Source organism: Hippoglossus stenolepis, chromosome 8 (genome assembly GCF_022539355.2).
Source record: "Hippoglossus stenolepis isolate QCI-W04-F060 chromosome 8, HSTE1.2, whole genome shotgun sequence".
NCBI classification, from domain to species: domain Eukaryota; kingdom Metazoa; phylum Chordata; class Actinopteri; order Pleuronectiformes; family Pleuronectidae; genus Hippoglossus; species Hippoglossus stenolepis.
Genome location: NC_061490.1, coordinates 25,156,807 through 25,299,073, shown reverse-complemented (window position 1 = coordinate 25,299,073; position 142,267 = coordinate 25,156,807). Strand labels below are relative to the sequence as shown.

At 43.9% G+C, this 142,267-nt stretch overlaps 8 protein-coding genes across 17 annotated transcripts; 4 read left to right on the top strand and 4 right to left on the bottom strand.

Annotated features, from left to right (window-relative positions):
• Positions 1–18,249: 18,249 nt before the first annotated feature.
• hormad1 (HORMA domain containing 1) lies at positions 18,250–38,454 on the bottom strand. Of its 10 annotated transcripts, XM_047340960.1 has the most exons (17): positions 38,318–38,454; positions 31,224–31,274; positions 25,934–25,995; positions 24,858–25,002; positions 24,693–24,756; positions 24,268–24,304; positions 24,114–24,134; positions 23,862–23,888; positions 23,706–23,773; positions 22,993–23,171; positions 22,351–22,508; positions 22,089–22,157; positions 20,991–21,051; positions 20,465–20,517; positions 19,727–19,810; positions 19,133–19,183; positions 18,250–18,660 (listed from the first exon to the last, which is right to left on the bottom strand). In XM_047340960.1, exons 3-17 carry the CDS (start codon positions 25,964–25,966, stop codon positions 18,565–18,567), a joined length of 1,146 nt encoding a protein of 381 aa, XP_047196916.1. In that variant the 5' UTR covers positions 25,967–25,995; positions 31,224–31,274; positions 38,318–38,454; the 3' UTR covers positions 18,250–18,564. The 10 variants fall into 10 exon arrangements, with proteins under 10 accessions (XP_047196916.1, XP_047196914.1, XP_047196915.1 ...); XM_047340958.1 differs by lacking the exon at positions 38,318–38,454 and having other exon boundaries at positions 31,224–32,533; XM_047340959.1 differs by lacking the exons at positions 31,224–31,274; positions 38,318–38,454 and adding an exon at positions 26,807–26,934.
• ensab (endosulfine alpha b) lies at positions 26,895–35,911 on the top strand. Its single transcript, XM_035164160.2, has 3 exons — positions 26,895–27,034; positions 30,863–30,985; positions 32,366–35,911. Exons 1-3 carry the CDS (start codon positions 26,978–26,980, stop codon positions 32,534–32,536), a joined length of 351 nt encoding a protein of 116 aa, XP_035020051.1. The 5' UTR covers positions 26,895–26,977; the 3' UTR covers positions 32,537–35,911.
• mcl1b (MCL1 apoptosis regulator, BCL2 family member b) lies at positions 37,133–39,306 on the top strand. The gene is made up of 3 exons (XM_035164159.2): positions 37,133–37,760; positions 37,940–38,193; positions 38,341–39,306. The coding sequence occupies exons 1-3, from the start codon at positions 37,304–37,306 to the stop codon at positions 38,452–38,454; spliced, it is 825 nt and encodes a 274-aa protein (XP_035020050.2). The 5' UTR covers positions 37,133–37,303; the 3' UTR covers positions 38,455–39,306.
• A 39,127-nt stretch (positions 39,307–78,433) lies between these two features.
• On the top strand, positions 78,434–92,302 carry tmod4 (tropomodulin 4 (muscle)). Its single transcript, XM_035163590.2, has 10 exons — positions 78,434–78,534; positions 84,667–84,828; positions 85,114–85,270; positions 86,618–86,737; positions 90,188–90,280; positions 90,550–90,680; positions 90,788–90,895; positions 91,163–91,306; positions 91,424–91,568; positions 92,034–92,302. Exons 2-10 carry the CDS (start codon positions 84,727–84,729, stop codon positions 92,054–92,056), a joined length of 1,023 nt encoding a protein of 340 aa, XP_035019481.1. The 5' UTR covers positions 78,434–78,534; positions 84,667–84,726; the 3' UTR covers positions 92,057–92,302.
• Positions 92,303–95,129: 2,827 nt separating this feature from the next.
• Positions 95,130–98,728, bottom strand: scnm1 (sodium channel modifier 1). Its single transcript, XM_035163591.2, has 8 exons — positions 98,550–98,728; positions 98,322–98,392; positions 98,086–98,174; positions 96,970–97,064; positions 96,368–96,468; positions 96,134–96,273; positions 95,756–95,852; positions 95,130–95,651 (listed from the first exon to the last, which is right to left on the bottom strand). Exons 1-8 carry the CDS (start codon positions 98,598–98,600, stop codon positions 95,546–95,548), a joined length of 750 nt encoding a protein of 249 aa, XP_035019482.2. The 5' UTR covers positions 98,601–98,728; the 3' UTR covers positions 95,130–95,545.
• Positions 98,729–99,080: 352 nt separating this feature from the next.
• Positions 99,081–102,440, top strand: lysmd1 (LysM, putative peptidoglycan-binding, domain containing 1). The gene is made up of 3 exons (XM_035163592.2): positions 99,081–99,639; positions 100,521–100,822; positions 101,669–102,440. Exons 1-3 carry the CDS (start codon positions 99,460–99,462, stop codon positions 101,853–101,855), a joined length of 669 nt encoding a protein of 222 aa, XP_035019483.1. The 5' UTR covers positions 99,081–99,459; the 3' UTR covers positions 101,856–102,440.
• Positions 102,356–109,167, bottom strand: tnfaip8l2b (tumor necrosis factor, alpha-induced protein 8-like 2b). The gene is made up of 3 exons (XM_035163593.2): positions 108,745–109,167; positions 104,288–104,611; positions 102,356–103,492 (listed from the first exon to the last, which is right to left on the bottom strand). Exons 2-3 carry the CDS (start codon positions 104,603–104,605, stop codon positions 103,250–103,252), a joined length of 561 nt encoding a protein of 186 aa, XP_035019484.1. The 5' UTR covers positions 104,606–104,611; positions 108,745–109,167; the 3' UTR covers positions 102,356–103,249.
• A 3,698-nt stretch (positions 109,168–112,865) lies between these two features.
• On the bottom strand, positions 112,866–124,481 carry LOC118113666 (soluble guanylate cyclase 88E). Its single transcript, XM_035163594.2, has 18 exons — positions 123,944–124,481; positions 123,661–123,695; positions 123,333–123,574; positions 122,330–122,462; positions 121,769–121,943; positions 120,976–121,067; positions 119,979–120,236; positions 119,726–119,870; positions 119,088–119,213; positions 118,394–118,514; positions 117,558–117,687; positions 117,088–117,234; positions 116,151–116,297; positions 115,835–115,991; positions 115,550–115,659; positions 115,128–115,217; positions 114,666–114,784; positions 112,866–113,860 (listed from the first exon to the last, which is right to left on the bottom strand). Exons 3-18 carry the CDS (start codon positions 123,458–123,460, stop codon positions 113,491–113,493), a joined length of 2,448 nt encoding a protein of 815 aa, XP_035019485.1. The 5' UTR covers positions 123,461–123,574; positions 123,661–123,695; positions 123,944–124,481; the 3' UTR covers positions 112,866–113,490.
• Between the last annotated feature and the right edge of the window lie 17,786 nt (positions 124,482–142,267).

Genomic DNA, 142,267 nt, shown 5'->3' with positions numbered 1-142,267 from the left:
ACCTTCTCCCTTTAACATCTGCAGGTCTGCAGCCTGTTGAACCTGCAGCAGGTTTAGGTTTGGTTTAGTTTTAGTTTGTTTTGAACACAAGATTTTAACAGAAACTCAAGTGACTGAAATTCAAATGATTTATTATAATTAATCTATTTATTTTTCTAGGAGTGTAAGATGAAAACCTATAAAGCTGCGACACTAGGACCATAAATAAAAACGTTAGATCATTGTTGTACAGATTGTTAAACCCTGTGGGGGGAAATTGTGATTTGTGAATATGAGCCAACAAATAGAATTTGATTTGATCCTTTAGAGTTTCTCTGATTCTGCTTATTAGAGACCTTCGGTTTGGAAATTCTCTTTTCGTGCTAATTTTGTTTTTAAAGATGACTCATTTTAAATAAAGATATAAGTACATACACAAGCAGGCAAATAGAAAATATAAAAAAACAGCCTCTGTTTATACAAATCAAACACTTGGGCCTATATTCAAATTTAGGTAAAGTGTTTCCTCTTGTTTTCTAATTTAATAATGTAAAATATGAGCAGCAGAGACATCTGTCAGCTTTAGAGAAAGAGAAAAACATATGAAACACACATATCACACACAATAAATAAATATAACAGCATGTAAATAGCACAACACACACACACACACACACACACACACACACACACACACACCAGGGCCTAGTTGTATCACAGGCAGCTACACACTCCCCTCTAACACAACTGTGACCAAATTACACAACAAACTGTACAATCTGCCTGCACCATCATGTTTGTCTCCAATCAGAAACCATGCATATGTTGTTAAAGTCTGTCCTGATGCTGCCTGATGCCCCCTCCATGCAAACACCCTGAAAAACACGCAGACACACCCACTCAAACGCTCCGACAGCAAACCAAACCATACAAATAAACAAGTCTGCGTCTTCCTGCAACCTCTGCCTTCCCTTCCCCTCCCTCCATCTTGCCCTCCACACCTTCCGGTCCCTCACGGAATTAGAAAAAAAAAAGAGAAAGAGGCTTTCTCGGAAAACGTTGGCGTGCATCTTAAGAAATCCCTCACCGCCAGCAGCTGCTTAACACGGCCACTCACTGGTAAAAATACCTTTTAAAAAAAAAACATCTACATATTGATCACACAAACACACCGGGCTATTTTCTGCTTCAGTAATGCATGCGTTAGCCTTGGCCCCTGCCAGCGTTAAGTGTGGGTGCAGGTGTGTGTGTGTGTGTTTGTGTGTGTGTTGTGTTTTTTTTGTGTGTGTGTGTGTGTGTGGGTGTAAATGTGTGTGTCTCACAGCCCCAAAGTGTGTGTCAGCTTCTCCAGCCCATGTAACTCGGTGGGGGATCAAACGCAGCAGGGTTTTCTCTCTTTTTCCTTCCTTGGTTTTCCAGTCAGGTGGCCCCCCCCACCCATCCACCTCCTCACTCTGCATCCATCACCCCCCTCGACTCCCCCCCTCCTCATCCTCCTCATCCTCCTCATCCTCTTCCTCCTCCTCCTCTTCTCTTGCATCCGCTCATCGCCTTCCTCTCTCCTCCTCTTCCCAATTATTCCCTGATTTTCCTTCCCCACTCGGCTGTTAAATCCACTCTGCATCCTTTTCTCTCTCTGGGCCGCGGCTGCTGCCGTTTCCTCTCCGCTCGTCCGAGGCAAAGCGAGGAGCGTGTGTGCAGCCTCTGTTTCCTTCCCTCTCCCTCCTCTCTCTCTCTCTCTCTCCCTCTCTCTCTCTCCCTTCTCTCTTTAATCAGCATGTTAATAAGAAAGGTAACTAATCAATACATTCAATGGCCTGGCTTGGCGATTGATACCATCTCCATCCACCTCCCCCTCGCTCTCCACTGCTAAACACACACACACACACACAAATACACAGCTGGAGGACTGTCTCGGGTGCAGGGCCCTTCGCTCGGATTTAGTCAAGTCACTTTATGTAGAAAGCTCATTTGCAAAACAACAACAAAACAGTGAGTTCACAACAGTGCTGTGCTATTTTTTAGGGGAGGATACGAATCTGCCACAAACTAGACGGGATACATGAAGGACGCACGGAAGCAGATTGTGATGCAGGTCCAAATTTAAAGTCTCAACTGTGTGCAGGCTCATGACCTCCGGATGGAGGCCTCTCCTCCGTCAGGCGGACAGCAAAGGCTTTCTCCCCTTTCTGTCCACAATGGAGAAAAATATGGTCGTTCAAAAGACGACACAGATCTAGTTTACCAAACAGGTTCCTCTTGTGGTTAATGCTATTTATAGCTGTTGTCTCCCAGAAAGTAGCTGTCACAAACATCTGATAAGGAAGAATTCTGGGGAGATACATGCACTCCTGATATACTCCTGATCATTTTCGGGGGATCTGTATTAATAAATATTTCAAGGAGGTGCCACAAACGTAGAAGATGCCAAGAAAGACACAAACCTGGAAAGACAACAAGATTTACGAGCTTAGTCACAAGAGCCAACGCTGGTGTTAACAAAGCTGTGCTCCCTGCAGAGGAATTCAAACGTCACCTCCTCCTGCTCTTTGCCCAGATTCTAAATATTCCAGGATTTATTTTGTTGTTGTTAATATATCTGACCCACATAAAAAGGTCAATTCCAGAAAATGTCCAGACCCAATTTTTCCAGAGTTCATGTCTGAAAACAGCTTCAGTCCCGTGTCCACATTCTATTTACTACCAACAGTCAGAGCAGGTTCTTTAAAAACCATGACCCCCGTCTGACAATGACAGATAATTTAGTGTTGTGTGATTTTGTTGTTGCTTTGGAGAACTTGATGGTGTCAGCCTATCGACGGCTGTAGGTCAACGCAGACTTCAGAGGAGATTTGAAGATTTGAAAAGGTCAGAGCTGTAAGAAGAGGACTTAAAAACACAGAGTGAGACAGTTCTGTACTTTACTGGATGTGAAGAACAGGTTGAATGACGACTGACGGATCTTTAAGGACATTTGAGGACATGGATAACTTTCTCCAGATCACGGGGCGAGTGGGGGTGTAAAGACTTGATTTTGGAAACAGAAGGAAACTGGATCGAACTGTCAAAATGATTTCCTTCTCAGAGCTGACATCAGAATCTAAAACGATGCCAAGATTTCCGGGCTAAAGATTTCAACGCACTTAGGGTTTTTTTTTTTAGTCCTGAGTGTCAAAGATGACAATCTCTGGTAATAAACAACCTTTTCCCCCGAATGTCTGGGACACGACTGGGTTTATACCTTTGATCGTTTCCCTTCTTCCTCCTCGTTCCGTTGCTGTTAAAGGTATCGGGATGTTTGGCCAGGGAGGTCCATGCAGCCCTTCAGGGCAAAAGATAGTTTGCAGTCACAGGGGAAGAGAATATTTAAGAGCTGAATACTCGCACAGCTCAGGGCTGCAAACAGAGAAACATCTTGCTTTTTACCAAAGCAAACATCAACTTCTATCCCAACCTCTCTCTCTCTCTCTCTCTCTCCCCAATATTATTAATAGATAGGAGGGAGGAAAATACACCAGCGCACACAGAGACACATAAGTCCTCCCTCCTCGGGATATGGAACTCCAACAGACATGAAAACGCTCAGTCTCCTCGTGAGGAGGACATGAGAGGCATGGCACGGGATGAAGGGAAATCCTTCATACAGGAAGAACACAAGCAACAGCCAGAAAGCAAGGTGGCCTTTCAGGGCTGAGTGGATGGGTTTCTCCCCATGACCCTCAACCTGAAACACACACTCACACTCACACACACACACACACACACACACTCACACACACTCACACACTCTCACACTCTCACACACACACACACACACACACTCTCTCTTCTTTGCTGCTTTTGCCTTCTGGTAACTTCTCTCTCTCCGTGCAGAGCTTACAGTGTGATGTAGATCCTTTTACATTTGTCTCCCAGTTTATATCCCTCCCCCCCCCACACACACACACACACACTTCTTCTTTTCCTCCTCCTCCTCCTCCTCCTGCTGCTTTTTCTCTCTTGCCCTCCGTATCATTTTTCACTTGCACAGTGGAACAATCGATATGTAGAAAAGCGCCAAGGTATCATGTATCTTTGTGGAATATGTGATATAGATTAAGGCCAGTTCATGTTTACAGTATTTTTCTTTTGTACCTATCAGATCATGGAAGGGTTTATTTTTTTATTTTGGAGAAGCCGACATTTACTGAGCATTTATTCTGCTTTTAGATTGAAGGGCTAAACAAACTGATCCTTTAAAACTGAACACTGTACAAGAAAAATATTATTTTTTATGAGGAGTCATACTTGAATAAAATGCTGTAAAAATGTGATTCTTTCATTTATATAAATGTGTAGAAACCTCATTAATAGGAATAAAACTCTATTTCATACACTACATTTAATTTTACAGTGGAGATTTAAAGAACAACAATCTCACTCCCTGCTAAAGACCTAAAAACACTAAAAACTCAGGGCTGCATATTTATTTTTGACAGAACTATGACCATAAATTTCACGACCCTTTTCTACAATGTAGTTCAGCAGATTGCTTTGGTTGTGTAATGAGAACAGCGCTGTGGTTTATATTGGGATTGTGAAAAGACAATATCCCTCATCTTCACATTTAGGCAATATGTTTTGGACAATGACTATTTGAATAGCCCTTTGTTTGTCAAATCAATATCTTCATATCAAAGCTCCTTTTAAATCACTCGGATGTCGTGAATGTTTTGCAGGGAATCTGTTCTCCAACCTGAAACCCGAACCCTCGCACGATCTCCATAAAACTGATCCAACAGCTGGTTTCCAGTTTTATTCATCTATAATGTATGCCATAAACGTACATGCAGCTCCGGCGTGACTTGCAGTCTCCCCGGCCACAGCCGAGACGAACAAAGATGGTGGACAACGCTCTCCGATATTGCTTTTTCCATATTCCTGCTTCGCCCGTTTTCCCCCCTGCAAGCTGAGGTCCAGTTTCATTGCATTATCTGCATGTCCGGAGCGTCCCAGAGGGCTGCAGAATGACCACTGGCCCCGCTGACCCTCAGAGCTGCTGTCACCCTTCATCACCCTGCTCTCCATCTTGGATGGTGTGGTCACCTAGCAACCAGGGCCAGGGTTCGCCGCTCATGGACCAGAGGCTATTGGGAAATCAATCGATACGCCTCGGCCCAACCTAGTGAGCTGCCTGCCTGGCTGGCTGGCTGACTCCCCTCCTCCCCATCCCTCCCTCCTTACACTCCTCCTCCCCCTCTCCCTTGTTATGGCCAAATGAAGACGATGCAGTTCTCACTTTTCCACACCTCGCTGTATGTGGATATCCTGTTACAGGATAAGAAATGCCTCTGCTTGCCAGGGGCTTGCGGCTCTCGAGGCTGATGTATCTGTCCTGTCAACCGGCCTCCATTTCCACCAATGTTTGGATTGAGAGGCGGAGAGACAGCAATTAATCAAATTTCAGATGAGGATTTCTTTCCTATCACGGTATCGGCCATGAAGAAGTGCTGACCAAAGATTACACTGGTGCACAATCGCAGCCCACCCCACCCTTCCACCACGTTTATGAATTTCTTTCAGCACATTGGAGCACTCAGTGTTTTGTGAGCAATAACTCCACCAATCCATTCCTCCCTTGGCTCATCCTTTGGATAATTTCCACATGGGTCTATGTGAATCTAATTAGAAACCTATCAGACATGAACACAAAGATCACTTTCATTAGCAGAACAATGATAAATGTTAAGGAGATTACAGGATCCCCAAAAATGAGCAGAGACTTTTTAAGCTCATAGCAACATCTAGAAGGTCAGATCAGTTTAGCAGGACCTCTATTTATTATGGAGGTTCTCCTCCGAAACCTTTACAATCAGGCTGGGGTCAGCCACCTTTGATCCCCTTCCACCACGTTGGGAGGGGCACAATTCGATCACCTTAAACAGTTTAAGATAGAAGGCTCGGGGAGAAGGAGAGGATGATGAAAGGATGGGGGAGGACACTGGGTGCAGGAGGAAGAAAGAAGGGGAGGAGGAAGAAGAGGAGGAGGGGTGACGTTAGCACTGACAACAAACCAGCGCTAATCTGTTCTCCGATCAGAGCCGTCAAACTGAACGGCTCAGCCAAAGGAGAATCTGGTGGTCCATCTGGGCCGCTGAGGGAGCCCCCCCCCCGAGGAGGAATTCTATCTATAATCACCTTTAACCTTTCAGGGAGAGCACTTACAGTCCAGCAGACATTTCAACTATAGTCATCGTATTTACTTATCTTCTGCATGTAGAGCGATGGAATGCACCATCAGATGTGCTGCTGCGACGAAACAATCAAAGTTTCTGCGAGATGGAGAATAAAACAAAACATTTTTCAATCATTTAATCATTTAAGTCATTTATCAATAAAAACATTCCCTGCTTGTAGAGTCGCAACAGTTTTACTGCCTTTATATGTTTTAAATCTTTGTACAACTAATATATTTGGAGGATGGAATCTGGATAAGACGAATTCCAGCCATCGCCTGGGCTCTGGGAAATTGTGCAGAGATTTTGTCTTTATTTTCTGACATTTCACTACATTCATTGATAAAAATATGTTAAATTATCAGCAACAGGCAATTAATATATACAGTCAGGGAGACATTTCGTGTTCCGGAAATAAATCAAAAAGATCAGAGCGCTTCTAAAGTGCAAACATTGCACCGCATTGCATTAAACAGCAGATGCGCACCACACTTGATGCCAAACAACAGACAGCTGCAGTGCCCCCTCCCACCTCTCTCCAGATTAGGCTGACAGATTTCTTGACTTTTGTTGTTGTTCATGCCTGCAACTAAGACGATGATGCTCTTGTGGGGTTTGCCAGATCCCCAGATGGTCATCCAGCACGTGGCTGGAGGTGGGCCGTGAAATGACGCCCCAGCTGGACACTGCGGCCAGGTCACTGATCTCTGAGCCTCCGATGACCCCCCTCCTTCTTCTCCTTTTTTGAGGGCCAGCTGCCATCGCAGCAGTCCTATCCTAATGGTGTTGAATCCCCCCCCCCTCTACGACGCTCAGGCCATGGGGAGTGTCCAGCTGCCCTCTTCCCCTCCCTCTCTGAATCCACTGGCCTTTCACTGGACACAGGAGAGCCCGAGGGGGTGGATGCCCCCCCCCACACACACCCCAGTAAAAGAGAGGAAGAGGGGCAGATGAGAGCAATAGCCACGAGGATGAGCCATGGCCATAGAGGCATGACATTGACACAGACGAAAGAAAAGAACCTTTTAACCATAAAAGTGGAATAGTCGCCTCTGGAAATCGGAGGCGACAGTAAATGTGTTTGTGAGTGCCAGGGTGTCTCACCCATTGTCCCCAGTACATGTCCCATGGAGGGTAGGAGAGAAGAGGGGAGACAGGTTGAAAGTAGAGGGGTGGGGTGGGGGGTGTTTAAAAGCACTCACAGTGACATACGCAGACACGCATCCACACAAACCGACTGTTCGGTTGTGTGCAGCTAATGCGCTGCAGTTTCCGGAGAGCAAAGTACAGTTGGATGACTTGGCATGGGCCCACCCAGCGCAGGGGGAGATAAACCTCTGCTGGGCTGGAGCCTGGCTGCCTACTGAGAGAGGGGGATTCTGGGTTCGCTTGCCTGGAGTAATGTCGATAAATCAATAGGACACACGTCACTGCAGGCCCAGAGAAGCCACATGAAACTGTCATTGATCGGCATAAGGTGGAGTGTGTGTGGAGGTGGAGGGGGTAAGAGAAGGGGGAGAGGGATGGATGGAGGTGTTGGGCTGGGAGGGTGAGGCTATGGGGGAGGGAGGATCCTAACACATGGAGCTCAAGGGTCATCTATCCCCCCCCCCCTCTTCCTCCTGCTCCTCTTTCTTCTTCCTCTTCCCCTAACAATGAAGCAGGCGCATGGATGAGATGTCAAAGGTCAGCGCACTGGCCAGTGGCCCCCGAACAGCACTGCAGTGCCACGTGCCCGTCAATAGCTCGCTGTCACAGCTCACAAAACACAGAGTGCCTCTGGTGCTACTGGGTGACCGCTGTGTCTTCCACAGTGGTGCAGCTTCACACTTGCCGACATGCTGCGTTCATGCTCGAGCTTCTCTCTGCGGGCATTCAGGAAAAATCCATCGCAGTCTGTGATTTGTCATTCATGACTGCTGCATCAATGAAAATGCACCAGAATATACCAGTGCAGAGGGGGAAGCCCACAAAGAGATGCATGTAGGCCAGATGCATCGCTCTGCTGGCGTACAATACTCATTGAAACCGCCATTTCCTCCTCTGCAGCAATATCGGCGAGCGCAGCAGCCGGATACGGGGCCAGTGACCGTAGCGAGAAGCCACAGACGACTGCCTTTCCTCCCACACTCTCTCAATCCTGCATTTTCAGCAGTGGTTTCGATTAGAGATCAATACGGCACATGATCAACACGGGCCCCCGATCATGATATTCATCCCCTTCACTTAGGGGGCGACCCAGCTCATCGCCACAACTCTGGAGCCAATGCGCCGCTGGTTCAAAGGGGGTTGGAAGTTCAATGCCCACCACGGCCAGACAGACGGCGATCGTCTGGGTGTCAAGTTCTGCTGACAGTCTGTCTGGCTCAGCTGGGTTTTGATCTGAAGAAAGCTTTGACTAACCTCGACCAGCAGCACTGCTCCCTCCCTCCCGCCTGCCTGCCTGCCGGCGTTCCTCTCTCTGTATCTACCCCGCTGTACTCCTCTGCTCCGGTGACTGCCGTGGCTCATGGTGAGCTAATGGTCAGCACATTGATCATGTTTGCTCGACCTCCAAATTGGGGTCAACCTCGAAAAGAGGCCCCATCTCCAATGTCAGGACACAAATACCAATTTCAAACCGTCGTCTGTGCATGTTTTTCTGACAGTAAACCCGGAACACGGGCACCTGGATTCGCCGCCCGACTCGTGCAGTCCACTTTGCCTTCGAGTGTCCTTCAACCCACATCAGCGAGAGGAGGAGGCCACAGAGATCCCTCAGAACCCCCTTTGCCGCTCAGACCATTTTTCACTGCTCTTTTCAGCAAGCTATTAACCTCCGTGTAATTTCTTTAATTGTGGAAGTTGACTCGGGGCTGGAGCACCACGTCACCTTTGCATTCGTTTCCCTGACACTTTCATTATCACAATAGGTATATGAAATAGACAGGTGCAAAATGCATGGCAGCCCTCTGTCCTTGCTCGGGCCGGTTGCCATGGAAACGGCTGATAGAGTAGGTTATCGATCGCTGTGTCCAGTCCCCCTCCTTTCCCCCCCCCCTGAACCGACTTTTTTTCTGCAGTGATGGGCGTGGATCAATAGCCTGTATATTGTATGCTTTTCTCGCCATTCGTCCTCCATAATAGCGAAAAGAGGGAGAGGGAGAGAAAAGACCTGTAAAAATGTAAGCGATATATATTGCACGTGAAAAAAAAAAGGGAGATGACGAAATTAAAAGGAAAAGGCGAGAGACTCACGACATGTAAATACAGCCTTTCAGTCTGTTTAGCACTGAAGGGATTCCTTTCTGTTATGGAGAAACAGAGAAAGAGAGAAAGAGGGTTGTGGGGGGGGGGCCCTCAGCATTCCGTCTGTCCTTCTGTCACTCACTCTAAAATTATTCCTTTGCTTCTCTGTGACACACTGTTTACACATGCATGTCACGCCACATTTATCCACACATGTACGTTTTAATATCCAAATCTCCTCTTTCTTATCCAAATACGTTTCACAATCAGCCATCAGAGAGGGGGACGATTCATGTCTTTAAAAATGCGACGGTGAATAGAGGAGCCGCAGCGGACCTGGGGGAGCTCGTTTAAATCTCGCCTGAGGGATCCCTCCAGCGAGGGGTCATGGTTGAAGTCATGGAGCAGCGGATTTAAAGGTGGGCGCTCCTCAAGGTGTCTCTGTCGCCCCGAGGCACGGTCATCACAATTCCAAGAGAGGTGGAAATAAAAGTGCACTGAGGACACAAAGGCTTTTGGACACTTCTGGAGAAATTAGCCAGCCAGCTCACTGATGGTCAACAACCTTGGCTCAGCTACAAAGAGCCCCACCCCCCGCTCTACCCTTCTAAATGACTTGATCCCATACATCATAATTCATCTCACCATTTCTCCATACAGTATTGATATTACACTGACAAAGAAAGGTTAAAATAAACAGTTTAACAGGAATGATTCCAGGGGAACAATCGGAAAAGGCAGGAGAGCAAAAGAAAAAAGGGCTCAGACCTGCCAAGTTCTGCATCATCCCAGTGCTCAGGTTTCTCAGATTTACAGAAATATGAGAGACACAACATGTGTAGACTGAGGTCGAGTCTATATGGAGACTCACATTGTCCATTTTCGGCTCCAGCACCAGGCTGATATTATATACAGTCTCTCCCCCTACACACATATGTCAATATGTTTGGTCTTCACTGGGAGGAATGTGCCCTGAGGCTCCCATATAAAATTAGCAGACCATTCCCATGTTGGCTCCCTTTCATGCCCCCACTTGCAAAGCGGCTGACGCCACTGTATCAATAATTCAACCACAATTTAGTTGTAGTTGGGCCGCATGTTACGGGTCAGTTGTAACGGGCACTATAGCCACTGGATGCCTGATATGTCAGACGGGCTTGTTGGAGGTCTGTTGGCCTAATTGCGGTTTGACTAACGTCGGCCTGGATGTGAGCCTGTTGAGCTCCGTGGAGGGAGCAACATACAGCCGCAGATTAGATTCAGTTTAAACTGTGGAAATACAAACATGTTGATGTTGTTGGAAGCTGATGCCAGATACACTTGGTTTCATTAGCCGATATTCTTGACCTTCCCAGGATTTCACACTGGATTCTGTGAGTTATCAAGAAAAAAATCAAAGGAATATGAAATTAAAAACTACGGCAATAAGAGTTCATTAGTTCAACATTTAGTTTTAAGCTTGTTTAATTTGCCGAAGTGGATATTGTGATGTGTGTAAGAAACGTGTTCACTAATCATCATCTGTGAGTTGCCTTAACTTTCCTTAAAATAACAGCCCGAAGAGTTTTGGATTTAATAGATCAAACTTCTATAAACCCAGAGTCTAAGCAACACGACGTCCCTGACTTCATTTTACTGCTCTGACCATTCGGACAAATACAATTTATAGATAAATAAATATTTCATGTGGTGCAGAAAACAAAGAACATCCCTCAGATTAAATGGTGATGTAAGTGTGTTTGTACAGCGGACACTTAACTTTGTCCTTTCTCCTTCGCAGTGCAGTCCTAACGAGATGTGAGGCCATCACGCTGACATCGAACTGACACTTCACACAACGGCTCATCCTAAACAACTGCGTGTTTCGAGGATTCATCCAGAAAAATCCGCAGCGGCCTCAAACAAGTCTTGGGGGATCCTCTCCCCCGCATGCATCCCACCAACACTGTGCTGGATGTCTGCCCTCCTGTCTTAAGCCAGCCTTCGGGTGGTGGAGCTGCTAATCTCGCGCTATAGCTGAAATGGAAATCTGCACGCACATACACATTGTATGTGCGTGCCGGATGGGAGGAAGGGGCTGGGAGAGGAGAGAAGTGGCTGCCCTTGCACCTAAGTGAGATGAAAAGCCCTCAAAGCCTGGAGAGGAAGAAAACACTGGCAGGGCAGGAGTCAAACTCCCAAGACCGAGGGAGAGAGAGAGAGAGAGGGGAGAGAGAGAGAGAGAGAGAGAGAGAGAGAGAGAGAGAGAGAGAGAGAGAGAGAGAGAGAGAGAGAGGAAAACTTTTCTGATCCCCTCCGGCCGACAGTGTTTGTGGTCAAGCTGCAGACCTGCTGTGGAAACTCTGAGTTACATTATAGGAAATGTATATTCGGCGGTGTTGCAAACTTCTGGGCAACTTGTTGTAGGTTGTTATAGAAGCAGTGACCTGGTTTTCGAGTTCACTATTTAACTTTGTGTGGATCCTGACAGGTTTCCACCTCGGTGTTATTCATTCCCCCGAGGTATTGCATCATGTAGTACTTTAGTTTTTCTTCAAATTTAGGTTAATGATGAAATATACACTGTGTGGGTTATGTTAATCTTCACGGCTTCATCCTGTGAGCACAGAATACAAACCTGCACTAATCAGTCGGTGTAGAAAATCACATTAATCACACAAAATGATGATTGTTCCTCTTATAACAATGTTTTTCAAAGTGCGGATTTTGTCATAAGTGACATATTGTGAGGAAATCAAAACAAAACGTCAACTAGAAGGGACGGATTGCAATACGGGGGGGGGGATCCTGGAGTTACCTGATTAGCTTGATTTGCTCACAGATTAAATTGTTAGTTTTTGGCTTATTGAAGAAATAGAAAATGAGAATGACCCTCAGTGGAGCTCGAACCTCCACCAAGGCCCGACTGTTAAATTCAGGCTGCACCAAATTACACACGATCATAACCAGATCCACTAATGTGACATTGTTTTCATTATATGATAAAATAACGTTTTAATACGAAACGTTAAAGATAATGACAATCCTCCGAAACCTTATGGGATCTTCCTCGGGTCCTGCCCCGCCCACATATCTGTTCTGTAGTTTCTCTGTAATCTTACTGACGGACAAACAATCATAACCTTGTTGGATGTTTATATCCACATCACTGAAGAAGAAAGAAACAAATCTATTACCAGTATTTATTGCTATAGCTGATAAAACGTTTTCCTGTTTTGTTTACAAGGCAGTGAATTAATTCAAGACCCATAAAACACATTTCATAAATCTGCTCCCGGCTGTAAAGTTGTGGTTCTTCATGAGCACAACACGATGTTCTAAAGTTAGATTGTGATGATGTCTGTGTTTGGGTCTTTCCTCACTGCTTTGAAGTGGAGGGCACAATATGGACAAAGTTAGTATTTACTCACCAATCACTTTGCGATACAATACTATGGAATCAGAATGAAAGGACATTTATTGGTTGTTTGCTTCTGGGTTTTTTTTCTCAAGGCTGAAAGTTTTTTCGTTTCATTAGTAAAAAAGTAAAAGAAGGGAAGACCCCCCCGCCTCAGCATCACAAGAGAACGTTAAGCAAAGGCCAGAATATCAATACTATATCACAGGAGACCACATCATGACATATCGCATTATTGATTATTTGTCACACCCCTTTTGTAATTAGGGTTAAAGACTCTAAAGTGAAAATTGAACATTAACCGTTTCTTAATGCTCGCTCCTTTTCTCAGGTTTACTGTGCATACTTTTTAAATTAAATTCCTAAAAGTTGTAGAGAATCAGAATCAGAATCACACATTACATATTTTACTTTGGAGTTTTGCTTGTCATTACCGGATGGTGCAGCCTCCGTCTTCTAGTTGAAATAGTTATTTATTGATGAGGTCCCACCCACCTTGAGAGGAGCATCCTGAGTGACAATATAAAGACACTTACTGATCAATTAGCTCCACAAACTAAACTTAGAAACCACAACCACATCCACACTGGTCGTCCACAACTATGAAACTGTAAGGAAAACAAAAAAGGTAAGAAATAAAATCAAATACACCAAGAACACACAATAAAAAAAGGAATAATGCTCAGTGGAGATAATGTAAACTAGGGAAAAGCCTTTAAGAGGTGGGTTTTAAGAAGATACATCAATAAGCCACAACATTAATAACCAGTTACCTGTTTTAATATTGTGTATTATCAGTTGTTGATGTAGTTTCAGGGACAAATGGTTAAAAAAGGATCAATATATTATTACTCAACTTATAAAAGAAACAAATAAATAAAGGGAAACTGATCAGATGGAGAATTGAGCAGAAGAAAAATGTTTTTTAGCGCCGATTCCCACAAAGAACCTCGTGAACTACTAACTCACTCGCTTTCGTGTTTTTAAACCTAACATATAAAATTCGAGCCTTCAGCTCTGGCAAAGTTGACGATAACAATTTCTGTCTTTTTTTTCTGTTGTTTTTCAGAAACCGCAGTAAATTCAGCCATTTACAATGATCAATAGACAGTCGGAGTGAAAAGAAATCCAGTGCAGACGCCTGAAGAGGTTAAGTGTTTCTGAGTACACACAGAGCTATGTGCGATTTAAGAAAAAGACCCGTAGAGAGCAGAAGTGATCTATGCTCCAAACCACCTTGGTGTGCTTTGCTGGCGTTCTTGACAAGTCGTCGCTGTGACTGGATGGAAAAACAAGTCTAAGTGATGTGGCCCCCTAGTCATGTGACCGTCAACACGGGCGTCCCTGCCGTCGCCGGCCCTCGGCTGGGCCACGTCCACGAGGCGCGGCGACATATTGCACAGGTATATGGCAGTCAGTAGTTATTCATCATCCATAATGTTAACGATTACAGCATGTCGATAACAAACCTTGGAGTTAAATGAGTTTGTGCACTCAGCTACGCCTGCGCCTCGGCGGTTCAAGGTCACTCCCTGCCGTCCCTGACAGGAGGGATGATTCCCGGGCCGGGCTGCGAGCACACACGTCTTGCCTCAAGGTCAAGTGTGCCACTATTTAGAACAAATAGATACATAAAACACTCAATCTTGTGGGTGGGTAAAGTATGGGCCAGGACCTTGAGCTGGGATAAAGTTGGCCGGCAGCTCGTATATTTCGTCCTGTACTTGTATTTCAGCTTGACACCTCACCTCACCTCACACACCCCCCCCCCCACGCGCGTTCTCCCTCCTTCGTTTTACTTGAACATCTCGAAGCCCTTCATATGTGACTGAACGCGAAAAAGTTAGCATTGATTTTTGTCATGTAGGAGCTCAGCGGAGTGCAACGTGGACGGATCCCGATCGTCTCGGGATGACAAACTGTGTTTATCAATCAGCCCGCTGGCTGGCCAGCTGAATTTAGACTCCGCAGCTTCCCTTTAAGCTGCTCTGTCAAACATGCCATGACCAAAGCTTCCTTTCACCTATGGACGGTCCAAAAAATAAAAACACAGAGGGCCTTTGTGTTTGAGCACGAGCAGGACAAGGCCGGGGCGCGTGGCGAGAGGATACACTTGATTTGGAGTCAGTTAGCAGCTCATGCCTATCGTAATGGACAATGGGGCGAGGGCAAGTGTCTCCCTCCCCTTGGCTGTCCTCTCTCCCACTCCCTGTTTCTTGGCGTGCGTCCCCCTGGAGACACGAGCCGGGGGCTGGGCGCTCTGATGGCCAAGCGTGACATTTAAACCCCTGCCCTGCGGTAGCTCTAAGGGAGGCTTTGTGGAGGAGATGGGGGGGGTGCAGAGAGGTCCATCTGAGCACAGAAAAAGAAAAAAGGGTGAACGGACAGAGGCTCACCCTATAAAACCCCTATCCCTCCATGCACATGCACCCCCTCCCCACACACACACACACACACCCTCCCCTGCAGAAGTCCTCAGTGTGCTCGTGCAGTGGGGGCCCCATTGTGCGAAGGCCTGCCGCTGAAGAAAAGGGCCCTTTGGTGGTAAACAATTCAGCTGTCCACTCTGATCACAATGGGGGCACATCCCATTGCTTTGAGCATCTGTTTCGAGTAGGTACTGGTCCCCTCGCCACTCGGCAGCGCTGACCATAAATACCCGGTGACCGACTAAGTCCCTGAATCTGCTGGCCCACTACCACCTGCTCTCGGGCTCCCCTCCTTTTATCATTCCTTCTCCGGATCAATACCGTTGCCTCCACTGCAGTGTCTCTCTCAAAAGACACGTTGGGCCGCCTCGTGTTGGCCGTTCAGTGGGATGGCATGCTTTTTTGAATTGTGTACAGTGTGGAGGGCCAACTGTACGAGCTGATTAAGTTATGCATGAGGAGGGAGAAGCTTGTTCTGTCATGACACAAGGCTCCAGGAGTTTATCAGCGGGGGCCTCACGCTGGAGGCTCGTTGCGTGGCTACTTATCGCCCCCTTGTGGCTGTTGTGGATACTTGATTCCTGCTCGTGAGCTCAACCTCAGATGATAAATGTTCTCCCTGTGTAAACGTACTGTAGAATGGTGGCAGAGGCATTAGGGTACCGAGGTCAAATTGACGATGCTTCAATGTAAACACGCTCCACTGAAAATGTACGTGCATGTCTAAACCTGAGGTCTTATAGTATTTTATTAGAATACATTTGAAGCCATGCAATCATATTTTGCGCTGCACCATATTTTCAGTTTCCTCTTTACTCTGTTTTATAGAATGTTTTACTCTATTTAATTTTACTTTTTCTCTTTAAATTTCGTGCCAGTTAACCTTGAGTATTTTTTTTACGTACTGAACTTCAATTGTTTGCTCATTATCAAAAGGAAGTATAAAAATAAACTTGCTTTGAGTACCAGATGCATCTGGCTGTAATATAATAGTATATATAATAGTATATATTACATTTGTTGTTAAAACGTTACTGATGCATTTATATCTAAGTATCTTTTTTTGAAAAATCGATATATTTGGGCTAATTTATAGCAAGACATCAACTTATAAACTGATATATTTAGTAAAGTCATCTGCAAAGAAACTAGTTGTAAACTAATGTAGTTGAACAGGAAGTAGAATAATCCTCCGTGGAATCCAGGGTTAGGTTGAGCAGTAACAGTATCAGTACACAGTAAGTAAATAAAGTGTTTAGTTAGTTTTGACCTCTGGTGACATTCAGTGTGTTGCTATTTTAATTAATATGGAACAGTACAAGAATGTTTTTTTTTTTTTTTTTCAGTAAAATAAATGAATGACATATTTTCTGGATTTCCTCCAAAGCATCGAGCGGGATGCTCTGCCGGGGAAGCGCTAATCAGCTCGGAAACATTTGCTGCCCTTCTGGCAAGGTCACAGGGGTCACGGTCCCCGGGCTGGGTGTCCACTCCATCCCTCCCTCCTCCCCTCCCGCTGCAAAGCCCAGCCCCCCCCTTGAGGCCCATAGGCCCTGCAGGCACAATCACCGCACAGCGACTATAGGCTCACAGAAGCTGGCTTTAATCTATATGGAGCCCTGGGATGGACTGCGGCTGTCTGTCCATCAGTCTGTCAGCGGGTCTTGCCTTGACCGTACACTGCCGGCCCTGGACCTCAGCTATCGACTCAGACAGAGCGAAACCCAGATTTCTGATTGGTCTTCGGAGGCGTCCGGCGAGCCCCTCCTGCTGTTTGACCAGCTGATTGATCTGTTAACACTGGCCGCTGGACGTGTGTCCCTGAATTTAATTTCAGAATTCATTTCTGGGAGATGTGTGTGTACAGAAATGATGTAGAGTCCCAGGATCGGAGTGAGGGATCGAGGGTAGAGGGGAAAATTGCAATTTAGATTTTCGTCTCTATCATTCGTTCTCGTGTTATTTCTTTCATCTTCAATATTCAAGTCTTTGTTCAAATAAATGTCTGTATCTGTATTTTCCAATGCACGTTTCTCTTTATTTTCCATGCCACTGGACTCATTTTGCCTTTTGGGCTCCACGTATCGCTTCATTTCTGTGATGTAGTGTTGTTGTAATGTCTATAGCAGCGATATTTGTTATCCACACTACATGACTGGACCTGTAAAGGTGCCTTTACTGTCATTGCATTTTATCACTTATCAATACCCAGAGAACCCAACGCTGTCAAAATAATAAAAAGAGTTGAAAAATGCCAGCGGAGCGGGGCTGAGAGGTTAGGTAACCCTGATTAATTTCACAGCTCATAAATAGCGTCGATGCTCCGATGTGTGTGTGTGGGGGGGTGGGGGTATTGTCCACCATGGATTTCCCAGGTCTACTCTGCTTTACGCTTCTCCATTATCAGAAATATCCATAAAAACACAGAGACGGCGAAATGAAAGTGGTGGTCAAGACAATGCCCATGTTAGGAAGTGAGGGGTTGATTTGATGGAGTCTCTCGCTCTCTCCCCCCCTCTGGCCTGCTGCAGACACGGGGAGGAGGGGGGGGTGGAGATGCTCGGATATGCATCACAAAGGCTTCCTGCAGTATTGATCTGCAGTGGGTTAAGGCAGTCTATCAGCAAATGTCCCTCTCTCTGGGAAAAACAATAGGAGATTAAAAACACACAGCTTGCTGGGCGGGAGGCTGCTGATGGGCCCTTATCTGGGCCCAAAGGTCACTGTGTACCGATATAATCCACTTTCACTTAACAGCTTCATTTAAGGAACCACATGCAAATGGTGGCATTTCGGGGTCTATTGAAAGATTGAGGTTTGTTTCTCCAGAGGCAGGTGAAGTAGAATTCGTTTTTTTTTATATCCCAGAGGACAAACCTTCAAGTTTGGTTGGTGTTGATCCTTAAAGCACTTTTAAAATCAACATTTATAAATTAATCTGGCTTTATAATGACGTGTCACATGGACTAACGACTCACTTAAAACACAGATGACACTTGAAATTAATGTAGTTTTGTCTTTTTATTAAATATTTCCACTCCTGCTTTGTTACACAAGCAGCAGAATCGTAACAGAAAAACAGACACAACCATTAACAGGCAAAACTAACTGTTTTATAAATTATTATTTATATTTCATAGCTAAATTATAATAAATCCTATTAACACATTAAACATCTGTGTTTCATTCAAATGAACCTGTTACTGATGTTACATAACAACCTTAAAAAACAACCACATAACCTGTAATCAAAATTTAAAAAACATCAGTGTAAATCAATACAGCCGTGCTGCTGTGTGAGCAGTGGGCTGCGGGGTCAGTAGCGTTCTTTGGGCTCACTGAATTTGCGTTTGCTCGTAGGAGTGGAGGTGGCTGGTGTTTCCTGGCTGTTGGGAATATCATACTGAGAGACCTGAAAACAAAAGGAAGAAACACACAGTTGACAAAGATCTTCCGAGTGTCTGAAAGCAAAGTGATCGGCGCTGACTCATCTGTGAAACGAGGTTCCTTCACACTTTCCACTTCGAAAGTCAAACTGAATCTGCCAGAGACATGTTTTAACGTTAGAGTAAATCTGTTCTCATTTTCAGTTCCAGATTGAGTTGTGTGTGTAAGGTGTGTACATTTTTCCACCCACGGTTAATATCTTAACCGATGCTTTGGACCATAAAATTATTAATACACTTTCCAGACTTATTGGACATGAATTCAATGGCTGCATAATTAATGAGAGGATATGGAGTTGCAGGCACACACAGTTCTGTTGTTCTTATTGAATAATACATAACATATCTTTTTACAGGCTTCATTTAGAGCTTTTTATTTATACTAAATTATTCATTAAATCAGAATTAGGCAGGAGTCTGTGAGGATGAGTTTCTCACCATTTTGTTCCTCATGGCTGTCGGCTTGTTGTTTACGATTAAGTTTGTCTTCTAGACACAGAGACACACACACACGCACACACACACACACACACAAACACAGTGTCTTGTTACTTTCAACATCATTTCATTTTCACTCTCAGCGACATTATTTAAATTAAAAGTCTTCAACGTGTCAGTTTCCCTACAGCAAACGGAAGATTCTTATTTGTGATGTAAAACATGATTTTATTTTCCCGTCTGCTCTAACTTCAATCACAGTGTCTATGATGTTTACGAGTATAATTTTACACTGAAACAGTCCAGTTTAAGATCAAACTTTAGAAATGACTTGGGATAACCTGAACAGGCTCTTAAAACCAGGTTAAGATGTCCAACTTAGAGCATTAATAAGATAATAACTATGGATGCAGACTATAAACTCAAAAGGTTGACAAACAGAGACGTCCTGTTTACTGGTTAGTATATAACTCATAAAAACTGAGAGGGGATTACAGCATCGGGGCACTGAGGGGTTTTCCAGTGTGAGCGTTTCTAGCTGTGACCGTGCGCAGAGACAATTGGAGGCTGTTAAGCTGTAAGTGGTTGACTGACCGTGGCCGACTTGATGATCCGTCCACTCCTGGTCCTCTTCACACCCACCTCCATGTCAGAGGTCCTCTTCACCAGAGTGTCCATCTGAAAGGGGACACATGGCCCGTAACACCGACCCCACATAAGTGGCCATTTGCTTTATGTTCGCAAAGAGCCGACACTCACTCTGCGCGTTGTGATTGCTGGTCAACCTTTAGATATATATATATATTTAATATTTCTAAATTAAAATAACCTTATGAAAGGCTTTTTCTTTAACTTTAAAAGTTAACAAATCTTTTTAAACTGGCATATTCAGTGTGATTGTTTTCTATTTGGCCAACCTACAGAATGTTTTATTCACTGTTCATTTTATTGATCTTTTTGATGCATTGTTATTTTTTTGTTTTGTTTTTATCTCTGCCTTGTAAGGTGACCTTGAGCGCTGTGAGAGGCGCCTGTAAATAAAATGTATTATCATTATTTATTATTAGTTTCTGAATGCATTAAATTCTGGGTTTAACATATTCTTCAACATGAGAAACCCAGAAGTAAAAATCATCTTCCACTTCTTAACAAAAGCATTATTCCCCTTTTTTAAAACCACTTCATGTTGACTTGATGTTGATTGGGAAAAGATGTTATTTGGCCTTTTATGTTTGATTCCTCACCAACAATTTCCACTTGAACATTAATAACTGGAGCAGGATCAGTGATTTATACCTGCTCACAGTGGATTGATGTAAATCTCACACCTACCTCTATGATCTCTTCACGACTCTCCATCTTCTCATGACAGGTCAGTTGGGTTTCTTAAAAAAAAACAAAAAAAACACACAATATAATTTTATACGGTTTAAATGATGTAGTTTCGAGGGGTCCCATAATAATCATAATAATAAACATGCCAGATAAAGGATATTTTATCTGGATTATTATGACATCTGTAGGTTTAACAGGTGACGTTCACCCCGTTGTTATTGCATCAAATGACTTATTAAAACCAAACTTATCAGACACATGAACACATCAGCAGTTTTTACCAGAGGATTGTTTATGGCAGCGGCCATGTCTCTGGTTTATACAATTAATTTCAAGATCATTGCAAATCATTGCTTCCAGAAATTAAGTGCCATGTTGAATCCACATTGTACAAGTAACATGTTTAAGTCTCCTTAACGCCTGCAGTCACTTCATACATAAAGGAGACAAGAACAAACAAGAACAAGCTGAACTGTGTAAAGGTCGTTATAAGTCAGATGAAGTGAAATGGGGGGGGGCTCACCGGCGTTATCCAAGTCTGTGTTCTCGGTGTCAGGTCTCTCCACGTCTTCGATCACATGGCTCTAAAGATTTAAAACATGTTATCTGAACACCATGATAGAACTGTGTCAACACACTGAACACAACAGCAAACAGCTTCTGATAAAAACAGGCCGACTATCACGTCTGACCTTTAGCTTGGAAATTTGTGTATTGACCTCAAAACGGCGCAAATTCATACTTGTCAGATGTCTTATAATCCTGAAGAACGTGTCGATGAGGGGTCTGAAAACCGTTATTATAAAATTACATGTGTCACTTAAAAGTATGACTATGATGTTAAAGATCCTCTGGGTCATGTACGGCCTGTGAGAGAATTTAAAAATACAAAGAAAGCAACTCAGAAATACCAAATCATTCTGATGACAGTCGATTTTTTCTGCAATAACAAGATAATTACATACAACAGTTGACAAGTTGAAAAGACAAGATAAGAAGCTAAACTGTCAATCAATCAATCAATGAGTCATTCAGCAGAAGAATTTGTGAAAGATCCTTGTTTCTGCTGTAAAATTGTTCAACAAAATGTAATTGAGGATTGATATTTTCCAGTTTGATCATCAACTTTCCTATGAATAAAATTAAATCACAAATAGTTACATTGTTTGAATGGAAAGTGCTACACACCAAAATTCTGTGAAACTCGTATCGGCCTATTTTTACTGGCTAACAAATAAATTGGTGGGATTCTATAAGAAATACCAAGTACTGCCACTTTTGTGCCATCATCATCATCACTACCATCTGACATCAGAGGCCTATCAGCAGTTCCAGCTGTAGCAACAAAGAAGTTAGTGTGATAAACCTGCTCAATAATTCCGTACGGCCTGCGAAGGATGATGTAAAAATCTAAATGGCCCTCGATAAGAAAAAGGTTTGCTTCCCCTGATGTAGAGCGTGTGTCGTATAAGCAGAAATAACTTAGAGTAATAGTGAACATGAATTTGATCGTAAAGAGATTTATAGTGCGACACTATAACGTAAGTCAAAAGCATGACTGAAATGACTTTGCCCTGCTGAGTGTAAACAAGCTTTATGTCTGAGTTGCTTGTGTGCTGACCTGTGAAAGGACGCCCTCCCCCTCCATCTTCAGAACCCACTTCTCCATCACATTAACGCTCTCCTCCACCTGCACACGTTTAGCAGAAAGCAAAGCTGTCCATTAGAAATCAGCTTGCTGAAGTGCTGACTTATTGATTAGGATGTTGATTAGGGAACAAAGGCATCAAAAGCGTTCCATTAAAGACGGTCAATATTAAAGAAAGACTCCAACGTGGGCATTGGGGTTAGGCTTTCTATAGCTCTGTCTTCATTTCCCTCACCTGCTCCAGTCTCTGTCTCTCTGTGGCCATGTCCATCTTCAAAGTGTGGAAGGGGGTGGACACCTCGCCCATAGTGAGTTTGACCGGCTCCCTCTCGAACTCCATGGTGTCACCGTCAGCCTCCTTGAAGCCCGGGGGCTGGTAGTCCTGAGGGGTGACTGCAAAACAATCACACAGACAAACAAACCACGAGACAGTTTTACAGTGTCAGTCAAAAGCAAATATCATGACTGCAATATATTTGTTACAAACACACAGTACACAGTCAATGACCCGTTTCTACAATCTAAATATGAACTATTTTCAGTTTAGCCTATAAATGTCTCTTTCACATATGTTTAAAATTGCTTACAGCTGGAAATCACATTTGACAAGATGTTGCACAAATATATATATTTTTTCATTTATTGGTTTTCCCCTCCTTACAAAAGACAGGGAATCTTTAATTGCAGCAAAATGTCTAAAACATGACACAAATGTATGTATGTATATGATAAAAGCATGTAAGAGTTCCAGGGTTCATGACATTGGGTTAAAATTTTAATCTAATTGATGAAGTATTGAATGTGCAAAGCTTTAAAACCTTTGGCCCAAGTCAATCCATCCTCTCCTAAGTCTAGTTATGGTGAGTTTGTTTGTTACCATCATCGTAGTAAGACAGCTTCATGTTGAGGCAGACGTTATCTGGCAGAGGACCCAGGTTCTGCATCAGCGTGTAGAGCTTCCTCACCAGCAGGACGCTGGCCTTCTTAGTGTCGCCACATGTCATGGTCGACACTTTGTTGTTGTTGTTGTTGTTGTTGTTGCTGCTGCTGCTGCTGGAACAAAAATGAAGCAGGTGAGAAACGAAGTCGTCCTGTCAGTTGCTTTTCCCAGGTTTTCCGATGTTATATAGTTTTTTGTTTGGTCCATGACAGCCACCAGGGGGCGATCAGGAATCTTTGGCTTTACTTTTGGGCACCGGTCATGTCGTCTATCTTTATGTACAGTCTGTGGTATAACATTTTTGTGTCCTTTCCCAATAATGCAGTAATAATACTAGCATATTGATTGTAGCTATTAAGCTTTGGTTGAAGAAGGTTCTGGACACATTAAATCTCTCATCATATAGAATCGTTTCACCCGGGTTTCAAGCAACCGGTTGTTTCAGGTATTCAGGGCGTTCAATGGGTTAATTCATGTATTCACTGAGTCACATCGAGACAGAAACCAAATCAACGTCCTGGTATGTGAGTGTTAAGCCAACTTAGAGATGATTCATGCTTATTGTATTTTCCTTTTGTTTGTTCCCCACCCCGATAGGAGGTTTATTCAACATCCTATTATCTCGACTGTCAAGCTTGACAAACTCCCACCTTTCAAAGTCCATCTGCGCTCCTTTTGCTGTGTACTGGATCTTAAACTGGTAAAACTCAGTCACTTTCTGCCAGACAAGACGAGAGGAGAGATGTACAGTAATCATACAAACACCTGTACAGTAGTTTAATGGTATGGCAGATCCAGCACATTACCTGGGGGTTCTCTGGGTCAGTGTAGATCTAACAAAAAGGGCAAACAAAGAAAACATCAGCACCACGAATACATCTAGATTTCTATAAGGCCTCCAATAAAGACTAACACTGTAAGTAGTCTAAATAATGTGACAGTTAAAGATCCTCATGTACCACTTATCCCTTTGCCACCATCATTTCCCCCAAGCAAACTCCTGTGTATCTCAATAGAGCACTAAAAAGAACGAAACATAAGATTAGCAAAATACTCACAGACATGATAACTGTCCGGAGCTGTGGGAGGAAAAAAGACCAAAGACACAATTTTAATCAACAATTTATTTGCCGGTCATGTTATCTTACATCGTCTCAACCCGGTGGAAACAACAAATCTTCTGTCGGGTGGAAAAGGATGAATATGACTTACATATCTCTGCTGGATGGCCTCAAAACATCCTTGCATCCTGGATGAATAATACACACACACATGATCACTGAGTCACTAAGCCCTGTATCATCATCACATGGAGCCAAAAGTCTGACTAACTTCAAACTGTAACATTATTACACAGCATCAGTTAACGTGTCACGATCTTAAGGGATGAATCCTCCCAGTAGTGAACCACAGCATCTTATAACATTATTATTACACATAGATACAGCGTCTTGACATGAGACTATTTAGGCAAAACTATTGTGATATGTTTCTGTCAATATCACCCAGAATAATCTATGTTATTACTGACAACCAGTTAGTTTGAACAGTAATGGCATCCCAAAAGGTGGAGGACATTAGTGTGGTGAGCCTGAACTACAGCTTTGACCAGCAGGTGTCAAGGTGTTGTTATTTACCACTGGACGATCTGAGAGGCCCCAGGACAGCTGCGCACTTCTCTAAGGATCATCACTTTCTGATCTGTGGAAGGCAACAGAAACGTGGGTATGAAATCTTGTTTGTAAATATCTCCAAATGGAAAATGATGTTCGGACAAATACATTTTTCATGAGTAATCTCACCATCAACATATTTGTTCCCGTAGGCCTTCTCGGGGAAAAGGCCCCGCAGGTATGTGATGCCAGACACCGCAATAGCCAGAAGCTTCTTCATAACAACCAAGGACTGCTGCTCTGTGATAACCTGATTAGGCAACAGCTGAGTCTCCTGCATGGGTGAATCAAATTAATCAGAATCTGAGTGCAGCTCATCACACTTTACACAAACACTCGAGACGAGACAGCTGGAGAGCGACTTCAACATATTTCATATCATATAAAACACTAATTACACGGTGAATCTGTCAGTTTTTACACAAGATGCAACACTGTCTCTCTGGAGACTAAGATAAAGGATATGAGCAGAGTATTAATCATTATAATTTGTAGTTATATGGTTCTTATTTTGTTAACAAAAGATAAGTATAAGTGAGGATGATCCTCTTCATCAAGTTGTGGGAGTTTTTTTGGTATGTACGTAGGGCAAATATAATTATTATCAATAGTAATACAACAAAATACAATATTGATCTGCTTACTACCTCCTATTGAGGAGGTACAACACATTAATTATCAGATTTGTTTAATGTTTTGCTGTTTATCAAGTATTTGTAATTCTCGGCTCAAAGAAAAGTTTGAAACCACAACCTTCACACAGGAGCAAGTATTTAAATAAAAAATATTTTAAAAATTGCCCAGCCCTATATGAATGGAATCATAACATTTTAATTTTGTATTTTGCTAAAAGTTTGAATAAAACAATATAATATGAATCAGTATGGACGTTAAGAAACATATCTCACCCCAAGATCTGACCAGAGAAACATGGTCGACACACCAGGTGATCTCAACTGTAGCTTATGATGAATATGAGGATCATACATTTTGAATTTATAATCTGGGGAGGAGGGGGGGCTCTCAAATTAATGTTGAGGAATAAAGTAACAGTAACAGCAACTCCAATAGAACTCCAATCACTATATTTCAAATATGGAGGAAACTTGACACAACAAATACACAAATCTGGATCCTTCTGGCTAACCAGCTAGTTAGCTTGAGTTAGCAGCATCACACACCCCTGTTCTTCCAGTCCCTGTTACCTGGGAGGTTCTCACTTGCTGCACACACGCCATCACTCAGAGGAGAAGACCGGATGCAGGAGCTGGAGAGAAGGAGGACAACGTGTTCGAGGAGGTTTAAAATGGCCTCTGAAAAGCTAGCTTAGCTTAGCTAGCACCTTCACATCAATCCACTGCACTGCTGTCAACTACCACACGCTACATTAGCCTTTACTGAGCCTCCTGCTACACCTAGCCTGAGCTAACGTGTTGGTGATGGAGCTGGAAACTTACTTTGACACGACGCGACTGTATTTGAACAAATTAGCAAAGAGGTTCCATCGGTTTTTTAAAGAGATCTGTTCCCGCTGAATGTTAGATTTACGGGTCACCGGCAAATAGCCAATCACAGAGCAGTTCGCTTCCGAGAGGCTGACTGTGATTGGCTGCTTGCTGGTGAGATAAGTTTGCCGCAGGGATACAACATAACAACAAATATGGCTGCCGCTGCTGTCGTGGATTTGAATCGCTGATGTTAAACAATATTCGTCAGATGTTGTACGTATTTATTCTTGGTTTGATTTATTGGCGGTTGGCGTCAAACATCAAGGTGCATCACCGCCATATTTGTCTTAGGTCCCGCCTCTGCTTAGGAGAAGCAGCCAACCACAGTCAGCCTCTCGAAGCGAACTGCTCTGCGATTGGCTACTTGCTCGGCGACGCTTTTTCATTCCAGGTGATTTGTATTGACGCAGCGTCCCCCCCCCCGTCTCCATTTTGTAAAATCACTGGACAACGAGCTGTCACTCACAGACAGCTCGATTCCCATTGGCTCAATATGCCCCCTCACCGCCCTGTGATTGGTTACTGTATGCGTCAATCACAAGCAAGGGGGCCCGCCTCTCCCTCACCCACCTCGTCGCCCTCCTCCCTCCCCTGTGGTGACGTCACATCTCGCTACGCCATTTTTGTTGGGGAGCAGTCGTGTTCTGGAGGATTACACCGAGCACAGCTCTCAGCTCACGGCTCCCGCACGTCGAGTCGCTCCGGTAACCGGGACGCTTGCCCGCCCGTCACCCTCGCGCCATGTCTTCGGAGAACCCGGACTCGGACACTCAGGTGGACCACGAGGACGAAAAACAGGTGGGTTGTCTCCCTCGGTGCTAACCCTGCTAGCATGGAGCGGCTAACGTCAGCTAGCACGAGTGGGGTGTTAGTAGCGTGCACCAGAGGAGGAGGTGGAAGAGGAGGGAGGGAGGAGGGAGGAGACATGCGGGGCGATGCGGTGCTTTATGCGGGGAGCAGGAGACGCGTTTCACCGCAGCTGTCACCGCAACACGCTGACGCTCCTCGCCACTGTGTCACTTTGTTTTTGTCTCTTGGCGTGTGTCATTGGCTGGAGAGTCCACAGCAGCTCGGGCCTCATTGGTCTGTCCTCAGGGGGAGGGGGAGGGGAGGGGGGTCCATAGTCCCCAAAAAACACCATAATAACCATAACCAAGTGACGTCACTCCAAAAAATATCTGATTGTAAATAGGATCCAGGAAGTGACTGTCAAACTTATACGTCGTTTTTATCCCCAGATATAAACAGGACATTGATGTGCACATTTATTTTCTAAATATATCGATTATCTCGTATAAAAGTTTATTGTTTAGCTTTACTACACCACCACCTCAAAAACGTCCCATGAAGGGCCCATAGTCCAGAAAAGACCTCAATTACTAATAATAAATACCATGATAACATAAAAGTACCATAATAACCATAAAAATACCATAATGATAAATACCATGATAACCATAATACCCATAAAAGTACCATAATACCCATAAAAGTACCATAATAACTAATACTAAATACCATGATAACCATAAAAATACCATAATGATTAATACCATGATAACCATAATACCCATAAAACTACCATAATAACAAATACTAAATACCATAATAAATATAATCATAACCATAACAAAGTGACTTCAGTCTATTTGGTGCCTTCCCTCTAAATATCTAATAGTAAATAAGAACAAACGAGTTACTGTCAAACTGATTCATCGTTTAAACTCTTTCTACCGAGTTATCAAAAGGATATTTCAGCTCTTTTTGTCAACTGGTTCCATTAAGACATAAATATTACGTTATTGATTTGATCCTGTTGCTCACAAAACCACATATCCACAAATCAACATTTTCAAGTTATTGAAGTTAAACAAATATATTGATTCAATACCAGAATCCGAAAACAAAAAAGCCCTGGAAACAGAGAATTTATGTTCGCTCTTTAATATTTTTACTGATTAATTTCTGCTCGCCATGATCCCCTGACCTTATTTCTTATGATTTATATGTTGTAATGTTATGCTATTTTAATGTTGCTGTTTGTCAACAAATCTCACCGCACAACAACACCTGCACCGGACAAACAAGCTCGACACACTTTCCTGATGGTCACATGGCACTGACAGCTGCAGTCTACCTGAAACTCTCTTTACACGACCACAACCACATGTGCTTATAGTAACAACATCTGGTTCAACACACATGTTGTGTTGCGTGCTGACACAGGTGTGCGTCTGATTTAGTTACATCAACTTTTTCACGCCTGGAAAGACAAACTCAAAACTGTTTCCACTGCGTATGGCTTATTTTTATGGTCATGATATAATTGGATCAAGATCTCTGTGATGTGCACAAAAAATATACAATCTTCACACTGTGCACAAGCAATGGGATTAAAATGCATTGGGGAAAAAATAGTTTGTTTTGATAATTACACAATCTAAATGGAAAATAATGCAGAACAAATATGCAGCACTAGCAAACCAGCCTTTAACTGGCCAGTGAACCGTTGGGTGTTTGAAATTCAAACTGAAAAACCTACTAATTGGTTTGTTTTGATAACTCAGACATCTAACTCGTGATATGAAAACATGGCAGCCAATGCGCACCAGCCCTTAATTGGGTGTTTGAAATTCAAACTTGTGTTTCGAAGCATTTATAATCTTGGATGTGTACAATATACTTATAGTCATAAATTTGCAGTGAATGGTAATTATGTGAAGTGTTGTGACACAACATGTCGAGCATACTTCGGTACTTACTCAACAACAAATTCTGTAGTACACATCAGGGCCACCTCAAACTCACTGACCTGAAAACATGTCACCAATTATACCCACATAACTTAATATAGATTTTTCTTCAGTATTGCAATGTTGGTTAACATTCTAAATGTGTCATGGAAATTCTTTTATTTAATGCTGTTTGTGAGAATACCGCAGGTTATGTGGATTCCCTGCGAGCGAGTGGGCACGTTAACGATGTTTCTAACACGTAACAGATGCAAAAATAAAAAAAAGAATGCACATATCTCAGGATGAAAAAGAGGATTCGTACGTGTAGAGGATGCTGAGGAACACGTCAACCCTGGAAGACGACATGATTCGAGAGCTGTTAGTGATATTCTGTTAAATGTGAAGCAGCTTCGATTAGGCACTGTTGTAACAAGCAGATTTAGTTTATACTGTCAAATAGTGTTTTGACGGACTGTTAAAATTTAAACCTCCCAAAGGTGACTTTTCTAACATCGCTGCACAGACACATTCTAGTACAGTTGCACAGAAAAGCTGTTGGATTTGTAGTTTCTCTGAGTCTGGGCCGAATATAGTGGCTCGTAAATTTCTGGTCTTGGAATCCGAGTGAATCCGAACACTCTGTTCCACACGTCCGCTCTCCTCCTGATGGAAACGGTTCCTTGGCCTCTGTGTCCTGAGTCACATTTAAACAACCCCCGGCCCAGCAGGTTCTACAGTCTCCGTGTCCCATCCTGTCTGCATAGTGGAAGTAGGTCTCTGCTGTTTGCTCCAGGTGTACGTGCAGGGACAGTATAAATGGCCTTTGGAGCTCGTGCACTATAGTCCCACATGCACTTTACACCTGTTATTTACCTGACAGGGTATTAAACAACAGTTTTGTCAGTAGCAACAATATAGACGCTCCTAGTGTCAAGTTATTATTTCTTTAGACACTTTCAATTCCAAGAATGATTCAATAAAACACAAAACATCACAGATTAATTCACATTAACTGAGGACAAGGAATCATTAGATTAAATGTTACCATTGGTATTTAGAGATAGAGACAGATGTGAAACTTGACAAATACAAATATCTCAAGATGGAAAAAAGGAGCCATACACAGAAGATGCTGAGTAAACAATAACACTGAGCTTTCCAATGCAGACTTTCTACATCGTGTCCTGCCTCCTGCTGCTCTACGCAGGCTCCCACGTCACCTGAATGTTCCCCACATTTTCCGTTGTTGTGAACAAGTCTGACCCGGACAATCTCCTGCTGCGTCCTTTAAATAAGCAAACTCTGGAAAGGGTCTGGAAAGATGGGTTTGAACATGTTCCTGTTTTTATGTCTAAAAACAGCTGAGGTTCATGTTCGAATTGACTGAAAATATCAGCATGTAAGAACTTCTAATCTAGAAATCAACAACCAAAGGGAAGTTCTCTAATGTGGAATACTTAAGCAATTTAAAATAATGATTCAACATAAATAGAGTAGGTTTTAAATGATATTTATCAATATAATATTCTAAAAACCTGTCTCCTCTTTCAAATACAGAGCTCTGTCTTCTTCTTCTTGAGTTGTTTCCTCTCAGGCATGATGGTGATATTAGAGACTGTAACAGAAGAACCTTCAAGCCGTGACTCATGCTATCATGAGGTATCTTCGGTTCCCACAGCAGCTCTTCAAGGGCAGTTTTACTATTCTTAATATTGAAGTGGCCCTGGGCTCCACTGCTGTGGTGTTTTTGTAGAACTGAAAAATGACTACCTGTTTCAAAACCAGCTGTTCCAGTGTAGCTTCAAATGTTTCTCAAGATGTTACAAGGTCCCTGTTTTTTTTTTTTCTGCAAAACAAGGCTGTTTATGTCCGTTTGTTCTCGTCTCCGCAGGACGCCCAGGAGAAGAATGCCAACCCAGTGAAGGCGGAGGAGGCCAAGCTGCAGGCCAAGTACCATGGTCTGGGACAGAAGCCCGGCGGCTCAGACTTCCTCATGAAGAGATTACAGAAAGGGGTAGGCAACCTCGTTTTGTGGGAGATGGGAACCCTTTGGAGATATAGTTGTGCCTCCATTAAAAATCAGTCACAGATTTTATTCAGTCATCGAACCCCTGAACCGTCTTCCTGCTTATACCAACACCACTAAACAAAGATTCCGGCTCAGGTCATGTTTGTCCTGTAGTCAACCTCAAACACTTTAGAGTCACTGAAGAATCCACTTGTAAAACTGAAAACAGCTGCGTGCCACATACCTTTCATTCCTTTTCCTGTGTCCTGTGCATTCTTCTGTTTGTGTCTCCATCCTGCAGACAACATAATGAGACGTTTCCAGCTTCGGTTTAATTTTTTTATTGTGGAAAATGTTGTGGTCAGAAAAATGACTAATGATAAACAGTACGTGTCCCTTCACAACCACAGGTTTCTATCTTGAGGCACCGCTGTGTTGTCCATCCCACAGACCTATAGGGCTGAATGCATTGAAGCAGAGAGAAAAAATAATTTCTCTACCAACCCAATCTCAGTCGAGCAGAATGCCAATGCAGCCACATCCATAGCATGTGAAATATAACGGCGTGTTTGATGGATTGTTTTTATTGGTAATTTGTACAGCAGGCCAAAGCACACAGAAGCATCAGTCTCTCTCCTCGACTGGAAAAACTGTTGCTCTCTCCACCTACACGCACTGTATATGCTACAGAGAACCTCCACCTCTGGAGACTGCTGAAAGTCATTCTGGGAAATCACTGACTAGAAGTAGGAGTAGTCGAGGCAGGCTGAGCAGAGAGCCACAGAGTAAATTGCAGCACTTCATCATAAGATAACTCCCAGAATGAAAATCATCGGAGAATGATGATATCGAGGATAGTTAGAGAATCTGAGAGTCGGCTGTTTGGTTTTTGGGGTGATTGAATCAGTGCAATGCAATATTCAGCTTGATCATTTCATTAAAAGGTTTGCGATTTGGTGTTCATTTTTTTTCAGGATTTATTTTAAAACAATACTCAGGCTGTAATAATCCCGCCTGTTCACACTGGCTGTGGCAATTAGAGCCTTTCACAGATATGTTGGTATCACCGTTAATGTTTGCTGATCTGAGAACTTTATTTAATAAACAATAAAACATTATGTACAGTTATGTTTACAAAGAAATATGCTTGTGTGCTGCTTTTACGCAGCTGGGGAGGTTTACAGGTGCAAGTGTTTGCACAGGGCTGAATTCAGCTCAAGCCTCCAGCTGGAGATTGTCCTCATCTCTTGGGCTGGGATTGTGTTGGGAACGTTCCTCCACAGGATCAGTGCAGACGCTGACCAATAACTTCCAGTGTACACACGGGCATGTGAATGTTGTTTTGACGAAAAGCTCACCTTCCCTCCTGTCTGTGCTCTCACACAGCAAAAGTACTTCGACTCGGGCGACTACAACATGGCCAAGGCCAAGATGAAGAACAAGCAGCTTCCTGTGGCGGGGCCCGACAAGAACCTGGTGACCGGCGACCACATTCCAACGCCGCAGGATCTGCCCCAGAGGAAGTCGTCCTTGGTGACCAGCAAGCTAGCCGGCTAGCCTTCGCCATGCCAGAAGCACCCTCCCCCTCCCCCTGGGGCTCGCGGCAAAGGTCCCTCCTCCTCCTCACCCGTGTCCCCAATATGTCCCCCTCCTCCCCTCCTCCTCCTCCTCCTCCCTTACCTTTTCATCCCCAGGCACCACTGGCTTTAACATATCGGGCAGAGTTGTATAAGTTAAAACTCCATTTGCTTGTATGTGGGTGGGGCGGGGTGGGAGGGGGCGACAGAGGTTACCGCGGCCCACAAGGTCGCAGCCGTCTCTGCCTTCCCACCGCGCACAGCTCTGCCCCCTCTGCGCACTCTGCTCTACCGCCTCCCTTGTCTTGGTTTTCGGTGTTCCAAGATGCATCACAGTAGGTGTGTGTCATCGGGCAGGGGTCGGATGGGGTCAGTCAATGCACTTTGTATTCTGTATAGTATGTTTTTGTTCTTTTTTTGCATCCTGAATGACACCAAAATGATGTGTGTGAGGGAGCTAGGAACCATGATCGCAGCGTGTTCTTTACGTTCCCTTTCTGTCCGGGTGGCGGCTTCGGGGGGGGAGGTGGGAGGTGTTGGAAGATGCGTGTGAATAATTGCTTGCATACCAAATCTGTTAGGGCAGCCGCCTGGATTAAACGAGCTGCTGAGCTTTCACTGACACCGTGTTGGGAAATGGTGGCGATTGAATGGAGGCTTCCTGACAGCTCATCCTTCGGTCACCTTGCGTCGAACAAAGCCAGAGGTCACCTGCTGCGGCTCCGCCAAAAAGGGATTTGAAACGCCGCCTTTTGGTTTCGCTCTCTGCTCCTATTGCTTTAATTCTCAACTCCCTTTGCTCCTGTTCTCTCTAAATATGCTGCATGATTGTAACATGTAACAAAAAAAAGAAATTTAACATGTTTTTTAACTGGAGCGGGGCATCTGCTTATTGATAAGAAGAATCAAGACAAACACACGAAGCCCTGAAATGTCCACAGTCGCACTTCCTTCCTTTTCCTTTTTGCTGTCCTGACAATCCATGTGCACACACTTGTTCGCGGCCCAGGGTAAGAGCTCAGCTGAGTGTATCCTTGTATAATTTCCAAAGGCTGGGGACCCCTGCCATTCTCTGACTTCTGTCTTAGTTTGGTTGCATCAAGATGTGTTTACTATGAGCCTAAAAGATTTGTGGGGGGATTGAAGCACCCTACGTAGAGTATATGCTTCTGTAAATAATACTCCAACACGCACGTAGTTTGCGATAAGCTCAGCGCTTTGAGGAGCGTACCAGCTAGCATGCCTGAGAGGAACGGTAGTGCTAAATCCACTCACTTGGGATTACAACCTGGGATTTTCTGGCTGGGGAAATTCTTCGCTTTACCAACTGAGCCAGATTTCACACTGCAGCTATCACCCGGCTCAGAGACTGCAGATATCCAACCCATTCAATGTGTCTCCCGTCGTCTCCAAACATCTCTACAAGTTAGTATCTCAGTGTCAAGTCTGAAGGCCATATCCCATCACTGAAGTCGCATTAAAAAGACAAAAGTAACCACAGTCCTAGCCTTCGTAGTCGATTCCCACTCTGCCGTGTGCAGTTAATAAGTTGTCTTCACACATTTGGGACTGATCAGACAGACTTTTTCTAGCTGCTTAATGGACGCTGGTTTCTCATTGTTTAAACTCTTTCAGATTATTTATCACAGTCAGATTTAGTTGTGTCCTTGACTCTTGCCTATTTGGCAATTCACATTCTGAAACACTAACTTAATGGATTACATATAGTTTACTTCACTAAATCCTAAACTGGAGTTACTCCGACTCCCAGCACCCTCGAGAACCAGGTTTCTTTTTTCTTTACACTGCACAGACTGGTTTGTGTCAGATGTGGTTAACGGCAACCTGAGAACCACAGGTGTCAGCCCAGCTCCCAGTGACGTCCCTGCAAGCTTAAAGTGGAACGTCGCATGCTTGCAGGATGTGCTCACTCCAACACTTGGCGAAGCGACGAGATTGTATAACGCATGGTGAGGGGGCGACGTCTGAGCAAGTCCCACCTGTTAATGTGGTTCAAGCTCTGAAACAGGTCACCGGAGCCATCACCAAAATCTGCAGACTTGAAATGAATCGAAAACTGGACGCTCGCTGAGAATCAGCCTCCTTGTAATAATAACTGCTTCAGGGAACCTTCACAAACGCACACTCCTCCACGTAGACTAGGTGATCGGGTGCACGCACCATCACGTTCTCCGCCTTGTTATGTTTTTCATTGAGATTTTTAAATGTGTCAAACTTGCAGTGGATGAAAGAAGTGACCTCTGCGTACGTGCGTGTTACACTGTTGTATGAATGCACTGCTTTTCTCTGTTCCAGCCGTTTGTAAATAGACTTCAGCAGGACGGGATTCTGTGTGTTTTTTGTTTCCCCATCTGCTTTTCACTCTGTCAGAGCCTGAGCTATTTCTGATTCAATGGTTCCTCTACTTTTCAGTTTAACACTACTTCTGCTCTATCTGCAGAGGCTATGTGAATCTGTATGATATGAAAATATGTGTAAATGCTGCTGATTCAGTCAAAGACAAATCTAAGAGATGATGCCCTGTAAAGAACACCTGTCCTCTCGATTCTACCAGTCAGACTCTCCTCTTTCCAACGGGTATCTCTCTGTTGGAATCCTACGACAGACAGAGACAAACTTTATTCTCTTTCAAACTACAGTCAAATTTAGTGCATATCCGACCACTACATTTATAATTGCTTTGTTGAATTTAATCATATTTTCGGTCTGGCCAGGTCTTAAAATCTGAACAGACCGTTAAGCTTCATCTTGTGTTTGAAATCCTACAGTTTCCTGCTTTGACAAGTAAAAGATGCTAAAAGAAATGTGTGAAAGACGACATGTTCTCAGAAACAACAGTGGACAGGAGTTCTTGAATGCTACTTGATGCTCGGCTTTGCACAGAACAGTTCAACGAGAGGAAATAGCAGGGTGCGTTTCAAACCCACCACACAGGGTGTCTCTCGTTCAGCTACGATTAACATGTGCCAGAATGTATAAAGAAATGACCGGCTGTGTGCTCCGAAGTACTTTTGTGCTGCTTTTACCTTTAATCTGTTTTCTTGTTGTTTTGCAAGTAAATGTTTCAACTTTTTGATTTTTCTCTTGTGTTTCGGTATTACATAATTAGTTTTAATTGTGGCCCCAGACAACTGCAGGGAAATCACAGGCACCCTCGCTTCCAAGACAAAAATAAACAAGGGTTTACATTAAATTAATCAAAAGAGGATGACTGGAGAACACGGGAATGATTTTAAGAATTCAGAAAGTACAGGAGAAGTTGGAATGTTTCAGTTGTGTGGGAGTCGGTGAAAAGATTTGTCAGTATTTGAAATAAACTTTTACATTAATAACATTTCCCTGTTGATTTGTATTTATTTATTGATGTTACTTGAGACTGAGACTGATGAGAGAGAGCGAGACAGGCCCAAATATGAGCACATCTCTTACTGAGCACCAGGGGGGAGCAGAGTCATTCATTTCAAACGTGGCCGTTGAGGACAAAGTTCTCGCTGCTTCAAACACTTTACAACAAAATAAACAACACAGGAAGTGAAGACGGGTCATTTTTGACCCATGTTGTGCATTAGAAGGGTAGTGATACAAAAATGATTTTTATTCAAAAAGTAACAAAGGAAATATGTAAATAAGGATTTGTGATGGTCACAAACAAGTTAATTGGGAATCACCTGAAATACTGAATGATTCATGTTGTGTATCAAATGGTTACGCTGAAAGAATATCACTTGTTTGTGACTTATTATTTAACTCTGCTCAGGCTTTATGTAAAAGAACACTTCAGAGGATTCATTAAGCAAAGACTTCCTCTTTGTCAGTTGTCACAGTGTCAGTGATCATAGATTCATTTGATGTCTGTTGCAAAGAACAGGTCTGTTAAGCTGTATGTAGTGACAGACAGTGATAGCGCCACCTACTGCCTGGTTGTGTTGTGGTGTTTCGGTGCACCAGCAGAGTGAGTAGAAGAAGTGCTGTAGCACGTTTAAAAAGCAAGTATTGTAAGTACAAAGAGAAAGAAAGACAAGGTACAGTATTACAGTAACTATTAGAAAAATGTGTGCAGTAAATAAAGTATAGGGCCTCGCCTATAGCGTTTCCTTTGTTTCACGAGAACAGGAAGTGAGTTATTTACAACCGAAATAGATAACATATTAAATATAGATTAAATTACTTTATTTGTGACGCCGAATATAACTTCACTTTTATTTACCGGTAATGGTTTAAAAAAAGGGGGGGTGAGTCCTACAAGATACAAATAAGAGAGTAAATCACTTCATAATGTATTAATATTACTATTATGTCATTGAGAAAGTATGTATTTTTTTTTATGAATACCACAGAAAATGTGATGTCACGGAAAACTACCAAACTCACCTAATCAGTCACATTCTCAGTTTTAACAGATAAGTTCAGCTTCTCTCTCTGTTGTTGTGTTTTGTTGTTTTATTGTTTACTCTCCGAAACGAACAATAACCGATTCAACGTGCCTCTGCGGAAGTGAAGTGACGTGACGTGACGCACGCACGCACGTGACGCACGCCCGCACGCAGGGTGGGGATATATATAGAGGCTGGTACACTTCCGCTCCTCCACCCTGGCGTCAGTACAATGGATGAATCTTAAGTCCAAGCTAGCTCTTTATTTCCCGCAGCTAGCTCCAAATTAAAACCTTCATTTTTACACGACATTATTCCTGAAGATTCCCCCGAGACAACCAGGAGAATCCAACATGCTACCAACTAAGAAGCGGGACGCCTTTAAATTCGCAACTGGAGACACGAGCTGCTTGTTCCTGCCTCAAAATGGAGTCGTGGACTACGGCTCTTGGGGAAATTCCTCCCCGCAGATAGTTTCACACAACGGGAACGCGGCCGAGGGCCCGAAGCGGCCGAAGACCCTGCAGGTCACCGCCAGCAGCGCCGGGTACCTGGCGAAGAACTGCCGGGACAACGGCAGCGTGGACAACGGCTCTCTGCCGTCCAGCCCGGAGCTGGACTCGCAAGGCCAAGTGGACAACTGCCCGGCGGGGGACGAGGGGCTGGACGCCGACACCCGGGAGCTCATCGGCTGCTTCCTCCGGGACTTCCTCGCTCACAAGGAGCCGCGCTGGGGCGACAGCAAAGCGCTGACCACCATGAAGAGAGTCGTGGACGATCTTCTGGAGAAACACAGATACGCGTATAATGGTGGGTCCCCCCCTCTCACTGCAGACTCCATGTTGTGTCATGAAAGTGCTTTTATGTTGAAACTCAAGCTCCCATTGAAACCAGTTAAAGCTTCATATCGAGTTAATGGTCGTTGTGGTGTCAGTTGCACCGCTCGAACGGGACCTGTTCTAACCCGGAGCCCGGCTCTTTTATTCCAGGTATGCTCAACAAGCTGTCGCTAGACAACAGGGCGGATGATATGGACTTCGTCAGCGCGGTGGCCAAGAGCCTGTTCAGCGACAACACCACCAACTGGGGCCGGGTCGCCAGCCTGGTGGCCTTCGGGGCCGTGGTGTGTCAGCACCTGACGGAGAAGAGGGGCCCGGAGACCAGCGTGGAGCTGGTGGGCCAGGAGATCTCCACCTACCTGCTGACGGACCAGCGGGACTGGCTGGTGAAAAACAACTCCTGGGTGAGTTCACGACTAATGGCTGAGTGACAGGGTGCAGGGGACGCATGCGGTTGCATAACTGTCCTCGTTGCGCAACAAAGGCTTGTGTGTGTGTGTGTGTGTCCATTGAAGACACCGAACTTATCTGTTTTGAATTCTCCTCTGCAGGACGGGTTCGTGCAGTTCTTCAGAGTATCCAACCCCGAGGCGACGGTGAGGAACACGCTGCTGGGCCTGGCCGGGTTCGCTGGTATTGGGGCACTGGCCCTGTTGATCAGGTGAATTTGGACACTCTTGGACATTTTGTGTCCCACAAATGCTGGGAGCGCCTTCTCATTTGAATCCCTCGGGGTTTGGACTTAAGAAGATGGAGATATCGGCTTGACTTGAGCTTCGGTGATAAAGAGGATCACAAACCAGTGGTTACTTTTATCTTCTTTTCCCTCCTTGGACTCCCTTCACCCCCCACCACCCACAAAACAAGTTCACGTTTCACTGTCGGCTGTGAATAACTTTATGAATAACACCTTCTCAGAATACCGTCAAACAATTAGCAGTAATTTAATTTACAGTTAAAAAATATTTTTCTAATACATGTACAAATGATTCTATGCAAAACATTTGAATGGTAATGGGAAGTCGTTTTTTTTTATTTTATTTTCTTTTAATCTCCTTGATTTTTATTTTCTCATTGTTTACATCTTCCTAATTAAGAAACCTTTCCCTGGCAGTGAGGGTGTTAGCAGGCAGGGCCCAGAGCAGGAAGGGAGAAGCTGCGTTTTCCATGACAAGCCCATTTCCATAGAGCCCATTCATAACCCCTGGATTGTTTGTATGGAGTCCTCGACCATGTGAAGGGAGGAGGGGGAGAATTTGCATGAGTGTAGCTCTGGTTCCTTGTTGGAAAAACTGACGAGAGGAGAGCGACCACATGCCGGACTTGTGGCTGCGCGGCAGGCTGGGAAGTTCGAGTGTCGGCAGAACCGCACAAGGACTGAGGCTGAAGGAAGCAGATTGGGCTATTCCTCTGCACCAGAGCTGACTTGAGAGAGGACAATGAGTAATAGTACAGATCCAGTTGTAAGCTAACGTATCTGTATAGATTGAAACAAAATAAAAGACAAATATAATTCACATGACTTGACCTTTTCTGAAACTTTTTGTTTTGACCTTTCTTCTTCAGAAGTAGACATCTTGGTTACACTTTTTACTCTGGTTCTGTTGTGCTGCAATAAATCGCCCCACGCTAAACTTAACACCTCCGCACTTTTCAACCTGATGCTTTTTCACACCACAGCTCAAAATGGAGCGCTCGCTGGTGTTTCCTAGAAATTAGGTGTTGTGGTGACCCCCCTCCCCCCTCCCCCCTTGCACTCAGCTGCATCCGCAGTTTTTGTGAGTGGCAGCGTGTTTTTATGCAGTTTGGTGCACGTCTGCAACAGCACCAGCAAGGTTGTGAAACGGGTGAAGAGCGGTTCACAACATCCTCAAAAATTGCATAACAATGTCTTCATCCTGTGTTACGAAAGGTATTTAGCTGACTGGAAACTGGTGACTTAATCAAATATGACATATTTGATTTCTAAATATTTACAGTGTATTCAGTGCTTTCATAGGACATTTCCTCCATTTTCTTTTACCCACGAGCCTCTGGTATGTTTTCAGTGAGGATGTTTCTCGAGTCCTCTAGTTTCTAGTGGACTCGAGAAACATCCTCACTGAAAACATACCAGAGGCTTGTGGGTAAAAGAAAATGTCACTTTGTTCTAGTGACTAGAACATAATGGTTCCAGCCCAAACTTTTCTACACGATCACCTTTTTAATAACAAATGTTTGCAGCCCACTCTGGGGAGGCGCACCTCCCACTATGAAATCCAGTGATGTGGACCACACTGAGCCCGAGGCCGGGGGAATCCTCGCTGATGACTTGCGGCCTTGTTTGTTCAGATCCTCCCGTTGTCTCGGGTTACAGGCCAAACACCAGCCCTCATCAAGGTCTTGGGAGGAAATGGAGTAGAGTCTCTCCATGGTGATGAGCCACAGCAGACCTCCTCTGGTCCTCCTGCGGCTTATGATGTTAGCCACCACCCTGGTTCCCCCGACACAGCTCAATGTGGGAAAAACAGGCTGCGACACAGTGGGGACTCGCGGATGAGGCAATTTCATAGAACAGTTTTCACCATACACGAGTGGATTGAGGGAGGGTGGGGGTGCAGAAAACAGAGCTGCTGTGACTTGGGGCTGAAGATGCAAAGTGCACCAAGTCTTTGAACAGCCTTGATGCTGGTTCCCAGTTTATTAGTGCCTCTGATCCTGTGGGTTCTCTTCTACCTGGAGTTTTAATGCTTTCACTTAAAGTCCACCTGCATGCAGCCGTGTGTTCATCTGAGTTTATCAGTGACCAGGCGGGGAGGTTATGCAAATGGCAGCAGGAGGATGTGATAACTACCCTTTAGCTTCGCACACAAACTGCAGCTGCGTCAAAGTTCAAATAACGAAATTCAATAAACCCCAAAAAAGGGAACTTGATAACAGGGCTTGATAACAGGGCTGCACGTTATTGTGAGGGACATCACCATCAGGCGAATTCCCGACATGCTGTTTAAATACACTTAAATTAGTCTTTATTCACAGGCCTATATAATATGATAAACTAAATTTATATAGCACAAAACAAACTTATAAAGAGCTTCATAAGATGAACGATAACAGCTTTTTAATTAAAAAGAATGTATATTAAAATAGAACAATATGAAGTCAAGATATGCAACAGGGGTCACACTAATGCCATTGTTTAAAAATAGATGTTAGGTGACTAAAGGCTTATTTATAACTACAGCACCCATCACTTGGTAGAGCTCCAACCTCCACAAGGCCAAACAGTCCCTGAGCTGCTCCAACACAGTCAATATCGTTTCTCTAAATATGTCAGATGTCTTTTTTTTCCATCAAGATCCATTAATTTTTCACTGAGGAAAAAGGAAAATGTTGAAAAACTAAAATATTCCCTGGATCAGGTTTGATACCAAAAATGGCAAAAGTTCCTCTCGGGCTCAAACCACATCCTTCCACCAAGTTTCCTTGTAATCTGTCCAGTACAGACAAACTAAAATAAAACAACCCTCTTGGCGTCGGGTTATAACAGAAGTTAACCAGAGAAGTGACTCAACTCTCGCTGTTGTGTTTCTCCTGTCTGAGTCTGGCTCCTTCATTTTGGATCAACTGTAATTTATGTAAACTCTGCTGAGTCAGACAAGCAGAGCGAGTTACACTGGTCCGAACCAGAAGAGATAAATACTGTGGTATTTATTATATTTAACAGTTTAACTGTGGTCAGGGGGTCAGTTGAACCTTTCACAACCTCCTCCCCCCCCCACGATCCTCTGAGGATAAGTGGTGTCTGGGTAATGGATGGATGTTTGAACAGAGTTGATATGAGCCTCAGTCAGATGTGTTTAAGTGTCCCTAAGCACTCCGGGGGGGTTGAACACTTGATGTTGCTCCACTGGTCTGTGGTACCAAGACAACAGCCTCATACCTTTTTGTTTGTTACCTTTGCCGAATTCGGTGACAAACCCCGAACACTTCTTCACGCTGCTGCTCCGATGCTTCGGGGTCACGATTGTTCACTCGAACCCGATCATGTCAGAAAGGTTATTCTTCTATTCGAAAACTACACGTCTGCCACGTTCTCTCACTCGCAGGCGTTTTGTGTTTAAAAGTGTAAATCATGTCTTGTGGTTCTGAGCTTGTCTGTAAAAGTGGATTCTCGGCCATGTAGGAGTGAACCAGTGCAGCTCTGAACTCCTCAGCAGGTGAATGCATTCCTCTCGTGGGATGGTTGAGGTGTGGTATGAAACCTTTGTCTGCACGCCCACTCAGCTCTGAGTATTGATTATATTCAGGAAGTAGCCAAATCCAGAAGAAGGAGTGTTGTTCAGGACTGGACTTACATTTTATTACTTGTATATAGTTTCTGTTCTTTAGAAATTCATGAACTTTAATTCAATGTCGACTAAAAAGGAAATAAGTGGTTTTCTTTAGACTTTTTTTGAGGATCTGGGCCTTTTTAGTACAAGAGAAATGCACAAGAGAATAAGTCTAGATCACTTTCAGTTCTTGATAAACTCTGTTTCATCATGAATGTGTTGCTCAAGTTCTGGCCACACAGAAGCTTCCTTCGTAAACCGACCTGCTGCAGTTTTATTTGCCCTTTAGTAACTCGAGCTGTTAGGAACGGCCTTTGAAGACAGGCACAGCATTGGTCCTGAGCTCTGCACTTCCCCCTAGCAACAGCCCGCCCCCTGACTTAAAAAAAAAAAAAAAAGCAACAGTTTCTGGGAAGTCAGCTGACGCACAAGTTTATCTTTAACAGGAGTACTCTGCAGCAAGTTGCTCGCTGGAAGTTGTCAATACTCAGAATTCGGACCCTGAGATGCAAAGATTAGGCCGAGTTGTCACCGTTAGAAGTGACACTGCGTTGCATTAAAGAAGCAGAGCGGGTTGTTGCTCTTCTCTTCAGTGGCACAAACAAAAAAGACGAACATCACAAGGGTTTCTGGAGCTGCAGCTGAAGAATTAGAGACTGAGCTTCACAGAGAGTCCTTTAATTAAACCTGCGCCTGCAGACCGAGCGCTGCTTTCTGAATATACACGACATGTTTATGTATCGGTGCAGACTTCCCTCAGGGTGTCTGCTCAGCTCCTTCCTCTATCGTGCAGAAGTGCTTTTGAGCAAAACACATCTAAATGGGTCTCAAGGCAGTGCTGTAAAAACACAGTTCACACTGCGATGTGTTGTTCCGAGAACTCAGTGTGTGGTCGTGACTTCACAGACACTTGTTGCTCAGTGTGCTCCATCAGGTTACTTTCAGCATCTCTTTAGCTTTAACCTTAAGGTTTGATGTGGTGCTGCAAATGCTCAATTCTTATTTACATTCTGACTGTAATTGATGCTGCAAACTTCAAATGACCACCTCCTGTGTGCAAGAAGCCAGACACCACTGGATGCAGACACATGCATGTGCAGGCCTTCTGCTGGATTCTGCACCAGTCATCGCATTCCTTCGTTCAAACATAATTTACTTTCTGCGGTGTAATCTGGTTTTGAATGTGAAGTCGACTCATTCTCTCTCTCTGGTCCTGCTCATTTCCTTTTAAAGGCACCAGAGCAGCTTTTGCCTTGATGAGCTCAGACCGTGCTGAGCTATATCAGCAGTGTCTGCACATGCCGAGGTCACGCTGATGATCTGTGTGCATTGGGCTGCTGTGTGCTTAGGAAGACGATATGCAAACCTATTTGCTTACTCTGTAATAAAATCATGCTTGTTTGGAAGCTGGTGTTTTTCTAGGGCTGGGCCATGAAACAATAGCAGTAATTATTGCAATATAGTTTTAATCAATAGTTATATAACAAGTCTTGTGACTATCAGCTGATGTGACCTAATTTCTGGTCGCATCCCCCGGCCCAATGCTTTATACACGCGTGTTCATGTTCATGTATGTAAATCTGAAACTGTCTTTTAAAAAGATTCATGCAATGTCCATATGCTTCCTCCCCTTGTACAATAATACGAAGGCTGCCATCAGGTTCGATCAGTGGAGATCGAGGGGATGCAGAATGGAGGTTCTGCCGAAACGAGCGCTCGACCAATCACGTTTCAGTCTCATCTGTCAATCGTGATGTTACATCCTATTCTTATCGCATAGAAATGCATCTTTCCCTACGCTGGTTATTATTAGTCTTTGTATTTGCATGAGTTTTGCTTGCATGAGTTCAACAACCACACGATTGGGTTCATGTGTTCATGAAGCCGACACTTGGCTGATTTGGAGAAGTTTTCTATCCACGATTCGTTGCTCTCGTATCGGCCACACGGTACCAAAATGTCTCATTAAAGAAGTTATATTAAAGAAGAACATTTGTTAGTGATAACTTTGTAGAGGAAATTATATCCTTGCTACTGTTTTTTTCTTTTGCAGAGATCTCACTGAGCTTTGGCCAAATTGTGAGAAATATTTCCAGGAAGGTTTTGGACCTTTTTGTAAATTAATAACAAACTAATAATCAATTATTATGGGATAGGGTTAGGGTTTAACAAATGTTGATAGGTTGTGTGGACTCAAAGAAGTCGTCCAGCAACACACTCTTGTTACTCATACGTGAAACATGAGGGCGAATACTTTCTGCTCGTCACGGAATGTGTTTGTTCTTGGTTTCCAGGTACCGTTCATACTCTGCATAGCATGAATAACACAAAGCTATTGTGTGTTGAACAATATCGTTTTGTTTTACGAGACGCAGAGCAGAAGAAATGGCTCCACATAGAAGCTTTAAAAATAGTCACAGATCATAGGTCAGAGGCATTCATCAGAACATGAAGCTCTTTGTGGTCAGAGGACGCTTCTATCGCAGATTAAACTGAATCCACTGGGTGATGCGTCATGTTCCAGTCATCCCGCTCTTTGAAACTTTATTCTTTGACCGATGACCAGAGAACTGTATTAATAGACGTGTCACTCAGGCTGTCGACCACCATTTCCCTGTGAGCTGCAGATACTGATGTTGTTTGAGGTCATGTTGTTGTTGTTGTTTGTCTGATTTGTCAACAGGATTACGCAAAAAACTACTCAACAGATTTGAAAGAAACTTGGTGGAAGGATGCGTTATGGCCCGAGGAAGAACCCACTAAAATTTGGAGCAGATTCAGTTGAGGGGGCGGATGCAGGAGTTTGTTTTCACTTTCTTTATCATTGCGAGTTTGGGCATGTTTCAACTTTTGAAAAACTTTTCTCAGAGAATTATTTAGTGATCTTTTATAGAAAAATAATCACACATATTAAGCGGAGTGATATCTTTGAGAGTGACTTGGTGCAGCTTGATTGAATTGAAGGGACTTTTGGGCCTCGGTGGAGGAACAAGACTTAAGATAAGGTGAAACTTAACCAATCATCTGTTGAGGAAATCAAAAGTGACCCAGCAGGAAGTACAAGATAAACAAATGTTTGTCAAAGATGGTTTCAGGTCAGTTCACATAGTTCTTATCACACTGATGTTTGTTCAAGTGTCCATGTTTCTCATGCGTTTGGTTTCAAGAAGTTATTTGAGAGTATTTGTCAGTTGAGACTCGAGTTTATTAAGTTGTCGATTTTTACTCCCTGTGTCTGTTGTCTGCTGTTTTGTATCAAACTCTTCAGCAGCTTTAAGAGTTTCATGAGAAAGTCGCAGCTAATGTTTGTTTTCATGTTGATTGAACTTCATACTTGTGTTTTTAATTAACTGGTTGAACTCTAAATCATCTGGAAACGAGACATCCTCCTGGCATCGAACCATCCGTCCACATTCCAAAGATATTCACTGTGCAAGGTTTTGAAACAGAAAAGAAATATTCACTCACTCACTCACTCACTTAAATAACTTAAACCACCAATAGCTGATCAATCTCTGTTGCTGATCACATTCCTACTGATTAGTGATCAACTGACTAATCATTTAAACCCTGTAAAACGTGTCTGACCTGCAGATCTGTCACTGTGCTGATAGGTGAAAGAATCTGGATGACTAAATGCTGTAGAGTATCCGTCTAAAAAGTATTTCAGGTATGTTTTTTTTGTTTTACTTGCACGCTGTGTTTTTTCTTCCTCCTCTGGTGTTATGTAACAGTGTCTTTATGAATGTTCTGCCTTCCTCTCTCTGGCCAAATCTCCCTGGTGTTGCTGTGAGACGGCGGCTACGTGTCGTTGCTGCGAGCCTGTGTCTCGGCACACTGTGCTCGGCGGCAGGTCGCTGGAGGCCGTCCATGGTTTGTTTAGAGCGCAGAGGAAAGAGCAGTTTAGTAACGAGGCCAGTGTTGTGTTGTGTTCAGAAAAGGGGGCGTGAAGTTCCCAGGAAAATTCCCAGCCTATTACAGAGGGGAAGGAAGTCGCAGGACATTCGGCCTAAGAATAAACAGCCCAGGCAGTGTATACATGGCACTCCTGCACCGTCTGGCACATGCTCAGTTACTTCTCTGTGCAATCAAGACTTAACATGTCTCTGTCTGTCTTCTTTATTCTTCCTTTTCTCCTCCTCGTTAAGTCTCGTCTTTGCTGATGATGTAATTTCAAAGTGCATGTAACCAAAGACCAGCTGACATGCAGTGGGCCCACCTCTCTTCTCTGCCATTAAAGTCTTTGTAGGTTAATAACAGAACCATACGTATCAAAGTTTCATTCCTGCAGAAAGAAACCGGATTTCTTTCTCGTTTAAGAGCTTAAGAATAAGTTTCACTCCTCAGATACTGGAGGTGTTTACATCTTGGCTTGTGCACGAAAAAAGACGGACATATATATATATAACTGTAACAGCAGTATGGTGACATTAAAAGAAATTTCATCACCCGCAGCTGTGCAACCGTCCAAAATAACCAGTCCAAACCAGTCCCGAACCCTAACCGTAAGTCTACCGTCCAAAGAGTCAAACTGAAACCTAAACAAGTCTAAACCAGAAGGACACGCTGAGGGCACATACCGATCCACTGAGGCTCATCGGCCACTTTATCACCCTATTTACATGCACTGCATCAGATGTACAAAGACGTTTTCTGCGAACTGTTCACATTAAATGCAGGAAAAATATCTGCTCTCTGATGTTGTTGAAAGGAGAATAAAGAAGTTGAAAGATTCAAACTGGATAATATCTTTGACCAGCTCTATGTATCCACAGGTCTGAGCTGCAGCTTTATAGATTCCCTTCTTTAAACTTGATTTCTCAGACTGACCCATAACTTTTACTCAAATAAACAAAGTGAACAAACTCATCCGAGCTCCAACATGATCCTGGAAACACAAACGTCAAACCAAAGTAGGAAAAATACATTTTTCAGTCGTGTGCTTTTGATTGGCGACGCGGTTCCCTAAACAACGGTGACACCACCAAACTGGGCGACAAGCATTCAAGAAGTAGGTCACCCATTTCCTCTATAACCACTGAACTTGTTTGAACTGGGAGACCGTTCGCCACCCGGTGTTTGCAGAAGCTCCATCACTCGGAGGCAAAGCGTCTTTCCATTGACTGCTGGTGTTTCGGGGTCAAACTGCGACAGGCCCGGGCTTGTTTGACCCGAGTGCTCTCAAGGTGTGATGTTGTTATGTCTGAAGGAGCCGTCAGGTGGGCGGAGGGTCAGGTGGTCAGTGTCAGTTACAGCTTGTCCCCCCCGGCCCCACCTCCCTCGTCTTCACCTTTTGTTCGGAGACCACATGTTTGCGCAGCGTCGACGGCGGTTTTGTTGACGTCTGCGGCCTCCGACCCCGCGGAGCTCAGTGACGGTTCAAAGGCCGTTGAACTCGGCTGAATGAGAGTCTCTGTGCTTGTTCTGCTGATAGTCAGCCGTGTATGTAGTGAAGTGGGGACGCTCAGCATGTGGCTGTGCGTCATTCATATGGACCGATTATCGTTTCGCCACAGTCATGCATCTCTGGGTCACATGCGCTCTGTGGCAGCGCTCGCTCAATGGATGAGTTTGTTTGAAATCCCTCGTTTCAGCTGGAAGACGAAGAGATGACGACATTGTGAGAGGGATAATTATAGACCCCCAAACAACAGCACCACCACCTCCTCTCCCCCCCTCATCTGAGATCAGCACTTGGTCAGCAAAAAATAAAATCCACATGGCAAAGAAACGTGGCCGGGCAGGTTGCAGTTCCTGGAATCAGAATTTAGAACTCAAAGCAAATGCACAAATTTTAGGTGGGCGGCGGAAATCCCAGAGGACAACATGATGACTCACTCCTTAGTAATTTGGACATGACTGAGTTTGTTCTGGGAAGTTACTGAGATAAAGTCTGCGTTCACACACACACAAAAACACAAACACACACACACACGTCAGCAGCACACAAAAACATGCCCCCCATTGATTTGAAGGAAGCCAGTCTGACCATTCAGTGATGAAGAGGTTCTGATTAACATGAACTGTTGAACCTGTCTCAGCTACTTGTGCAACACAGTGAGACATCAGGGAGGAAATGGCCACCAGTATCACGGTTACTGGTTTGTTTGTGTAATATTTATTTGCCATGGCGTCCAAGATTTTGCCGGTGGGGTGGGGGGGTCCTCCACGTTTAAATGTTACCACATCACCATAGCAGATAAAGTTCCCGACGGTTAGTTGTGCCATTTCAATCAGTAATTGCCGTAATTACCGTGGTGATGTGGTTGGTACTGGAAGGTAACAAAGCCCATTCTCCGGATTTTCCCCGGGGGTCATGTCTGAAAACGGCTTTTGAGTGTTTGTGAAGCCACACACGCTCTTCCTTGTGCCAGTATGGTATGAGATGGATCCTGGTTCTGGTCTCGTCTTTGTTCTTAATCCAGTTCTAAGTTTGGCTCGGATCCGTTTGGGTCGTCCAGCTTCGTCAGACCTCAGACTACACGAGGAGTCGGAGCTGTGTGAAGCTGACCTTGTTCACCTGACCTCGGCACAGTCACATGAAGATGTTGACAGGATCCTTGTTTTTCACAGACACCGTGTGACGGCCCCTTCAGCGCAGATAAGTGTTTCTACTGCTGTAATTCCAATAAAGTGGCTGTTAACCTACATTATTAACAAGGAAGCGTCAGCTGAGACTCACACCTACACTTTGTTTTGCTCGATCTGAACCAGAGTTGAAGAGTTGACTTGGTTCTGTTTGTTTACATTTTAAGTTCACGCTCATTACGAACACATCCCGGTTTTAGGTCGTTCTTATCACATTGACATCACCATTGGGTGGAGACGTGCAAGACTTTAACTTGTAATAAAACAATTTTAAAGTCTATTATTGACATGTTTACGTTGCTTTAGGATCTGAATACTTTTTATCGATATGTATACAGGCACTGACGTATGCTCAGGTCCAGTACAGTTCTCTTACCTGATACCTAATCTCTGTGAATAATCAGAATTTGGAGGCGATCGGCCATATTTTAAAGCATTTCTCGAAAATGTGTCTCAAAAAATAATCTCTGAGGCCCAAAGCCAAGTTTGCCGATTGGTTGCTTTTCTGAAACTGGTATGAAATCATTCAAATGAATAGGAATATGAATTATATGTATGTGTATCGTCCCTGGTGTTTATCTTTACTTACAGTCTGTGGTTCCGACCTCGTGAACATGATCCTCGGCACAAACTGTTCCCACAGTGTCACTTTAATCTGCAGACAATGACAATGACCCGGTGTCAGAGTCGTAGGTTTTGTTCCCGGCTCTGATAAACGTTTCACCAAACAAATGAAATGACGGGTTTCAGTGGTTCCTCTGTTGTGCGGCTGCCACCGAGCGAACCCACAATCCTATAAAAAACACTAATTAAGGGCTTTTCTATAAGCTCTGCTATTGTTTTGTCTCTCAAGGTCTTTCTGTGAATTTGGGTCAGGGCTGAAGTCTTTCATCCTTCCCCACGGGCGACGACTGGGAGGATTACAGCACAGACAAAATAAGCGCTCAGCTGATAAGCAAAGACACAAAGAGCGCTGCCAGCTCCAGGGCCGTCGCCTGCACTTCACCAGAGGGACGGAGGGACGGAGCCGTGTGGTGAAGTGTTGCCGCTCCGTCATCTCCCCCGGACAAAGAAAAGGTAGCTGAATGTGTTCCTGTTGGAAAAGATAATCCTCTCAGCATCATCATAAATATTTGTGATTTTGTTTTGAGCTCTGTGCCAACGACTTAATCCAGAGTTTCAGAGTCTAAATCCCAACGCAGCACAATTCAATCAAAGTTCTTTAAAAAACAGAAAAGAGGTTTATGAGGTCAGCGAAAGGTCAGAAGTGTCCTCGTGTCCTCATGTCCTCGTGTCCTGTTTGAAGTTCCTTTCAGTGGCCTGACAATATTCTTTATTTGTCTTGTGTCTGCTGATGTGTAAACACTATTAACCTCAGAGGACACTGACACCGGGTGACATCGACGGACGTTTGTTTTCGACTCGTGTTGATCCTCTGAAGAAAGTCGTCCCCAGTGAATCAGCTGAAATGCTTAAAAACAACAGTCCCCACACGGAGCTTGGTTCAGACCTTCAGGTGTGAAAAATGTCATTATCACCAGTGTGGTCGGAGGTGTGCGACAGCTGTCAGTGATTTATTGTTGAGTAAATTAGTAATTTATTGATTTTATTGGTTTGCTGACATTTAAACTGAACTGACAGAGTTAATGATTCACGGTTGCTGTTAATTTCCTCATACTTATTAAAGGTGTTACCGTCAGTGGGACAGAACAGGCGTGACTAACTTACTGGAAGTCTATTTCTTCTATTGTAAATTATCGTTTATCCTCTTTGAACTGAATTAATTATGAACATGCACAAATTGGAGGCAGTGACATTTGCATTTTGAGCTGAGGCCAAATGTGCAGCATCAAACCATAAAGTGGTTCATATCTGATATGGGAATTTTTGTCTAAATGAAGCTTATCTGGGCGATAAATCAGATCAATAGGACGAGTGTGGGATCAAACTCCATGGGAAATGACAGCGTGGGTGTTTGGATTTTCATGTAAAGCAATTATCATGGCTCAGGGTCAGTTTAGTATTTAGATCATTGATTGGCTTCTTAGATTAGTGCATGTCTTGGTTATTAAATGATGGTTTTTACTAGCTCTATAAATATACATTATTTTGATGGAAAAGGTAATCTTAGAAAATATTGAATTCATTTTGTTGTGGAGCCGCTTGTCTGCAGAGCATCTGCATGAAATCCTGTTGAATTGCCAAATGAGAAAAAGTACAAGAGTCAGGGTTTGCATTAATAGAATCTCAATAAGCACCTGACCACTTCATTTCAATTTAATGAACAACGACGCCGTCTCTGCACGAACGCTCGAGCTGCAGGTGCGAACACGTGTCATGTAGCATGAACCCTGTGCACATGCATGTTGCTGTGGGCCTGAACAGTGTCATCTGATCCCAGTGTTTGTGCACGAGCTGCTGTTTGCGTTTCTTTATTTGCTCGACTCAATAGGGATCTCACGTGCGTGTCTGTACACACACATATTTGTTATGAACAACAGTTTTCCGTGTCCACGTCTTGAGAAACACTTGTTTCTCAGGCTGCTGACCAGAGGATTTCCTTCTGTTCTGCACCCTGAATTGATTTAGCATGACGGCTAATGCACTTACCTTGTGGCCGCAGAGTTCCTGTGTCCAAAGTCAATGAAATACAGTAAAACCCACTTATCTGTGGTACCAGAGTTTTGGTAAACACATTTAAAAAGAGAACAATAACAGAGGAAATGTTTCTCCATGTGACCAGTACAGACAGATGACCATCTCTTCTGATGCCGGTCACGAGTTACTGACAGGAAAACCCCCCCCACATCATAAATCATAATAATTCAGCCACAGACCATAACAGCATCGAGGGTGGGGAGCCTCCGGGCCATGAGCGGCCTGCGAGACATCTGGATCCGACTCGCAACACGATTCATAAAAGTACAGAAATAATCTCATATCAGTATTTCATTTTTCTGTGATGTGTCAATAGGCCAAGAAAACAGTTTTATCAAATATCAAACTGGAGGCTCCAGAACGGCAGCTCACAAACTAACTGTGGAGTTTAATTCAAGGGACCGTTAGAGTAAGTGAGAAGCATCATCATCACTGCCATCTGACATCGGACGGCTTACTTAAGAAAAGTGGTTCCAACCATCACATTGCAGTGGTTAGTGTGGTTTTCGACCCTCCCCCCTCCCCCACCCACACCACTTCAGGGAAACAGGAAGACAAGATCACACTTCACCATCGAGCGATGTCATGCCTCCGCTCAGACACATGTTTAAATCATACAACTGAAACAGCTTCGTACCAAACTGTGGGACTGTTTCAAAGATGCGTGTTTGTTTAGTTTGTTGTATTGTTAGATTTGTCCCGAGTCCTGTTCAGTTTCAATTCAGGTTCAAAATGCCTGCTTTCATTTCTCTTTCATGTTGTGATGAATCCTGTTGCTGTGTTTCTGTAGAGTTTGACCTGTGTCCTCAGCTGCTGCCTCTCAGTCTGATTCCTCTGATAAATCACAGATAGGTTATCTGGCCTGTGTGAGAACAAACTGCTGCTCCGCGTTTGATCTCCAATGTGCTTACGTGGCTTTAGTTTGAGCAACCGGAACAGATTACGACTGAAATGCATCTGCTTCGAGCTCATGTGAGGATGAACCATTGATTACATTTTGGCCGGAGACAAAATTCCTGGATCTCCTCCCAGGTGCAGATCTTCACCTACATTTAGGCTACGTCCATAAAACTACTACGAAAACACAGCCCCGGAGATTTCAAACTTCTCAAAGCAGCCCAAGTGGATTCTTCTCGTACTGCATCCTTCCACCCAGTGTTTGTGGAAATCCGTCCTGTAGTTTTCCTGTAATTCTGCCAAATGACAAACAAACTAATTTCCATCCGGGTCTTTCTCACTCGTTGGCTCTGAGATCTGAGAACCTTTCGCCCGATCACGTCTCTGGACCGTGATTGTGGGGATGTGCTCATTCTGCAAACACAGACGCACGGTCACACGGTGCTCGTTTCTTTGCCAGTTATCAGGTTTTTTTGAATCCAGTTACCAAAGACCAGCTCCACTTTCACACAGAGTTTACTGTGAAATATGAGCAACACGAGCTGATGCAGTGCAGCATTCGATCTATATCATCAGTTTGTCCGAAGGTCACCAACTTATCACAGGAAGCTGATACTGGGGACTTTATCTCCTCTCACGTTTTGTCTCACGTTACTTTTCCCCTTTTCTGAAACAGAGAGGAAGAGGAGCAGGTCAACAAACCACCCCCCCGAGCCTCCAAAAGAAAATATCCAGGTTCACCGATATGACTTGAGGAAATAGGTGTTGGCTGAAACTGGATTGGATTCTGTTGATGAAACCTGATAGGCGTGGGACGGAGGGGAAGACGAGCTCCTGAGAGAACTGTCCCACGTGGCGACATGGTGCGACATGCACTGATTAATAATAGAGATAAGTGTTTGTTCCCAGGCTGGTGACGACACGTGACCAAGGTCGCCCACGCAAGGTCAAGGAGAAGCACTGCTCAGCGCTGTCTCACCCCCAAAGCCTCAATATGCAGTTTAAACACCGAACTCCTCTCATTCCCAAACATCTACCCGTTTTTCTCGTTTCCCACTTCCTCCACATGTATATTATATGTACACACAGGGGCCTTGTGGACTGAGGCAGTTTGTTCAGGCAGATAATGTGTTTGTTGAACTGCAGAGATTCAAATATTTTGTGCCTTTTTTGCATTTTAAACGTACGAGAACAGTCTTTGATCTTGCACTTTAAAGCTGGAGGCGGAGAACTCATTACACCTGCGTTTTAGTGTTTAGTAATGTTGGCGTAACTCGCTGAGCAAAGACTGCGAAAGTCCACGCAGAAGGTCGGGGGACACGTGACACATGGAGCTTCTCCCTCTTTCCTCGAGTTCGATGTGGTGATGATGTATCGCATCTTTGAAGAGTTCACACAAAGTGACTGAAGACTGTTGATTGAATGCCAGATTTTTCCAGATCATGGCTGAAGCTTAAAGGCTGCGCCAGCGATTCAACATATAAATTGGCCTCAACCGCTCGTTGTGTTGTTGCTGAATAACATGAATTAACTTGATTATCAGAATTGTATTGGATTCATTTTCTGTTTCACCACTGACATCAACTTTTTTCACTTTTGCTTTCCCTCACTCGTGCTGATTGACCTGAAGGGGATGCAGAACTCAAAGCTTGTTCCTGGGTGTCGAGTCCCTACAGATATTTTGCTCCTCTAGAATCTGTCGGCCCTGCAGGTTTTAAAACCAACCTCCGCTCTCTGTTTCCCCCGGGTTTCACCTGACGGGCTCAGGTGGTCACATGCGGGGGCGACTGAAGTACACGAGTGCATTAGCTCAGTGATCCGAGGCCTTTTCAGGCTTCACTAACGTCCTTGCCCCCGCGAGTTCTGAGAAACAAGAGCTTAGCGTGAAGGAATGCAGCGAGCCCTTCACTGGACCCCGAAGGAGGTCAACAGCTTACGCAAAGAGAGAATCTCCTGTTTTTTTCTCCTCTGCCTGATGTGCTGTGGTTTGTTCCTGCAGCTCTCTTACAGAGACCTGATATTTCCAAGAGGAGAAAGAGGAAGATAAATCTCATGGACCAGATCCAAACCCATAAAGAAACGTGGCCTCAATCTGCCAAGACGTCAGGGGATCTGGTAGCAACATTACGGAAAATGGTGGTTTTTCTTGCACATGCCTCGACACAGGAACGAGTCGTCTTTGTTCTCTCTTCCCCTTCTGGTGTCTGCTGATTTTTAAAAAAGACCCTTCTTGCGGCCGGGTGATTAACACCCATCAAATATCAGAGGCGTCTCGAGCACAAGGTATTCGCCTCCGGCTGCGAACATTTAAATAGAACCCATCTGAGATGATTTGTTTACCAGACTGAATGTATTTCGTCTCTTTCTTAAGTCACAGTCATTTCCTCATCGTGGCCTCAAGTCATATCCTGAGACGTGTGTTTTTACAGCGTCTTTCCTGTCACACTGCGCTTCATCAGCCCACGCAAGAAAAATTCCCTGCTCCACCTGCACAAATCTCACACCTTCTGTGTTTTGAGTGAGATTTTGGCCAAACTTCTGCCTCCCACGCGCGCACACACAACACACACACACACACACACACACACACACACACACACGTCTGATTTAATTAAAGGGCTGGAGTGTGTGGATGGGGGAAATACACGGTTCTGATGTGCTGCACATTCTTTCACTCGCCCACGCTCTTAAAGAAGCAGTGCACCAGTTCCGCGTGCAACTAGCGAGCAACAATATTCAATATAACATATTCAACCCAAAAGTGTTTCTCTTTTACATGAAACGCTTTAGACTTGCGAGAAGTGAGTTTAGAAAAGTTTTGGTTTCGTTTCCTCGTGTGGAACAGGAGGCACAAGGAGAACTACTTTTCTAAATAAAAGCATGAGAACTGAATGAAAAACTGGAACACACTGCTACTCGTTAATTTCTGGAGAATTCATGCTGTCGGATGTTGGGATTCTCTCGTCCTCCTTCTGCTTTTGGTCCGACCGCATAGTTCATGAAATCTCATGAGTGACCACAATTTTCCAGTTCATGATTGTGGCTCGATCACAATGCATGACTCTGTCCAGCCTGTTTGCTGAGTCACGTTTCAACTGTTGCTCCTCTGATTGGTCGGAGTCTCTCTAATCAACAGCCACATCTGGACCTTTTAATTGGCCCTAATTACTTCACTTTGACAGTAAACAAAGCTTCAGACTCGAGGACTTAAAATTAAATTTCTATTCACCTCTCGTTCAGGTTCAAGGTTAAGTTCGTTCATGAAAAAAAACAATCATACACATATTTATAACGTAATGTGTGGGAGCAGCGACACAAACGGTTTTGCTTGTTTTTTTCTGAAGCATTTCTGACCTCGGGGGTAAAATAAATACTTTTATCGGACTGACGAGTGGACATTCTCGTCTGATCTGCGTCACTTCTGTCCAGCGTCAAGTTTGGATGTGCGTGTTTATACTCTTTGGCTTGTTCTGTTTGCCGTTTCTTTAGGTTTTGTTGTTCGTAAGAATGTAGATGAATAAATTGGACCCTATTTAAGCTACAGGCCACGGGACTTGTTCAGGGACACAGAGAAGAAGGAGTTCTGAGTAAAGTTTAACTTGTGATTCAGCAGTTTCAGGATCAGTCTGCTGGTGTCCGTGTGAACTGTGTCCCAATTACACCCACTGAAATTCCTCAATCTTGGTCTGGTGGTCAAGTTACCGGATAACGTGACCTCAGTGAATCGCATTAGTCAGATGTGGAGAATGTCGTAACTAAACAGGAAATGACCCTGTGAATTATATCCGTTTCAGTCTTTCTCAAATGTGCGGTTTGTCTGTTCTGCTCTTTTTGGACCCAATGTCCGCTGAATAAAGCAAAACCTAATCCTGGTGAATTCGGAATGAGTTTCGTTTCTCTTCCCTGTTGCTGTGTCGCATTTATATCATGGATTTAACTTCCCATTGCTGTCTGCTTCCTGTTGTCTGACCTTTCCTCCTCCTTGTCATGATCATCTGCTTTTCCAGCAGCAGCACGAACCTCTGACCACAGTCACGCTGACGACATGTTGTTTTTTTCCTTCTCATTTCCAATTATATTTCTGGAAAAACTCTCAGAACCTGGATGTGTGTTTTTTTTTAAAATTTTTTTACAGCTCGTCAGGACGCCCTCTAGAGTGGCTGTGCCTCTCCTTCCCGGATCGTCTATCAGCTGACTGTGTTTGCTTCCTGCTTAAGTAAATATATTCTGTGATGCAAGTTGAAAGGCAGCTCACAAGAGCAGGCTTGTCTTTGGCAAAGTCATATACCTGTAAACGCATGTCAGCTGACAGCCTGCCCTTTCATTCCCTCCGTTTCATCTCGGCTCTCTTTATAAAAAAACAAACAAACACCACCGTTTATTTACTTCTTTGCCTTTTTTCTTTGCAGTTTCCCTTATTTGTGCAGCTCTTCAGTGTCCACGCTGCAGAGAGGAGGAGGAGGAGGAGGAGGAGGAGTGTTTGTGGCTGAGGAATGAGAGGAATGAAGAGTGGGATATAGGCAGGCGTCGGTTTGGAGAGCCAGGGGGGGGGAGAAACAGGAGTTTTGGGAACATTGAGTTCTGATCTACTCATATAGTTGCATCAGGGTGTGCACCACTGGGACTGGATCTCCAGCCTGTAATGAAAAGGGGGGGGATTGTGTGTTTGTTTCGAGGCTATTTGAAGCCAGGATGGTTAAACAGGAATAGTGAGAGCTGCTTTCACTTCAGCTGCGATTCATTAAAGCCGTTCAGCCCCGGCCATTGTCCCTGCTTTGAATAGCAGGTATATGTTGATGCTCTGCCCTGAAACAGACAATAGAGAGCAACCGACCAGCAGCTGGCAACGCAACTGCCGTCAGCGTCTGTCAAGATCCAACCTGCTCTCCACATTAGTTTCGGTTCTTCCAGTTTTCCAATTGTTTTGGGTAGTGTGTGTGTGTGTGTGTGTGTGTGTGTGTGTGTGTGTGTGTGTGTGTGTGTGTGTGTGTGTGTGTGTGTGTGTGTGTGTGTGTGTGTGTGTGTGTGTGTGTGTGTGTGTGTGTGTGTGTGTGTGTGTGTGTGTGTGTGTGTGTGTTCCCTGCAGAGCTGCAGTCAACACGATTCCCACGCATTTCAGTGGAAAACCAGCCTCAAAGCGAGCGGTGCTGAGACAAACAGCCTCAGAGAAGGCAAACAGCAGCTCAGCGAGACGTGTGTTATGTGCACGCCGCCCGTGCACATAACACACGTCAGCCACCAGTTCAGAGCGTGTTTACATCCAGGATTAACTTCACCTCCATGTACGCTCAAATACAACATGCAAATATGCAGCGGTGGTGGCTTGTGCTGTGCGGGACTTTTATTTTAGATGAACTTGTACTTTACTTGAGTTTTATTTTGTTCTACTACAAATCAGTGGAGAACACTGTGGTTTTTATTTAACTTTATTCATCAGACAGCTGTACTTACAAAGTAGGAAAAGTTATGATTCAACTGGAACAGCACTAAGTGGAGCACATTCCTCCCCTAAGGTCCAGCAGTCCTTTAAATTCAAACCAAACCACACAAGTATCCGTCCACTAGATGTATCTTGTTTTTTCATCAAGATTCATAACTTATTCTCTGGGAAATTAGAGAAACTATCAATAAACAAAAATCTTGTGCAATGCAATTCCTGGATCTGCCCTTTAGTCCGGATGTCCCAACTTTCCACCGATGTTCACAGAAATCCATTCAGTAGTTTTTTGCGTAATCCTGCCGACAAACCATCGAACAGGAGTGAAAACGCGGTGGTAACCAGAAGGTCGCATAGAGAGCACATGCCGCCACCAAGGCTAACGCCCGATCTCGCCATGTGAAAGAAAGTGAAAAGAAATCCTGGATCTGCCCCAAAATTCGACGGCTTCTTCTTTGGGTCACGTCCCACGCCTCCAACACAAGTTCGTGAAAATCTGTCTCGTAGTTTTTGTGTAATCCTGTAAACAAACTCAGATAAAAACCTTAATCCGTAAATAACTGTTTGATGCAGACGTGGTGTTATCGTTGATATTTTAATCAGTAGAATTAACATTTAAATACATATTAAAGGCTTAAAGAACATTTCCCCTTTGTCAACAAGTCATTAACTTCTTCGAGATGATGTGAACCGTCAACGTACAGCAAACAGCGTTCTGGCATTAAAAGGTTAATCTAAGATTAATCTCCTGGCACCGAGCCTGGTCTGACGCTCAAACAGACGTTTCTCACAGCCGCCATTTTTAATAGAAAACCGACGGTAAACACAGGTGTTGCTGACGTCGCCAAATATGAATCTGTTCTATTGAGGTTCAGAGCTGTGACTGATGTGACGCCCGTGTTTACCCACTATACGGTCTGCAGGGGGAACTTTCCAAGAGTTCCCCCTAAACGCAAAGAAAAGTCAGGAGCAGTTTGTTTATTTCACTCTCCCATTAATCACATCTAGTGGTTCCCAGCTCTCCTGTGACCCGGGGGGCCCTGGGCTGGGAACCACTGGACTGAACTGCCACACTGTTCTGTAAATACAAACACGCTGCTTATTTTTAGGAGTTATAGAGAAACACATTTGTTTGTGTTTACATCCGATGTTATGATTCTTTTAGCTCTGATTTTGGGCTCCACCTTCTCCTGAGAATCACATCTGGCTCTTGTTCAGCTCCCTAAACATAACAGAATTATTCATAATGGCCCCATCTTCTTGTCGGGCTTTTGATCCACTGTATAATTATAACAAGCTCGACTCGATTTAAAAGTTCAGGCCGCAAAGTGATTTTCAATTAAGACTGGATGAGCACGAGGTTATAACAGTGAACACGGGCGTGTGGGACTCGGTAGAAATGGGAGGGGGCATCAGCAGCCAGCCCCCCCCCCATGACCAGTAAACATCCATGACCAGTATCCTCACAGGAGTCAGCAACTGCTCACAGGGATACTGAGCAACACCCGTAAAGAAGACATGTGCAGAATAAGTGCAGTTAAACTCAGAAGATCCAGAGTCAAACGTGTCCTCTACTGTATTATTATAAAAATACACAATTAAGATAAAAACCTGGTGATTGAGAAGTGAATGGGGGGGGAAGCACGACAGCGTGTTTGAGTCTGTTGAATTCGTTTCGACTTCAGCGCCTCACAAAGTGTCGGGGTGGAGCGTCGGGCTGTGTAGCGGCCCGTATCAGCTGGTGTTTTTTCAACCTGGAGGAAAGTACCTAAAATGTTCCTGTCATTTAAAAAAGTGTTGATCTGCTCTGACCTTGGTTTTTGCAGATAAATTTGACTGACTGATGAAACCGAGGACGCTGCAGCTGCGGCCCGGAGACTCAGCTGTGTTCGGGTTAGTCGGTGTTATCGGAGGTGTGTCTCTTCCTGTGAGCGAAAAGAATAAAAGGAGACGAAACGGAGCAACAAACAAGAGTTGTCTTTATTATTATTTAGCTTAGCGTCGCTAAATGCTCGTTGCCATGGCAGCTCCACTGTGCACGTCAATCAAACAGTGTCTGTGTGCAGTGTCACGTCCACTACCTTTTCTTGTGATGAAATCTGGGTCTTGCAATTGGAAAACGTTGAACTTGCCACAAGACTTTACTTCCTGCGCATCAGAAAATTCCCCCCCCCCTGACCTCGAGCCGGGTATCAGCAGTTTAACATTTACACAGACCCATCACTGGGAAACGTTGAGCCATCTCTCACCCTGAAGGGTCAGAGGTGCCTCACACAGGAGACTCATCATATGAATCGTTCATTTCAAGTGCTCATATTTAGCTTGTGTGGGTTTTTCCCCTTTTACTTCAATGTGTCATGGCTGTTTTTGCACATTCAAAAGTTCCACTTAGTGATAAAAGCTGAAGTGTGCAGCAAAGAGAGGCCTTGTTCGGGTGCCTGGCTTGTTTTTTTCCGTAAAGCATCACAGAGCGGCATTTAATTTAAGCGTCTTGCGGCTTGTTTGACTCATATCGACACAGAACCAGCGTTAACAGCTGATCGAGCAGCGTCTCACTGGAACTCTTCGGAGGCTTCAGAGGAAACGATATTAAATCTCTTCGAATGTTTTGCTGAAGTGCCTGGTGGTTGCGGGTTAGGATTAGTCAAGTATATGTAGACTCCGCCCACGACCAAATTCTTTACTCCCTGAATTACAATGTGAAATCAACCAGATCAGATGAAACTATGGAACAAAGACATGAAGCCTGGTTCAGATCCTCAGGTGTGAAAACGTCCTCAGAGACTTTCAGTGTAAAACAACAAGGCTATTTTAAGAGATGTGATTGTGATCTGTAATCATTTATAATGAACCCGCTCTTAATCTCTTCAGTGTCTTCCTGAGACATCTTAAACTGTGCAGGTAATCATTTGAATTCCTTTATAAGCACCTGGAGACACCAGGTTCATTCTCTCTGTGATTAATCAGGGTTTTGAAGAAGCTCTCCTTTTAAACGGTGCGTCACCGCAGCCCGACAGCTGAGGCAGGATCAGGGCTCTGACCAGCTGGGCGACAACATGTGCTCCACATCATCAGATTGCACAACGAGCTAAAGACCACTTGTGTGAATTATCGGCCGTCATCTGTTCCTCAAACCTATATTTAGAGAAGGGGTTTTGCTGACAGCGTCAAACACCTGATGCCAGGATCAGGCCACACAGTAATTTTGAGTTTGAAGATGGTCACCGCGTCAGATTAGGTGATGTCAGGCGCCGTGGACCAATCATGGCTTGTGATTCAGGAGATCAGAGGGACAGCAACACGTCAGCATAATGTCCTTTTCACTGAAGCCTGTTTACAGTTTGTGAATAATCGCTGTGCTGAATATCCTGAAACAACCATGTGTGTGTGTGTGTGTCACGAGGCATCACAGGTTCTGCTTCTCACTGCCAAGTTCTTTTTGTGTGTTAACTGACCCAACATGTTCTTTTCTTATTGGGGAAATGATGAAATTGTCCTTGTTTCTGATGGTTTCTCAGGATTTTCTTTTTTCAAGAAGTGAGAACAATATCCTCCTCACCGCTCCACTTTATTTTATCTCCTACCGCAACAAATTGAAAACACATCAGACTCAGTGTGTGAGGTTTCTGTGTGGGAGGATATTTATTGGATGATGTAAAACACAGATTTCACACAGATGACCTTTAGTGGCTTCTACCAGAAGCGGTGTGGGTTTTGTCTGCTTCAGTTCTTCTGCACGAGGATCGAGACGGGTATTCACCTGTGTGTCTGCTGCACTGGCTGAACTAGGATCTGCTGGAAGCTGCACCTGAGCTGTGCTGCAGCCGTGCTCGGACACACCCGTCACTGCCAGTGTTGGAAGACCATCTCAAACACAACCACACCAAGGGCAATTTGGCAGAGGAACAATCTGAGTGCAAAGGCTGTAGATACGAGAGTGGCGTGATGATCTCTGTGCTGATTTACAATCGTGTGAGTGCACACCCAGGCCCACGGAGCAGCTGACAGAGCAGAAGAGCGTCCTGCAGCGTGAGAGCTAAAGGTCGGTGCGTCGATCCCGGATGTTTTCAGGCCGGATCAGCACGATGCCGAGTATCAGCCTGATTGTACCAAACACAAAAGGTGCCGATATCTCAGATAAAAACACACCTAACCTCTTATCAATTTGGAGTTTGATTCATTATCGTGTTATCTGAATTAAAAACAAACTCTTAGATGGACCAAGCCTCAAATACTGGATTGTGTGTTTTTTTAAACACCTCTGATAAGAGTCCTGTCTCGCAATGTAAAGAAAGTGACGAATAAATCCTTGATCCGCACATTCGTCCGAAACCGCTCCCAAACTTATTACCGTACATCGTCGGGAAAAAGCCAAAACCTCTTTAGAAACCACATTTGAATCCATTAGATTCAGATTGTTGTTTGTTTTGTTTTTAGTCTTCATCAAGATCCATAACTTATTCCGTGAAAAGTTCAATGTTCCATTATCATTCTGCACTCAATTTTATTCTTGAATTTAAAACATCCAGTACTTAAATTTCATGTTGCACAAATTAACAGTTTGTTGTATTTTATTTTGTATTCTTTTAAATCATCTGAATATATTTGATTTATTCAATGACGTCAAGTTTGGCAACAACAGATTTCAGAACTCAAACAGTACGTTTAGTTTCTTTGAAGATTTTCGGCTACTTTCCTTTTACATATGTAGAATTTCTTTACGCTTTAACGTGTTCTTAAATACGTCTTTAGTGGAGGTAACTGTAAATACTGTTTCTCTCCTGACTTTATGTAAATCTACATTTTCCTTCTTTAGTTTTGATCTGAGCTGGTAAACATCAGTTTCCCATCAGAACATCTGGTTTCACGAACTGTGCCTTTAATTTCTCATGTGTGTAGGTGGACGTCTCATGTATGAAACTCTTTGTTCTCGTGGATGTTTCTTTACAAATGTAAATCTGGTTTTATCCTGACTTTAACACCATCCGCCGTGTTGTACACTTCTTACAAACACTCTCCTCCTTTAAATCCCTCCCTACGTCCTTAAGCCAGGATTCCCAAAAGCCTATTTTTTTTTGTGTGTGAGTGTGTGTGTGTGTGTGTGTTGCCTCGAATTCTTTCAATAGGACGTGGAGCCTGTGGGCGGGTGTGTTTTCTTTCTCTCGCTGCAGTTGTTGAATGTCTCTGGGGAGGCGGCTGGATTATTGAGGGGATTTCTGTTGGATTTCAGGGAAATAAAGACGACTGTTTTTCTTCTCTCCCTGAACTCTCCTATATTGCATCAACCAATCACAGCCCGCGGACCTGACGTAGCCTTAAGTGCTGTTTACATGCATTTTTAACAGGAGACATATAAGCTGCGTATTATAGAGGGTTGCGTCATGGAAGTGGAACCAGAATGTCAGCGAGGAGGGGAATAAGCCTTTTAAAACAGCACTGGCCTACTTTGTTATCTCAATGAAAGCGTGTGACACGATGTACACGACTCTGTTGTCTGTGGTGAGGTCGTCTATAGGAGGCAGATGCTGCATCCAGGCCGACGGAGGAACTTTGAGAGAATCACTGCAGCTGTTTAAAGGACAAGGGGATAAAAAAACGACTGGTAAAAGTAGAGGAGGTTAAAAAAAAGAATCAAAACGTCTCTTTGTGACGTACGATGGTACTTTGAGCTAAATGCTAACATGCTAATATTAAGTCAATTCAATGTTTACCAGGATCACAATCTGAGTTTACCACGTCAGAATGCTAACATTAATCAGTACTCAATCATAGACTGTATATGAAGATGGATGTCCCTCCATGTCCCTTTTGCATAAATGAAGCCCAAAATATCCTGGATATGGGGGCGGCCATCTTGCGCTTTGCAAATAATTTGGAGCATATAGGAGGCGGGGTTTATGACCTGTACTGCAACCAGCCAGCAGGGGGCGATCAAGATGCTTTGGCTTCACTTTTGTGTAGCTATCATGTCGTCCATCTTTAGATGCAGTCTATGGGGGATGGGATCAGGCTTCTATCAGGTATCTATTCATTACACAAACTTATGGAGGGATCAACCTGAGGGGACCGTGAATATAATTTCTCCAAAATTCATGGCAGTGCATTGTTGAAATAGATACTTCGATCGATAGATAGATAGATAGATAGACAGATAGATAGATAGATAGATAGATAGATAGATAGATAGATAGATAGACAGATAGATAGATAGATAGATAGACAGATAGATAGATAGACAGACAGACAGACAGACAGACAGACAGACAGACAGACAGACAGATAGATAGATAGATAGATAGATGGATAGATAGACAGACAGACAGATAGATAGACAGACAGACAGACAGATAGATAGATAGATAAACTTTAATGTTCCCTCTGTGGAGAGGAAACCCATTGTTGACCGGAGGAGTGGTCGGCCGTCTGCCTCGACCAGTTTGGTTGAGGGGAGAGAAAAGAGGAGAGAGATTTATTAAAACATATATAATCAGTTTTTCCAGAGATGAAACGTCTGCAGGACATTTTGAGGGTAACAATTCTGCATCCACAGCTCAACAGCAGCTGTTTTTCAGAGCCTGGTGTTGTTCACAGTCCATCCCTCAGTGTGTCTCTGCAGGGAGACGATGTGCTGAGGTGCAGCTTGTTTGGACGCCGCCTCACATTCCTCGTAGGTGCTGCATCAGACGTCGGGAACATCTTGTTTTGAAATGTTGCTCTGAGGCAGATTCCTGCAATGGACTGAAATAACTTTAAAAAAGTACATGTCTGGACATGCTGTTCCTGACATAAGAGCTGGACGTCATCCAATCAGACGTGACTGGGCTCCACAATAACAGGGGCGGCTCAGGAGGTGGAAGGAGGTGAGACGTTCAGCTCCGAGCTGGACTGATGACACAACACAGCTACGTGCAGCAGCAGCATCTTCATATAGAACAGACAAACAGCGACGCTCTGCACATGTAGGTCAGCTGAACGTGTGCAGGGCCGGTGTTTACTTCAACTGCAGACAGAATCAGGGCCTTTTTGGTTTGTAATTTTTCTTGGTTTGTACATTGACCTTCTTAAAACTGACGTTCCTCAGGAGAACGATGTTTTCGTGATGGAGTTTCGAATCGATCTAATATAAAAACATGATGGTTAAAGTCAAGTGATGTTGTGCCGGAGGGATGTGGGAGAGGAGCAGAGAAAAGTGTTTATATCTCAACAGCTAATAAATGCACAACATGTTGTTATGGAACCAACATGACAGAAATATAATTGGGTCTTGATATTTGACGGTTTAACCATAAACCTTATGATAAGTAACGGTTCCAAAAGGTTCCAAAGATCCCAAAGATCAAGTTCCCTGAGTGAAAGTGAGAGATGCACCAGAAAGATGTCTATGCTTGATTTAAAATGCATCACACATCCTTGTGTCGACCTCAGAAATCCGCCACACGTCTGTCGAGTCATTCTTCAGAACAGCTGATGTCACTGGGCGAGGGACTGGTGTCTCACTGGTTTTTTATTCTTGAGAACATTGTGTCCCAGATGAAAAGAGGTTTGATCAGCTGATGAAACCATGACACACCTAATGAGATTCTGGCTGAGGTGAAAGATGCTGTGCTTTTATTTTGATGGTTGTTGGGTGTCACTAGCGATGACTCTCCACTGACTGTGTAACTGATTTCAGCAAACGTCTGTAAAGTTTGATTTGAGGAACTTCATTCTGCTTCGTTTTCTTTATTCATCACAAGACGTATGTAACTTCCTGGAGTTTCCTGAGCATTTTGTAATTTTTGCACAACTTGAACTTGATTCAAGAACATTTTTCCCGTTGAGCCTGTTGTCACTGGGGTTTTGCCAGAGGCTTAATTATTAGCCAGCCTCTTTTATTGTTTGATTTTCACTTCCGTCCAGGCTCTCTCTCTCTCTCTCTCTCTCTCTCTCTCTCTCTCTCTCTCTCTCTCTCTCTCTCTCTCTCTCTCTCTCATATCTTTATCTTGATCGGCATGTTTTATCTCCCTCTCCTTACTATGAGAAAGTACCTTTCTCTTCATTTACTCATTTATTTTACAAACGGCGAATGTGATCACCACTACGGGACTTTCAGGGTTTTTTTTATTTCTGTTTCTGTTTTCAGGTAATTTATATTTTGGAAAATGGAGGGAAATAAAGAAACAGAAATCCCATATGACAAAGTGGAAATTTCCAGAGATGTTGCTGCAAACAGGGTCTGTTGGATACATGTTAATGAGCTACCTATTAATTATTAAACTTCTTTCTTTAAATCATCTCTCAAAACGTACTTTTACCGATTGTCATGTATTTTTTTTAACAAATATTTATTTTTATCCTTTTCTTTATTGTATCTGCTGTCTTTGATCCTAGATTTTGTATTAAATAATTTCTTGTTTTTAATTGGTCCTCTCTGTGAAGCTTTTTTTAACGTCTGTTTTGACAGGTACCATCAATAAGGTTATGATTATTATGGCGATGCAGAGTTCTCCTGAAGAGAAAAGATGAATACTGGTAATTCTAATTTTATCTCTCTGTGATTTCCATAGAAAATGTCTGTTAAAAGTTGATTCCTGATAGAAGCAAGGAAGTGAACAGTTTTGAGTTTTCATTAGAAGCTCAAGAATGACGAGCACAAACATTTCCTCATAGCACAAACGGATTCAGGGATTTCCAGAGTCCAACCCTGAACAAACCGGTACGAACAGGTGGACACAAACGAAACCAATAAAAGACGCTGTGAGTGCAGCAAATTAGAAACTTACTGAGAGGATCAGCGTCAAAGAGAAAGTGAAATGATGAGATGAGATTAAAAAAAAATAAGAACTAATCCTATGCATTGCTGCACCTGAGATCTGCTCTATGTGGCTTATTTCTATGACGGCTCTTAATTGCACCTGAGTGTTTTGACCTGGTTCTTCCTGTTTGAACGAGGCTGAGCAGCTTCTACTCTGAAGTCAGCTCCTTCCATCAATGTGACTGGTCATTATGTTTCACTGTCATTTCTGCATGCAAGTTAAAAAAAACAATGATTGGTGAGGTACTGGTGAGGGGGAGGGGGGTTGTTTTTCCTTTTCCCTCTGAGCAAAGCATTCAAGTCCAGTTCAAGTTCATATTGTTCTTTTACAACGTCTGCGTGTCCAAACCTCTCTCCTGGTGTTTTACGCTGATCTCTTGCATATTACAGATCTTTAAAACCACATCCGTGTCCCCTCAGCCTTCTGTCCATGTCCGCTCCGTCCTCCCTTCCCCCCCGAGCTCCGGCCCGGGCCCTGTGTGTGGCATGTGGTTTGGATTCCTGCCCAAGGACTATTCAGTGTGGGAGAACAAGGCCCCCCAGTGTGCGCTCTGTTTTCCACATTCCACGGCCCTGACATCAGCTCGGCTGCAGGAAGGACGCCTGCCTCAATAGCGAAGCGGCTGTGTGCGGGAAGAGGCCCCCTGACCCCAGCAGTCTGGCTGGTGGACCCCGGGCCGGGCGGGGGCCCCACGCCACCTCTGACAGCAGAAGCCCCCACAACAATGCAATCAAAGGCATGCTTTACATACCACATGTTGTTTTTCCGTATAAATTAGATGGAGATGCCCAGCTATCGTTAAGATGGATTACCCCCACACACACACACACACACACACACATTCATGGGCGATATGGAAATGTAGGTCACTTGCTGAATGTAAATATTATGGTTTGCAAAAATGCAGCGTGAAGGCGACTGAGGACTGACGGCTTGTTTAGAGTCTGATGCAAACTGAACAGACTCTGTGTGAATGTGTGTGTTCATATCAAGATTTATGTGAATTTATTTTTGTAAAATGATTCAGTCTGTAAACGTTAGTGGTGTTTACCTCAATCTATACTTTATTTACAGAGTAACTTGAGTAAATAAAAACAGAGATTCTATTTCCCACACAATGCTAATAGGCCGCAACCGTGCTAGCTTCCATGTAAAGCTGCACCCGGGCTTTGAGCCAAATGCTAACATCGCTCGTGATGACTATGCTAACATGTTGTTGTTTAGCAGTTATGTTAGCAGTGTTTTGAGCTAAATGCTAACATGAACAGGCTAACATGGTGACAATGCTAATGCTGCGTTCCCGACAACTCAGATGTCGGATATTCCGACTTAAAATGTCCGACTTCCAACAGGAACCTTTCCTATTTAGTTCACTCACTGAACTTTACGTGGACTCACCCGATGACCCTGATGTTTTAATCATGAGGGTGGTTACCTGAGAGCGGAGGTCAGGGAGCAGCAACGCCACAGAAACCAACACCACACGTGTGTGAGTAGAAAACAACAAGTTAAAAAGCTATGAATCATATTTTTGTGTACTTTGAGTATATTCTAACTAAGACTTTTTTTTGTTTTTATATTTTGCCTTGAACTTTTTCCTTATACGGCCATTTGTGTTCCCCTTTGGGGCGAAACTGGCTTCACGTCAGTATCTCCAAATTTGGACAAAGACAGTTTGGGAGTTGGATGATTCAAGACTGTTTAGTCAGAACTCGGAACTCGGATCAAACCAGGGTCAGAATGCACCTCGGGCTCGTTCCTGATCACGCTCAACAAAAACTTTACTTTTACTTACGGTCAACATGAGAAACGTTCTGCAAAAGTAAACTTAAAATACCTTTTTCCTATTCTCCTGTTCGTTTTGGACGTAAACCCCAAAGGCATCGTCAGTCTTTCTTCAGACTCGCTCTCTGTTTTTTATCCTGAATGTTTTCCACATGCAGTCATTTGATGAGGTGTTCTGGCTCATGGCCATGTGTTCACCTCCAGACGCAGCCTTGTCTCAGGTTTCCCGTCAGCAGAAGGCAAGACCCTGTGTGTGTGTGTGTCTGTCTGCGTGGGAGGCCGAGTGGGTTGGCGTGGGGGGGGGGGGATGAGGGCCGCACAGAGAGGAGGCGTGGAAGCGTGGGAGGAGGAGACATCAAAGCCAAGGGGAAATGGGCTCCCCTCGTTCAGACAAAAGCAGGCCGAGGGGTTCAAGTGAAACGCGATCTGCCATGTGACCGTGAACGCCACGCATAACTCCCCGTCTGGCTCCATTCAGCTTTTCACCCATTCAACTTTATCAGGCCCCCGATCGTCACGACGACAGACACATGGAACCGACTTTAGTCTTGTGGTTTGTGAGTTTGTTGTGGAATTTGTTCTATGTTGTGTTTTTTCTATGATGTGGTTTTGGTTGTTGAGTCTGTCGTGCGTTTAGTCATGTCCGTGATTTCATCCAGAACTTCTTCAAGTCGCTGACATGAAACCTCGTTATTTCCCTGATTGGTTCTTATTGATCATTTCTGTGTGTTGTCAATCAGTCGATCAGTTAATATTAATTATTATTATTAGTAGTAGTTATTCTCTCTACCTGTGAAAATAAAAAACTGACTGGAAATATGACTTTAACACAGTTATGATCAAGACGTCATGTTTGGTTTCTGACGGTCTGGCTGCAGTTCAGGTCATAAACCGCACCTCCTCCACGTTAGCAGATGGGACATGAACCAAATTAATTTAAATAATAGCAACAGACAGGCATCTTGAGGGTGACGACCTTTGAGGGAACAAAGTCCTGGATAATTCAAAATAGAGGAAGTCATCGAGTTCTATTTCAGCTCCTGATCTGAGGCTGCAACCGAGAATTATCATCATGATCAACACGTTTCATAACCGTCATCTTTAATAATTATTTATTAGTGAGTCAAATGTGGGAAACAGTGAAAAATGCTCGTTGATGTTCCCTGAAGGTGTCAGACAACTCAAGGCCTCTGATGCTGCTGTGCTACCTGACACATGACTTATGGTCACTATGTGACATTTATTTGCTCAGCCACGAGTCCATCACTTTCAATAAGGTTTAAAAAAACTAAGTGAATCAATAACCTCAAACAACTATCGTCCAAACATTGTTTACAGAAGCAAAACTGTTTGCTTCTCCCTGAGTCATGATCAGCAGCACCAGTGATGATTGTCATAAACTCAAATAACCTTAGGCCAACCTGGCACCACTACACACCAGCTACTGCCGCGTCCCTTAAATCCAAAACAAGAATATGGCTCTTGACGGCAATTTGATTTTAATTACATAGAAAAATTATTTATAAAGAAAAAACCAGATACAGACAAACGTCATCTAAACATTTAAACAGGATAAAAGATAAAATATTAGAAGTTAAAATAAATGAATAGATAAATAGTTCCCTTGTCAGACAGGCAGGCGAGGTTCAAATAAATTGATGAACCCATTAATCTTTTCAGCTCCAGAGTAATTGATGGATGTGTTGGGTAATAATACAACTTCTCTGTATAGTGGGGGGGGGAGTAATAGGGGCCTAACAACAACCTTTTGCCCCTGGGCCACAAAGGACGTTCATGCAGCAACTTCCCTGTGTACTTTATTCTCTTAATTTATGCTCAGTGTTGACTTTGGACTTCCTTCGCTTGTTTGAACATCCTTTGCTTGTATTTGATCCAATGAACCAGCTGCTGTGTTTATAGCTGCACTTTGCTAAAACAGCTGATTAACAAAATAAAAAGTTCTACCTTGTTATTTCACTGTGTGACATCAGTCATCGCTGACTCAGCTTTAAACAACACGCTCCCCAGCTGCGTTACACAACCGAGGTGACAAAGTGAAGCATCATCGAGATGAGATGATGAGGTTTTGTCTCAACTTGTCCGAACGACTCTTCTCATCAGATTCTCACCTGCTGCGACTGACGACCTTTTTCAGATCCACTGATGTGTGAAACTGATTTACTGGATCTTGAGTAACACAAACATGTTTGGCTCATCACCAAACGACTGGAAGCTCATGTTGATTTCCAGTCGTTGTTTTCCACTTCAAAACAGCCCGGAGGCAAAATGCAGAGTTTTATTTTCACACAATGTTTAACTTGTTTTTATTTTGAATCCTCATCTTTTATGACCTTTTGTGGTTTTATGACCTTTCATGGTTTCGTCCTGTGACATTTCATTTGATCAAAGTGACCTTCACCAAGTTACTTGTTAAAAAAGGAAAGTACCAGAGTCTCCTCCCACACCACAGCTCTCGGTAACAGATCACTGCACCAGCAACAAAGAAACATTATACAAATAGGAATTCACACATATTTCGTCAAAAGCAGAACATATAGAGCTTCACTTTTCGAGGAAGGTGCCATATCGAAATCACTCATCCGGCCAATCAGCCCATTAGCAGAACGTTAGCATGATACACGCAAAATCCTCCCTGCAAGAAAAACAACGAGGCCTTTCGTATTTTTCATTTCCAATCCTATTCATGATAAATACACAATCTGTTGAAAGTGAAATAATATTTAGCCTTTTTGTGTAGAAGCAGGTGTAAATAATGATTCTTGACGTTTAGCTGCCATTAGCTTTACCTCGCTACTGCCCTCTAGGTGAATTACAGACAATTTCAGTAGTGCAGCATTAATAGTAAGAGGGCACGCTTTCTATTGACTGATTTAACATTGATAAACAAATCTCCTTATAACATCAACAAAAGTAAGTGGATCTGGAGTTTAGATTGTTTTGTCGACTGTAAAGAAATGAAAAGTGTAAATTCAATAACTAGGATTATGAAAACTGACCTAGAGGATCAATTTAAAGGTGGATCCCTGCAGTTTGTTACCCTCCTTCTTACCCTCCAACAGTGTTCCGGTCTTTACCTCATGGTTCAGGGCGGAGATATATCACAATAAACTTACGTTATCAGCTCTGTGTGAAATAATAAATGCATAAACATGACTTTGTAGGTTGAGTGAACCAATGTCCACATGAGACAGGAAGTGAGTAATAAAGGGATCAGCTCCACTATAACAATTAAACATTGCTTACGTGTTCATGACTGTTCCAAACTCAATAAGTATAAAACTGTAACGATGTGAAACATGATCATTCTGCATTAAGTCTCCTGTCACTTTAAGAGTTTGTATATAACTTATCTACACTACACCTGGTTAATATGTAAGTCTAATATACTCGATAATTTTATTTGTCCAAAATACTTTTGAATTATTTAAAAGACGTATCAACACACGACAATCACGATGAAATCTGTAGTTAACGTTCTTTATGTCATGATTAGTGTCATTCCCGGTGTATCAACCCTACTGCGGACTGTAAAACCAAAACAATTAGCTTGAAGATGCTACATTGCTATTGATTGTCATAATTATCGACGGGTGTCCCCTCTCACACCACACACGATAATTTGATCCATCATCAATGTAAAGATTTGGAATGGAGCAGCTTTAATTCAAACGTACAATACGTAACTTTGGCCACTAGGGGTCTCTCGATCAAGGTTGTCGTCGTCACCACTAATGCCGATAAAAATCGACTCCACGTATCTCAGGCGTGACTCACGGATGACTTCATGCATTCAGGTTTTATTCATGTTACGCAGCAAAGAGCAATAAAATAATTCAGATCCTTTTTATCAGTGACAGTGGGAGGATAAAACGGCTAATTGGCTAATTGGCTAATTGGCTGGCAGCGTGTTTTACCTTCGTCGTACGACGTCACAGCAGAGACGCACAAAGTCTCAGGTGAAACAAAATGAAACCTTGCATCACCTTTAATAATAAGATTGGAGATGACTCCGGGTTTGTTGGACACATTTTGGATCATGTAAGAACACATGTAACCTATGAGTTGTCACTTTTATATTTAAAGGTCCGAACACTTCTTCCACTAGGAGTCTCATCTGAATGGCATTTTGCTCGAGGGGCCAGTCACTAGCCTGTAATAGACCTCTGACCTGCCGGGGCCACGCCTTGTTCTGATACACTATCTGCTCATCAGCTGACACGTGCTTGAATCATTTAAATGTGAGTTGGTCTATAGCCTGACTAACATGTGAACACCTCACTCTCACAGTTAAACCTTCACCTCCTTACACAGATGACTGTGCAGCACTGAATCCTGATTGTGTCACGAGACGTAACACAGGGCACGCAGCGCTCCGCGTGGCAGGTCGGGGCCCGGGCGCTGTGGTCAAACGGTGGAATGTTCCTGTGGTTTGTTTGATATGCTCTCGGTGTTTGGTGCCAGAACATTACGAACGCAGAGTGAAGTCAGCGAAGGACAGGGCCTGTGTTTGCTGTCAACACAGGCTAATGTACGTCCCGAGGTCCTGCTGGGATCACAGGCACACACACACACACACACACACACACACACACACACACACACACACACACACACACACACACACACACACACACACACAGACACACACAAAGGGCAGAGCTGGAGAACGTGGCTTGTGTTCTCCTTGAAACAAAAACCTTTTGTCTGCTGGTTTCTCGTTTCCTCCATCGACCTCTAGTGGTTAACAAACTAAAAAAAACCACAATGACGAGTTTATAAGAATTCCAACCATATGTTTCCCCATTTCAGTAAAGGAGGAAGCAGGTGCCGGACGACTTCACGACATCACGGTTTCTGGTGTGAAGGCGTCAGGGACAGGAAACAAGGCCTTGATGGGGGGGGGGGGGACAGGAGATTGACAGGAGAGAACTGTAGATATCTGTGATCAGTTATTATCATTTTTTAAAGCAGAGGAGAGAAGGAACAGAGGTTTGTTTGAACAAGAGGGGAGAGCCCCGCGGACTTCCTGTTTCCGTGGGAGAGCCCCGCCTCGTCTCCCCCTCGCTGATGGGGAATGCACAACTTTAACAATGCACATGGAAATATGACAACCCCCAATCAAAGTGTTTTACCTTTTAATCAAGTAAAAATAGAAACACCGGCGTCTAAAAATAGTGGATTTCAAGGAGAAGCCTTGATTTCATTTGACTTAAGTAAAAGTACAAATAAATGAATAGAATAGAAAGAATACAAAATAATATACTATTCATTTTCTGCTAATGAAACGTGAGACATTTAACAGTACATTTCTGATTTCTATACCGAGCTGATTTGTAGTTTCATTTCACATTCAGATTTATTTCTTTGTTTATTCAAACAGTTTATTTGAAACAACAGGAGTTGAGCCAGTGTTTTACAATAGTGACAAAAGATTTGAAAGAATAATGAAGATCGAAGCAAAATATATACAAAGAAATAGAGAAAAGGAAATAAAATACGTTAGGAGACCAAATACAAACGTAAAGATTAGACAGAGGACGTCGGTTAAGTGTCATAACTGTACTGACTTTTATATTTAAATTAGTTTTGGTCAGTTTCTCGAAGTCTTGAGACGTTTTCAGACATGAACTCAGGAGAAGGTCCAGAAAATTGGGTCCAGACCTGCTCTGGAGTTTGTGTTTGCGACATGAAGAACACAGGATGGGTGTTTGCCTCTGATTGTTCATCCTGAGATATTTGTGTACATTTTTGCGTCATCAACACATCGACTCGCTCCTCGTGAATCCTCCGGACGATCTCCTGCTGTGTTTCCACATCTGCTCATTCGGACATTCTCTGGAGTTGTAACTTGGGGGCTGGCAGGAGAGACTCCAGAGAAAGTCTGCAGCCTCTCGCTCAGACATTTTCATTCTCCCGTGCAGCCGCTCTGGAGAATGTCAGGAGACTCTCCGGAGTTCAGTGCAGGTCCGGAAGCAGCTCCTGTGTGCGACTTTGTACAAACGGGAAGTGCTGCTCTGTCTCTTCCACAGATTGTCGTGTTTGTGTTGGACAGAAAACTTTGCAGCATCTTCGTGGATCCTTGTGTTTATCGGCTTCTCGCCGGATGTTTCTGAATTTGAAGTTTAACCTCTGCTCAGACGCTCTCAGCCTCTTGGGTTTTTCTGTGGTTGCTTGCAGAATGTGTCACTTCTGTTCTGAGCCTCTCGTCTGTTTCATCTTTCCATCTGTCGCTCTCAGTCTCGCTCTGTCTCTTTTTCGATCTCACTCATTGTTTCTGTCTCCACGCATGAAGCTGGCTCTCACTTCCCCCCCCCCCTCCTACTGCGTGTGTCATTAAATGGAATCACCCACACACTCTCTCACACACACAGAATTATTAAGGAAATTCCATTGGTGTAATAGTTTTCTTGTGGAAATCTGATCTATATTGGATCGATTGTAAAACCAAAAGTAAAAATAACCTGTTCTCATTATTATATTTTGATTCAGGCTGAAATTGAGAGTAGCAGGAAGCCTCGACCTTGAGGGGGAACGTCACATTTCTTTCATCATTACAACGCTGCTATAAAACAATGTGGATTTTAATAACACAGTAAAGTAATTGTAGATCTCACAAAATGTTTTGTTCTGAAACCAGTTGGACTCAGAGACAGTGACTCATGTGACGAGACGAAGTATCAATTAACATACTGGTTTTCAATGGTTGTCAAGGTTTCAAAGTTTGTACACATTCCAAATAAGCTGAATTACATGGCAACGAATATAAAACAGTAATAATTACAGTACATTTATCTATAAAGCACAAAATACGACATGTGGTAGAAATTGAAGCATGGCCACCTGTTGCATTAATAGAACTAGAATTCAGTAAAATGCAAATCGCTTCCAGAGTCTCTGGGCTCTTATTTCAAAATGTGATTTAGTCTTCAGCTTAAAAGAGTAAAGTTTAAAAAAGTTTTTCTTTTGAAACCTGTCGGACTCGCACTACAAGACTTTTCTTTGGATTGTATTCAGGATTTTAAAGTTTGTGCAGATCCAGAGTCAGAGAAGTGAATCTGAGGTGATGCCCTCGTTGTGGTGGTGGTTTGTAAATTTGGCATCTTTCTTGTGAATTTTCTATTCAAATGATTCTCTGGTAAACTTTCAACAGAAATAAATCATGTGAAAGGTCAGGTCAACACCCACAGTCTGACCTCATTGTCAATAGTTCACATAAATTCTGTAGAAAAGAGTTATTATGGTGCATTGTGGGTTTGATCCAGTTCCTTTATTTAACTAATGGGTAAAACTAACACAGGTGGATCACATACAGTTGGATAACTTTTAGATCTTTGGTGCTGTGCTAACCAACTGCATTCTTTTACTCATAATATCCGCCCTGTTTCTTTGTCTCTTCACATTTTGGCTGAGTTTCCCCTTTGGCAAAACGACCCCCGGTTCCCACACAGGAGCTGCAGGTGCTGCAGATCATATCAGGACTCAGGGAAGAAGCAGAAAGTGCAGATTGGCAAAAAACAGAGACAGACGAGCACAGGAGGCCTGTGTTTGTTAAACATTAGGAAAGGAGCGAGCAGCGTGAGAACTGTGGTGTTTCTCTCTTCACACTTGGATTATGTGTGTTAAGCAAAACGAAAATGAGTGGATACTAGACACACCTTTCTTTCTTCTTGTAATCTCTACGGACAGCGGGGGCGTGAAAGCAGTCGGGCGTCATTCCGATCTTTCTCGCCCGCCTGGATGTGTGAGAGAGGTTCGGCCCTGTTGCACAGGTGACTGGTATTTTGTGTTTTGTAATGATCTGCAGGGCTTCGTCGGGGCATGAAACAAATAAGCACTGGAGGCCTTTAATCAATAGATGTTCGCTATGTGATGCTCAGAACAAGCTGAAGGGATTTTTGTTGCAGAGAATCCAGCGTCACGTGATTTAATCATCAGTGGAATCAAGTTTTTAACAAAAGGCAGATTTATTCCTGCAGCAATGAGCTCACTTTGCTCCCTGCACGTCTTGTTATTCCTCATGTGACCCTGGTGGCCACTGGACGGCTCTGGTCCATCTCTGCTCACAGTTCATTCTTTCAGGGCAAAGATTTCCTGAGAGCTTCAGGGAGACTGTGGGTAAAGTGTCTATCTGCCTCCATCTAGTGGAAGCAGGGCAGGACTGGTAAATAGAGACGTGACACTGGTTTTCAGATTCCAAACGCAAAGTTCAGAAAGTATTTCTAACTTTTGTGGTTTTCAATCTGAAAGAAGTTTAGTTGATTTCTATTTCTATTTCAATGTAATCTGTCTTTCGTCCCCTTGTGCTGCTGAGTCATTTGTGAATTTCCTCGATCAATAAAGGTACATTTTCTCTTATTTTCTCTTAATCCAAACAAAACGAAATCTTATATTACCCCTTTCATTTCATTTTCACTTTTGATGTTTTGTCTTCTTGTTTTTATTTGTGCTCTTTGTGAAGCATTTTGTAACGTCTGTTCAAAAAGGTCCTTTATAAATCATTAAGTTATCATTATTATTATTACTATATACAGAACCACACGCCTGCCTCGGTGTAGTGTTTATTATCCTTCTATGATCTTTGTCATTTGATATTAATGTCAGCAGGTTTTGCAGATTTGTGCAGCAGGTGTGTGTTTCTGGCTTCACACAAAACCAATAATAATAATGAATTAAGGAACATGATCCTAAATAAACCCTGAAACCTCCAGGTGAGCACCTCATGGTTCAAAAGGGGAAATTACAATAGAAGTTTGTTAAAGTTTAATCAGTTTCCTTCCAGGAGGAATTTACCGTAAGTGAGAAGGGAAACCGCTGTTAAGCAACAATTTTTACTGTAACAGCATTTGACAACTATTTTTGCAACACTGCCCAAAGTTGAAGAAAACGGAAATGCACCATACAAGTGTAAAGTCAGGAATAAAGTTTAACGTTAAGTTGGTGTGAAAGTGGAAACGTGTCGATGCCCGTATATCAAACAAAAAAATGGTTTTGAATTCAAAAGTCAAATGGAAAATGGAAAGAGAACTTGACTTTCAGGATGTCACATGAAACGAAAGGTAACCTGTATATTAGGTCAGCTTTAAATATACAGTTGAACTTTTAAACTTTTAATTGTGTAATCTGTAAAAACCCAAATCAGGTGATTCTGTGACAACTTTATGTTGTAACGATGTGATTTCCAGAGATTGAGTTAGTGACATCATCATGATGTTATTTATATAATGAGTAATGATTCCTTTATATATATATATAAGCTCTTTCTGATGTTATTAAATACATAACTGCACCATATGATATCATTTTCTGACTTTATAGTGATGCCATGATGACGTTGTTCCCTTCATATGATCGTAAAGTTTTAGCTTCAGGTCGGGACTATTGTCTCATATACGACAATACCTCAAACAAAGTATTTTTGATCTGTGCTTGACGTCATTTCATCACTTTCTTTAAGATTGTGAGATGTTGACATTTTCACAGAAGTAATTGATCCTGATGAAAAGTGTCAGGTATGTTTAGAGAACCGACATATACGAGTGTGTGACTGATTTGCTGCAGCTTGATTCATTTTAAGGCGACTGTTGGGCCTTAAGTTCGACCTTCGACCAATCCCACTGAGTTTGGTAAAAACATGCGTTGTTGGCACACAAACACACACACACAAACACACACACACACACACACACACACACACACACACACACACACACACACACACACACACACACACACACACACACACACACACACACACACACACACTAAAAAAAACATTAGATTTCAGGATCATTTTCAAGTCAAACCACTGGATGTCAGCATTTCTCTTTCCTTCAGATTTTATTCCCTTTAATTGAATGACTGATGAACAGATGAGTTCATGCCCCACTTCTCTCTCTCTCTCTCTCCCCCCCACCCTCCCTCTCTCTCTCTCTCCCCCCCACCCTCCCTCTCTCTCTCTCTCTCTCCCCCCACCCTCCCTCTCTCTCTCTCCCCCCCACCTCTCTCTCCCCCTCTGCAGCCAAAATAATAAAATGCTGACTTCTCAAAGTGCCGTCAGTATGCCTGTCTCAGCAGAGCAGCCCTGACACGGGAGAGAGAGAGGAGAGGAGGGTGGGGGCCAGAGAGAGAGAAAGAGAGAGAGAGAGAGAGAAGGAGTTGGTGGGGTGACAAAAAAAGAGAAAACCTCTTTCTCTGGTTTCTAACTGCAGCCTGTGCCTTGCCGAGGGGCTTCAGCACTGCACTTCTGTGAAGGTAGGTGTGAGGCTGCGTCCCTCCGTCTCTCTCCTTCTCTTTTTTGGGGGGGGTGATCCCAAGTTTAATCTTTGGCGGCCAGGGAGGAGGAGGAGGAGGAGGAGGAGGATGGGGGGGTTGGGGGGTTGGGTTCGTGGAGCAGCACAAAGGTGAATTGTCGTCCGGAGGTCAGATGTTTGTGTGCAGTGGATTTCATTTGGTTTCATCCCCGGCTGAAACTGTCAACAGCTGAAAATGGAGACGCGGCTGAAGCTGTCATTGTGGCGTGTGGAGGGGTTAAGCCGTCCAATAGCTGTCCACCGCCGGGCGGTTGCATTTGTCACAGGGGACGTGGGGATGTGGTCTCAGGGGGCCTGTGCAGTTTGGAGACAGGGGACCCCCCAGGGTGCATGTGGCCCCTGCAGCGAGGATCCATCAGCGTCTCCTTGTATCTGTCACTGGATCAAATTGTCCTTCGGGGTCGCTCAGATTAATCGTGGTGAGAGATGAAGAGCGGAGGAGCTCGGTGTAAATTTAGCTCAGTTGCAGCATCAGGAAAAGTCGCCGAGGTCTTGGAGGAGAAACATTTCCACTTGTTGCTCGATTCCAAAGTTTGATTCTGCAGCCAGGGTTTTTGAAAATGCTTCTGGAAGGAGCAACCAGAGCCGGGGGGGGGGGATCGCTGCTGGTTGACTTGTGAAGCTAAAATTAAGCTGAGGGCTGATTTGGAATGTTACACTCGGGCGGTAAGACGTGGAGACGATGACCCGCGGATGGTGACAAGTCTTCTGAGCTGACGGTGGCAGGACGGCAGCAAACTTTTAAAAAAAGAATCCTCCCTGACCCCTGCTACTGGTAGAAAGAGACATTTTAAAAGGTTTTACAGAATAAAAGCAGTGAAACTCAGAGACACAGGAGAGTTTATGAGAGTTTAACGTCTGTCACAGTGAAATCCAAAACCTTCTGAAGGTCTTTTAAACGTCCTGCTGCTGGTTTTACTGCGTCAATCCACAAGTTATTTAACAAACTCAATCAAGAAGCTGCAGTTTGTGTTTTCTTTGTGTTTCTTTTATAGACAGAAGGTCGGTGTTGGTCACAGCTGCTTTTCCTGATCTTCATTTCTATGTTTAATGTGGATTTGGATGAATTTCACTTCACACTGATAACGTACAGCAACATACTCTTTTTTATTTATAATTCTTATTTACAGATATGCTCTTTTATTCTGTTTTCTGTATTTATTCAATTATTTAATAATTAATTTACTTTCTCATTTTAATACCCTACTTTTTCCATTCTAATATTTTATAATTTCATCTGTATTTCTTTACCGTGTTGTATAGATAAGATAGAAGACGTCAGTGCAAATAGTCAAATTAAGTCTTTTGACCTCATTGATTATTCCATTGATCACACAAACCTCCTGCTGATTGGCTGATGTATTGACGTCTGCGTGACGGACACATTGACGCATGTGTTTCCTGTTTTGAACTCCACCCGGTTCCATTGACCCACAGGTCAGAGGTCACCTCGGTTCAGCTCCGTCCACAGGGATGTGCTCACCGACTCCGAGTCTGTGACTTTATGAATTCTGTTTATTAAAACACTCCACAGCGTCGTCCGCCATGTTGAACGTGACGTCATCGTGTTTCTCCAGATCATCAACAAGTGATCCCAGCAATATCGTTCACCACTGTCCTGTGGTTTGGATTCTCTGACGTCCACTTGAGTTTAAATTAGTTTTAAAAACGATGTTTATCGTGATTGATTCCTTCAATCGGTCGACGTCAGTGCAGCAGCTCGGTCCTGCAAACACAACACACACAGTGATCTCTGTTGTTGTGATGTGTTAGATCCACGTCACTCCCTGTAACACACACACTGAGCAGGTGAAGTGAATCCAGACCTTGTCAAGGTTGTTGTGTTTTCATGTGCGTTTGTTTGTCTGTAATTTATCAGAACGACACAAAAACTGCTGAACAGATTTGTGTGAAACTTGGTGGAAGGATTTCAGGACTGAACTGTGCTCTACGTCATTTTTCTGACGCCACTGATCATGTGACCTTCAGGTTGTGATTAAGACATTTGTCTCGGGAGAAATTAAAAACGTTTCGTCACTGTCGGGCTCTGATGAGAAATTCTGTCGTGACTTGTTAAGAAGAATCCACACGTGGGTGACACGTCTCTGAATCTGTTTTTTGTGCAACTCGCTCCGTGAATTCTCTCCCTGAGCTTTTTTTGGCGTTGACACATTAGACCTGCAGTGTCACGTGCGAGGGGGGGAAACTCAGGCCTGTGTTAAAGTTAAAGTTTGAGTCTTACAGAGACGTACAGGTTTATGAGCTCTGACTTCTGAACAGACGGACGGCAGCTGCAGGTGCAGGAGACGCTTGAGATCTAAACCGGAGAGTAAAGTGTGGACGGAGCCGGTCGTCAGCAGCAGGTGACGACCTCCGCCCCGCTGCACCCCCACTCTGTGTGGTTCCTATGGAAATCCTGCTGGGGACAGATGCACATTTGCAAACGCCCCCCTCTGTGTTTCCAGAGACTTTCCGGAAAACATGGAAGTTTCCAAATGAAACGTCAAAACAAATGAAAACACCTGCAGGGACGTGTTCGTCGTGTGTTTCTACTTTAAACGTTTATACATTTTGCTGCTGGCGACAAATATTCCACGTGAGAGCAGAGGAAATGTGATTTCACGAGACCCCCCACAGAGAAAGCCAGTGTGATGTGTTTGTGTAAAACTGTTACGATCTTCAGGCGGCTGGTATGTGGTCGTCTGAGCCGCCTCTCGTAGCTCAAATGTCAGAAAACAGCCTCGTGTTTAACGGAACAATAAGCGCGGCTCAAAGGCTTCGCTGCAGCCGGATGACACGAGCCTGCGCTGGAGGGTCACATTCACACAGAGAGAATCTAGAACTAATTAGATTTAAACCATTCCCGGCTCATATCGTGTTATTTATGTCCGTTCGTTTAACATTTTAAAGACATATGTGATATTTATATGTGAAACGGCTGCAGAATGAAATGGAGACGAGATGGACGACATGACGGCTCCAAAAAAGTGAAGCCAAATCACAGTGATCGCCCCCTGGTGGCTTATTTCAAGTATTCGTGTTTTAATTAGTTATTTGATGATATAACAAAACAGACTGAAATGTGTAATTAATTGATATTTGGCTTCATTGTTTGAACTGCAAATCTTCTCCTGACGGCCGCTTGTAGTTTGTCAGCTTCTGAAACTTTTGGGTGAAAACAGTATTTTCCCATCCTCCCATCCGTTTCATGTAGTAGTTTCTGTCGTAAACAAGCTGGTGTCAGGTGGTTTTGGCCTGAAGCTGTTAAATTAGAGTGAAACCTTTCATCCCCTTATAAGAAAGTGAGTTTATATGATTCCTCCTCCACCTGAGCCTCTGAATCACAGCCTCCTTCCCCTCAACCTTTAAATCTCCCTCCTCGTCTTGGACTCGGCTGCGTGATCCGGTGTTTGTGTCGGTGGATTTACACATTAGAGCTTCAGTGAGGAGCAGACAGACACAGGACAGGTGCTTCTTACAGCTGGACTGAAGACGTCTGCAGCTTCGGGCTCGTTGTGTTAACGTCCTGCAGAGATCTACACGTGTGTGTGTGAGGCTTTAGTGTAGATACAGTTTCAGCTGTGAACTGATACGTTTGATTTATGCTTTGGTTCAATTCTACTTGATCAAATTAGAATAAAACTTTGTGTCTCAGAAAGGTGAAAATGTTTCTGAGGCTCAAACACGTAGAAAAGCTGTTTTACTTTATTTTCGTGCAGGACAGAAAGTTAAAGTGACTCCAAACTGAACAGGTGTCACCTTGAAGTAACAAGGTCATGGTCAGTTTGTCACTGGAGCGAAGCAATTAAGTTACACAGAATAGAATCTAATAGAATAGAATCTAATAGAATAGAATCTAATAGAATAGAATCTATAGAATGAATATAATAGAATAGAATCAATAGAATAGAATAGAAAGATGCTCCGATAGAGTCACAGAATCACTGGAATAGAAACAAATTAATTCTGTAAATTTCATGTCCTGTGCTCCTGCTGTCACACGGGTCTTATTCATGAGGTGTCGCATTAATCTGAAAAATGAGTTACAGACTGGGAAGTTCAGGTGAACACACTGGGTGAAAATTCCCATCAACACAACCTCAAGTCGGAGCAACAACTCTGAGAGTCAGTGGAAAGTTTGGTGCAGGAGTTGCTGAGACGCTGACATCATCACTTATAAGTGTGTTGTTGTCGGTCACGTCTTAAATTTGACTTGTGTCACAGCTGCAGATCAACTTTCAACATCAATTAAGACAAGAAAAACAATATGAGGACATGAGGTCAAAGGTTATATCAAGATAAAATGTCCATATCAGTCTAAACCGGTAAATATCATGAGAAATTATTATTGTTTTTCTAGTTTGAAGACAGATTATTGCTGAGTGAGGTTTGTGGTTTAATCTCTTCTTCATGAGCAGAGAACAACAAATCTGAGGTAAAACTTAAAAAGCTATTCTGTGTTATTCCTCCTCACAGAATTAATAAGCATTATATCGATATATATTGTGCGTTTAAAGCTATTGGTTGAAATTATATTCTGATGATTATTGATATTGTTTTACATCACATTCAATCTACAAAGGACCTTTAACATAACTGGGATCACGTTCCATATTAAATGTATAAAAACCCAGTTAAACTGTGCAGCCCAGTATCTTCAGTTTAATGGTATCAACTCATATTTGCTCTTTGAGACATGAAGACGCCGTCGAAGTGTAGAATCCGTGAACTCGAGTTGCCATCACAGACGTTCGTACTGACTCACAAGCTGAACGAGAGCACACTCTGTGAACTGGTCCGTGAGCTGGTTTTTCTTCTGTGGCCAAGTTGGGATGAGATTTGGACTGAAACGAGAAAACACCGGACCTCACGAACCTGATATCTGCATGACTCACTCTGTGACCCAGAGGTGTGTGCTATCCTTGTGCTATTTCCCAGTTTGAGGCCTGTGGACGAGCCGCTCTGTGTTTGAGCTCTTCATCGGCTGCAGATATGTTTTCGGGGGGTGGGTCCACTACTGTACGAGCGAATGTCCGTCAACGATGAACAAGAGGTTGCACTTTCCACCCCTCCACTCTCTCTCTCTCTCTCTCTCTCTCTCCATCCTGCTATTCTTAGTGTGCTGATCTCAGGGTTTAGAGTTACAAAGACCTCGTTCTCTCTCTCTCTCTCTCTACTCTTCACTTTCTCCACTCCTCTACCTCGCTCTTCCTCTTCGTCTGTCAGCTGAGGTGGACGTTCACCTCTCGTGTGTTTTAAGGGGAAAGCGACTGTGACCTGGATGCTGCCGCGGCTCAGTGAGACGGACTCCTCGCTCCGGAGTACTGCAAATGTATTATTGGAAATGTGTCTATTATTATCGTGGTCACATTATGGAAGCTCTGCAGAGGGCAGTCGATAAGCCCGATGAAGATCATCGTCCGGCAAGGACGGTGGTTCACAGAATGTGGGGCTGGGAACCGAGAAGTTCATCATTTACTCGTTTTGTTGAAGATTACAGAACGAAGCAATTCACAGTTTAATGTGTTTAACGATTCAATTCTGTAGATTTGAAAATACCTCATTGCATTTGTGTACTGAACAACTAAAAGAAAAAATATAAAAACATTAGAACAATTAAGAACAACATACAAATACACACAGAGATGTATACAAATGTAAAAATACAAAAGTATAGAGATTTAAGGGAATAAAAATGAGATTTATACAACGGTAGATAAATATTGTATAATATACATATAGACAGTTAAAGGATAAAAGGGAAAATGTATAAAAGTACAATCAAGTTGTGTAATTTCATCATTTTATTGAAAAGTATTATATCAAAATATACATTATTGTATTTTACAGTATTGTAACACTAATGTAATACAGTATTCTATAAATACAAATATTTCAGTTAAAGTTACGTCAACTTTGTTCGAACTAAACTTTTTGCTGAAAGGGAATAAACGGAGGTTTGGGTGCAGACGTAAATTACAATGGATGGTCAGAAACTCATTTTGCCTCCTCTCTCTCTCTCTCTCTCTCTCTCTCTCTCTCTCTCTCTCTCCTCTCTCCCCCCCTCTCTCAGGGGGGTGCAGCGGTGTATATGAGTGAGGGAGTGTGTGTGTGAGACGGATCCCCAGGAGCCATGTCGGACCCAAGGGACATCGATGAGGACGCCCTCCTCAAGGGCCTCAGTGCCGCGGAGCTGGATCAGCTGGAGTGTGACCTGCAGGAGATGGACCCCGAGGTAGAGGGGGCCTCGCTTTGTCTTACACTGATCAGAGGGTCGCTTTCTAGACTATATAAAGTTGTATAACATAGATTTATTCAATACATGGACTCTGTTTATGTGATTCTCTAAGAAAAATGAACCATCACTAGTTATTTCCGTTATTTCATGTCCATGTTTAACTGGCACTTAACGTGTTATCTCTGAAACTTACAGGACTCAGTCTCTCATTATCTCCATCCAGCCCCTGTTCTTTAGCCTCGCCGCTACATCAACATAACATCTGACCCCCCGTTCTCCCAGAATGCCATGCTGCCAGCTGGCTACCGGCAGCGTGACCAGACGAAGAAGAACCCGACGGGGACGTATGACCGTGACGCCCTGATGCAGCACCTGGAGAAGCAGGCGCTGGAGCACGAGGGCAGAGACGACCTGGTGCCCTTCACCGGGGAGAAGAAAGGTGAGGGGGCGGGAATCAACTCCACACGCGACTCATTTCATTTTATTCATCATTTACTCGTTTATTATTATAAATATTATAACTATTCATTATTTGACAGGGGCGTTGCTCATTAATCAACAGCACATTGACTGTAAATGAGTCAGAGTTCACTCAACTGGCTCGTTTTCATCTCCAGTTTTTAAAATAGCAAACTAAAATCTAATTATCCAGTTAATTTCTGGGTAATAATCTGGGTATTTATTTTAACTGTTCTATGTTTAAGAGTTTAACATTTTTTTTGACGATTCCACAGATTTCCAAGGGAATCTTTCATAATCTTGATTTAAAATAATCTGGCATATTTAACATGACTGATCAATATGAAATTTGGTGCAGGTTTATACAATTTAAGGGGAAAATTGGGCCTTGGCAGAATGTGCAATCTACTGAGTGACATCCCATAATAAGATGGCGTAAAGATCTGAACGTGCACTAATATCAGCAAAGTGCAACCAGCTGCACTGTTTGGCCCAAATATCAAATTTCTACTAGTTTCAGAAGTAAAACTAATAATAACTCTCGTGTGCATCGGTGCAAACAGTGAAATAAAAATTAAACGTTCTACTCTTGGTGCACACACCTCATAGTATTTGGATATTATGACACCGGCCCAGTGAATTATAGAATCTCCATAACTCCTGGTCATGTACATTTACTTTTTGTTGAGCAGGTGTTTCTTACCAGTCGTTCCTTCCCGTATTGAGTCTTCACACTTTGCTCCTCCTGCCTCAGACAGCTGTTCGGTGTTATCCTCTGTGAGGCTCCACTGCACAGCTGCTCTTACTCTCAGCTCTTGTGGGGGGGTTTTTTGCAGCTCACTGAGTTTCAGGGCCGGTTTCATCAGAGTCCCACCGGCCGACATGTCCAGACCTTCGCCGGGAAATGACTTGGCAGAGGCAGTCTGTGCCGTTGTCCCCGTGTAACACATCTAATTCATGTAAATCACCGAAACAGAAGTTGTTATATATTTAAAAGGGAAATTGTGGCGATGAATGAGGCTCCAGTGGAAAACTGAGTTTAAGAGCTGGTGTGTAAATCTGTGATGAGTCTGGTTTACTGGAGTTTTGGGAAACATGATCCGAACTGAGCTTTAACAACACAGAGAGAAATGTGCAGTTTGAGTCACCATAATACGTTTATACGATAAAGTAAAAGATCAAACCTTTCTCTGTCTGTCTCTTCTCTTCTTCACCTTCCTTCTGACGTCTATTCTCAAACTCTCTCTCTCTCATTTCTGATCGTTTTTACTTCCCCCTGTTCTCATCCCTTAAACCCATCGTTTCTCTTCTGTCTGTGTCTGAGCAGGAAAAACCTTCGTGCCCAAGAAACCCGACGAGATCCCCGAGCACGAGCAGGTGATCCTGGAGCCGGAGCTGGAGGAGGCTCTGAAAAACGCCTCGGACGCTGAGATGTGCGATATTGCAGGTGAGAATAAAACACGATAACTATTGCTGCTGATAATAAAGGTCCCATGTTGTAGAAAGTAAGAATTCCATGTTTTTAAAAGAGGTATAATCTATAATGTACATCCATCCGTCCATTATCTGCACAACTTATCATTTTAAAGGCTCACATATGATATATAGTATATAATGTGTATTTAAACGCTCAGAAACTTAGTGACAATGAGCAGTCAGGGCTCCTGTGGTGTTTTCACAGAAACACGTCTGTGCAGGGAGCAGGTTCTGCTCTCCCTGTGACGTCCTCGTGCTCGCTCCCAGCAGCAGGTGCTTATTAACGGGTTGTGACACGAGCGGCGTGACCTCCGTGTTTTCATCACAGTGCCTGTGACCCACACGGTTCTATTATACAGACCCCGGCTGCCGCGTATTGTTTCCCCAGCTTCAGCTCACAGACATGGGCAGACGTGGGACAGGCTCCAATTCCCTGCACTCAGCAACACAGAAATAAACAAGCCTGGCCCTGTGCAGGCCGGTGAAGGAAGGAAGGGTGGGGACAGTTTGGGGCTAAGATATCGTATCTGTTTCACACAGACGAGTGGGAAGCTACTGCTCCCAACTTTCAAATCAACTCCGCAAAGTTTGGGCTTTCAGAAGTTCTTCATAAGCTTTATATGTAACAATATCAAAGTTAACTGTAGTTCATGGGGTCAGATGATTAGTTGTTAAATCCGACTTGATTAAAACATAATTCAGTTTTCGCTAAGACCTGTTTCTGACAACCTGTCTCACATGACATGTTTATATAAATATAATAATAGAGAATAACACTAAGAATAAGTCCAGTTCAGGAAGTGAGTTTCCAATTTCGTCATTTTCTCCATTGATGTTTCAGAAAATATCTCAAACTAAAGTTTAGAACTCGGTCGACCAGCGACGAGATGAATCGTGACTGAGAGACTGTGGAACCAGACATCCCATAAACCAATGATCCCTTACTTCCCACTCTTCTTTTTAAATTGAACCTTGTTGTTAATATAGTGTCGCAATAGATTGTATGTTTTAATGTTTAGTATAGTGTGTAGTATAGTGTGTAGTATAGTGTGTAGTATATTGTGTAGTATAGTGTGTAGTAGTGTGTAGTATAGTATCCTAGTGTAGTATCACTGAATGATCCGATAACAGATGATCGTAGCTGAGATGATTTTCGCAGTTGTACAAACTTACTTTATAAACGTGGAAGATTTACCACGAGATCTTGTGACCTGAGTTAGATTTTAATTTTTAATTTGATGGTGACATCGCTCTGATCGCCACCGAGCTGAATTTAGCTGGAAAGTCACAAACTGGCAGCGTTTGCATTTGGGATATTTAGGATTTTATTTCTGGAAAGTGTGAGGAAGAGGAGACGCGTCGTCCATCTTTATTTACAGTCTGTGACCGGGACCAGGTCATATCATATAAGTGGAGAGTTCATGAAGGCCTCTATGTGCAGAGCTGAATGATAAAACACATGTTTTCATTATCGAGTGGGATCCGTAGAACACAGTGGGCACCATGACAGAGAGAGAGAGAGAGAGAGAGAGAGAGAGAGAGAGAGAGAGAGAGAGAGAGAGAGAGAGAGAGAGAGAGAGAGAGAGGAGAGAGAGAGAGAGAGAGAGAGAGAGAGAGAGAGAGAGAGAGAGAGAGAGGGAGAGAGAGAGAGAGGGAGAGAGAGAGAGAGAGAGAGAGAGAGGGAGAGAGAGAGAGAGAGAGAGAGAGAGAGAGGGAGAGAGAGAGAGAGAGAGAGAGGGAGAGAGAGAGAGAGAGAGATGGACGTTTTAACCCTGGACAGAGTCCAGCAGAGGATTAAACCTCAGTTCCCCTCTGTCGCTCTTTTGTTTGGGCTTTTTGGCAAACGCACTAAAAGGGGATGAGTGGCCCGGCCGAGCGAGTGAGGGGCCAACAAGTCACCGGGGCCACTGCATTTTCACATTTTATTTCCCATATGAACACGTGGCTGCATGGAGCCTTCTAGCGGCCTGCAGTCCAGTGTGTGTGTGTGTGTGTGTGTGTGTGTGTGTGTGTGTGTGTGCTGTCGAGCTACTGTGGGTTATTCTCAGGGCCAAACTAGATGACGCCCCCTCCACCCGACCCCCTGATCAGGCAGCTGTCCCCGGCCTCCCTCTCCTCACAAGGCCCTTCCCCTGGTTCCTCACACCGGGTCAGGAGGCTGGTGTGTGGGAGGAGTGGGGTGGGGGAGCAGGGGGACGGCAGGTTACTGAACCAGCAGCTCTGCCTCCTACTGGTAATAACACAGAGCTGCAGGAGAGCGAGAGGAAATGATTTCAGTGTTTATAGGTTCAAATGTTTTAATAAATTACAGGAACTAAAGTGCATTTATCCAGGTTTCTTGTTTTTACTTTAGTTTAGTGTTTAAATATCCGTCTTTCACCACAATTCAGAATATTTACTTTTACTTACTACATTAATTGTGACATAATACAGAAAAGTGCTTATAAAATACAATGCAATGCTACAGATTAAATTTCCAGTAGATTATAATGAAGTAAATTTGCGTTCTGAAAAGGAGCAAACTTCCAATTTTGATAGTTAAAGCTGCTCCAAGCCATATTTTTATTTTTTAAAGGGACAACATTAAAGTGTTTAAGGTCAATTGGTGTTTTTATAGTGATGAAACCACAGAGAATGTGTCTTTCAGGTCTTTCAGTGTCTTTCAGTGTCTTTCAGGTCTTTCAGTGTCTTTCAGTGTCTTTCAGGTCTTTCAGTGTCTTTCAGGTCTTTCAGGTCTTTCAGCTTCTTGGTTCTTACGGCCTCTGACGTGTTGTTTTCTACGTCACTGTTTCCATCAAGGTCTTTGACGGCCGTAGACATTTTAAATAAGAGAAAGAAAAAGCCATGACAATCACCTCCCTGTGACCAATCTGCAGAAGGGCAACGTTAAACAATCCAAAGTCATGTGACATCACAACTGCCCACATCTGCATAATGCACGGTCTTAAAGAGACAGGTACCAAGTGTTTGAGACAGAGGCTGAAGGGAGGAGCTGTGGACAGTCTGAGGAGTGTGACGTGTTTTCACAACACTCATTTAGTGTCCGACAATGTGTGTGTGTGTGTGTGTGTGTGTGTGGTCCTTTAAAAGTGACTCAATAGGAACAAGCTGTGGAACTTAGAGGCCCCTTCACTGTTATTTGTGTTGAACGTGTGGGATCATTATTACTTTGGCCCCTGGAGGCCGTGAGATTACAACCAGGGGCCGAGTTTCCTGCTGAGCTCAACAACAGCGTCTTTATCTCAACAAACAGACACGGGCGAGACCAGGGAACCGAACAGGGCGTCTTTCTATCATGTGGATGCAGTTCAGAAACATTGACACATACAACCCAGGACACGTGGTCTGGGTCTAATATCACAGGAGATGTTTTCATCTGAATCCTGTTTTCATGGTGATTCTTTTTCGTGATTCTTCGCAGCCATCCTGGGAATGTACACGCTGATGAGCAACAAGCAGTACTACGACGCTCTGGGCACCACGGGCACCATCGCCAACACGGAGGGCATCAACAGTACGTATCTCATCATCCCACAATTATAACAACTATAAGAAACGAATATTAAAAGTCAAAATTACAATTACTTAGTCTGCAAAATTCAAATCTGTCAGGTTCTGGTCACAAGAAGATCCGTTTAAAGTCTCTGAGCAGATTCATAATCTTTTTAATCAGATATTTCTTTATTTCAATCATAATTTATCAGTTTAATCAAAGAAATATTTAATTTACATACGTACGACAGCACATTCGTGGCCCCAGCTGTGATGATGTGTGTGTTTCAGGTGTAGTGAAGCAGGATCCATTCAAGATCTTCCCCGATGAGCCGCCCAACCCCACCAACGTGGAGGAGACGCTGGAGAGAATCCACGGCAACGACAGCACCCTGACAGACGTCAACCTCAACAACATCAAGGTGGAGACGTTCAAACTTCTATCATACTAGAGTTAGAATATAAACCAGCTCCTGCTTGGGGGGGGGAAAGCTCACCGACATGACGTCTGTTTCCGTCTGTGCTGCAGGACATTCCCATCCCAACGCTGAAGGAGGTCTTTGAGGCCATGAAGGGAAACTATCAAGTGGAGTCTCTGAGCATCGCCGCGACCCGCAGCAACGACCCTGTGGCCTACGTGAGTTCAACCCCCCCGCCGACATCCAGCAAACACAACTTATTGTTAATGTTCTAGATTCTTTCTGCATTAATCATTCATGAATGTACCACATTTTATTACTGCAAACAGATGTTCTGTGTTTCAGCAGGTCAGTACTTTTGAGATTTGTTTTATAATTGTCTGTTTCTGTCACAGCAATTCACTACAACCAATCTCATACTTATTTACAGAGTTTTATAACTTATGTTTTACGTTTTGATGAATAATAATGTGTGTGTGTTTCAGGCCTGTGCTGAGATGCTGCAGGAGAACACCAGCTTGCAGAGTCTTAACGTCGAATCCAACTTCATCACCGCTGACGGCATGATGGCGATCATCAAGGCGATGGCCAACAACGCCACGCTGGTGGAGCTCAAGATCGACAACCAGGTCTGGAACTGAAACTTCTGTCCTCGGTGCAAGACCGACTTTAAATGATTGAAATGTTTGAAATGAAAAGAAGAACCTGCTGTTGGCAGTGAGTGATGTTTCTCTTCTGTGCTGCAGAGGCAGAAGTTGGGAGATTCAGTGGAGATGGAGATCGCCTCCATGTTGGAGAACAACTCCAGCATCCTCAAGTTCGGCTACCACTTCACTCAGCAGGGCCCCCGCGCCAGAGCCGGCATGGCCATCACACGGAACAACGACATGAGTACGACACGCACCGGCTGCATATACTCAGAACACGTCTTTAAACACGCATGTACGGTTGTTGGAAAGAATTGGGAATAGATATTGAAGGTGCAATTGAGATCGTCTCCTTTAAAAAGTCAAGGTACACGTCGTCATTTTTCTCTCAAAGATGTTTTCTGTTATTTTAGGTAAGTTTGGTTTTAATTACTTATTCAAAGCAATAAAAATGGGGTTAAACGTCATGATTGACAGCTGAGATTGACTCGTGAACAGTCGGGTGTGTTAATCGACTTCATGTCAGTGCAACGGGAGGAAGTGGAGGCATTTTCATCCACAGTCTGTTTGAAATCATCAGCTGTACTGGAGGAAACCTTGGCTGCCATTGAAACACATCGATGTAGAAGATGTTTAGAGTTTTGTGCTCGATATTTCCATCGTTCATTTCACGTCCTAATTGTTTTCTCGTCTTTTCTCCTCTCTGAAGTTCGCCAGCAGAGATTAAGATGAAAGTGACGAGCAGCCAACAGGAGGAGCCACCGCCTCAGAACCTGCGAACACGGCCAGCGACAGCCTCGTGCCAGCTTCCTCCGTGATGCACCAGGACGAATCCCCCCAAATGGTCAGCGTGGTCAGCGTGGTCAGCGTGCATCCACTAACGCAACATCCATGTCCAACCATTTCATTTCATTTCCCGCAGCCGGCTTCTTGTAGACTGCTGTGTTCTTCATAAAGGCATGTATAGGTCACAAGCAACATGTGAAGTGTCTTCTTTTATTTTGTGCTTTTAGTTTGTGCATCATCCCAAACAAAAGGTTAACTCTTTTCATTCATGAAAACATCTTCCATGTGGTGCTATCCATCAGAAAGAAAACAATCTGTAAATACTTTAAATAAAAATATATATTCAAGTTTTTTTGCAAATGTTTGGTAATTAATTTGATTGTTTCTACATCTGAGCATTTTATTCTGGACGTATGAATATTATTATCGAGAAATATTTATTGAAATGTCTCAAAGCAGCTGATAGCGGAGGAGCCGATTTACAAAAAACTCCCAAATTACCTTTTAAATATGGAAAATATTAATTTACGTATCGAGAGTCAGAATTAGATCAGGGTGACGTGACTCCGTGTCCGAGCGATGACGTGAAGTCTCTCAATGTGTCGGACTGAAACCCAACTAAAACAAAGTTTCCTGCTGAATATTGGAGATAAACTCTGTTTTTTTTAATAACTTCTGAGTCTTTTTAACTGATCTCAGTTCAGCTTCACTCTTCAACTTGCTCCAGCTGATTGTGACAGTTGCAGCTGTGACTCTCAAGCTGCTGTCAGACCTGCACTGAAGACATTTTCCTGAATTTGACAATGCAGATATCTGAGTAAGTCGATCCAGACATTCTGGAACCTCTTCCCACCAGCTCCCGAGTAAAGTGAGCGAGTGTCCGGACCCAGTTTTCAAGTCTGAAAGCTGCTTCAGTCAGTTCCTCTCACAGGAGATCGTACCCTCTCCCCAAAGTTACACAGAGAAGAAGAAGTTCAGGGTGAGGAGTGGGAGTGAAAGAAGAAACATTCTCCTTATTCATATTCAACCATCAAACTCATTTTAATCAAGCTGCTGCTTTAGGGTTAGAAAGTTATATACTGTTGCTTTAAGTCCAAACTGAGCGTGTCCGTCATTTATACAATTATAACTTTAACACAAAAACTCTACTCTGCAGTATTTTAACGATGAAACCTTCTCGTAAAGTATCAAACAGCTCTAATCCCTCAAAGTCTCTTCTGATCCTCTGACTTCCCCCAAGCACCTGAGCTATTTTTACCCTCCTTCCTCCCCCCCCCCCAAACCCTGATGGGAAACGTAACCGAGTCCGCTGGGCTTGAGTTACCTCGTTCCAAATATAAGAGCCAACTTAAAGAGGGTTGCACCCATGTGCGTCTGCGGAGGTTAACGAACAGAAACAGCTGTTAACCTCTGAGGATCTTCACAGCATTGCTCAGGTTCCTGCCTCCATCGGCCCGTTTCCTCTTTTCTTTCTGACCTAATATCCAGTTTGACACGAACACCAGGTAAAGAGCAGAACACGGATTTTCAGACTTTCTCAAAAGGTCACATTTCTAAAGCCATGCAGACTTCTGGCATTCGCCCACTTGACATGATTCAACCTCAGCGTCTCCTTCCTCTTCTCTTTGATTGTTTTGCGGTGAAACACGTGTATTTTTGGATCTCGCCTCGCACGCCGCCTCGCACGAATTCACCAGGCTGCGTTCCATCTGCTCCCCTTGGTCATATTTGCGTCAAAAGGACTGTGAGAGTTGTAACGTTAAAAGGGCAGACGTGGTATTAAAGGTCAGGAGAACTTAAAAAAATCAATACCGCCAAGTCTCCATGACGAGCCACATTGATCTTACACGTACAGTAAATTAAGTGCGTCCCCGTGCGGCAGACTCCCTGAGCGCCGGAATAATGAAGTGAGCTTTCGACACTCATTAGCAGTGTCATCAGAAACTAACTCAGGTTAAAGACCATCTGCCCTCCTCCCACTGACCCCGGTATTATCCAATTGATACCGACTGTGCTGTGAAGAATGACAACCAGTGGCTTCTCCACCCAGATTAGCACCAACACTGCATCTCTGCTGCTGACGGAGGATCAGCTCTTACAGAGAAAAGCTGTGTTGAAATGGGTTAAATAGACAGAATAGGGTGATAGATATAACTTAACTCTATCTGAACATAACTCAGGTCTGTGTGTTTGCACGTCGTATGAATATCATATTCCAGCTGTATGTTTATTTAAACCGGGGGGGTTTCCAGAACAAGATGGAGCAGATTCCTACGACATGTAAAAATGTAATTTCATTTAAAAGTAGAACTCTCAGTGTAGATCACAGGTCACCACAGATGTGTGCAGGACAGTGACTGCACAAGGATTCATGGGTCGTCTACTGTCATGTTGTGTAACATGTTTTTAATAAATGTACTTCTGCTAACTGAGTATTTTAGACATAAAAATAAAACTGTCAGTTTATTATCACTGTCATTTCTCAGCCCCCTGCAGTACCTGTAAGGGCCACTAGGGGTCGTGGACCACCGTTTGAAGATCCCTGGGATAAACAGTATTTTATCCTCAATATTAAAAATAACATCATTTTGAATGATTATAACAGTTACAGTTAAATAAAAAATTACATTTTTACTATGTTAGTTTATAATGTCGACAATGTTTGGTTTGTGATGTGAAACCACATCACTCATAATGCTGTTATTTTTATATTAAGCTCAACATATTAATCATAACATAATAATGGAGCAGAAAAGAGCTTCAACACGATGTGAGAACCGAACTCTGTGACCTGTATTAACGAGTTAAACTTCATTATCCAGTATCCTCCTTTACTGTGATATGAGGCAGATCACATTTAGATTCCGTGGTTTTCTTATATGAATAAATCAGCATGAAAAATATATTCATGACACTTTAAGTGTTTCACCTGGAAATGTGAATACGATTGATCATAACTAAAAGACATTATGGTTAAAACGATATAAAAATATACAGTATAATCCTCTGTTTGGGAGTAGACACTGATTCTGTTTTTATTATAATCTTCATGTCTTTAAGTTGCTCGATGTTCCCTGTTGCACCAAAAACAAAACATTTTCAGCACAGTGGTTAAAATGTTTCTCACATTCCATTTGTCTAAATCTAATTCTGTAAATGAAACGCTGTGACGTACAGAATCAGCCGACTGCGAGGAAATGACGCTTTTCATTAAATCGTACGATTTGTTTTTAACACAATAAAAGGATCACGAGTTGCGGCTGATGGGAACTAGAGGTTTTCTATCACTGGTCGGTGAGTGAGAGCCCAGATGAAACAGTCTCCGTGGAGCCAGAAGGAAATCATGTGATTCAATGAGCGGCTGGAGTCTCAGCACGTGGAAGCTCAGTCATTTCATTCAGCACCGTGGCACCGTTCCAAGTCCAATCCGTGTTCTCAGTCCTCTGAGTGGACGAGCGACGGAGGCTCCTCCTCGTCTGAATCAAACTCCACGTCCTCGTCTTTAACCCACAGGCCGCTCCGGTCCTGTATCCACCCGTCACTGGGAAAGAGACAAAAGATGAAATGTACAAATACACTCAACTGACTTCTGGTGATGAGAAATATCAACTTCTGAGGCCTCAGTTTAAATACAAACAAAAGAACCTTTTCAGTTTGAGGTAGCGCTCCAGCTCTCTCCTCCTCTCGGCTGTGATTGGCTGAGACGCCTCCACATCATGTGACGGATTTAACTCTTTATTATCTACAGGAGAAAAAAAAAAACATCTGTTGAAACTTAAAGAGTCAAATTCATTTTTCTCACAGATGGTTTCTGTCATTTCAGGTCGTTCTCATCACACTGATGTTTGTTCAAGTTTGGTTATAATCAGTTATTTGAGGATGTAAAAAGGGGATGAAACGTTATGATTGGCAGCTCAGACTGACCCATGTTTGAGTGGACACACGTCGTCCATCTTTATTTATGATCTATAATTTCCTTCAATACTAAATCTGAAGCTTTAGAATGCACGTGACAGACTTTACCTGCCGTGGAGCCACTGGAGCTTCTTGACGGAGCCGAGTCAGAAGCTTCACTTGTGTTTTCTGGCGCCGATGGAGTTTCGCTGTGAGCGTTTCCACTGACACTTGAGCTGATGCTCGCTGGTCCTTTCTCAGATTTTGTGCTTGAAAAAAAGAAAAATCACAGGTGTATTTTTAAACGTTTCCTTTTTTCCCGTTGTGGGATTCTGTATGTTATGAAATAAGCGTCACTCTCACCTGGTTGTTCGATGGCAGCTGTTGTACGGAACAGTTTTCAACAGAGCGTGATGTGTGAGCTTTCGGGTTTGTTCCAGTAACGGGGCAGAGCTGGACGGTTCCTAAGATCACAACAACAACAACAACAACATCATGTTATATGTGGACAGTAGAAATGTCTCACACGTTACCCGGCGCTCGCTCAGTCGTCAGCACTATCGAATGTCTCTGTCGAGTGGTGTTTATGTTTTCCGTCCCAGACAACAGTGTTAAATTGGCAGGATGTTATTTGGTCATGTGATAGTCACAGGGCTGCCACACACAATAGCTCCGACCCAAAACAACAGCGTCTCACAAAGGAACAACAGCGTCTGACCCAAGACGACAACATGGAGCGACGGCCTCAGTCAGAGAAAGACGGCGTTTGTTTCCCTCACGTTGTTGTTTGCTCAAACTGCTCATTTCCCTGCTGAATCATCAGCCTGACTCACATCTGTTGCTCCCGGGTTCCACAGTTTTTTCTGAATTGTTTGCTCAGTCGAGTAAACTGTAACTTGTCAAAGCAAACACACTAAACACACACGCCGCTCGTGACAGTTAAGGGTAAATAGGAAGTAACAAACCTGTCCTGCGTCTTCAGCCTGGACGGAGTTCTCTTGACGCCTCTTTGTTATTTCATTCTTCAGCCGTGTTTTTTTGCCATAGAACAATTTTAATCCTGAGAAAATGGAACATAAAACAGAACAGGGATTGATTTCCAAGATAATATGACAGTAAATACACTGTGTGGAAATATGAATTACATAAACATACCGTTCACACCAGTATTTTTTAGTTGTGTAGAGATCCCTTCATTATCTCTACATCTTGTGTGATACTGTGACTCAATGAGCTCGACAGCTTTACTGCATATTATGATTCTTTTATGTGGTTTTTGCATCATTGACGGTTCATTCAATTACAATTAGATAAGAAACATAAGGTTCATTAAACTGCAAGCTGCTTATCTTCATGTTAATCACAGCCGAGGCTCAGGTGGTAGAACGGGTTGTTCACTAACTGGACAGTTGGTTAGGTTTGATCCCCGGCTCCTCCGGTCTATATGCAGAAGAGCTGTGTGTGTAATGTGTGAATGAACGTGGGTGTATCCATCTGACATCACTTTAATCCCACAGATGATGGAAGTAGACTCTTTTGATAATGGGTTAATTATTAAGTATTCATTTAAATAAAGTACAACTTAAACATTTTCATGTTTCAGCCTCTTAAATATGAATAGATTCTGGTTCACTTCATCTTTCTGTGACGCCAGTAAACTGAACATTTAGCTCTGAACACCATTAAAAGATTTAAACGAGAAAACAATCAAGTAAAACTATTATTTTGCTGTTTGATTCCTGCAGAACACGGTGTAGATACAAGCTAGACTGAAAACTGAGAGTTAATGAGGCAATAAAACTAAATCAACAATTATTACAATGTCATTTCTACCAATAGCGACATAACAAAAGTATAACATCTCATATACGGCTTCTGTTCCGTGCACATTGAGCCGATCTAACTAAACGTTTTACTGTTAATCAAGTGTTTGTCATTCAATGTGATATTTATCGTTATAATCATCGATATCGCCGGATGTGAACATGTGAATTGAGGCCCTGTTGTCCAGCCCTGCAGGAAACACACTGCAGTTATAAGGATGTATTTATATTATAGGAGGAAAGTCATGTGACTCTCACCTTCCAGATGCTTTTTCCCGTTTCTGTGAACCGTCAACATGTCAACGGTGTCGAACACGGGACGATACGAACACACGGTGCAGGAATATCTGCACAACACAAATCATACACATCATACAAATCATACACATCACACACATCATACACATCACACACACGTGTTCACAACCGTTAAAGACTTGAAGTTTCCAGTTTCAGATGAGTTTCCACCGAACACGTGTTTCAAATCAACTCACCTTCCATTTTTCATCAGAACCGCTTCGTCCTCTGGAATAAAGTGAGACAGAAGATCCTCAACTCGTCGCTTCTGAAACACGAGACGATACAAAGCAGAAAGTTTAAGAACCTGGCTGCAGCTTCCTGCTAGCTAGCACGATGCTAGCACGATGCTAACAACAACAACAACAACATGGACATTCTGAGCTGAGGTTTCGTGGAGAAAAGTTAAAAATGCAAAGTTCTACCTTCAGGATGTTTAACTGACTCTTGTCGTCACCTTCTCTTTTAAAGGACATGATTATAAAGTTTTATAATATTAATACAGAGCCAGAAAAGAGGTGAGCTAGCTACTTCTCCACAGGCTAACCCCTGTTAGCAGCGGTGCCTTCAAGGTCAAACCGGAAGATTGGAAATACGGGCTTCCTCGTTGTACATAAAAGTTGAGCAGATCTTTAGTTTTGCTTTATTTTTTATTTTTTGTTCACGTATCATTTACTTAACCTGATTTTAAACTCACTTTATTTATGTGTACGACGACGTGGTTTGTTGTAAAGTGTCATAAAGCGGTATATTGTAAAGTTTCCCCGTTTTTTATTTGTTCACAACAGACAACACATTGTTCAGATAAGTGCTATACAAATAAAGTTATTCTTATTAAAAGTTGATATAATGATAAAATATTATGGTATGAGTGATATTTAATTTAAATACATGACGTGTGTGTTACGTCCATCCCGAGAGGCTATAAAAGGCTCCAGTCAGTAAAGTATGTTTGTTTTTCCCTGTGGCCCTGAACGCGGCAGCTGGACCCGCAGCCATGGCAACACATGTCAGAAGAACAGCTGAGAACTTGTGAGCTGCTGGTTAACCTGCTAACTAGGCGAGTTAACCCGGCAACTAGGTGGGTTAACCTGCGAACTAGGTGGGCTTGGTGTGACCGGGACTCGACAGGTAACGTAAACCAAGACGCAGTTCGATTCCCGGAACACGCACACACACACACACGGTGCGTCCACGTCAGTTAAGTTGACGGGTTAGCGAGCATGCTGCTAACTAAGCTGCTAGTTAGTTGGGTTAGTTCTCACGATGTGAACACAGTGTAACTTGCGCTCCGCCGCCGTGTTGGTTCGGTTCCGCGGACTTCCCACCGCCTCCATGTCCGGGGCACGGACGCCTCCTGCGGCCGACGGCAGCGGCCTGCTCCGGGGCAGCCGCAGCCGGTCGTACGGGAGCCTGGTCCGGTCCCCGCGGTCCCCGGTGCCCCAGAGGCGGATCCAGCACGAGCTCCAGCCCGGGGAGACGCTGCCGGGCCTGGCCCTGAGATACGGAGTCTCCGTGAGTATCCGCCCGGTTCTTCTTTAACACGTAAACTGCATGTGCATGGAAATCAAGTTTAAACTTCCATGTTTATCACGTTATTATCCTCATATTATATCTTTATCATTCCTCTAAGTTTAAAAACTCCTGAAATATCGATATATAGTGAACCTAACTTTGCTGTTGATGAAGATTATTCTGCCATAACTATCAACATTTCAATTTCTTTATTCTTCTCCTACTTATTACTGTAAAAACTACATTTCTATCATCTCCTCTCATTAAATTTCTGCTTTTGAAATATACAAATTAAATGTACAGGAGCTGCAATGAGTTCATTAATTGTTAAAGCTTCATTTAATTGCAGCTTTCACACCAAATACTTGGTTTCAGTTTGTTAAATGTGACTGTTTTCTGTTTTTCTTTGTCAAACACTGAATATATTTGTTCTGGGAATGTCGGTTTCCACTTTGTATTCACATTTAACTAAACAAACAATTGAATTGCCACTGAAATAAGTATAATTAATATCTTTATAGCTTTTAATAATCTATATGTATTTGTGCAGCAGGGTTATTTATATCTTTACTGCAGCCACAACCCCTTTCCTCATAATTCTGAACCATAACAACATATTCGCTCTGACTCCGTTGATAATGCATCAACCATAGACTGTGGTAAAGAGTTGAATCCTTTATAAGTTAAGACCATAAATCTGAAGCAGGACAGATTCCAGTTTAATTGTTTATTCATTGTTGGGAAAACGCACCTGATTTAGAATGTCAGTGGAAGGAAAAGGAGAAATTGAATTTGACTGCTTGTGATTTTATTAAAATCTGTATCAACCAGCTTCTTTAAAACCAAGTGAGAGAAGTTTGACGGGGTTTGTTCTCTTGCAGATGGAGCAAATCAAACGAGCGAACAGACTCTACACCAACGACTCAATATTCCTGAAGAAGACCCTGTCCATCCCTGTGCTGTCGGACCGGGACGTCCCCAGTAACGGGCTGGACTTGGCGGCTGAGGACGATGCCGGCTGTGCTCAGAACGGACAATCGGGCAGCGCCTCTGAGAAGAAGCCCTGTGACGGCAGAGAACGGGCGGCAGACATGACCCCGGTGGGTTTCATGAAAAGGTTGGATGAGTTGATCCACCGCTCGAAGGAAGCTGCAGTCAAAGGACACCAGGACGCAGAGAAAAGGTAGAACTGCCTCTGACGGCTCGTTGACTTTGGCTGTTCACACTCGGTCCTTCTCACTTTGTGTCGTGTGAGTTCCTGAGGCCGTTTACTTTATTTGTCTCTGTGCTGCGTTCTAACGGTCGATGTATTTCATTGGCATTTCACTTCAGCACTCGTTTGTTTTTATGTCGTTAAAAAAAGACAGATTTATGTGATAGAGGATAAAAATCATGCAATATAAACCTTTCATAGACATTTCAGGATTTGCATTTGTTTGCCGAAATGAAATCTTATATTTTACATAATGAACTTTGCAGAAAATATGTGCACTTATGTGGAAAAGAACTTTTATTTCCTAATTCAAGTTCTATATATATTAGATTATATCGGCTTTCTTTCGATTTAAAGTTATTTATTGTAAAGTTTACATCGAAACTGTAAAATATCCAGCATCAGTTACATTTCTTTGTCATAACGATGACATATCCGAAGGCTCGGTTATGCTCAACAAACTAGTTTTGATGTCATGAAAGTATATGTATATATTTTTGTCTTATTATTTACTTTATTGTGGCCAACGTGCTTGATTGAGAACAGATGTTTTCAGCTGTATCTCTGAGATATAACGTTCATATTCAGGTTGCATCGTACAATCACATTTTTCCACCAGATTGTTTCGTCACTTTTCGAACCACGTCCTTTGCGTTTCTCGTCAGTTTTATGTGACCGTATTTCATACACGTCTGTTCTGATCTTTTGATCTCATTCTCTAAAAGCTTCTCAGAGCTGCCAAAGACAAACTCTGAGTGATTTAACGAGTTCACATCAGACTTCACTCCACCTTCTCCTCTTGTTTACTCTTCCCAGGGTCGCCGCCCTGGAAGCAGCTTGCACCAGCGGGACGTCCGACTGGCGGCGTCTCACGCAGTCACAGAGCGTCAGTGCTTCCTACGCAGCGCAGCAGCAGGAGGTGGCGTACAGGGCGATGCCCCTCACCGTCACCAGGCTCACAAGGAAACTCCGAGACAGAGAGGATGAGATCTTCGAGCTGTGAAACGCTGGGTTCGACCGAGGGGATCATACGTTACAGATAAAGGTTACTTGTGATGAAATTAATCTCATAATGAGGTTTTACACTGACCTGTAAATGGAAAGTCTTTCTAAATGAATAATGCACCTTTTTGTATTTGTATTTATTTGATGATATGCAAGTTATGAGTATCTTCATACAGCTGTGGGGGGGTTTTTACTTTCAGAGCTTGTTCCCACAAGTGTGTGAAATGTAAAACATGAGAATTTACAGTCACGTGGGTTCAGTCATATGATCGTTCATATCAAGTCAGCACGTGGTCGTGTGTCACGTTACCTCACGGCTTGAAAATGCAAAAAGTGTCCAAGTCTTCCAACAAAGAAACTTAACGCCATGATATGTAAAGTTTACACAGTCCGTCAGGTTCACTGTCAAACACAGAATCTACCAGAAATGTGTTTTTTCCTGAATAAGTAAAACTACAATGAAGCCAAGAAAAAAAAAAGACACCAGTTTTTTAAGAATATATTTCCACAGCAATATTCTTTATTTTTTATGGAAATGTTTCCAACGCCATTTACTGTTTTTTTTAAAAGTTTATTTTGAAGCGAAAAAAAACAAGGTGTTGATCCCATGTTTAGGTCTGAATACATATCTCCGTTGATCTGTAGATGTTTCTGTATCTGACGTCTCTCCGTGTTATTGTTGTTGCACAGAAGGAAAAGACTGTTACATGAGCTGGAGCGTCCGGTCAGGACCTCACTTTCCCTTTTGTCTGTTGGAATTAAACATCATGGAAACCAAAAGAATAACACACGCGTCTTTATCTCAACCGATGAGTGTCGGCCGTCTTTCAGGAAAACACCAATCATGGGATTAAGATGGAAGCTGTCGCCGTCAACATGCTTTTGAATCATGTTTCTAACTGCACAGTGATGTTGGGAGTAATTGTCCACTGTGAGGTTCTCTGCTTTATTATCGGCTGCACTGTTTTCTGCACGTTGAGTCGCTGCTGATACATCGCTTTGCCCACCAGGTGGCACTGCTGCCTTTCAGTGGCGTTGTTCCCTGACTTGTTCTCTGTGTTTTCTCCATAATGCAGAACATCAGTAGTAACTTTTCAAATAATAAAACATCTGATGACAATTTACTATCTAATAAAAACAGTGGAATACAAATCTGTTTAAATTCAAGTTTGGTGTCCATGGACAATATGTCTCCTCTAAACTTTAAAACAATGAGGGATGACTGAACCACCTTTATTTTGATCCCACGTGTTCTTCCAGAACAACGGGGGAGCTCGTCTTTTCGCTGCCGGTCCTCAGCAGCAGTGTGTATATGTTTTATATTCATGATGACTTGTCCAGCAGTTCAGTCTTCAGTCCCTGTAGCTCTCCCAGTGTCTGACTGCTCCCCCGTCATATTGTGCCGTCCTCCACCAGTTTGTCGAGTCCTTTGCAGATCCTGGTGAGGTTCGGTCGAAAGGGGCCTTCGGGGTCGTACAGTTTGGTCAGCAGCCCCGGGTCGGAGTAATGGTTGAAGACGTGGTTGATGCGACCGTGGGACTTGGGGGTGAGGTGTGTGTTGACCAGCTTCAGCAGCAGATCCCTGCAGTTCGTCAGGAGGTCGGCCATCACCGCTTTGTCGAAGGTGAAATCCACCTGCATCGGTCAGGAAAAATGGACTGGAGTCATTTCGTGAATGTCAATAACATAAAGATGGGCGACATGACAGATCCCCTAAAAGTGAAGCCAAAATATTTTGATCGCCCCCTGGTGGCTGTCTGCAGAACATGTCATAAAAGCTGCCTCCTCCTAAAAAAAGACGTAGTTGCTGACATTGTTCTGGACTGTGATGTGTATCTATGATGAAAATACTTTTTAAGTGACTTGGTTTTTGTTAATTTAATGCTACAAAAATAGGGTGAAACATGATTGACAGCTGAGATTGACTCGTCTATTGTCAATACAAGTAAAATTCTAATATGTTCATAAAAGAAACTCGTTATGGACGGATACATTCCGATATCTGCACATCTGCAGATCCTTTAACTGAAGAATGTTTTAGTTTCTACAGGTTGGACTTGTTAATCTTGTAATGAAAACTTTCCTCACCAGTTTTCATTTTGATGCAAATTCGAAGTGTGAAATAAACCTGTTTAGTTTCTGTCATGTTTTAAAAGCGGAGACGGAAACAGGCTGTGAGAGTCAGTGAGTGTGTAGCTGAACTAAAATTAATCCTACGATTCATAGAAAGTTTGAGCTGCAAATATAACACACGTCGACTCTTAAACACGGAATTATAATACGACTTGAACTGGTTTCTGTTCATCTCTTCTCCAGATCTTTATTTATTTATCTGTGTTAAATTGGAAATATTCTTGACAGATTTCATTATATTTGTTTCAAATCACTGAATAAGAAGCGTAAACACGAGCTCGATATGAGAAGACGTACCTCGTAGAAGCTGATCGCCGTCATCGCCCCCTGGTGCAGCTTCTTCTTAAAGTCCTGGGCCACTCTCAGCTCCTCGGTGCTGAACCGGTTGTTCCTGAACAGGAGGCCGATCTTCACCGCGATCTTGATCAGGTCCTTGATCACTTTCTGAGCCTCCGACTTGTTTCCCGAGTACTCCTTGGAGATGCGGTACAGTTCGTCCAGGATCTCGCTGGTGGTGTCATCGATGAACATCTGCACCGAGCTCTTGCTGGCCATGGAGCTGAGGAGCTTCTTCTGCACCTTCAAGGCCATGTCCTTGGTACTGAAGTCGGCCATGTCTGCCTGAAATGTCCGAGAAAAGAAAACCACAGTGTTGATTAAATAAAATCGGAGAAATAATAATCCAATCCAACTGCCATTTGACAATATTTAAATCACAACGTGGCGACAAACGGTTTAGAGACGTTTTCTCATCTTTTCCATTGTTTCCATCTGATCTGGTTTTGGTTTCACGTTGTAATGTTGTCAAAGCAAAGCCTTAATTATCTCCACAATAAAATGACTAAATGTAAAATAAATCCCACTATATAAATAATCATTGATCCTTATAAAACGAGCGTTTTTCACACTTTGCCGTCGGGCACAGCCTCATTGTTCTGCTGCCAGACCCCAGCGGAGGAGGTGGAGGTTAAGTGCTGTGTTCAAGGGCAAAGCGTTTGTTGTTGTGGAGTCTGGGGAGGAGGCAACACGTGTTCACCTCTCTCATCCAAATCTCCTCCATCATCTGGGGAATCGAACTGGCGACTCTCCAGTCCTCACTGCGACTCTCTAACCTTCAGATCGTCATCCATCCCAACACCTCGTCACTGACGTACAACTCACCGCCACTGTTACTGATACGGATTCAGTACTTTTTAAAAGGAAACTGGTTTCTACACGGTGTTGAATCAGCGAACGGTGGGAATCCAGTGTGTTGTGTTTCATTTTGTGTAACGTTAGCTGCAGTGTTTGTGTTTGGATGTGACAAGTCTGAAGCCGAGAGGGAAAAGCTCCATGGAGGAGACTCCGCAGAGGCTTTTAGTTTCTCCTCGGAGACTTTAACCACATGTAGCATCCATCCCAGAGAAGCGCCCCCCCCCCCCCGGGAGGTCATCAACATGCAAACAGCTCCACACGACAGGAAATCCACTGTTTGTCTCTGATTGTCAACACAGATGGAATTAATTCTTTTTTAATTCAGACTAATTTCTCCCTAATCTGTGAGACCAATGCAGCAAGAGTGAGAGCGGATTATAACCTGAGGTTTTATTTAGCCCGTGTGTGTTTGAAAGAATCAAAATTTGACTTTCATAATGGATGGAATCACAGAGAAGTATTAGGAACGGCAATAATGAAACTATGAGAAGAGGAAGGGTTTTTGTCATATTACATTTTGAGAATAGTGAAGATGTCAAGAAGGAAGTTGAATTTAAGAGGAAGATGTTTTTTTACTTTTTTTGTCATTAAACACAAAATGTTGAGAATAAATTCCCAACGTCAAGAATAAAGTCAAACAAAATCCGAGGAAGGTTTTATTCTTCTGTGATCTTTTGTTATGACAATCAGTTTTGCAACATAAAGAAAAAGTCTTTATCTACTTCAACTTTATTCTTGACAGTAAGAAATTCTCCTGTTTTAGTTTTAACTTTCTTCTTGACATAATCTACTGAATTCTCACTACGCAAAATAATATTCGTCATTAATTCTCGTCATTACGACTTTTCCCTCAACATTTCGACTTTATTCTCGAAAACACAAAATGGAAAAATAAATATTCCTTTTCTTACTTTTCTTAAACCTGACCCACGCTTCACAGATCATATCTCCACAACCAGAATCACACACACTTCACGTTAATCCAAAGTAGTTGCAATGAAAGTTGTAAATAAGTTAATCTTCACCATGCATCAGTGCCACAGACACACTTTCACTTCCTGTGTCATTTGTTGTGAAATTTTCACACATTTTCAGTTTAGAGTACAAACGGGCGTCGTTCACCGAGCGTTTTTCAGCCTGACTTCCTGCACTGGATGCCGCTGCGTGGCTTGTGTGAACAAGTAGAGGAGCAGGACGGCTGCATAGCTGAGGCAGGTCCGTGCCTGCTGTTTCCAGATTGCATCAGTGGTGGGGCAAGAACAGAAAGTGAGCAATCTGAGCCCGGTGGCTGCTGTAATTACTATCCTGGGGTCTGTGCGTGTGTAAAACAACAGCGAAGTCTGTTACTGGAACATCCTGTGCATTAGCAGCAACATATTGTCTGTAAGCTGTCAGTGGAATGACTGTCTTCCCTGATGGAGGCTTCTCTCCTGGCTGTTTGTGCTTATTAGACAATGATGCTCTTCTCATCTTCAGCGATGCACAGTCAGCGCAGCGAGCAAACGACTCCACGGCTCAGTAATAAACCAGAAAGAGCTTCAGTCGCATTAATGATCATATCATGCAAATACGCAGCACTTTGCGATGACTCCACCCGACGCCCGCCTGCACCCGAGTCCCTGCCGCAGCATCCGTAATTACCACGCGGCCATTTTCACAGGATGTCTCACTCGGCTCTGTCGTACATGCTCAACCACTCATTCTGAACGAGTGTGACATTTCTAATGGCTTGCTTTGTTACGAGAGCTCCGGCTTCCCCGCGGGGAATTAGAGAACATTCATTAGATTAATTTCCCTTAACGGTGATAATGGCAGTGGAGCAGCGTGATAGCTATTTCAGATTCATGCTTCAATCTCATTCATTTGCTCAAAAGACTACAGGGGTTTGAGGGACGTGAACAGTGGGGACTCGCCAACCAGAGCTCCCCATAACGAAATGTAACTGGGCAGCTGGAGGCGGCTCGTCGCTCGTTCTTTTTTTTATCCATCTCCATTGTTGACTTTGTGTGGATCCATCAGGGCTGTTTGCAGAGCACTGAAACCACAGCTCCACTTCGATCACATCAAGGACACTGTCGGTGTTGAGCATCACTTGTTGAGGTGCAGACGGACGACGAGGGCCTTTAAACACCAGTCTGTCGCCTGCTTTAAATCCTCAGTTATCTGTTTCCCTGCAGGACGCCTGCAGGTGGGGGGGAACTCTGTGAGATCTGCCACCTTCTGTGGGGGAACAAACTGAAAACCCCCAGAGCAGAGGTGGTTCTATCGCAGCAGAGACGCTCGTGTTTAGCTTCAGAGTTCCACATGTGGGGAAGAACCCTCGCTTGTTAATGGACAGTCAGAGCGAGGCTAATGATTGGTGGATCCATCCAGGCAGGCAGGAGAGGTAAATATTTAGCATTCCTCAAATGACTCCAGCGTTTGAGCCTCGGTGTTTGTGTGCATGTATGAACCTGTGAGCATTTCTCAGTAGAAGTGGTTTCAGGTGCGTTCAAGTGAAGTTTGGGAATTAGAGAATTTTCCGTGTGTTGCAGAGGGGGTTCATGAAGCCCCCTTTAGACTCGGCCTGAATGTGTCCTGTGCAGCTCTAGGAGGTGAGCAGGGCCTCATTATTATGAGCTCGACAGAAACATGGGACGACCTCGCTGACTTCTCACCTCCGGGCCTGTGGGGACGGGTCGACTCGGCTGTAGCTGCCGACACTGAGCATTGGGGGTTGCTCTCTTTTCATCAGGTGGAACAATGACAACGTTTCCAGAGAAGCAAAACCAGTCGATCAGATTTAATGAGACTTATATTTTCTCCTGGTGATTAACTGTGAGAAAATGTTCACAGTGAAACTACAGCAGGACCAAGTGTCACTTCCGCTGTGTGTTTTTGAATTCGGTGCGACGAGGCTGCAGGTTGAGATTTGCAGACATTGTTTTGCACTTTAACTTGTTGTGTAACTCTGGGATTTAATCTCACTTCATTAAGTCGACTGAACCACGTCTCTATAAACCCGAGACAGGATTTTGAAACCCCGCAGAATGCACATGTTGCAGGTTCTGTCCAACATTTCACAACTCTTCCGACTTGTCGTTGCTCAAGTCTGAAAAGGGAAGCGAAACAGGCGGCAGTTGGCTGAGCGGCGCGGCGTCTTCAGCGAAGGCCCCACGGTTTCTAATTCATCCCTCGTATCTGCACCGTAGAGCCGGTGACTTCTCAACCTTTTCACAGTGTTTGGCTCCGGCCTAACGTGCCCCAGTTCAAAGTAGAGCAGCCCGGCGCGGGAGGAAGGGAGAGTCCACTGCCTCGAGATCTGAGTTGAGCAACTCGCAGCCTGTGCAAACAGAAAGCGTGCGCTCCACATCTGTGAGTGTGTCACTGTACTTGTTCCAGCGTGACCGTGAGCGTACATGCACATCTCCCAGCTCGATGGGGAAGTGGAGAGTCAACACACAATTTGTTCCAATCATCCCTCCGAGTGAGTCTGTGCCGGCGAGCCACACAACGAACACTTCATTTTTTCCAGCACTAATCTGGGCCCAGAGGATTCGAACGAGACAGGAGAGTCTTACCTTTTTGTGTGTCTGTGTGTGTGTGTGTGAGAGAGTGTGTGTGCTGGGTCCCCCTCCCTCCTCGGCTGTGTCTCTCTCTCTCTCTCTCTCTCTCCCTCTGCTTCGGGTTGACAGCTCAGGCCGTTGGATTTAAAACGATCCCTCCATCTTCACCGGGAGCAGAACCAAAACCCAGGAAAGCAGCGGTGGCAGCGGCAGCAGCAGCAGCCCTCCTGCAGCGCCTCTGTTCCTGCCACACTGTCTTAAGATAATGTTGAGTTGTACTTCCTTGAGGAACTAAATTGCTATGACACACCCCTCAGCCTGTATGTGTGTGTGTGTCTCTCTCTCTCTCTTACTCTCTTGTGTTTCCCTCGGTAACTCAAACTCTTGAAAACCACTGTGTTCCTCTCCTGCCCTAACCCTCATCCGTCTCTCATCCGTCTCTCACACTCTTTTTGAATCTCTCCCCCTCTCTCTCTCTCTCTCTCTCTCTCTCTCTCTCTCTCTCTCTCTCTCTCTCTCTCCGCTCCCTCTCTGTCTGTATTGCTGACGTTCTGCCTCTGCTTGTCCTGACAAGTGAAAACCCCAGAAAGAATTTAGCAATAATCCAGTGATGCAGCCGCTTGAAAGGGGAGCGGCTTAACCCCCTTTTTGTTGTTCACCTTGGCTGGAATGTGGCTCCTGTCACTGGCGTTGAGCACCGTGTCACCTCCCTGTGTGTGTGTGTGTGAGTGTGTGAGTGTGTGTGAGTGTGTGTAGACTCAAAACAAATGAGTGTGTCTCATTCTGACGCACGTGCACAGTCATAGCTCACAGGCTGAACTATAACTTCACACTTTTACTGACCCACAGTGGTAAAAGGTAGTTCATGGACTAAAGGTGGTGCTGACGTGTGTGACGATATCTATCTCTGTCCATCTGTGTGTGTGTGTGTGTGTGTGTGTGTGTGTGTGTGTGTGTGTGTGTGTGTGTGTGTGTGTGTGTGTGTGTGTGTGTGTGTGTGTGTTATCTGCTTGTAAAGCTACAGTCACTGTTACTGTTCAGTCCTAAGTTGTAAAGTTGCAGTAATGTTGTGTACGTGAACCTTCACTTCATTCAATTCAATCCTTTATTGGTTTGTTTTTAACACTCAATCATAGACTGTAACTATCCCATCATAAACCTGCCTCCTCCATGTTAGCCGTTGACACTGACTCGTGATTGGTCGAGTGTGTGTGCATTGATATGTCACTACCGTTTATGATCCTGAAGTTTTCGGGTTTTGCTTGACCTCTTCTTGTCACTTTAGGTTTTTTAAAATCATGTTTGTAAGGAAATTAAACTTCACATCAATCATCCTCATCGACTTTATTTTTTGTTCCAACGCCAAGGAGGTCATTTTCTAAACAGATTTTCTGTGAAACTTGGCGGCAGGACGGGACGTCGGCCACCGAAGACCTCGCTACGTTTTGGCACAGATTTTTCAAACTGGACATTTTTCAATATATTTTCTTCAATTTCTCAGAGAATAATTGGATCTTCAGTGATGTTCAGGGATCTGATATCTACGAGTTTGTGAAACTCGGTGTAGATCTAATTAAAGGTCCGGATCTGTAACTGTGGTTTCATAGGGAAATAGGGTTTGTTGCAGCTGCTGTGCGGTAACAAATAGAACTAGAAACATGCAACTACCATCAATACGTAGGTGGAATAACTTAATTAATAGTTTATATGCATCTGCAATAGTTTTATTTCTATGTCCTAATGCACATGACGGATTTGGTGCAGATTTTAAGGGACTGTTGTGCTTTAGCCAAATCGTGCACGTTGACATTACAGAGATATTAGTGCACTTTGTCCCTGATAACTTATTCATCATGGTGAAAAGTACACATCATAAAGTAATTCCCCTTTTTTTAGAAGTGGTGAGTTTGATTGAAGTCGCAGTAAAAGCTTATAAATCTGAAGGTTGATATCAGTCTTGTGAATTAAGCTTTGTTTGAGCTGTTTGCCATAAAACTTCAACCCTGCGAACGTCTGAGTGAAAAATAAACACAACTGAGGGTAAAACCAACATCACGACAACAAAACACTCACGCGAGCATGAGTTCAGTGATTCATTCAGAATCGGGAAGTGACCGATTCCAGAGCCGTGTGTTTATGTGTAGGTTTATCTGAATGGCAACCAGCTGTGCTGCTGAGGGCGGCCAGTCCAAAAAAACCAACAGTCCTGACCAATGGACGCTCGCGAACGCTGATCGTTGTCAGATGTGGGGTCGGAGGTCACGCCGAGGCCCAGCTGGACTCAGAGGTGTGTCAGGACATCGAACCCACGAGACGGAAAGACACACCTGCCTCTTTGTCTTCTCTCCTCCTCCTCCTCCTCCTGCAAGAAGCTAAAGTCCCGGTAGAAATTGCAACTGCAGAGAGAGGTCTGTCACCGTGGCAACAGACAGGAAGTAGTGCTTAAGCGGTTTCCTGATGGCTTCCTCTTTATCGTGTAATGACATCGCACAAGGAAACATCAGCGAGGGCTGAATGTGTGTTTGAGTGTGTGCACGCCTGCATGTGTTTGTGTGTTAGAGCGCTCGGTGTGTGTGTGTGGGCGTGTGTGTGCGGGTGTGTGTGTGGGCGTGTGTGTGTGTGTGTTGGTGAAGGAGATCTCACCTTCACACTGTACACAGCTACGCATTTACCTCTTTGGGTCATGAGATAATAAGAGCAACTTCAATTATGTCACTTATCTTTCATTAAGAGATCACTCAGACCTTCCAGCCTCTGACCTCACACACACACACACACACACACACACACACACACACATAATGGCAGTGTGTTATCACCAGATGACTAAGACCGGAATAAGCGACCTCATAACCGCTGAGGTCAGGGAAACGTGGCTGGAGATTTGGCGTCTTAGCACACGGAGGATCTGGCGAGCTCAGGTGCTCTCTGTGCTCGTGGCGTCGCTCCTCTCGCAGCCCGGTGAGATCGATGGTGAACGCAGATTGAGATCAACAGATGCTGGTTCGACGGAGGCCGGGAGATTTAATTTGATCAGTCTGCGGCTAACGGAGATTAATTTAGTTCCCCCCGTGGCGTCAGATGTAAAACGCTTCCATGTCACTTTGTGTTTTCAGACGTGAGGAGACTCAGGGATCCGGAGATTAACCCACTTGTTGTTCACAGGCGCTGATTTATTAACCAATTTATTTATTCCTGAGCTTTTGGTTCTTCTGACTTCACTCACGTCCTCTCACAGTCGAACACTGTGAAGCTTTTCCTTCATTTCTTTTGTTTTCTCAGTCGTCCGTTTGATTGTGAACAGATTAAAGCAAAAACTACAGAACCCATTTGATTGAAACTTGGTTGTAAGGTGGGGGCGGGGCCAAGGGAGCACCCAGTAACCTTTGGGTTGGACAATGTTGTTTCTCAACAAATAATTACGAATAATAAAGATCTTGATGATCTTGAAATTATCTGATCTCTGTACATCTACGTCTATACAACATGGTGAGAGTGGCCATGAGCCCTTCTACATTCATCTGCCTTCGTTTGTGTGTTTGTGAACACGATAATATAAAAACTACTGAACTGGTTTCCATTACATTTTGTCAAGTGGTCGGGGCCTGACCCAACGAGGAACTCATTCAAATTTGGAGCAGTTCTGGAAATAGTTTTTCACTTTATTAAACAAAGCAACATAGAGCGTGGTTGAGGACTGTGCTCTCTAATTGCCCTTCTAATTGGTTTGTTTGCCTCTGTGTGGAATTCACGTGTAGGATCGGTCGACCTTGGTGGAATTATACTTTGTACTCAGTGTCATTAAAAAATATTTCCTTCTGCAAAGGAGGTTGTGTTTTCAAAGCCGTTTGTTTGCTTGTCATCAGAATTACGTAAAAATCACGTAACAGATTTTCCACGAAACTTTGATTCGATGGACCATGAACCAAAAGGGGAAGAAGCAATAACATGTGGGCGTGTACGCAGATTATTTCTTTTATATTTCTTTAATAAGAACGAGGAAACCATGTGAAGGATTGCTCCGCCCTGCTGGAGGAATGTGCTCAAGTGTAATTATACTGATTTTTCTGGTCACACCTGCTGCGTCAAGTGTCTCTTGTCATGATCTAATTACAAAAATACAAAAACATTTGTAGTGGCTGTACATACAGTTTTATATAAATAGACACACTGTCATGCAGTGAAAGAAATGCAGTCGGTTACAATCAGAGGCTCGAACTCATGAAGACAATGTTGTGAAACATCTACGCTGACGATTCGTCTACTTTCTATAAAATACAACCTATCACGTCTCATCTCAGCGAATGAAATGAAGCTTCCGTAATGTGGAGGCTTGGTCAGATTATGTGTTAGATAATGGGTTTAGTTTCATTCTCCTAAACATCCTGTCATCTGTTGTCATTACAGGTTTGAGTGTTTTTTCCTGTAGCAGTAAAACCAGTGACATGGATGCTTATCAAAAATAACATGCAGCTTTTATCCATTTGATATCAGAGTAGAGGGTTTTTCTTCAGCTAAAACCTGAACTGTGCAGCTGAACTTTAGTGGGAAATGTTTAAAAGTTAGCGTTGGTGTTTAGTTTAAGTTGCCAGGAAACTTTAGTTCGACTCTGGATGTAATAACAAGCCAAAAATCTGTCACAGCCCTCGGACATGACGTGAAAATACAGATCGTCTGCAGCCGTCTGTGTGGCCCCCTGATTAAACTTCACACCCTCGTCACATGATGGCGCTGTCTCGTCCTCCCACCGCGACCTCGCTCTCACAGGACGGAGCAGGAGGCGCTGCGCATGGGCAGGTTGGTGGGCAGCTTGGCGTACTGCTGCCTGAAGCTGTGTCTCTTGATGTTGAGGAAAGGACCCGGGTTCTCCGGCCCGTCCACGGGCAGCAAATCCTCCACTATTGCGATTGCCTGCGGGACCTCCAGCCGGGACACCTTGCTGATCTTAGTCTTTTTGGCTTTCTCTTTGTCCTGCGGCTCGGCCGAGATGCTGCGGGGCTCGGTGGCGGCCTCGGGCAGGGGCAGGGTGTCCAGGGGCAGGTCGCTGGGGCTCGGCTTGCCCTCGGCCTGCTCGTCGCTTTTGGCGATGTTGAGGTTGGACGCCATGCGTTTGGTATTGGGGCTTGCGGAGCTGGTGCAATTACACATTGGTTTGATTCACATAAGACATAAAGAAAACATTCAGACACAGTTCACCTGTTATCACGCTGCCTAAAATCTTGCATTTTTAAATATGGCCTCACGGATTATAGGTGTAAACATCTTAAACCGGGAGTGAGCAAAGAATAATGATGTCAGAGAGTTAGGATCCCAGATAATGTTTCCTATGGTGCTTTAAATGAACCTGCTGCAACTGATGCTATGATAAATCTCACATCACTAACATTTGCATGGATTTCTCTTAAATTTGATTAATATGTTTCCTCTCCTCTACGAATTATGGCTAAAATGTGCTGTTTTTAATCACAATAAAATAAAAATACATATCTGAAAGTGTAATTTGCTCAATACCGGTGTGCGTTTCCTCTCCTTTGGGTCTTTTTGAATAAATATATTAATCATTCTTTTGAAGAAACAATGTGAACTAGTGGAGGTTATGTTTACACCCTTGTCTTTTTGTTGGTCGGCTGTTTTGTTTGATTGTTTGTCGGGGTTACAGAGTAACACAAAAACTTGGTGAAAGGATTCTGGAATAATGGATCTTGATGAAAAGAGTCATATCATGATATTTCTGAGAGTTTGTAATTTGGTGCAGATCCAAAGGAAATGAAATGTGGTTTCCTAGTGTTGGGCCTTTGTGGAGGTTAAACACTCTTAGTCCTATTGTAGTCGTATCATGTTGTTTATTTAATTTGTATTGTTGAAATAAGTCTCAAACGCTTAGTGGACGGACACAGATCAGACGTGGTCTTCAGACTGTTCCTCGGTCTACTCACCCATTAGAGCTCTTCTCCTCCGAGTCTTTCTGCTCGCCGCTGTAGCGCAGCTCCGCCGGGGACTTGAACGAGAGATCCTTCTTTCCTTTCAGCCAGTAGGTCTTCATGTAGCCTTTACCCTGAACCCGGAAGACCAGTTTAACATCTTCTCAAATATGCATAGCTTTAGTAATACGCGTCTCTGATTAGGCTGAAGATAAACATAGGTGACATGACGGCTAGATCGCCTCCTGGTGGCTGGCTGCAGTATAGGTCACAAACCCCACCTCCTCCACGTCAGCAGGTGGGACATGAGCCAAAGTACACGTCAAATACATATTTCCAAAGATGATTTCTGTCGTTTTAGGTCGTTCTTATCACGCTGATGTTTGGTTGACGCGCTCCAGGTGTGAACAACAGATCAGCAGCGAGCGCAATAAATGAGAGAAATCAATAAATGTTATTTGTCAACGGCCTCCTCACCTTTACAAATATTTTCCCCCTCTCCTCGATGATGTAGGGCTCGTGCTCCAGGTGATCCTTGGTGGTTTGACTGATGTGGATCTGCATGCCCTGTTAAAGTTAAAAACATCGAGCTCAGTGGAATCCAACCTGCACGAACCACCTTCCTCTCTAATGTATTCTCTGTCCATAGCACAGATCCCCCACACATGACATCGCCTCCTATTACTGTAAGTAATGGAAAGCAAATTAGGCGATTAGCCTGTTGCATTAACTTAAAAGCAACATGCACGGGGGCGTCATTAGACAGGAAATGTTTTTCTGCAGTAATGACTGTGACGGAGGGAAATCGTGAATGTTATTGCAGTTATTTATTCGGTCGCCGCGGGTTGCTTAGCGCATTCCAATGTGCAGCGGCTCGTTAAATATCTGAGTGCAGTCACCACTCCGTTGCTCTCCATCCGCGAGGCCGTGTTCACTGTGTCGCCGAACAGACAGTAGCGAGGCATCTTCAGGCCCACGACGCCGGCCACCACCATCCCTGAGTGAATACCTGAGAGGGGGGGCAAACAGAGGAGGGTTTCATCAGGAACTGAAGAACCCAGGTTGTATTGCTACTGTCATAAGGAAACAATAGCGACAACAGAGAGAAATTGGATCTTGTCCTGTATTCAGAGGAGAATTCAATGAGACCAGGATTCAGGCCTCATCAGGTCTGAGCTGCTCACCGACTCTGATCTGGATGTTGTCCCCGGTGGACGGGTCTTTCAGGTGGTCGATGGAGCTCAGCATGTCCAGGGCCATGTCACAGGTGTGGTGTGCGTGGAAGGTCGTCTTGTTGGGCACGCCGGCCACAACCATGTAGGCGTCACGGATCGTCTCCACCTGGAAACAGAGACGAAGGTTCGCTGGACAACTTATTCCTCCACAACAGGGTTTTATAAAAGTATTCTTCTTGTGCAGATACAGGTGTGTGTGTGTGTGTGTGTGGGGTGGTGTGTTGTGTGTGTGTGTGTGTGTGTGTGTGTGTGTGTGTGTGTGCACCTTGTAGACGTTGTGCTTCTCGCTCAGCGTGTCGAAGACGATGTAGATCTCGTTGAGCATGTCCACCACCTGCATGGGCGTGATGTGGATGCAGATCTCGTTAAACTTGACCACGTCGCTGAACAGGATGGTCACATCTGGGAACACCTGGAACACACACACACACACACACACACACACACACACACAATTAGATGTTTGTTATGTTTTAGTGTTTCCCTGTGATATTAATAGTGCGACAGTTTCTACTCATGTAATGAATTATCTCCACCATAGAGGTTATGTTTTCACCCCGTCTGCTGGTCAGTCAGCAGAATTACATAAAAACTACTGAACTTCCCAAAAACTTTGTGGAAAGAAGGAACATGCGCCAAGAAAGAACTTATTGAATCAGGGACGAGTTCCATGATTTATTTTTGGATCTCGATTAGTTTGTGCAATTTGGTGCAGATCCAAATAAAAAAATCTGGACCCAGCGCAAAAACTACAAAGCGAATTTTATTGAAACTTGATGGATGTGATATTCGGGCCAAAGAAGAAGCTGATTCATGTTGGAACGGATTCGATTAAACAGGTGGAACCAGAAATTTACTTTCACTGTCATTAAACATTGCGAAATAATGTGTTTCAGACATTTCTCTTGATGGAGAAAAATCAGGCACATGTGATGGACTGATAAACGATAATAATTCATAATTTATTAACGGCCTTTTCGCCAATTTCTCATACATTTAGAGGACTGATATCTACGAGTGTGTGAAATCTGTTGCAGCTTGATTGAATTTAAAGGGACTGTTGGGCCGTGGCATATATTTAAAAAGTTCCTGAGATGCAACACACGTCCTCTTCCTGTGAGCAAAGTGATCTCAGCATGAAAAAATCAGTTTATTGTTTCTGTGATATCTTAACGTTGGCTGGTCTCTCCCCGGTCTCGTACCTGACACGTCTCCAGAGCCGTGATCCCCTTCCGGAGGCGGTCGGCCACAGCTTTGGGGATCATGGCGTACAGCAGAGAGTCGCCTCTCTTCTTCTCCTCGTCCAGCTTCTTGATGATTTCCATCAGCTGAGCGTATTTCTGTTGCTCCTGGAGGATTAGAATTGGGGACAGAGGAGTCTACAGTTACAGTCTCACCTCCATGAAAACTGAAATCCCCTCTCTGTCTGCTTTTAATCCTTCTAATCCACATCCCTGCTGCACGACTGAAGTGGATTTAAATGGGTGAAATCAATACAGGGGGCAGAGTGTTCACCTGGGCTCACCTGCTCCACGGCCGCATGGACACAACCGGCTCCTCTTACATTCACGTGTAACACATGAAAACAACGAATCCTCCTGTTGAGGCTGCACTGATTCTCTGTATCTGGACACAAAGGATTCAGGGGGGTTTCGTTTTATTTCTCCATCACCTGATCGAGAGCCAGCTGCAGCTCGGCCGACTGCTGCGTCCCGGCCAGAATCAGCTCTCTGCTGGAATCGTGCAGGTTCAGGTCGTTCACGTAGACTCCCATTTTAATCATGTCCTCCACCGTCTCGATGCTGCAGGAACAGGGAGGAGACAAGTCAAGGTTTCACTTAGTATCCACATTTCAATATTCATTCTGTAGTACATCTTTGATCCGTCTCATTATTATTACTCATATTTTACATATATGTGTGTGTGTTTATATAGTGCCTATAAATATAACCTTGAATATTATATTATACCTTATTATTATGTAAAATTAAGACAAAACAAGAGTATGCGGATTAATTATTATTATAAAACTTCAGGCAGTAATCTCTTGATTTCAATGATTAAAAACATACAATTTAACATATTTAGTATTGAATAGTTATCGAAAAGACAAAAAGGATAAATTATAAAGATGTTTGTTTGTTCTGCTGCCTTTTTTAAAATACTAAATGATCAAATAAATAATATTTAAAAATATTACAGGCTGTAAAACATCCAAACTGCGTTTCCCACTAATGTTTTTCTCGATTTTAAACTAGACAAAAATACTGGAGCCATCTGAAGGTGAAAGTTTATCATAACAGGGATGGACCCGACCTTCAGAGTCAGAGGAGACAGTGGCAGCAGCACCACCTACAGGATCAACAAGTAACTGCAGCTAATAATGGCAGAAATACTTCTTTTCTTTTGTCTCCTATTCTGCAAAGTTCATTCGTCATTTGGAGCCGTCATGTCGTCCGTCTTTCTTAAGAGTCTATGATGAAAACACAGTGAAACCAGTTCTCTTACATCGGCGTCCCCAGGAAGATGAGCGAGTCCCACTGGGGGACGTATTTCATCTGGCCCTTCAGATGCAGAGGTTTCTTAGGAGGCTCCCTCACGTCCTCGAAGATGGTCTCACTGCACTTTCCTGAGGATATCGTGGAGGAAACTAGTGAAAACCATGTGATCAGGAAGCTGAAGTAGATTTAGAAGTGTTTCAGCTCTAGGAACAGTTCAACAGGACGCTGGTCGTCTTATCGTACTTTCACGTGGTGTCAGAAGACTTGATGGGAACGCCGCCTCGAGTACAACTCGGAAAGTGTCGGTACAGGAGTTGCTGACATCATCACTTATGAACCAATTCACATCATTTAACACTCCGCTCTGAATATAGCAGCTTCTTCTGTGAATTTGTCAAATGTTTCACTTTCGTCAAACTGCTCTCGTAAGCACCTCACGCAGCTTTTTAGCCCGTACAGATGTTTTTTATGATTCACGTGCACATTTTAAATTATTCATGTGTCGCTCACACCGGATCCTTTTTATTTGCTTTGCCAGCGTGTTGTGTAAACTCTCCAAACACTTAATTAAAACATGTTTTTTCTACATTCTGACTTAAAAGCCCACAGGCAGACTGAGGTTGGTGCACGTGGATGCACGACACGAATGCAGGCGCCGCAGGAACTACCGCTAACAAGGTGGAGGTGTAACGGGTTCTGACCGGTGATGGTCTGGAAAGCCAGCAGCTCAATATCCTCCATTCCAGAGTTGGCGTTGCTGTTGTACTGGGTGGCATTGCTGCTGTACTCCTGTTCCGTGTCCTTCATCTCCTCCACTGACTTTGGCTCTGATGGAGGAAGAAGAGGAGCAGTGAGGAAGAGGAGGGAAATCCACATGAACCAGGCTGTGAGTTCAGCAGGAGCACAAGTGTGTGAATCAAAACCTCAAAGTGTCGCCAACAGCAGACAGATTATACAGCTATGTTTTTAATTTAGCATCAAAATACAAATAAATTACATGTAACATTGAAATAAGAATATTTATTTGTCAAATCCTCTTTTGAAATATGTTTCCAACACGTTTTAAATAAACTTGTTTATTATAAAATAAAATAGGACAGAATGGACTTTGTGGAGCTAAAAATATTTATAAATACATATAATAGTATTAATAAATACTTTTAAAAAACATGTTCAGACTCTATAGCGCCTCCTGCAGCTCCTCCTCGTCCTCTCAGTAAAGATTTGGGCTTTCCTGACTATCTTCTCGCCGTCGACACGACCCTGGAAACTTTGTTCTTGTCTCTGCAGCTTAAGTGACCGAACCAGGTGAGAAGATGAAAAGTTAAAAGAGTGGTACCTCTCTCTTCTTCCCTCTTTGCCTTCTCGCTCTCCTCCTTCTCCTCCGGCTCCTCCTTGTTCAGTTTGGGGATGTTGACCTTCTGCTTGCTCTCCACCACGGCTTTAGACATCAGCTCGAACACGTTGTTCAGGTGAGTGTAGATCTGAAAACGGGGAGGAGGAGGAGGAGGAGGAGGAGGATCATTGTGGATATAGAAGTTTGTTTATCTGTAGTGAGAAGTTCGCAGAGTTACGATTCTCTCTTCACTCACGTTGTCCCAGCTGAACTCCAGCATCGGTCTGACCAGCGCGAACTCCTCGTCCACCTTCTTGCCCTGGAGGTCGGAGAACACTTCCTTGAGGCCGTCGCCGACGCGGTACATGGTCATGTCGCGGCGGAAGATGACGCTGAAGGGGAACATGTCGAAGAAGATGCCGCGCTTCATCGGCAGCTTCTCGTAGCTCGGCGCCGTCTTCTGCTGCGGCATGCGGTGCTTGAAGGCCGCGTTGTCGAAGTTCATCTTGTAAACCTGCACGAAGACGGAAGCGTTCACAGAATCTGAAATATACTCAGCTGGTGTGAATGTAAGATGTTAAACTGCAGAGAGAAGTTTTGTTTTATAACTTTTGAAAGATAATCAACGCATTAATCAATAAATAAAATATGGCAGCAGCAGCAGCAGCAACGTGCCCACGAGGCGGAGACACGACTGTGAATGTTAGTTTCATTCATCACGTCCAGGAGCTCCTGACATTCTGTTTGAAGGAATTTTAAGTTTCGACCTCTGAGGCTTGTTTGCATAAATTTCTCTACAAGCTGTGAAGTGAGAAATCACCAGGTTCCTGATGAGTGAGAGAAGAGACACAGACGTTAGCAGAGCCCGACCAATGTGGATTATATGGAGGGCGGATACCAATCATCATTTTGCGACACTTAGTATTACTAACTTATTATTATAACGTATTATTATTAGTATAATCTTATAGTAAAATATGGATCACGTCTGTATTTACGCATCTTTTCTCACTCATGCTTGTGGCGGTGAACGTGACGGTCTAGATTCCACATTTCATATTTGCTCCTGCTGTAAATTCTGAGTTTACCCAGAGTCTCAGACCAATAACCACTTATCTGCCTCCAATAAACACTCGTTGTTCGAGTGCAAACGAGAACTGTGCCTGGAGTCTCGTTGAGGGCGATGGACTAGATTCCACAGAGACGAGGTCGGACACCAAAGAGCTCGACGGCCATGTGAGCTGAGTACGTACCACATACGTCATTTTCTCCGTCTCCTCTTTGGACAGGATCTCCACCTCGATGTCTGTGTTGTAGAACTGTCGTCCCACCTGAGAGAGCTGCCCTGCAGGGGGCGATAACAACACACTGGTCACGGATCTGTGGAGGTCGACTGCACTTATCAGGAATTCAGAGGAAACTGCAGCGGGAAGTAGAATCACTGCTTTGTGACTTTGTCGATTACACTCGACTGCTTCGTCCTCGTGAACAACTTCTCTGCATCAAACCTTTCTTTTAGAATGTAGATACACTATAGTTCTACAGTATCTAGTTCTACAGTATGTAGTTTGAACTACAGTATCTACATTGATTTGCACAGACTAGATATTTGTTCAATTGTTCACCACAGTGAACATAATGTTTAATTTCCCAGCGAAGCAGCAGAGAGTGCACAGTGCATTAATAATGATAAAATACAAGACATGTGCTTTATAATTAAAACATGTTATTACTGTTCATTGTCTGTGGAAACTTTCACCTCCAGTTGCCTGGAAGCGAAAGAAAAACTTTGTGAAACACGTGAAAAGCTGCAGCGTGTGTCGGAAAAAGTTTCGTGATATAAAGTAAAGTTCTTCTGATTTGTAGTTAATGAAGCAAAACGGGCAGAAACACTCAGTAATTAGTCTGTTGTGTTTTTACAAACTTAATCACAGTCCAGGGTCACACGAGGCTGCGGCGTATCCCAGCATGCAACGGGCAGAGACCCACACACGCGCAGGCAGCGAGGGGATCGAACCCTGTCTCCTTCGTGGTTCGTCCTCTTACCTTTGACGAACTGGGTGAAACCTTTGCGGGTGCTGCGGTAGTGAAGCGTGAGGCTCGTCTCGCACTCCTCCTCCACGCAGAAGCTCGGCGGCTGCACTTTGGGGAAGGAGAAGCGAAAGTACTCGTGCAGGTTGTCCAGCTCGTTGATGAAGTCGCGCACATTTCGGCCCAACACCTGGAAAAGATGGCGGACGGGGACGTTTTTTAAAATAATATTTCATGATACTATGAAATCTGAATATATCTGGTGTTTTGCATTTCCTGTGTTTCTATGCGCCTCTCAAATAAACATAAGGACGGTTGCTTCATGTGCAGGGAAACAGTTTCTGTTCATGTTTTATGTTGAGTGAACACATGAAACCTTTATTTACCCTGAGGGCATTTCAAAGGTGACGCTTTTTTCAGTTTCCGGTCAGATATATATTTAGAACCACTGAACCGTTCCTTATTTAATTTATTCAGAAATATGAAACTTCCCATGTGCCAGAGGGATTTTTTCTTTCTTCAGCACAGGTGAGCTGGGTCTGCACTGAATCACTAACATGGGGGTCAGTGGATCACCTTCAGGATCCGCTCGTATCCGTAGTTTCCGATCCTCTTCACCATGTAGACCCCGAAGGCGTACATCAGCTCATCGTGGGTCTTTCCCAGAACCTCGCCGGCGGCCTTCGCCAGTCGGAGGATCAGGTTGTCACTGGGAAAGGAAAGAAGACTTCTTACTGATTTAGTTAGTTTCTCTTTCTGAGACGTGAGTCGACTGAACTGCGAGTTTATCGACAAAATATTTATCAGTTTTAACAAGTTTTCATTTAGAAATTTGAGAAAATATTCAACACATTAAATCAATATAGAAAATAATTCACCAGCCTTAAGGGCTACACCAGCTTGCCCACAGAAAATGAAAACCAATATGATTTGCAAACGTGTTCATCCCATTATAAAGTCTTAATGGGGTTAGAGACATCGACATACAACAGCTGGTGACGTCACATGACCCGTGTTCCAGTGCAAACAAGATGGAAAAATAACGAGGAGCTATTAGAGATAAAACACTTAAAACAGAACGTAACAGCGTCCAGGATTAAACTATTAAAGGTTGAATATTCTACTGGAAACTCATGTAAATACCATATTTGAATTATTGTGTTGTTATTGGTAAATGTACTTATTGCTTATTCTAAATTTGACCTTACTCAGGTTAAGGTGAAAATACTGTTTATATCTTAATCTAGTTCATATCAGAATATTGGCGTCAATGTAAAAGTCTATTTCACTATATTTCGCTAAATTAACACTTATCATTTCTGCCCCAGGTTAGAATGTTAGATTCCTTATTACATATTTCTCTAAAAAAGGCTTAAATATTTCTTCACTGCACATTTCAAGCAACATCTTCAGCTTCCAACACGATGCATTCGATTTTATCCTCGGCTGAATGTCTGTTTTATTGCATCTCTTCAGTATCACAGTTCTACTTTGTCAGAAAATACAAACCTGCTGCTGTTCGATCCCTGAAAACCAGCTCGTGTTACAGATCCTCACCAGGAACAAAAGAAGCACCTACTTGTACATCTGATGTCTGACGAACTTGAGGTGCGGGATCTCCGCTCGGTTCTCGATCAGCCTCCACACATCCTCCCCGTAGGATTCGTTGATGTAATCGTTCACTGCTTCTAAGTACAGGCCGTACATCTTTTGAGGAGAAACCTCCAGGGTGAAGCCTGAATGTGTCTGCTCACAGAGGCAGGACCAGGGGAGAAATGTGTGAAACCTGAAAAAAGCCGATGGTTCCTTCAGAAAACGGACCTTCGAAAGAGATTAAAAGTCATAATTCTGCTTGTTTTAAAGTTTTTCCAGATGTAAAGTCAAAACATTCAGCAGATGTGTTTTACCTGTGTCTCACGAAACCTCAGGGAACCAGCTGCATCTGAGGAGAGAGCAGGAAGGGACTGTTTTCAGGAACCAGCAGCTGTTACACCAGTGACAGAGCAGATCTGCAGCAGCCTCATTCTACACTCACTGTCAAACCTGCTCCCTGTGTCAAACACAAGCTACTGAGAAGCATCAAGCGGCTCATGATGCTCACTTCTAATCACTAAAGTGCAGATCAGAGATGTGAAATAAAGACAAAATGAAAGAGCAGCGTGCGAAGGGTGAAACGAGAAGCCCCCTTACCTGCAGTCCCTCAGCGCTGTGTTATCCTGGGCTCCGACTGAGCGAGCCAGCGCCCGCAGCCTCGCTCCCCGCTGAGAGTCTCCACCTGCAGCTGACATGTGCACACTTGTCTGTCAGGTCAACAGGTGACCGACGCCAAAATAGCAGCTGCGAGGCGTGTTTGTGGCAGGTAGCAAAGAAAAGGCCCCCGGAAGAAAGCGCGGCCCTCAGCTCGGTGCACAGGCAGAGGTTTGGATTTGTAAAGTGTTTGTGTGGGGACGGAGTCGGTGGGTGGCTGTTACCCGTTCGAGGGAATTCCTTAAAAAAAATGTAATTGGTGTGTTGTGTGCTCGCAGTGTGAGGCTCGTTATCCTGGAAACCGGCCTCACACGAGTCATCAGGGCCGCCAGCAGCCTTTTGGCTAATTACTTCACGTCAGCTGACATTAAACCAACATGCTTTGTGTGGAGTTTGGCACTCGAACGCTTTGCTTGTTGCTGTTGTGGAGTGCAGCTCAACAGAAGCTTTTCAGAACAGCCAGGCCTCCTGGTAGCGGACGCCATTGTCCAGCGGCGATCAGCGCAGGAGGAAGCGTGGAGAACGGCTCGTGTTTTGACGATGGCGACGTCCTGTTCCTGCAGGAAATATGTTTTTATTACATAACCTGGCACTTTTCTGATAAGAGACTTTTCTTTTTATTCTCTTTTCATTGTAATTAACATATACACAAGAAACAGTTGAGAACAAATACATATTATCTACACACTAAAAGCATTTAAATGAAAAAGACAAAGGGGATGTATGAAAATATTATGAAAATAGTGTATGTGTGTGTGTGTATATATATATATAAAAAGAGAGAGATGCACAAATAGAGCATATATACTCGTCTTTTATATATTCCCGACCCCTCTATCTCAAATAAAAATGGTAATTGCAAAATAAGTAAAGATGTAAATAACATTAATCATAAAAATAATAATTAATAATATACTTTAGTTATAGCACCTTTAAAAAGTATTTCACAGAAATAAAAACTGAAAATTCATGCAGTGCAATTACAAATTTAAACAGTGAATGAGACGATGGATCAAATGAAGCAGTTAAAAGCAACATAATAATAAAAACAATAAGATAAAGCAATAAAAAACTAAAGTTAAAATCCAAAAGCCACATTTACAAGATGCTTTACAAGTTAAAAATAAAAAAAAACATTAAAGCAAAAATACAAAACTTAAAATGTTACACCTGAGAAAAGAGTAAAAACCAAGATATAATAAAACATCAAATGATGATGATGATGTAACATCCGAACAAAAAAGAAATTGAGACCCCAGCTCCTGTCTTGATACTCAACGAACCCACCAGGGGGCACTGTTACAACATCCCTGATTTACTGCTCATTTATCCACCAAAAGAAATGAGATGAAAAATTAATGTGAATAGTGACGGTGGCCTTGTGCTGAGGCCAAACAGGAGAGAGCAGCTATTCTGTCTCTTTACCACATCTGTGGCCTTTTTATCTCGTACACTTGTCCTTCTTCAAAGGAAGTACACGGATCTGATTCCCTTTCTCTGCTTCCAGGAAAACAGACTTCTACTTCTTTTTATTTTCATATTTAAATATGAATATGAAATCCTGACCTGGGAGGTGAGGAGCCTCGTATCATGTACAGGTTTAATTAAGAGTTATTATTTTACCCAGCCTCCACTTTCCTCCTCACACCTTCATTCTACCCGGGAATCAAACCACGAGGGCTGGCCTCTAATACCCGCCCTGAGTGCTAATGAGCTCCACCACTTCCTCCTCCTCTTCCTCCTCCTCCTCCTCCTCTTCCTCCTCCCTCCATTTCCTTTGTCTCCGTGCTCCGCCAGGTGCCTGTAATGGGCTCCGGTGCCACACGTGGCCTCTGAGCCCAGATAACAATGTGCTGATGCTGCCAGTCCAGACTCCACACAGATGCCGCGGGCGCTTTCATTAAAGACACCGTGACTCATCGCCCCTCGGACGCCGCCAATACTGCACCCCGGCCTTCCCTGCTTCCCCACAAAGAGAGGGGGGGGGGTGCTGCTGCGTCCATTCATGTCATCTCTCTAACAGGAAGCCCGGGAACACGTCCCCGCCCATTGTTTGACGCACACGTTTGGACAAACGAGTCCTGTTGTCCTGTCCCTCCGCCACACACACAGCTGCCATCTCCTCCACTCCACCTGCATGTGATTCCTCTCCCCCCCCCTGCCGCTGCTCGTTATCTGTTAAAGGAGTTATCACGCTCAGCCAGGCGAACACGGCCATGATCCAATTTCTGGGGGCGGGAGGTGGGGGGGTATCGGGGGGGCCCAATGGTGGAAATGGCGCTCAGTCGGGCCTGCTCTGTTCAGGAAGAGCCAGATATTATTTTCATATCGTGGAGGCGAGAAAAGGAGCTCAACCATTCAGCCTCCGGGACGCCGATTAAAGCTGCAGCTCGGAGCACAAACGGGTTATTGGAGCGTTTTTTGGACTCGAGTCAGTTATTGGACGACAAACACACAAACCGTAAACTACTCCTCATTGTCAGCGAGCAGCAGCCGCCGCCGGCAGATAAACCCGTGAGTCCCTCCGGTGCGGCGGGACGGTGAATGGATGAATGTGTAGGGGTGGGGTGGGGGGTGGAGGAGCCGTGCTGTGACCCCTTGAGGTTGAATACTTAATGGGAGTCTATGTGTTTTCCCGCCACCTTATCTCTCCATCCCCTCAGCCCCTCCCCCTCCGCCGCCGCAACAGAATACGCCATATTTCTCCGGCACAATCCCATGATACCTCGCTCTTATTGGTTTTCCTGTAGACACAGCAGGAGGCAGCCTATAGCGCGACAGTGGCTGAATGCAAACAATGTGGAGGCAACTTATTGAGGCTTTATGCAGCAACAGAGGGCCTCGCTCTCTCTCTCTCTCTCGCTCTCGCTCGCTCTCGCTCTCTCTCTGTATTTATAGCTCCTCTCTGCGTCTCCCTCCCTCGCCGCTTCCCCCCCTTTCCATTTCCTTTCAGTTTCACCTGTCAGCATCTCTATCTTTCCCTCCAGCATCCTTTACTTCCACTTTGCTTTTTTTTTTTGCCACTTTCCACTCTCAATCTCCTGTGACGCCCACGTCCCCCCCCCCCCGCAGCGCATCCCTCATTATTTAATGCAGCACTTTGGCGCCATCCGTCCACGTCGTTGTTGTTGTAGTTTGTCTCCCGGCCGTGTCCCACCTCTCCGTCTCCCCTCGCTGCATTAGCCTAATTGAATCCTCCACCACCTCAAAGTAGAGTGTGCGATGTGGGGGGTCATGGGTTTGCGACTCCCCCCTCTGCATTGATTCCCTTCAGCGTGGTGCGATGGAGCTAACAGCCGCCGACGCTCCCTCTCTCTGCACGGCCTTTTCAACCGGTGGAGGTACAGTGCTCCAGTGAGGAAAGAGTGTCAAACCCTAACAAAGGCAATTCTGGAACGACGGATAGGAGCAGGGTAGATTGAGTAGCGGGGGGGTTTGCACACAGCTCAGAAAAAGAAAGGAAATTCAGGGTTCCACAGTCTGCATATAAATATTCCATTAACTTCAGCTGGCTCCATAACAGCACGGCAGGGCGGTTATGCATTCAGTGCCTGGAATCTGAAATGAAATTATTGTGGAGCTGGGAGAACGGAGGAGGAGGAGGAGGAGGAGGAGGAGGAGGAGGAGGTGGTGGTGGTGAAATAGCCGTTTCCTTTCTTCCAATTTTCTCCTCTTCCCTCTTTCGCCCCTTCGCCTTATCACAGGTGACACTAATCTAATTTCCGCTCAGCTTGTGACGGTGCTAACGTGGTTTAGAGCAGCGAGTCCCCCCCCCCTCCCAGTGCCAACGCAAACACACAAAGTGACTCGTGTGCACCCCCGAAAGGTCACGTACAGTACCCAAGCGTACACATGCTCCATGTGTATCCAGATGTGCACGGACATCAAACCCTGACTGTGCTCGATCGGAGGTGACCTGAATTCATTTTTTTTTGGAGCTAAAGGCGTAAAACTGAAAAACATTCGGGGAGAAACCGCAGCAACACGTCTGTGCACAACCAGTCGGTGTGAGACACATATGTTCTGCTCAATTATCAATGCTCCAAATGTTCAGCCAGAAAACCTGAGAAATGAAACCAGAAACATCTGAACGGCTTCGTGCTGCTCCGGATGAATGGAAAGTATGAAAGTTATATGGGGGGGGGGATTAACCCTTTAAACCCCATTGATGTATCTGATCACTCTTAATTTAAATCATTTAATTTAGCTTTATGAATTGTTTACCCTGGTGTTTGACGTCAAAGATGAAGCATGAACATTTTTGTATTATTAACATATAATGTAATGATTGTTAAGTTTTCCTTTCGTTTATCGAATTGTTTGTGTATCTACTTATCTCTGTTTACAGACTTTTACTGTTTGTCTGTATATGAGCAAGATTATTTAATAACTACAGCAATACGGGAAAAAGAAGATCTACATTTATGGATCCCACAATCTTTTTTCACTTAGATGAGATAGATTTTTTAAAGTAACTTAATATTATTGTCTTACGGGTTCGATAACATCATTTTAGGAATCACTGCCATGTTTTTTTTCCCCATCTTGGCCAATATAATATTGTAATATCGGTTTCTATAGATCAGAATCTAGTTTTTCGAATTCCAGTTGAAGTAGTAGTAACAATTACACAAAAATGAGTTGTGGTGACCTCCAGGACTCGAAGGTCGTTGTTCGATTCCTGGACAGAAGCAGGATTAACGATGGGATATTGTTCGACTACATCTGGAGTAAATCTACATGTTTTTCTGAATTGATCTGTTTCTGTTGTTCATGTTGATAAAAAGTGTTTTTTTATATGTTGGAAAACAAAGTCTCTCCATTTACTCCCGACACGGAACATGGCTGCGTTGCATCAGTCCGTTGGGACGGCTGCTGCAGAAATTAGTCTGTGAGCGCCTCCATGATGGATTCCTCTCCGTTTGATTATTGAACGTCGGTGCCGAGTCGCGAGATTAGAAAAAAGCTCCGGGCTGTTTGATTATGAGTGACTGGCACCAAAGCCAGATTTTTACTATTGATGTTGGAGAAAATGTCATTGTTGTGGGAATGAGAAAAACACTGAGAAAACAATCACGCCGAACAGAAATCAAGCTCATGAAAGGTATTATCCAGTGACGGCGTTTCAAAGTCTTCACTGTGACACATTGAGACACATGGAATATGAGAATATTATAAAATACTGTCAGTGTTTGTTGTTTGTCCGGACGCCTAAAATAACCATCCAGTAAGTTTCCCCGAGCGAGGACGACCTGAACTCAGGATGTGATCCAACACGTGAACTCTGGAAAACTGAGTCTGGACCTTTCTGTCTCTGATGTGAAGCAGCAGCAGCAGATTGTCGGGGTCAGACTCGTTCATAACAACAGGAACATTCAGGCGAGAGGTGCAGAGCGCTGCTGTTGCTTACCGCCGTCGGCCCCTCATCTCCGAAAGCTCTGGAATCTCCTCGTCTTTCAAAGCCTTCATCTTCTTCATCTTCTTCATCTTCTTCACGATGTTCTCTTCTGTGAGGGACTCACATCGAAGATCTGACACTTAGCTTTGAGGTTTTAATCACTGAGAAGTTTCTCTCTCTGAACAGGAGATATGATGAAACTCTCTCATCATCCATGTTACGTCTCTTTGGTCTTTCAACGGCCGAGGCTCAAGCTCAGGTCGAGCGGGTCGTCCTCTGACCAGGAGGGTCGGCGGTTCGATCCCAGTCTTCCTCATTCCTCGTGCAGAATAGATATGAATGTGTGTAAATGGAAATAAAACAGTCCTGTAAAGCGCTTTGAGGGGTCATCACGAGTAGAAAAGAGCAATATGAATACAGAATATTTATTATTTCCTATCTACAACAACATCAGACAGAAGTGGAAGTCGTGTGACACATGCAACATTAGCTTTGCCGTCCAGAATAGTTTGAAACCTTTAAAACTCGAGTTTTCACGCTCTCATCACTCACCATGTTTTCACTGAATTGTGCTCCTGTCATCTCATTTGCAGAAAAATCCAGAATCCTCCACACGTGGTCCTGAATCCTCAGAATCACCATGACGACCTGGTGAGCACTTTCCTCAGAATCTGATTCAACATAATTAAAGTTGCCACGAAAGCATTTTCTCTGCAAACATCAGTGAAGTGAAGAGAAGTGACGTGAGGCTGCGAACAGATGCTCCCGTGTCACACCTCCATCAGGCGTGAGACATGACATCACTGCGGTGAAATCAGGACACTGAGGGCGGACGTGATAAAAGAACTAGTAATTTACTATCAGCACTTTATTCTTCTGCTTATTTCATCACTTTTCTCTCTATGGGTTTTGGCATTAAGTGGCTTTAATATGTAATTTATTCGCCTGTCATCTGCCGGCGCTGATTTTTATTACGCGAGTGAAACCACAGCCCAGATAATTGAGTCCATTGTTAGAAATCCTGCCACAGTTCTGTTTTGATTTTAGGTTTCAATCACGTGGAATTTCATAGATGACAACTACTTAGTGTCTTTTCAATGAGATGAGTCGCACACATCAGTTCACAACCTGCGTCTGTAAACAAAGTGTTCACAGACGCATTTTCCAGTCGTGGACAAAGAGAAAGTCGCTGTGAGCCGAAGTTTCTGTCTGAGTAACTTGAACAAGTGCTGATGGAAGCAGTTCTGCAGCAGCTTCCTCTTCCAACGAGTGGTTTCACAGTGACCACGCAGCGCAGGAAGCCGGGAGGACCACAACAAAAAGATATTAAACTTCTGTCCCCTTTTGTAGCTTGTCGCTGGAACACATGCATAAACTTACAGAGGCATTCAAATTGCCTACACACACACACACACACACACACACACACACACACACACACACACACACACACACACACACAGTCAACCTACGTGCACATGTACCCTTCAGCACACATCAGTGAACATCCCATTTCCCGTTCTTATTCCACAAGTTTCCACTGGGAATTGTTCAATTGTGTGTGTTTTTTTTTCTGCTTTAGAAGTAGCGCCTGTGGTCTTTCTGTGCAGTTGGGTAGTGATGTCTAAACGGGACGCAAGGTCACCGAGTCTCTGTTCGGGACGCTCCGGAGAGAACGCACGGAGAAAACAAATGGTGGCGAAACAAAAAAGCCTGCTCGTGTGTGTGTCTGTCAGTGTGTGTGTGTGTGTGTGAGTGTGTGTGGTACATCCTTTCAGAAACACAAGCCTCCACTGACGAGGCCGTGGAGTCGGCTTTGTGCCGTAAATCATCCACACAACAACGCGGCCGAGCCTCGGTGATCATGGCTGAAGAATTGTTTGCAGTGAAATAATGGATGAACTTCAGTCTCAGTTTTAACCACATTTGTCACAAACTGTCATCCGGCGCAGGCTGAAACTCTGGAGTTCTCACTCGCGGGTGGTGCTGGTAATGAAATGCTTCGTGGGTAATAATGGGCTCCACTCGCTGCTCGGACGCTTTATTATTTTCACAGATACCATCAGCAAAGTATTGGATCATCTAACTTCAGCTTAAGTTTGTTGAGTTGATAAGAAACTGGAACTTTTCTGGATCGAACCTGAAGTTGTGAGTCTCTTTCTGGGTCGATGTCGTAGAGACAAACGAGACGAAACACGGACGATGTGACAGATTCACGATTTTGATGTTAGTCCCTCGCATTAAAAACACAAGAGCTTCTTTCAACGTTTTCCTTTAGGGTCAACAAACCAGAACCCTGATCTTCCCACAGCAGAATTTAAACGTCACGACTCGCCTGAACGTTCCCCCACATCCTCCTGTTGTTGTGAACTGCTGCTTTCTCCATATGTTAAAACACAAAACTCTACAAAATGTCTAGACATGTCTGGAAACAGTTATATATTGAAGAAAAGGCAAGTGGAGCAATTACGACACTCACAGTCGTCTCAGTACACTGCAGCCATAAAGCAATTTGTGACTCAAGCAGTCGACATCCTTCATTTCCCCTGTAAATGTGCCTCTCACCACTGTTATCGGAGCCATTATATCCTCCTCGACCCGCAGCTACTGCGAAAAAAAGTCCCGGTGCTTTGTCTGCACGGAGACCATCAGTGCAAACAGCGACTCTGGGACGTGTGAGAAGCTAATGCACGTCGAGAGAAAGAAGTAAATCACAGCATTTGATCACAGAACAAGTAGAATCCACTGAAGATCCTGGAGGCTGAGGTGGGAAGTGTCCTCTAACCCCGAGCCTGCAGGACAGGACAGGACAAGAGCCGGTTAACCCCCCCCTGCTGGATAAAGTGACGCGGTGCTTCTGTCTGATCGCACTTGAAATGGGCCAAGTCCTCTGCAGACCCCCGAAGCCCAGCAGCCTGATCTGGGACTGGATCCATAATCCTGTGTGTCTCAGAGGACGAGTCTGGAGAGCAGATGATCGTCTGCACGCCGTCCCTCTGCAGTGTGAGGTCTCCTTATCGTTCACCACAGTGTGCATCAGCATCTGCTGGAGACGCCGGGAAACACGTGTTGGCTTCTTTTACTCGAGAGGTTTGTGTTTGGATGCAGCTCACGAGAGGATTTGAGACTCTTGACCGATTGTGAAAAAACGTGGGACACCAACAGACATAAGGACACATTTAGTTTTTCATCTTCAGAACACACACACTGGACCATTTGGCCAGAACGTCAGAACACACACTTCACAAATCGAGGTGATTCCAGACAGAAACTCACACTATGTTCTTCTTCTTCATTTCTGTTAATGGCGGTTGCTAAACAACTTCTAGGCACATTACCGCCACCTTCTGAGCTGGAGTGTGGAAAACTGATGATCTTTGTCTGGTTTTAATTGTTTAATCTCCATTTTTCTTAAGAGGTAAATCCGTTAAAGGAGATTTGTTCTGCTCATATTTAGGTTCACAGTTCTAATCTGTGTTGTCACTTATCAAAAGCCGTTTTTTTCTTCGTACAGTTTGAATTTAAATCTTGTGATGCACTGAGTTTCCGTCTGTTCCCGGTATTGACCCTTTCTAATGTACGGGTTTGTTGATGTGCCAGCGCAGATAAGACGCTGCTGGGAGTTCTTCACTGTTTCAGTCTCTGCCAAGTGTTTGTGTCTTAGCGGGGAATCTGCACACGGGAGGTAAATGGATTCCAGATTGCTGGTTTCATACGTTAAACTCATTAATGAGGCGCCTGCCAAAGAGCTCACGTGCTTCTCTGTGTGCAGGCTCCATATGTACAACGTGAAGGTGGATGATGAATGAAGATGTTGAGCAGCCAAGATATTATTTACCATTATTCCTCATTGATTTCTCATTTTAAACCCAAGCGCTGCTCCACAGAAGATGTAATTATACTAATATGTTGCACATGTACTGGAGATACTACTGCAGATAACACGCAGATACAAAAGCCCGTCGGCCTGAATGAATCATAGCACACGAGAAAACACATTTTACTTGCAAATACTTTCTGTTCCGCATGAGAAAAATACTTCCTCTGTGCATTTAACAGAAACCTATCCTAGCATGTTATTAACAGGCTGTTCTATTTCACAGGCTTCTGTCAATGAGGCCGACAAACGCTTCCTTCAATTCCATTCCATTCCAACAGGGGGCTCCCTCTTGGGCAAACCTCCTGTGAAGAAGCTAACATGCTAACTATCAGGGTGGCTGAGCTGCAGTAGTGCACGACTGCTTCTCAGTAATCATTCATGTTCCGCTTTTATTTTAATGCGGATTATATCGACCGCATTTTCCGTTTGGGTGATCTGAGCATTGGTGGGCACATGCGTGGGCACATGCTGCTAATATTCATGTTTTCAGGAGCTTTGTTTTCGACATGTACAGGACATTCTGGATGTGTGTCTCACCATGAACACGGTTTTATAAAACCTGCAGAACTCACTAACAGAGCAGTTTGACAAGGTGTGGAATAGAGTGTAGGTACCTGACCCGTGCAGTCGAGCTGGGTTTGGATAAAAATGTTGAAATGCTATTTGGGTTCAGGTCAGTTTCAGTCACTGCTGTTAACTCTATTTAACTTTTACGCTGCCTTTGCTTGTAATCAGTGAAAACATCAGGCTTAGGTCAGAATCCACACAAAAGAACGAATCCCTGGCGAATACGGATCGGGCTAATTTTCTCTCTGGTTCGGCCCGAGCTGGACTCCAGGGTGAAACTCCTCCATAGAGTAAATCATCAATCCCGGCATATCTGTAGGAAGTGTTGCACACGACTGCATGTAAACAGAAATATTAGTGTGTTTATTTTACTAAGTCGTGGTGTTGTCTTTCTGGAATAAGATTAGAAATAATTACATTTGAGTTTTGAGTTTCTCACATTGTGCCGGAGGTCATCTTCTCAGAGTGAAAAGCTACAGCGGCTTCTCTTTGCTTCTGTACCTTGAGCTAAACTGGATCTCAAACTGAGCTCAGCCAGCTGAAATTTAATTCATTGTGTAACTGCCGCTAAGCCAGAGAGCGAGAGCATGTTCCCAAATGCTGGAGTTTTACTTTAATAACATGCTACGTTAGGCAGTTTGCAGGTGTGAAGTGCTTCACCCCGGTAGAGACTTCCTCGCTGCGAGCTTCTGCTGTAATGAGATTTGTTGCAATGGGAAACAAATATTGGAGGCACAGGAGGGACGAGAGCGCTGCAGTGTTGTCTCTGTGTGTAAAACATGAGAGGGAGTATGACTCATGCTTCCCACTGGCTGCTGCTCCATATCTTCAAGTGCGTGGCTGTAAGTGTTATTGTATCCGTGTGTCTGTTGTCTTTGTCTCTGTTGTCCTGCAGGCTCGTCTTTCCTGTTCATCTCGCTGGTTTCAGACCTTCAGACGCTCCGAACCTACAGATAAACAAACAGGTAATGGTGTTGCTATGACAGCAGAGGGTAATTTAATCAGGTTTTTACATTTATATGAAAGTTTCCAGGTTCAAGCACAGCAAAGAATACAATTTAAATCAGAGACCAATGAAACTCTGCCTGTGGGTCACGATGTCGGCGTGTTGTCAGTTAGGGGAGAGGGAACTGGTTCATGGGTTACCATGGCAATATCATTATCGTATTACTACCTGCATCAGCACCTTCAGGCGCAGTACTACAGTACTCCACAGTACTACAGTACTACAGTACTCCTCACTAGTTCAAATGCACCAAATGAACGTCCTTGTGGTTCAAACATTATATCGTCGGAGGTGAAGACTGCAGCTTCTTCTTCTTCTTCTTCTTCTTCTTCTTCTTCTTCTTCTTCTTCTTCTTCTTCTTCTTCTTCTATTGTTTAATGCTGTCCTTACTTCCGTTGATTTGTCCACTTGTGGAGAACAAGTACAAAGAAGCATAATGTGCAAGTGCTAAAGTGAAGTACTGCTCTTTTGCATCTCCACTGTGGATGCGGCAGTTTTCCAAAGCGTTGTCGATCCATTCAGAGACATACAATCTTCTCTTCAGAGCTCGTTCAGGGGCCAGAAACTGCTCATCTGTTTCCTGCCTGCAGTGCTTTGGAAACTCGCTAATAACAACATCACAGATATCGTTACCATCTGCAATTGAAGACCAGGAGAACTGTTCTATAATTACAGTCATTACACCCAGAAATGCCTGCAAGACCAAGATGAGCCATAAAGCTGCCGAGGAGCTCGACGTGTGCAGCTTCATCAGCTCATTCAGGAGAACCAGCACAACCTCTCATTTACCACCACGCTCCTCTTACACTTCACTTACCCATGACCACCCAATCCTGCGTAACGCGGTCGGCCCCGAGATGAGATTACCATAAACCTTCAGCCGTTCACATTCAGCGCACAAAGACAGAGGCCCCTGCAGTGAGCGAACACACAGGCTGGATTCTGCAACCTGCACTATTGTTTTCCTGGATGCTGGGTGGTGAGATAAACCGAGTGTAGAGGGGGTGGGTGGTTGTTGTCGGTGACGAGGGCGGCATTGGTGTTGTGGGGATGCACGTTCTTCCTGCCGCCGGTGCCAAGTGCTCGCGGTGTGCCAACGACGGCCACGTGCCACCACCGCCGTCCTCTGCCAGCCTGACACAACCATCTGCGTGCTCTCCTGGCAGCCGCTCCTTCCAGTCAATTTACATTCTTGCACGTTTCCCATTCCTTCTTCTCCTGCAGCCCTCGGGGGAACATGTAAAGGTGTCGCAGTCCAAGAAGTCCCTTGAGGAAACCTGCAAATGAGCTCAGCAATTTGTGATTCCCAAACTCCACCTGCAGCGCTCTGTATTGTATTAGCATTTATTAAAGCAAATCAAAAGAGCCTGAGAGGAGGAACTGTGGAAAGTAACGCTGTGAGATATTTTTCTTCGTGCTGGAGCGACTGGATTTCTCTGAGGTGTGCGGCTCCATCCACCTTCACCCTGAATTCCACATGACCTGGAGCCAAAGTTGGCCACTTTCTGTTTCTTGAAAGTGTGATTACATTTTCTGTGAGAAGCACAGATTGACTCATTCCATTCTGGTTCGGCGAGAGAACGTATCTGTGTGGGAATGGGCCTTTTGTTCATTTCATTGTTTCTTTCATCCCGGCAGAAATTGAGGTACAGTCAGACAATCTCGGGCCACTGTAGGAGCGAAGTGCAACACAAGAGAACGACTCACAGAGAAAAACAACAGATGGCGAGGCGTGCGGAGCGGGGAGGGAAGACGCGCCGTATTGTTTTTGTGTAAGATGAAATTTAGAGGTAATAAAGGAAATACAATCCGAGCTGATCCTTGATCGGGCGCCATCTCTTAACTCTCTCATTGCGCCTCCCCTCCTGCCGTGACTCGTTGTCTTTCACATCCCAATTAACGCCGTTTCAAATCGTTCAAGTGGTTTTTATTGCCAGTCAGATAGCCGCCGTGCCCCGGAGGTCCCTGTTTAATATTTTATCCACAGCTGTGTGGGTATCATCAGAAGAGATTTGCCCGCGCCCCTCATTTCGTTCTGAGCTTTCATTTGAACGCTCGGAATGGAGGTATCAAAACTCCGCTCTTGATGACATTTACATAACTAATTGATGCTGTGGTACGGTCCCGCCTTCTTCTCTCCGAGAACACACAAGTGATGAGGAGCGCTTATCTGATCCGCTGTAGGAATCAGGATCACAGAGTTAGAACAACGTGTCGGCCTGAGGGGACGTACAGTAACTGATCTGGTGGCAGTCGTTAGTTTAATAGTCATTTTATATTGTTCACTATTTGATAATAAACCACGTGAAGTGTTTTGTGTTTATGTGCCTGTGTGAAATCCTCCATTGTTTCAGTTAATGAGTAGAAATCAAGTGAAAGTCTTCAACACAGCTGATGTTCATTTACAGTCAAATAGACCATAAAGCTCCGGATGCATAAGGGCGTCCATACGGTGTGATTGACAGCTAATACCGTCCAATGGGTGCAGGTCGCTGGTGTGGGTGGGCGCTCCTCCAGATATGGTTATGTTTGGTTTCAAATAACAAAGATGGCGCCGGGACTAAATGTCAAAGGTGGGCGTCAAAGCAGCCGCTCACAAACCGATGCTGCGTTGACACTTAGAGCCAAACAACAAAACCCAACAGGAAGTCCGCCATTTTTGATTTACTATGCAATTACCTCGCCTGCTATTCGTAGATAAGAGTGTGAAGACGCCTACGTGCTGTTAAGCAATGATAGTCTTGGCGCCCCCTACTGGCCACAGGAAGGAAACCTCAAGTGACAATCACAATTTTCATTTTCTGCTCCACATGTGAATCACAACAGCAAAGTGCATCTTATCTAGTGCCACATGCTGGACACAGGAAGTGATACAAGGTGTGCGATGCATCATGTCCACCGCCGTGCACTAATGACGAGTTCACGTGATGTCTGGTGGCTGCGACAGGTGCACAGCTGCACGAGCCAGATGTTCTTACTCACTCACCAGCAGGAAAAGATATGATTTATTTGTGTTTAGCTGTGTCGTCTGTTTTCACTGTAATTACCTCGGATCCTGTTTGTCCTCTGCGACGCATCTTTCCTCACCGCTGCTCGTCACACCCCCCGACAGCAGGACTCTGGATCTGGACTAAAGTGGGTCGGTCAGCGTGGGTCGGTCAGCGTGGGGGGGTCAGCGTTGGGGGGGTCATCCCTCTCCCGTAGCGTCTCTAACCGAATGTGACCCGTCCCCATTATTCCAGCGGCTCTCAACCTCACACGAGCACACAGAGAAAAGAGCGGTAGTTTGAAGAAAATGAGCGATGAAAGAAAAGTTGGGAACCTCTGCTCTGAACGGTGAGTCACTGAGTGGAAGGAGGAAACTGTTCTTCCTGTGAATTTGCTGAGAGCTTTTGTACTTTACCTGGTGGCTTCCACTTAAAGGTGTTGGTGCCGCCAGTCGCTGAGGTGATGGAGGAACAGGCAGCGGCTTCCTGTGAGGCTGCAGGTTAGTTAGTGACTTCTGATGGAAAATACACGTCTACAGCATCTGTGTCAAACTTGTCGTCTTTCCGACATCTTCCTCGTCGTGTGTGGCTCTTTGTCATCCTGCAATATGTATATTCTTTTTATTGTTTTTATAGTTTTGAATTTTTTAGTAGAGAACCAGTAGGAAACATCTCAGAAATGTGCGTTTTCACATGTAGAACATACGAGAAAAAGCTCTTAACTTATCTAACGTATTTTACCCAGAGTTTGCAGATCAGATAAAAAAAAACGTCATTTCTGAAGGAACTGACAAACCGTATATTTCATCGACTGTAAGTTTCAGAAAAACTTTTTAAAAAACGACAACTAACAGCCGGTTAAATCTTCTGCGTGTGAGCTCCATCAAGGTTTTTACATTTAACTGTCGTGGATAGAAGAGTTTGAAGACATCTGATTGGCTGCTTCTGTCGACAGAGAGCGAGCGAAGGCCGGTCGGAGGATTCACTGCGTTTTGTTTGGTCTCAACGAAACGCAAAGTGAATTTCAGTGTGAAAGGTTTAATGCAGACAAAGCACGGTGATGAACACTCAGCGGGGGGTCTTCTGAGAAAGAGAAACACTTCAATCCCGACTCCTGCGATTCACCTCGAGCACAAATCTTTAGTTCCACCGTCTCCCTGTTGACGACAGGATGTAAACGTGAGAACCTTTTATTCCTCCACCCTGAGAAAGACACCGTCTCTCAGGTTGTTGATGAGGTGTTTGTCTCTTAATTAGAGAAGTTGATGTCGCCTCTGAAATTTGGTGATGAAGCGTTCGATGGCTCTTATTCACATAAAGAATCCTCCAAGGCCTGAACGCGCTGTAATAATTCTCCGACTCGCTGGTGACTCATCGCGCTCGGCGTCGTTTTATGTCTTTAAAGTTATTTCACATCAGAGTGTTGAGGATGGCAGAGAGCACCCTGCTCTCTCTCTCTCTCTCTCTATCGGTGAATATATAACACGTGGAGCTCCCACTTGTTCCATCTCCACGCGGCCTCCTCCAGCCCCGACCCGGACGGCTCTCACCGTTTAGACTTGTAACGTTATTGATCCACATGGAAACAGAACGTGGCTCAGATTTTCCCACGGTGCAGCCTCGACTTAACTCGAACGTCAATATGCCGATGCTCTGCTCCCAGAATCCTCCAGTCCACTCTCACAAATTGATATCCAGCATGGAGGAAAATCAACGGCTATTCACGTAAACACACACAGACACACACTCAACTGTACAGTGCATGTTAACAAACATAAGTGTTATCGGTCCGAGTTTCACTTCTCAGCTGTTTGATCCATTTAAGTGAAGTTTGGAGAAAAAGGGAAACGACCACAGACTTGAGCAACTTTTGTTACAGAGCAAATAAATAATGAGAACGTCGCCGAGGTTGAGCTTAAAGGGATAGTTCACCCAAAAATAAAAATTCACTCATTATCTACTCACCACTATGATGTTGGGGGGTGAAGTGTTTGAGTACACTTTAGGAGTTTCAGGGGTAAACAGCGTTGCAGCCGAATCCAAAACATACAAATGTCCTCTGATATCCTCCTCGGTGCCGCGTTCATGTTCGCACACACACACACCGGAAACACAACGCACACAAGCTCCCGCACACAAGCTCCCGCCCAGGGGCGTGTGCAGGGTACGCGTTAGCATCACGGCTTCCGATAGTGGACTTTTCGGCTAATTAGGATTTTTTAAATTAAGTTTCTAATAACAATCTTCTCATCTACAAACGCTGAGCTAAATTCTTTTTTACTTTTTCACTGCCCGGCTTCTTGTTGTGTCGCCTCCCGACTTCAGCGATGATGAAACCTCTTGTTCACCGTGCGACTCGGAGGCCGCTCGGCAAATCCGAGGCTCATCATCAATTTCAGTTTGGTGCTTTTTTTCACACTGAAAATGTGGATTATATGTATTATATGCATTATTCACAGTCTAATATTGTAGAGCTATTACAAACCACCGCACACACACATGGCCATACTTCAACACAACCCACCTCCTCCACACACACACACTCGCTCTCTCTCTCTCTCTCGCCCTGCAGTGATGAAATATGCGCATACTGTTTACAGCCTCATAAATTGAGGATGCAGACTCAGACATAAAAGATTACATAAAGCAATTCCTTGTGGTTATTTTTTCTCGCTTCATCCTCCACACATGGAAATGAGTTGCAGAGTTTCCCCTCCGCCGAGTCTCTTGGCGTCCCCCCCCCCACCCACCCCGGTGTGACTGCGTGAACCTTCCGACTCGTCCGCCACGCCGCAGCACAAACGGTGACAAACAGGAAATCGGTGCGAGGGACCGCGGGGCAGGGAAGGAGTGTTTTCCTCGTGCGTGTACAGGAAGGTGCGCTGCGGTAGCTGTGTACCCGGAGGCCTCGGATGCTCCCCACCAACGTGTCTGACCACCATCTATTATTAAGCACCAGAAGAAAGCTGGGGGAAGATGTGGACATGTGCCCGACTGTTAGGTCGACAGGATTCATATAAAAGCAGCATGGAGGGACTTTTCATTCTCAATATCTGGGATGCGGAGTCTTTGTTTGTTGCAAGAAAACATCAACTTTTCTGACCTTTTGGCTCAAAGAACACGAGCACGTCCTTCATAAACCTCGGCGGCTCCACCAACTCCAAACAAGTTGTTGATTTTAATCTTTTTTCCTTTGGACCTAAACCAAAGTACAGCGGGAAAGAGGATCCGGTGAGTTACACAGTTTGCCCCGCGCTTCCTTCAAACAAGAAAAGAAGAAGAAGATGTACCAGAGAGAAAACTCACAACCTGTACAATATTTAGATGTTTCATGAATTCAACAAAACCAAACAAGATGTAGTTCATCTGTGTGCGCTGGCAGAGAGAGCAGCAGAAAAAAAGAAATGAAATAAAAGTGTGGACACAGACGGCCTCCAGCAACAGACTGAGCTGCTCCTGATTTACATTTCAGCACGATCCACTATTTGTGGCAAAGAAGCAGCAAGATGTTCCTCTAGTTTGAGTGAAACGATGGAGAAACAGGGAGGAAATGTTAGGATGCGAGATGAGAGATGAGAGATGTGGACGTGTGCGCGGTGATTGTCTGTATGAGCTCTGCGTGGAAAGACGGAGCTGTTCCACTGATCACTGGAGATAGAGCTGCCGTCAATTTCTTGTGCAAATTCACTTCATGTCTTGCTGTGATTGATTTTTATGTCCCTAGCGTGCCTGGGGAAAAGTAAAATAATCAATGACATCAGTAGCAAATTGACGGAACAGTGCATGCAGCTTCCAGGTTTCTGCACCAACATCTGGCCAACACCTGTAACCGTCTCGCTGCTCTACTGTAAAAAAAAACCCACAGAGAGAAAACTTCTCCCTCTCGGGTTACGAGGGGTCACGAGGAGATCTGGAGCGAGGTTCACCGGCGTGCCCGGCGCGGTGACTCGCCAGGAAAAGATGAATCCACATTTTGCTCTTTTATGGCCGCGTGTACCGCTCTCGCCTCCTCCGAGGGAAAAATATCCATGTTTGGTTATTTCATTTCAGATTATTTCTCATAGGAGCGCTGCCAATATTCCATTATAGGAACGACAGCACGCGGCTGCTTTATGGGCATATTTTCCCAGTTACATATTAGTTTTGGCTCTTTTTTACTGCCGGGCCTTAATGTCTTCATATGAGCTGCATAGTTAATAAGGTGGAGGTGCACAGGCGGTGCTGTAACCTTTACGCCTCCCTTGTTGACATAACCGGATCGATAAGTTAATACAAAATACTGGAAATATAAGGGCAAGAAGTCACACTCCAGCTGCAGGTGACCTTTTAAAGAGAAATCCAGGAGCAGTGCCGGCGCTGCTTCCCAACGCTCGACAGGACGGACGAGGCTTGGCTGAAACGCCGCACACACGAGCAGCCGGAGCGAGAA

Excerpts from the sequence above, each read along its gene's own strand:
- hormad1 (XM_047340960.1), bottom strand. The coding sequence starts at position 25,966 with ATGGCGTGTGTGCAGCAAGTGAGAACCTCCCAG. Across the intron at positions 24,305-24,692 it reads GCCTCTCAGATCGTCCAGTG|GATGCAAGGATGTTTTGAGG; the intron begins GTAAATAACAAC and ends TTATTCATCCAG. Across the intron at positions 23,172-23,705 it reads GCGCAGATGGACTTTGAAAG|CAGCAGCAGCAGCAGCAACA; the intron begins GTGGGAGTTTGT and ends TCATTTTTGTTC.
- ensab (XM_035164160.2), top strand. The coding sequence starts at position 26,978 with ATGTCTTCGGAGAACCCGGACTCGGACACTCAGGTGGACCACGAGGAC. Across the intron at positions 27,035-30,862 it reads ACCACGAGGACGAAAAACAG|GACGCCCAGGAGAAGAATGC; the intron begins GTGGGTTGTCTC and ends TCGTCTCCGCAG. Across the intron at positions 30,986-32,365 it reads TGAAGAGATTACAGAAAGGG|CAAAAGTACTTCGACTCGGG; the intron begins GTAGGCAACCTC and ends GCTCTCACACAG.
- mcl1b (XM_035164159.2), top strand. The coding sequence starts at position 37,304 with ATGCTACCAACTAAGAAGCGGGACGCCTTTAAATTCGCAACTGGAGAC. Across the intron at positions 37,761-37,939 it reads ACACAGATACGCGTATAATG|GTATGCTCAACAAGCTGTCG; the intron begins GTGGGTCCCCCC and ends CTTTTATTCCAG. Across the intron at positions 38,194-38,340 it reads TGGTGAAAAACAACTCCTGG|GACGGGTTCGTGCAGTTCTT; the intron begins GTGAGTTCACGA and ends TCTCCTCTGCAG.
- tmod4 (XM_035163590.2), top strand. The coding sequence starts at position 84,727 with ATGTCGGACCCAAGGGACATCGATGAGGACGCCCTCCTCAAGGGCCTC. Across the intron at positions 90,681-90,787 it reads TCAACCTCAACAACATCAAG|GACATTCCCATCCCAACGCT; the intron begins GTGGAGACGTTC and ends TCTGTGCTGCAG. Across the intron at positions 90,896-91,162 it reads GCAACGACCCTGTGGCCTAC|GCCTGTGCTGAGATGCTGCA; the intron begins GTGAGTTCAACC and ends TGTGTGTTTCAG.
- scnm1 (XM_035163591.2), bottom strand. The coding sequence starts at position 98,600 with ATGTCCTTTAAAAGAGAAGGTGACGACAAGAGTCAGTTAAACATCCTG. Across the intron at positions 98,393-98,549 it reads GTCAGTTAAACATCCTGAAG|AAGCGACGAGTTGAGGATCT; the intron begins GTAGAACTTTGC and ends CTCGTGTTTCAG. Across the intron at positions 95,652-95,755 it reads CGCTACCTCAAACTGAAAAG|TGACGGGTGGATACAGGACC; the intron begins GTTCTTTTGTTT and ends TCTCTTTCCCAG.
- lysmd1 (XM_035163592.2), top strand. The coding sequence starts at position 99,460 with ATGTCCGGGGCACGGACGCCTCCTGCGGCCGACGGCAGCGGCCTGCTC. Across the intron at positions 99,640-100,520 it reads CCCTGAGATACGGAGTCTCC|ATGGAGCAAATCAAACGAGC; the intron begins GTGAGTATCCGC and ends GTTCTCTTGCAG. Across the intron at positions 100,823-101,668 it reads CACCAGGACGCAGAGAAAAG|GGTCGCCGCCCTGGAAGCAG; the intron begins GTAGAACTGCCT and ends TACTCTTCCCAG.
- tnfaip8l2b (XM_035163593.2), bottom strand. The coding sequence starts at position 104,605 with ATGGCCGACTTCAGTACCAAGGACATGGCCTTGAAGGTGCAGAAGAAG. Across the intron at positions 103,493-104,287 it reads CGGCGATCAGCTTCTACGAG|GTGGATTTCACCTTCGACAA; the intron begins GTACGTCTTCTC and ends TGACCGATGCAG.
- LOC118113666 (XM_035163594.2), bottom strand. The coding sequence starts at position 123,460 with ATGTACGGCCTGTACTTAGAAGCAGTGAACGATTACATCAACGAATCC. Across the intron at positions 120,237-120,975 it reads CGGAGAAAATGACGTATGTG|GTTTACAAGATGAACTTCGA; the intron begins GTACGTACTCAG and ends GTCTTCGTGCAG. Across the intron at positions 117,235-117,557 it reads TGCAGCTGGCTCTCGATCAG|GAGCAACAGAAATACGCTCA; the intron begins GTGATGGAGAAA and ends CTAATCCTCCAG.